The sequence below is a fragment of the Lepeophtheirus salmonis genome, chromosome 5 (assembly GCF_016086655.4).
Source record: "Lepeophtheirus salmonis chromosome 5, UVic_Lsal_1.4, whole genome shotgun sequence".
NCBI classification, from domain to species: Eukaryota; Metazoa; Arthropoda; class Copepoda; order Siphonostomatoida; family Caligidae; genus Lepeophtheirus; species Lepeophtheirus salmonis.
Genome location: NC_052135.2, coordinates 67,257,662 through 67,388,379, shown reverse-complemented (window position 1 = coordinate 67,388,379; position 130,718 = coordinate 67,257,662). Strand labels below are relative to the sequence as shown.

General features: G+C 29.8%; 1 protein-coding gene across 1 annotated transcript; it reads right to left on the bottom strand.

Moving 5' to 3' along the window:
- Positions 1-77,602: 77,602 nt before the first annotated feature.
- LOC121118914 (G-protein coupled receptor dmsr-1) lies at positions 77,603-107,017 on the bottom strand. The gene is made up of 6 exons (XM_040713506.2): positions 106,806-107,017; positions 82,859-83,000; positions 82,514-82,778; positions 79,514-79,789; positions 79,041-79,456; positions 77,603-78,978 (listed from the first exon to the last, which is right to left on the bottom strand). Exons 1-6 carry the CDS (start codon positions 106,841-106,843, stop codon positions 78,580-78,582), a joined length of 1,536 nt encoding a protein of 511 aa, XP_040569440.2. The 5' UTR covers positions 106,844-107,017; the 3' UTR covers positions 77,603-78,579.
- Positions 107,018-130,718: the final 23,701 nt, after the last annotated feature.

Sequence of the window (130,718 nt, the reverse complement as noted above, 5' to 3'; positions counted from 1 at the left end):
CTGAATATCTGGAATCATTTGAAGATGCTCGAGAATTTTCATCGAATTAGAAACGGCGAGAAAGGGTGCTAGACAATTCAATTCTTGTTCAAAAGAAATCCCTAAGTACGCCAATGCTAATAAGAGGACAAAATTAAATGATCGTAAACAGGGACAAAACAACAACAAAGAAAAAATCAAATTTCACTGAGAATAATGAACGCGTTACTTTTGCAATGGTACTAAGTACAAACGTTATGAATGTGTAGCCTCTAATCAAATATCCAAATCTTGTGGAATCAAAGACCATTTTACGTCAAAATATTTGAAAAAAAACAAACCCGGCTACTCTATTAATATTTCAACGACCGATATAGTAGAGAGGAATAAGGACAACCACACATATTCAAGTTGTGATTAAGCTCTACGGAAACAACTTTATAACTAAAGCTTGAGCAGTTCAAGATACTGGTGCTGATATTTTAGTGATGCAGATGGAAATGCCCAAATTCAATGAACTCGTCGCCCTAGTTTGTGAAACTTGAATCTTTAGCATTTTATTGGGCTATTAAGAAATGTTATGTATGCCTTGCAGGAATGCCACATTTCTCAGCTATAACAGATCATAAACCCGTTGAATCATTATTTAACAAGTTTACTTTGGATGCTATTGATACCCCAAGAGTTTTTAATTACAGAACTTAACTTCTCAATTGTTTGTTTACAGTTGTTTGGATAAAGGAATAGAAAACTGTATTCCTGATGAACTATCCCGATTTCCTATTAATGATCCAGATGATGAAGGCACAGACAACATATTTAAATGCAGAACAATTCTTTTAAACTGAATTGAATTAGTTAATGATAATTTGAATCGTAATGAACAACTTCCTAATAAAAAAACATGACAAAATTATGTTTTGAATCCATTTTTGCAAAACAGCATATATAGATATAAATTATTGTACACTTATCAAAGATATACTCTCTGGTATGTCAAAAAAAAATTAACAGTCTAGCATGAACACTCTGTGGATGACAATTTAGTCTTTGTGGATGTCAGATCGTTATATCTTCTAAATGGATCGACGATGTCATTAAGAGACTTAACTTAAGACACCAAGGAGTAGAAAATACAAATCGAAGAGCAAGCTGTTTTTTGGCAGCATATAATTCTGATACTAAGAAAATAGTCGAATCATGTACTCAATGTCAAAAATTCAAGCCATCTCTTTAACCTGAACCTGTAGTTTAGGAAGACATACCTTCACGCCACTTTGAAATAGCAACTAGTGACCTTCATAATCATCGAAGTAATGGCCAGGCTGATGCAACACAAAAAATTGTTAAATATCTACTGTCCAAATGCACTAATAGATTTAATAGCAACGAATTCAAATCAGCAATGTTATAATTAAGAAATTCCCCCGTAGAATAATGGTTTATCTCTTACTCAACTTTTATTTAGCCAACCTTTAAGATCTCAAGTGCCTGCCCACTTGGAAATATTTTGAGAAACGATGGCAACTTCAATCAAAGGATGCAGACGAAAGACGTCTTAAAATTAAATCACAGCGAAAATTTTACTATGATAGATATACACATACTCGAATTAAAATTCCAACTGGTTCTCACGCCATAGCCCAAGACCCATTAACGAAGGAATGGGATACATTCACTCAAGTCGTCAGAACTCCAAATGGCCGAAGATATCATTTACAATTTCCCTCGAGAAGATGCCTCTGGAGAAAAACAAAATTTCTGAGGACTATTTCGAAAGAAATGATACAATTGGACAGTTATAATAAAAAATATAGTAGTTTACAATTTAATAATTTGGTCTTTATTCATGTACACATACCATTATACTAGCAATTATGTCACAGCCAAAAATCTAGATAATATTTCAGCTTCAGTGAGACATACTCGAGTCTGACTACATAGTCAAGGTCTAAAAGGGATTTAGGCCTCGTATTGAGGCAAATATTGTAGCTAAGGGCTCACATATAGCATAAAAATTGTATCGATCACTATTTTCAGACGGTTTTGAAAAATAAGTGTGCGCATAAATTTTTTTGTTTGAAATTTAATAAAGGTAACTTTAGACTTTCAATCATTCTCTTTTGTATTAAATTAAAAATAACCACCCAAAAAAAAAAAAAGATTTATTACAATCAAATCTAAAAAGTATTTAATAGGTTAGTTCATAGTACAAAAACGGCATGTCTTTCCTCTCCTCTGGAATAGTTTAATAATTATTTTTTTTCAAAGTGATGGACAGTATATTTAGTGTATTATAAAGAAGTTGGAAATCATTTAAAAACTTCAAAAAAGTATATGTATACTGAAAAGCCAGATTTATTATCATAAAAACACAGTTTGGAGTTTCATGCAAAGACTCAAAATAAAATTTGGTTTTGAAAATATCTCGTATAACAATCATAAATATGATTTATATGCATACCCCAATCTTGTTTTACAAAGTGCACAGCATTTTGCTACCATAAATCATAAAAGAAATTGACGGGTTTAAATTTATGAGGTTTATATTATTATGAGGCAATTTAAGAAACAATTATTAATAATTGTTTTGGTTTATATTTAATTATATGAGATTATATTTACTTACCAAAGTTCTAAATACAATCACACATGTTCAAAAAATCATCTGTTTTTAACTTGTTACTTCAACTAGCGACCATATCCATTATTAAATTTAAAATGATTAAGAGATAGGAAGGACATTGTAGAAGTAAAGGATAGGTCTGATGAACCTAATCCCCAAATCATTGCATTGATCATAACATAGTATCGTGGAGAACACTAAACACCTTGTACAGTGTATGGGAGGAAAACGTGGATTGGTAAGTAATGTTTATTTTCTCCATACTATGTAAAGGTTTAGTGATTCTTTTTTGATATTCTGTTTCTCCTGTTATTTTTACAAAAACAAGCTTCACTAATCATTTAGTAGTTTCATCATTATGAGCGAGCAACAAGCAAAAACACAGCGCATCTCAGACTTCTTGATGCTGGAGTTGATGTGATGAACATTACGGAGATTGTTAAGCATTCTTGGAGCATAGTTTTTAAGTTGGCCAAGATTTAAAAAAAATGGAAAATACCGACTTAACACGTCAGGAAGTGGAGGGTAAAATTTGGAGAGGGATACGAATTTGTTGTTACGTTTGGAGAAGAATATAAAGGAGGATCTAACAAAGTCAATGAATCATCTTGTGAATGACTATTATGTGGTTCCTAGAACCATAAGGAAAGCTACAAACACCACCTTCTAACAAAGGATATGAAAGCCAGGATGCTCAAGAGGTGTAAGAAAAATACTCAGATAGATCAAGGCAAATGCCTAAATTGTGAAAACTTTCTCAAAGAAGAATAAATTCACTGTTGTTTAATTCCACATCCCCCTGAACTACCGCTGGTTTACGGAAACAAAAGAAGAGGTCCAAGGAGTTTAGCACACCAAATATCCGGCCCAAACAATGGTTCTCCGTTTCTTTTTCAAGGCTGGACAAAAAATCGGCCAGGAGGTTTTCTATAAGGTGCTTAGGACCACCATCTTACCATGGCTGAAGATCAACTACCCTGGGGGTAACTAAGTGTGGACTCAGCACGGTGCCCCCTCACAAACGGCTGCCTTGTGACAAAAGCTTTGTGCAGATAAGAAGAAGGTGTTAAAATAGAATTGCCACGCTCAACATTACAGCATCATCAATTAGCAAATTATAAATATTCAAAATACGTTATGTAAAACAGCGGACATATTGAATATATTTGGAGATTTTTGTCAATCCTTAGTTGAATACAGGGTCCTAAAATTCGAGTTAGAAAAAATTGCAATATATTCTCCAGTTTTCACATCTGCTAATATAAATGAATATATTTAAAGTAAAGTGGAGTGGGAGGTTTATTCTAAAAATCTTTAGATGGATAAATTAGTCCCTATTTTAAAAATGGCAAATCAATGGGAAAAATTAAGGAATTGGCGAAGTCAGTCTCTGAAGCCCGAGTCATATTTATACCAAAGAAATATAATGGTTGGGATTTCAATGATTCAGGACCAATAATAGTATTTTGCGTGTTTTTCCAAGCAAATACAGCTGATTCTCTGCAATAGAATTGGAATCCATCAAAATGGCTTCTTGAAAAACAGAAAAACTTCAGATATATCATGCAACATTCAATATTTGGTAGAATCATTATGTTCAAATAATATGTTCGGTACTATTAATGGAGTTTTATTTCAATTAATTTCAGTAAATAGTTTGATTATATTTATCATCTACAAATCCTTTATTCTGTCTAACTTTTTTAAAGTAAAACTACTTTAGTAACCCAGTGAGGGCGTTGTCAGTAAGTGGGACTTAAAAAGTCACCTTGGCTGGTCTTGGGCATACTCTTGTTCTTCTAAAAAGGATATGCAAACAGGGATGATCAAGACCTCCTCTTCTTTTTATTGCTGCGATAAAGGAATTTGCTCAAGATATTATGCCCAAGTACTCTTGATTACTCGATGATATAGCTATTCGTGCGGAAGGGAAATTGGAATAAAAGTTGAAGAATAGGATACAAAAATTTACTTTCGTTTCTTCACAAATACAAGAAAGTCTCAGGTTTTGAATTAAACAGAAAGAAACAGGAATCCTCCTAAAGTTTCTGAAATTCCAGCATGCTTGGTTCAGAATAGAATTAGGGTTCATGGAATTGATTGATAAAGACATGGAGATTATATTTCAAATTATAATTATATTGAAAGGTTTATAAACTGAAGGATAGCTGAAAGGAAGAGATTGAACTTTCAGATGCGTCTCGAAATCTAGAATCTGTCAATACATTATGATGGGAAAAGATTTATCTAATTATCTTCTGTTTGATATTTCTCCTTCCTGGACTGTCTCCCAAAAAATCTTGTGGAATCTTTTACAACGCATTGCTCGGCTTTTATTGTAGACGTTATTCATCAATTTTCAAAAAAGAAGGAACTCTGTGGACTTTTGATAGCCCAATTAGTTTCCAGGTTGAAGCTCTTTCTGAAGAAATGTTTTTGTTGTTTTAGCCTTCCTTGGAACATAAATAAAAAAATAAAAGAATTGTCAAACATATATTGGTCTTCTTGACCTGCTGCAAACATAGATAAGGTAAGCCCCTAACATTTGTCATGGATGAAAGGAAATTTAAGGTTCAGTTTCAAATTTCGACGGACTGTATGTACTTCAACTCACCCTGTAATGACCGTGGAAATATTTTTAATTCAATCAGCCATGTATTTGCAAGATGCCAAGAGTTATTTGCTCTTCGATACTTCTTCCAGTTGAATATTGATCTTTTTCATTTTTCATCCCCAGTACTCATTTGCCCACTTTCTTTTTATAATCCCAAAGGCTACCTCAGGAACTAAGGAATTACTTATTTGTTTTATGTAGCACACTTCTGGGTATCCTATAAGCTCCCACTCTGTGGAAAACTTGTATTGCTTTCAATGCAAGATATGCACTTTTTATTAAGGATTCCTCGTTACGAGTATAGAGAATGGAACTACGGTGTAAAAATTGTTAAGTTCTTCTCAAAATGTTTATGTAAGTTCTACTACACCCTTAAATGTTTAGTAATTTGATACCTGATGATAAAGAAAACAACAACAGATATAGTTGTTGTTTGTTGTCTGTTTTAAATTTTTTTCCCAATTATATTTTATGTACATATATTTTATAGTAGTAAACTTTAGTATATTTTTATTTAGTCTGTACAAAACATTAATTGTTAATATTCAAAGGTTTGACTTTGATCTATAGGATTAATTTTAAACTATAACGTTTATTTATGAATAATTTTATTACAATCCCTTTTAATGTATTTTATTAGTTATTTTGTTGTATTAATTATATTGCTAACTTTAAAAAAATTCAATTTAAATAAAATAGGAAACCCGATTTAAGAAGTAACCTGCATTAAACGGTCCTTTTTTTAGTTTTCTTTGTTAGCGAGTAAGGACAGGTTTGACTGCAAAAAACTAAGATATAAATATTTATAAGTACACTAAATCCATTCGCCCGTTAAATAAATAAAATATTTTGATTATGAAAATATTAGTTAACTACTTATATAAAATTAGAATATTAAATAATTACTTAAAAAAATGAAATATTAATGAATTTTGAAATATTTTCGTATGAAAACTTAAATAAACCAGAATAATTAATGATCTTAGTAAAAGTTCATAGTGTAACCGTGAAGTGACAGTTTTAATTAATATTACAAAAAAGAACACCCATATATATGTTTCCCCTCGGGCATCTCTAGGTTCATCTTTAGTAGAACTCTAATTTGTACTCTTGAAATTTATTTAAAAAAATTGTTTTTAACAAAAAAATATAACACATATTTCAATTACTGTTCATAAATACTGTATATATATTACTATTGTTTAGCTTTAAAAATGAGAATTCACTTTGTTGATAATAATTATACTGAACTTTAGAACTTATTTATATAAAATATAGCAAAATAAAAGGTCATACGATGAAATATAAACGATCTTGTTCCTAATTTCATAGAAATAGACGATTGATGTTTGCATCCCTTTGCGTTACGAACACTTAATATTGTCTGGAAATTCAGTTTTGTATAACTTTATCTCATTTTTTTATATAAGATTTTTAGAAAATAATTATCGGTCATTTAAACTCCATGGCGCCGAAGTCCGAGAATATTTATTAATACATATACAAATACAATAAAACTTTTTTATTGAGTAATTTTATAACGGCGAGACTTATTTGATAAATGAATGTTTAGATATTAATCATTAATTTTCTCGTTTTTCTTCATTTAGGGTTATTTTCAATATTTTTTTATTTGTAGAATATTTATGAAATAAAAGATAAAAATAAACTATAATATTAGTTTAACGAATGTCTTCAGGAATTATAAGAATTTAATTATTAATTTATTACTCAGGTAATGTTAAGTGCATATTTGAAGTGAACACAAAATTTTCCAATAAATGAATTAATATTCATGTAGGTTGAGCTAAATGTTATTAATACTATAAAAAATGTGTACTTTATAAATAAAAGTAATCAGAGGGTACTGGTAAATAACTAAAGTTTCTTCATGTTGATACAAAGATTGACTGTTCAAAAATGGACATTAAACAAATAAAAAGGGGAAACAAAAACTTTTATATAAAGACAAACTTACTTTTTGAACAAAAAAATTGTCAATATTAACACTTTTTTACTCAATTTCTTGGCATTCATAATAAGGTATTTTTATAGAATATATCAGAAAAAAATTTTTATTCAATTTTTAGCCAATATGGCTGAGGCACCAAAAAGACAAAATACAATTTGGTTTTCTGTAATTTTTCGAATATAATGTATCAATAAAACATTGAAATGTTATGTATAAGCTGAAAGTTGGAGAAATATTTTCAATTTCGTGGAGAATGATTACGTGTGATATTTTTTTATTTTATTTTCTTATTATTATATAATTTCAAAATCATTAAGAAGTATTGATAAAATTCTGTCTACGACATAGTTTTTAACAAGAATAAAAAAAAATTTAATGAAATATTTAGTTTCTTTTTCACAACGGGTGTAGCAAAGAATTCTCTTTGATGACGAAAACAAGTAGAATATAAATGAAATTGATAGTTTTTATTTAGATATATTTTAAGCTAGTGGTAGTAACCAGATTGTCCAGAGTATTTAGTAGTTGGCTATAAGACACATTTGGGTTTAATAATATAAAAGATGACTCCCCCAGCAATCTGCAGTGTTTCTCTACGTTTTCATGAGACTCTCATAAGTAAATACTCAATATTTCTATCAATTCATATGAAGAGTTCTGTTATCAATAATGAAATTATAATAATAATAAGAGTTTGAGAAGGGGGGAGTGGGAATTGATATTGTTTGGGATGACTTATAAGTACTTTAGTGTTTAGAGCAGCCACTAACAAAATTAATCATATTGGTATGTTAAATATCAAGTACATAAATAAGTTTGAGGGTACCTAAATAAACACACCTGATTATTTCATCTAGTACGACAATATCTTAGATCAAAGATGCTTATGATATATTCAGAGCCCCCTGTCACCATTTGTCATACATACAGACAAACTTAACTTTATTAATATATAACACATCGGTCAATAAGTCCAGGACCTAGATAGGAAAACAACATTTTTTGCCAAAAACCATTTGTATACATCAATATACTCTCCTTTTAGAACGATACAACCATTCCAACGTTTCTCTAGCTTTTCGATGCCACGAGTGTAGAAGGATTTATCAAGACCTTCAAAATATGCTTTAGATTCGACAATCACTTCCAATCTCTTTCCACGGAACATGTTTTTGAGTTCTACAAAGATCCAACAGTGGATGGGGCCAAATCTGGAGATACGGTGGGTGCAGTAGTAATTCGAAACCCAATTCGACCAATTTTGTGGCTGTTTTATTGACTTGTGACGCAGTGCATTGTCGTGGTGAAGGAACATATTTTTCTTCTTCAAATTAGGTCTTTGCTGAGTAATTTCGGCCTTCAAACAATCCAACAAACCAATATAATAGTAGCTGTTGATTTTTTTGTCCATCCAAATCCCAAAAAACAGAGACCTTCCCAGTCTATATTTCAGTCTATGAAAGCTTTGGTCGACTTTCTCCGTCTTCACACCACTCAGCAGACTGCCGTTTTGATTTGAAGTGAAGTGGTGAATGTTTATGTAACGACGCAAAAAGTCCTTCTTATTTCGCGTGAACATCTCCAAACAGCTCTTTGAATCATCTACTCATTGTTGCTTTTGCCCTCTGTTAGCAAACGCGGACCCCATATGGAAAACCGCTTTTTCATACCCAAATGTTCGTATATGAGGGTGTAAGCACTACCTTTTGATAGCTTCAGAGTTTCAGCTATATAGTGCACCCTCGCTTTGCGATTGCCCTTATTGATTTTCAAAAAATTTCAATGTTTCCGGAATAACTGTCTCAATTGGCCGACCAAAGCGTTCAGCATCATTGGTGTCCGTACGGCCACGTTTGGAACCGGAAAACCATCGTTTGATGGTTATTTTCAATGTGACAGAGTCCGGATAAAATTTTTCAAGCCAAGCTTAGGATTGAACTGTGTTTTTTCCCATCAAAAACCATTAATAAGTCAACGCACGAAATTACTTTAAATCCATAGTTTTAAGAATCACAAAAGTGGCAGCACTTAAACCACTGCAACTCGATAAATAATAAGCCAAACGTCATGAAATTTTGACAGTAACATTTTGAATGCTTGTACTTCTGAAAAGTATTTTTGAGTGGCGCCATCTGGTAGTTTTTCCCGGGACTTATTGACCGATGTATTATATAAGGCCAAAGAGAATATTTTCAGTAAATAAAGCAGCCATTGTCTGGCATCACCTTCTTATGAGTTATGAGTAATTATTATTTTTTTGATCTGTTTAGCAAATCAATACAAATAGGCATGCAAGAAGTGATATGATATTGGGTATGTTATGTTTTTACTTCATTAAGTATGCATTAAGATGTAAATAAGAGTGATTGTTGTAAATTTATTAATTATCAACAGCAATATTTTATAACACAAGTACAATTTTATATATATTATTAAGGATATTATTTATATTCCAAAATTGACTCTATCTTTTTTTTGTTGCATGTATTTAATATTTGTATTTCATTATATTAAACAAATCTTTTTTATTTATTTTAAAGAAAATTTATTTCTTATTTAGAATAAAAGTATGCCTCTCGGCTTTCAAAAATGAAACATTAACTATATTCGTAATGAAATAAAGGCATCATAATAATTAACATAATTCAATTAATTCATAAAATATAGTTTACTACATAATTGTTGTTGTTGCTCTTTTTTTAAGTGCACTAAAATTATTTCTGACATTTCTACGGGAAGATATTGTTTTGTTAAATTTTGATAAAATAGTTTCTTAAAATAGGGATTATATGAAGATACTTATAATAAAGTTCTGCATTTATTCCAGATGGTGTATGAAATTTTTTATCTTCCAATATTTTTTTTTTTGCATTCACATACTGCTTTATAGTAAATTCTTCTAGTTATTTTGTTTTCTTTAGGAGACAAGCTAGGCTCTAAATGAAATTCTAATTTTTTAATTGCTTTTTCAGATTTATTGGATATTTTGTTGTAATAATCTTTCAAAAAAATTTGCACTGCATCTTCATCACCTTTTAGTTGTCGTTCATTAGTATAAAGAGATAACATGTTGCAAATATCGTAAATCTTTATTATTTTGATATTTTTTTATTAATGTTTCAGTTTACGACCTCTGATCTCCTTAATGTAAAAGTTATTTACTTTTTTTTTAATGACCATTTTACTTTTGCCTTTCTCTCCTTTTTTCCATTACTAAATATTTTTTTTAGGTGTTTTTTTTAAAGTACATTGGATATTTCCTCACCTTCATCAATCTCATCATGTATTTCTCGCAGCCTTTTATCTATACTTACACAGACATCTGATGTGTCGTCGGTATTTTGTTTGTTTTTGGTTCTGCTAGTTTTGCAATGTTAAATTGGTGATGAGATATACCACCACTTTAATTACTTTTAAGTTTTTCTATCCTACAGGCTATTTTTCCGTCGCATAGGAGGTAATTAATTAGTGCAAATAATTGATTTTTCTTTAAATTTTTTGAGTGTGTATATTTATGGTCTTAATTTGTTCGAACTTTTCTAATATCAAAATTTTTCTTTTTCACTTTTTCCTCTTTAATAAATTGTGGGGTGCCATCTTCATTAGTTATTTTCTGTTTAAGTGCAAGCCAGCCTATATAACATTTTGGGGTCACTTTTTCCATTCTTACAATATTTTGTAATATAGAGTATTGTTTTGTTTGGTTGTTGTATTCAAATTTAAATATCCTATTATCTAATGGTGCATATGTTGGAAGGCTAGCAGGTATTCCTTCAGCTGTTATTTCGAGATCAAAACTTTTAGGACAAAGAATTCCTTTGTTCGTTATTCTTTGAAGTTCTTTATCTTCATTAATAATTTTTTTTTGTTATGTGATCTTGGAGTTCTTTTGATTTTTGGTGGTGTTGTATGTTGTTCTTTTATACTTCTTCATATCATTTACCATTTACAATTGATTTTCGTTGTGAGTTCAGAACTAAATAAATGATGTTCTCAAAATTAAATTAAATTGGATGTATAGAACTATATTAAAAATATATTAATGGGGAACCATTTTGCTTCTTTTGACTCTGTCACCATTATTAGTGTGTGTAACTGTTATTCTTTTCGAATTTTGTGTCATAATTTCTCCTATTTTCACGTTTATTTATACTTACTCTTATTTCGGCCCTCCTGTCAACGCCTTGGTATACTTATTATTGGTAACTGCATAGTTTGAGCTAATTTTCTGGTTTCTTCCCCGACATCTTCCTCCATATTGTTTTGGTGAGCTAATAAATGTTTTCTATTTTATGGTGTTCTTTGGCGTTCCTTTTGATTTATTTTTTTAATTTGGAGATGTTAATTTTACGAATGTGAAAAATAAACTGTAAATGTATCCAAATATATTACACAAACTTTCCCCCAAAAATAACAAAGGTCAACATAGAATTTTCATCATAAATAACTTTGTGTGTATCTTATCTCTGATTGTAAATCTGTCTTTATATTTCTTCCAGGACAGAAAGTTTTTAAGAGAAAGCTCATTTTTTTTATTTATAAGTTTTCTTATTTATTTGTGGTACATCAATACATTTTATACAGTCTCCTTTTTTTGAAATTACATTTTTTGTTATAAATCATTTATCTTCTTGTTTTTTGAATTGAAGAAAAAAACTTACAATTGTACATCTACACTAACTTTAACTTTCGTAGAATTTTACTTATAAAATAATACCAGACTTCACAAATAAATTTAATTTGATGATACATATAGGTAGTAGGGCTGGGTAAACTCACGTTTCGGTACAAACCAATGTACACCCTTCACAGTACGCATTACGGTACTTTTTGATAATAAAATGTGTTTTTTTTCAAATAGAATTAATCTAGTTTTTTTAGTTTGTTCGGTATTTTAAATAGAATAAATAAAGTTGAGTGACGCCATTAAGGACCGAATTTTAAAAGTTTTAGGACTGATATATAAAACTGAACTGTACCGAACTGAGACTGAGCTTGACACGAATATAGTTTTTTGTCCAACATAAGGATCGACACTAAACTACACATAAGTAGATATTTTGTTAACAAAACTAAATAAATAAAATAATAACGATGTTGTTGTACTAGATGGAATATTGCAGGTGTGTGCATATATCATCGTACTTGTTTATGTATCCTATTTAAATCTTATCAATATTTTTGATATAATAAAAAATAATGTAGTCGTATACATCAAATATTATAAGCGAGTTCATGTAAACAAAGAGATCTGTTTATGGTTTGTTTCTGTTATAAGACTCCTATGAAAGGAACAGTGCAAAATGTTGCAAAAAATATTTTTTTAACTGTCATAAGTTTCACAATATAAAAGGTCATTCAACACCCGGGAAAAATGGCATCTGTAGGTAACTCAAACAAATAATTCCAAAGTATGTTTTATGTTGTTCAATAATTAATAGCCGTTTATTGGTATTTTCGAAACTAACCAAAAGTAAGATACTTGATAACCCAGAAGGATATGTGATACAGGGTAAGAGGAGACATGGTAATGGGTAGGATTATACATGCTACAACAGGATGAAACATGTAAAACTACCATTTGTTATATTCAAGCATTTATTTTACTTTTTATTACAGTTTGTCAGCATAAATAAATACTTATATAACATATATACGATTAACAAATAAAACATTTACAGAAATGGAGCACAGTTAATAATAAAATTTCTAAAATATTTTTTTTTATTTACTGTGATTGATAATTAATGTATGACATAAAATTACACAAAAAACAAAACATAATCAAATATAATATATTTATATATATATATACATAAATAAATAACAAGTCTCCTCCATAGTTTTGTAATCCGAATAAATGATGTGAATTGAATATTTATAATAATAATATACATTACGAGCATGTTAATTAATTGAACAACATGCTAGACTATGATATTTAATGAAATAAAATTAAAATTTCGTGTTTTGTAATAGATATATCAACAAACACTTAACTAAAATGTTTACTTTTTGTGTCAAAAATTTCAATGTCGAAATTCTTTATAACTGTAAGCATTCGGTAACCCGGGTTTCATGTTGATTTGATAAGCAAAGAAATACATTCCATTGTATAAGAACAGGGCAGTGTAACATGTCTACTCCGTAACAAGTATCCTCACTCTCCCCTATAGATTATCTATATGTCAATATAAAAAGTAAAGGTTTAATATCAAGGGTACCTACTTGAAATAAATGAACCCAACATATAATCAAATATAATCAATAATAGATTATGCTAAAAATACTTTTTATTTATTTAATGTTTAACAATATTTAGTAAAGAAATTTACAAAATATTGATAATTGATTAATGAAATCTATTCAGGTAATGAATTAAATAAGTTAATACAAAAAATATTATAACTTTCAAGTTTTATTCGAGTAGTACTTGACCGCACGAATAAAAAAAATAAAAAAAAATTTAATATACAATAATCTATATTTGATATTTTTTTATGTTCCTATAATTGGTCAAACTGAAATGATTAAGTTTAAGAACAAGCAGCTGGCTTCTTTGATGATGTTAGAAAAGCAATAACTCGACTTAACTGATTTAACTTGATTTGAATACCACGTAATATATTTTGAGTAACAAAATTACACATTTTTTGTTATAAATACATACTTTAAAAAATGTTTGTTTTATCATATAAAAATATTTAGATGGTATTGGGAAATAACTAAAGTTTTTTTTTTTTATATTGACACAAAGATTAAACTTTCAAAAATTGACAGTTGAGAAATAAAAGAGAAAAAAAAATCTTATAAAAGGACTAACTTACTTTTACAACAAAAAAAGGCAAAATAGACTAGGGGGAACAGTTACCCTAACATTAAAAAGAATCAACAAAACATATTTTCGGGAACTCCAGCTGGTAAGTAGAACACAACTACAGAATCTTAACAAATTTAGTGAACGTTTACCTCTAGCATAATTGCAATTTCTAAGCCTGAAGCAAAACTTTTTTTAACTCTATTTAAAAAATATGTATTTTCATTAAATATTTAAATGAACAAACTAAGATTATTGTGTTTGACAATTTTTTTTTGTAATTATAATTTCCTCGATTATAAATGGCAATAAATGATCACCCCTAGACCTTTTATTAGACAAAAAACATGATTAAACTTCAGTTGAGAAAAGAAGAAAAATACTCAGTAGCTTATCATTTATAATTATTTTCTTTTTTAATAATTATCATCTTCATATAATGAATTTAATTTTTACCCATAATTAAATTAGTAACTACTTTACGCATATAAATAGATCATTTGTCAATTCGAACTAGTTTTGGTTTTCTGTTTCTAGCTTGGCCCAAAAAGTCTGAAACGACGTTGACTCATCTTTCGGCTTCATCGTTAACCACAGACATTTATAGATTTTCATATTGTTTTTGCAAAAGTTTGAGTACTTTCGTGTTTACAAAATAGACATTTTGTATGTTTCCAAGAATTTTTGAGTCATCTTTGAAGTGTGAGTAGAAGCACCGTTCCGAAAAACTTTTTCCCTGTTGTCATGGTTCTGAACATGGTCATCTTGAAAAAAACTGAAACTAACTTCATGGTTCAGTATACTTTCCATTAGGGCTCCTTTATAAAAATGGGATCAAATTTTAAATTGACCCCATGGTGATTCATAGATTTATCTGCATGAAAATTTTGCCCTGAACACCTTACCACCTCTGAAAGACTAACTCCCACGTGGATTTAATACTAATTCTTATGTCGCTCCCTTCAAACATCTTTGATTGGATAATTTTTTTGTTAAGAAAAATATCTATTTATGTGTAGTTTAGAGTCAGTCCTTATGTAGGATTGTTTTCCCTCCCAGTTGAGTCTGGGCTATGTCCAGTTTATTTCTACATATCTGTCACAAATCATATAAAAATCCGTCTTTTATGGCGTTACTTTACTTTATTTATTCTATATTAAACAGTTCCAGTACTGACAAAATGACGGACCGTCTGAAAGACTGGTCCTATAGAAAGGATTAGACTGGGCATAACAAAAAATTACTACAGCTGTTATTCATTCATAAGTCAAAAAATTTATAGAAATTAAAGTTAGGGAAAATGTACAGATGTAAGTTTGGTGATATTTTCATCATATTTCTGAGAAAAATGTATTAACCTTTTCCTCAATTCAAGGAAAAAACGACTTTTTAATATTTAAAAGAGGGAACTTTTTTTTCTTTCAATTCAACATCTAAAAAACACTCTTTTAACCAAATCAGACAACTGACACAGGGTTGAGGAAGTAAAAAATAATAGAAAGTACTCATATTTTATTCAATACCAATTCATGGAGTTATATAGTTTTGAAGAATATAAACCTTAATTTAAAATTTTAACATCTTATTTTTGAAAATAACAAGTGCTCATGTAATCCATTATTTTTCCAATATTTGCCTTAAGTAATGTATATCTCTCATTTTTTTAGTACAATTGGGTCACGCTAACTCAAAAAAAGTATTTTTTGATAATTTGAGAACACGGTAAAGATGGAGTACAGCCAAGAAGAAAATATGCCTTGTGTACAGTTTTTCTTCCATGAAGGTAATATGAAGATCAAGCGGTAGAAAATGTGAAAAGGAATTATGGTTCTAATATTGAACCAGCCAAACCTTCATAACTTTGGTTTTGTCGATTCTGTTCCGATAATTTTAATGTCAAAACCGCATGGGTAAAATGTCGAAAATGTGTCTATAATAATGGAAGTCCTCGAGTCCAACTATCATGTTAGCACTGTTTTGATTGTCAAAGAGATAAATATAAATGAAAAAAATTATGTTAAATGCATCTAATATAGGTAAATATGTCTTTAATGGGTTAAGAAATGTTTAATTTCAGATATTTTTTTCAAGTAATTAAAAAATGATAAAAAACTATCAGAATAAAGTTTATGATTTTATCAATTTTATTTTTTATTGAAACATTATGATTTTTAGGTTATAAAGTAGTACGTATAAAACATGATAAAGTTTCAATACTTAAGAATTTTTGTATGATATTTGGTTGGATAAAATTTATTATTTACTTTTATAAATATATTATTATGAAACACTTATAAACTAAAAAAAAGGAAAAAGTTAGTAATTTTCTTGCTTAACATGATTAAAAAAATGGATATGTTCAGCAAATGAATACTAAACCTAAAAAAAGAATAGGATTGAAAGAAGAGACACAATATAGACTATGGTATTTTTATTTAAATGTAAATAAGAGTGGTAACTTTATTCATTATTGACAGTACCTAATATGTAATAACTCAATTAGGCAAGTGAAATTTTGATAAAATTAAGAAATTTATTTTAATATTTATTTCAAATTCTTCATGTGTATATCTAAAAAAGTTCAATATAAAGTGAGAAAAATTAAAGATGAATACGGGGTGGATGTAACCATACAGGATTGGATGATCGCTACTTCAAGTCAACAGTGTCTTTTTAATTACACATTTTTTGAACAAAGTGTATGCTGTTATGGAATTAACACGCTTTAAGTTTATCTAGTCCATTATGAATAAAGTTCGCATATAATTTCAATGAGTGTACCAATGTTGTTATGAGAATTAATTCTTTCTTTTCATTCGACAAAGTAATATTATCAGTGATCCAGATTCCCAATAATTTTGCTTCTTTTACTAGTTCAAAACTAGGAAAAATTTCTTTTATGTAAGAATTTAACGATGAAACGACTTTTGTTTTACCTTAATTTATTTTGTTACAAAAGTTGTTTTTGAAGTTATCCATTACTTCTAGTAGCGTGTCAATCGAGTCCTTGATTTTAGTTGGGGTACCTTTGAGAAAGATAGTTAAGTCGTCTGTATATAATTGAGCCTTTATTTTTTATTTTTCCCTCATCAGAACTTATTCCTTTTTTTTTATTTCAGAAGAAGATATTTTTTCGTTAAGAGCATTAATTACAATAAGAAATAATGATGGATTCAAAAAACTTCCTTTGAGACATCGACGTTCATCCACGTGACTCGTAAGTCAAAAGAACAGTGTATTGCTGTAAAATTGTTGTGATCATGTTAATGAACTAGGGGTAAACTGTTACTTGGAAAATTGATCAATAATATATCTATGAGAGGTTTTGTCAAATTTCGAATGCTGCCAAAATATTTTGTCATTACAAAATACAATTTATCCAAAAGACTCAAGTCATGATGAATGTGGAAGATCCGAGCAACTTTTCGAAGAGTGATATTTGTTAAAAGAAGCAAAATGTTAGAAAATATAACATTACAATGCAAAACGACACTCTAAAAAATGTTAAAAAAATTTACTATAAAATAGAATCAATAATTTTAGCAATGAGAAAACAAAACCTCGAAGGAAAACAGAATAAAATATTGGAATACAACTGTAGTTCCAAATATAACCCGTATCATGAGATGTTTACCCTATAATGAAGAATGTGCCATAAAATATAATAAAGAATAGGCAATGATTACGTAAATGTACAAAAATACATAGGACACGTCTCAAAATTTTTAATATTTTACAACACTGTTTTTTTAGCCAAATTGGACGTTATTTTTAATACATTATATGGTTTCCATCATATCGAAAACGTCGATCAAATGTCAATCAAAATATTCCTAAACAGTTTGGTTCACTGACAAATGATTTTAGTAAAAAGCCTGCGGATAGAATCGTTGGAATATATCGTTGTGTACATTATCATTATCAGGATAAATTGTTGTGGCCAATATCATCATGAAGCAATTTCATTGTAAGCAATACAATTGTTAGTAATTTATTTGCAGGACAATATTGTAAATTTCGTTGCAGTTTATATGATATTTGGACAATAAAACTATTGAATGATGAATAATTATGCCAGGATAGAACCCTTCAAATATGCTTTATACACTTTGGCCATCAGGTTGTGTAAGTGAACCAAGGCAAGTTAAATTCACCCACTCCATTTCCATGAGAGTCAAGGAACCCTTATGATATCCCCAAGTTTACCCCAGCCCTCAGGTTGTACAGGTGAAGTGCTGGGCCCAAAAACAACCTTTTTACCATAATCATTTTACTGGACACGGGACAGTTTAGTTGATATAAGTTCTATAGCTAAAAATTGAAAGATTCTTTACGGGTCAACAAGTTAGGCTGATAGAAGTAATAATGAGATTGAAAAGGAAGGTGACAATAACTTGGATAAACAGTTATTGGTATCATATAGGAAATTAATATGCTGATTTGCTTCCCAAAAATGCTGGAACTATACTTCAAGAATCTGAAGTAGAAGTTTACAAAAGTGAAGTATTATTTAAGATTGAAATGTAAATAAGGACGACATGGAAATAGGAATGGATAGAAAACAACAACGTGTCGACAAGGATTATTTATTATTTTTTTTGAGAGAGAGGCAATGTTCGGAACGAAATCTTTTTAAAAACAGGATAGCATCTATAAGAATTATAATTGTATTCATTATTGCATATTATAATTACATTTTTTTACTGTTGTAGGTTCTTGCTTCGGTTTTATAAATTAATATTGTAACAAAAGTGATTTTATTATTGTTATATTTATATGTATCTGTGTAATCTGTTATTGTTATTGTGATACTTCTTACTGAGTTTAAATTATAAATAGATGGGTAATACGTGCGCACCTTGGAAGAAGTCTCCCGTATTTATTCCGTGATTATTCTAAGAATATATCCAAGATTGGATCGGATAACACATGGTGCAGTCGATAGTCCCAATCAAACCCCAAAGATTTTAATAAAAAGAAGAAAAGTCCGAGGCAGCGTGAGACCAGAGGTACGGGAGAACTCCTAGGTGGAGATACACTCGTCTTCTTATTCCAAAGATGAACAAAATCTATCAAACATCCCCATTGATCGATCTTTGAAGATCTAGAGGCTCACAAATAGTAATATTTGATACACAAATAAAGAAAATCGAAAAGCTCATGGAGGATGATGTCCCGAATACTTTAAAAATAAAAGGACGTTGGAAATAATAAGGAAAGCTTCAGTTAAGGAGAAAACAGAGGAATAGTGTTTGCTTCTTGAGGAATCTTCTCCGGAATACGAACTTGAAATCGAAAAGTCCATTGACGTAGATGAGAGATTTATTAATATTGAAGCTCAAATAGATGAATATTTAGAGAGCAACTTACCTAGAAAAACGAATGATTCCACCAGACACGATTCTCCTAAAATGTACTATACAACTACCAAATTAAAAATGGAGATGGAATCAGATATTCTCACTTCCTTAAGTGTTTGGAGACTTGGAATAATTACGTTCGTTTGACCCACGTATGTAAAAAAAAACAAGGGAAGAACAAATTTCTATATATTGGACTTGTTGTTCCCCAGAATTCATTACATTAATTCGACAAATTGTGGATATTCCAGCAAATACAATTAAATCTCTCGAATAAGTCTTTGAAGACCTATGCACATGCCTAAAATAAATTAGGTAAATTGCAGCAACACGTTATAAATTATTGAGAAGGTAACAAGGCATCTTGGAAACATTTAACGAATTTTATTGTGGGTTAAAAGTTCTAGCAGAAAAAGCTGAAATTTACCAAATGAAACCAGAGGATTGGCTTGCATCGTAAGTAGTATCTGAACAAACAATGATGAAAAACGACAGAGGCTTTTAGAGAAAACTCCTCAATTAGATTTGAAAGATACCCTTACCCTGTGTAGAACTGTTGAGACAGCGAAGAAAGGTCATAACAGTTTGAACGACTTAGTCTTGAGTGGAGTAAATGCAAACAGGAAATCCGTTGACAGGAAGTGGTTCCAAAGAAGGTTTATCAGTCGAAGAAAATCATTGAAGAGATGTAGAGGTAAACTTTGTGGGAAATGTGCATTTGTTTATCCTCATAAAAATTAGATACCTTGTCCAGCGAGGAATAGTGAATGCCGGAGCTGTAAAAGGGACATTTTGCAAGAATGTGTAAATCAGCGAGCAGGAACTCCGTCAGGGGAATACTTTCTATTCAGAAATTAAAAACTAACAAAATACGAATTGAGATAATGGATGCTTATAATCATGAAGAGGAAGTTGTAATCACGTGACATAGTGGAGCGATAGTTTCTATTGCTGGATCGAAAGTATTTAAAAAATCAAACTTCATTGCATAGAGTCTACTTTTGATCCAAAGATTGTTGAAGTGAATGCATCATCATTGCAAATTCTTCGTGCGGTATAACTTGCAAGTTGCAGCTATAGGGAGACTATGTATGTTTAGGGAATATCCCAGAGAACAAATTTTTCATCTCTCAGAATTAGGTGTAAATAAAAATTCAATTGATTTACTGATGATTTTAATATCAAATGTATTAACCAAAAAAACTTACTTATATTTTTAAAATTTACGCATTAGTGTTAGGGTGACTTAACACCCCAAAAGAACTATTTGCGTAAGATTTTGAAGGAAAATAACAGTGGAATTTCGATTAAGTATTTTATTTTTACTCCCAATCTTATTAGAACACACTCTACAAGAAAATATTTCCAAAAGTCAACAGCTGTTCAAACATTGTAAATCTGTTATGGTATTTTATTCTGTTTCCTCTAATCAATTTAAAAAAGTAGCTTTTTAGTTCCTACTATGCAAAATTTGATCTCATAAATTTTCTGACTATAGACGGCTCAAAATGAGCTTTTGAAAGAAATGAAACGATCAATCTCTACATATGGTAAAAACTTGATATAAATAATGTAAGGAAATCTAAACAAAATTCTTCGAAATATTAACACTTAAATGAAAAGAACTAAGTTTCATTTTCTTTCAATCAAAATTTTATCATCTTTGTAAATTTTTAATTTACTATATAACTTCGTTTGTCATTTTTTTTGGAGATAATACTTTATTAGTTTCTGATTTATTACAAGTTCTGAAGGATTCAAATAATATCTTATATACATCCTTACAATTTATTTACTCAACGACACATATGAAAAAAGGAGATAAAAATCAAATTTTATAAATCAAATGATAATAATTTATTATTTTATTATTAATTTTTCCTCTACAATCTACCAAACTAAATTATTATTTTCCAACTACTAATTATATTATGAATTTACATTTTTATTATCTAATATAAAGAAAATATTTAATTTTTTATTAATATTTATACTATTCTTTGTAACAACTATATGTGGCAAAAAAAATTATATTGGGTAAAATATCAATATTAACGTTAGAGTAGCAAAACACCCCTAGGAAGTACTCAAATTGAAATTTTAAGGGAAATAACGGAGTAGCTTTCTTGATCGAGAAAATTCAGCCACTATTCCTAATTTAGGTATTATTATACCATTAATTTTTATTATAAAAATTGATGAAGATTAATTGATAATAACGTGACTGAATAATCACAAAAACTGTTTTATAAGGAAACTTTTGTGTGTGATTCAAAAATGTTTAAATTCAATATGGAACTTGATTGAAGTCAGCATTTCAGGAGCTATAAATCCTTTAAAAACTAATTTATGATCATTGTCTTTATCCCTATGAGTCTTGTTCTAGTTTTGTTTTCGAATCAGGTGATCTTCACTTCAATACCGGGGCATACCTAATATGGACTCAAAGTATAATAGATACGTAAATAAAAATGAGAGTTGGATATTTCATTGTCAAGTGTTAGTTTGCCAAAACTAACTACAAATAATGATCAAATTTTACAGGAAATTTAATTTCAAAAACAAGTATGTTATTTAAAACTAAATTCAAATTTTCTTCTTTAATAAAACAAAGTCACGATATAGTGAGATCAATCTATGGTTATATAGGCATATTTCTTTATCAAGTCGAAATTGGATCATCAGAGGTGTTCTTATGCAGATTTTTACACGTACTGTCACAATTCCTTAGTTTATTCTCTTCCTCTTCGCAATAGCCACAACTAACATTATATAGAACTTATCAGTGTATTTATTGGCTAATCCCCCAAACTTTACCTCTTTCTCTGATTATAACTATTTTCTAATAAAGCATTGACATTATTCTTAAGTGAAATGATGTGTGTTTTACGGGTCGACAGTCTCGTGTAAAGTGTCCAATATTATGTTTTATTACTTTACCATATACAAAGTGTTTAAAGATATTTTCTTTTTGAGTGTATAGGTTTGCAACGTTCAGTGAAACTATAGCAATTTGATATCCTGAAGGCTTGGGTCGAAGTAAGTTCCTTATCAACGATTCCATAACGTAAATGAATCCTTTTGCCTGTTTCAATTCCAGTTTTTTAAACAAATTAGAAATGTACAAAATTCGTTTCACTTCTTATACCCTCTAAAACGCTTCTACTGACAAATAAATGATTTAATATTCGTCATAACAGTTTTAGTATTTATTTTAAGCTCATACTTTTTTAATGTTCTGTACACTTTATTTTAAGCTCATACTTTTTTAATGTTCTGTACACTTATGAATTACGAAAAGAAGCCCGTCGGCCAAGTCTAATCCATGAAGAAAAAAAATAACAATATTAAAATAAACAAATAAAGACATTTGACAAAACTTATATTATTTGCTTGCTGTTATAGATTTGTTTTTTTGTAAAATTACCCAAAATTGTATTTCCATGGCATGAATGACCTGTGAAACCAAATAATAATGTAACGAAAAAAATGTGTGATTATAGTTTCGCGGATAAGTTTACAAATGCCTAAATATCCCATCAATTAAAAAAGATTCCCTTGTCGACCGATACATATACACAGCGAACTAAAAAAAAACTTGATGAGATATACAGTATGTACCAAAAGTCCGTAATTTTAAAATTGCTCAATTCTGAAGGAGAAAAGTAAGTTGTAAGAACGTAAGAGCTTTTATTTACAATCCTCCAACCTTTATAAACAAACAAACTTTGAAATCATGCAGGAGCTGAGAAAGATAATTACATTTAACAAAAAGGCTGGGATAGGATTAGCAAATAACTTATTGGAATCTTCGAGTATGCCATCCGTTAGGGAGCTTCCTAAACTTAGGAAAAGATTTTGAACCAAACAGTGTGGGAGAAGGGGTGATTATGTTGCTACTAGACTTAGGGTTTATGAGTGATCGTTTAACCACTAAAAAAACATAACTTTAACCTATTAGGAAAAAACTGCTCATTTTGCATTTTTTTAAAGAAAATTGCTTATTTTTCTAAACTGGTATGGAACTGGGTTCTAGTTCGATTACTACAAGCTTTATATTACTTTTTGATAAATTTTTGAGGGGAAACTCACATGCAAAAAGCCTCCTTCACTAGGCTCTCTTTTTGGAGGTAAAAGATGAGGTATATGATTCAATCAGGGTTATGATTACATGATCGGATTTATGTGATGCCCAGATTCTGACAACAACCAATTAAAGGAAGTATAAATTTGGCATAAAATTCACTATTGAATATTCTCCTTCAATCTTGTATCAAAGAAGAAATACTTTATTGTCAATTTGTGAAATCAAGATATTCCATTTATGAGTATGGTTGGACGCATAATCAGTGGTGGTGATCATGAAATGCCAGAATCTAACAAGCCTCCTGAAGATCACGCCAACTAATAATGTGTACGTTGAACGGTTAGTTGAAAACTACATGTACTAATAGAAAGCAAGCATCGGAGCTGCTGAGGATTAAGACATAAACAATTTTTTTTCTTCTTATGAATATGCTTTATTCTTTTTTTATACTTTTGAGATATATTATTAAATATCCCCTGTAAAAATTTCTCTCTCTAAAAACAGTCTAATAAAAGTTAAAATTTATTTAAAATAGCCCTTTCTCTGAAAAATCCCCCCTTGATCTACCAGGTGGTACCCAAAAATTTGCACTAAAATGACTTTATTAATTAAGAAATCAGGAATAGACGACTCAAAACCAATTTGGTATTTGTTTAAATACTATATTTAGTTACATTCTTTAATCAATCAATATGTCCTACTTCACAAAAATAGCATTATCTACATCCTGAGAACAGATTGAAAGCTCTTGAGTGGACTTTTTCTTTTGCTGTTTTGTTGTTTTGGCTGTTTTGTGAAGTACATTGGGCAACAGTATTTGATTATGGATATTATTTGATTATGTAAAACGTCTTATTTTTGTTTAATTATGTCTTTTTACGCACACACAAATTTCCTTTTTATGTGTTTATATATATTTAAATATTTATAAATAAAGACTTTACGGTTGAGCAAAAAAAAACTCTTGACGACGACAGACGTGTCAATGGGGGTGATGACGCTATCTCTGAGCAAATCCAAATTTTTATGAGAGGTTTGATGGGCGTCCTAGACGCCTCAAAATGATATGTATAGAGAGAGTTGAGATCAGGGTTGGAGGAAGGCAAGCTCAAAGTCAACCATATTAGATGTTTAGATTTTTCTTGGCTGTATAGAACTGTAATAGAATTATCGATGTTGCAAGCAGTGTAAATGGAGATACTAACGGTCTCAGCAGACTTTACGGTATTGACATCAGCACAGAGGATTTCCCACAGGCTTTTCTCCTTTTTTTTTTTTTTTTTTTGCTTGTTCCTCCAACAACTGTACACTAAGAAACATGGAGTTAAACAAAAAAATTATTCAAAATAGGGTTTAGACCTTTGTTGAAGTGGAAAAAGATGTGAGCTCTAAATATTTTAATATATCCTAAAAAATTTTAGAAATATTTTTATTCAAATTTATAAGCAACTTTTGAACTGATGCGATTTTGGAGTGATCGAAGCTTGCCATGAAGAGCTTTTTTTTCATATCACTTCGAATACATATGTATATTTATTTTTTTCCAATATAGATTTCCTGCTTAAATTTTTTTAAATAAGTTATTTTGTTTCCGAAACTATTTAAAAGGGTGCTGTTTGCTGTATATTAGTACAACTCTCTGAATGATAATACTGTTTGTAAATTAAAAATTATATTTGGGGCACTAGAATAACAAATTAAAAATGAACACCATTTTTCAATTCTTTATGTTGTGCCCCAAAGTATAAATTCCCGAGAACTTTTCAGATAATTTATATTTTTCGTTTGCTCATACCCCATTGCCAAGTTCAATTAATTATTGAAATACACGTATCACCATAGCCAGATATTATTTTTCATTCATGAAAAAAATAATTAATCTAGACAATTTCAGTCAAATTCAAGTCTTTAGCCCCTGTTTATTATTTTTAAAAGTTGTTTTAATAGTTAACCAAATAAAAAAATAGTTATTTTTATAATTTTGGCCTTTCTTAAGGTAAAACATCTCACAATATTGAGGTTATTCATCCTTTTGATAATGTTAATTCAATAAAAACATACATTCAAATACATGAAAAGTAATACTCCTTTGTATTCCCTCTTTAGAAACTTAAGAATAGTTTGTATCAAAAAATCGAATCTTAGTACATTTTCTTCTTTATTAAAATATTAAGTTACATACTTCATCCTTAAATGATTTTAATTATTTTATATGTATTTGGAAAAAAGTCTATAAAAAGTTATAAAATTATAAAACAGAATATAATTAAATATTTTATTAAAAAAAATAACAATGGTAAGGCATGAATCATGAAAGAACAACTATGACTCGCTGCAAAATATATTAAATGAGAAATAAATTTATTTCCTTATCATATAGGCTGTTGTTGATAAATTTTGGTCTTTCCCTCGAGTCCTTTAGTAATCCCTGTCTGAATATAATATCAATTAATCCTAATCTTAAACAGATTGTTTTTTCTATCTTTTATAAATTACATTGCTTCCGAGATGCCTTACAAAAATAGAGACAAAAATGACAAATGTTGAGAAATTTGTGAAGAAAATCATTAGAAAAGTATTTATAATTTCACTTTTTGTCATTTGACTGATAATGAATCTGTAATTAGCTTATTCTTATCTGACATGATTTTTGAGATTTTTTTATTTTGAGTTTTTTTAATTTTTTTATAGGCTTAAGCAAACTCTTGTGTAAGACAAAAATTAGTAATCTATTTGAAAACTACTTAGCTCCTTGCAAAACATTATTTTGATGTAAAAAGTGTGTATATATTTCATATTTAATAATCCAATCTTGCATTCAACAATTGTATTCTAAGTTTTTGGTGTGAAAGGAAAAACATCTTGGGTTTACAATTGCTCTTAGACAGAATGTGTTCATTTAGAACATAAATTATTAAAGTTTCGATTACAAAAGAGTAACTGGAATCTCAAAGGTTTAATTCAGATATAATATTGGTTGTGTTTGTTTTTGTTCAGTTTTATTTAGGAAAAAATCAATAATATATATAAACTCCATTATTGACCTTTTGTAATTATATAACATACATTCATTTTTTATAACATGTTTTTTTAACAATATCGATTAATAGCAAAGTAATAAGGAAGATGTGGCTGATTAGAGTAAATACGTTGAAGGATATTAAGACTGATGAAAAGAAAGAGAAAAGTTTGAACTGCGTATTAATACCCAGACTGTTTGTTCACTCTGACTTATTAATTAGTTATCATCATTTGTGATTTGGAAGGATTTCTTCCGACGAAGCATTCGTATCTATGTATTTTCATCGATGCATCAGTTCTATGGGTTCATATATTTTCATTTCGATATCTTAAACACACCCCTCAACCATCTTTATGTTACAGGATCGTCCCTTAAGACGAAGGTCTTATATTTCACTCTGTAGATATCATCTCCGTTAATAGAGGGATCGCTCATTATATATACGTCCCTTAACATCAAAGTTTGTGACATTTACTAAGTGAATAATTGTGCAAATGTTCAAAATACATCAGTTGCCCTTGAACTTATCTGGAATCATACTATACCCCAAATATTCCTTTTTGAAGAAATAACTGAAAAGTATCGTAACTATTCAATTAAAAGACCCCGTTAGGAACAGTGAAAGTTGGCATCCTCCATTCATAGCTCTTTCATTGAAACTTTCGAGTCTGTTTTACTAAAGTCAACTCATTTTCATGTCTTAGTCCAAGATAAATTGATTTTAGTCTATGTGTGCCCCTGATGTATAAAAAGAATAAATTACTTATTTCTATCATACTGATATTAATTCAATTTATAGAACTTTGTTCGTGCTGAATTATCTGACAACTTAATGCCTCACTCCTGTTTTTTATAGTATATGCACACTGGATTTTCTTTTTACCTTTACACTTCTTATAAATTTATTATTATTTGAAATGTGTAGTATATAAATGTAAAGTACTGTGTCTTATATTAATAGTATAAATAAGATTTCATCGTTTATGTATTTAGAGTAGTATATCATCATTATCAATCTGAATATAATATATATGTGTTCCTTGTAAATCTACCTTTGTCTTATTCCTAAACATTACCACTTGTTTTCTCTCGATTGTCCTAGATTCCTGTTATTATTGAAGATTGTGTCTAACACACCTTGTCAAGACACAACAAATTTTTTATTAATTTTGAATATATTCTAGTTCTTGGGAATGTTATGTGATTATGTGAGATACAAAATATAAGTGAATTGTTAACTTCGATATATTTCGCACGTTATTAATGAAATATATAAACATATGTAATTCAATTTTAAAGATTGTAGAGAAATTGTATGAAACTGATAATCAAGGAGTACTTAAGAAATCATTAGCAATTGGTGTCAGAACTTCCCAAGAATAACATATTGAAGTGAAGAATTCACATATATTTTTTCTCACACATCATCATGTATCATTCCCAAGAATAGTATATTAATGTTACGTGGTTAAGTTAGCGAAAAAATATAAGCGAATTCTTAACTACTATATTTAGCACGTATCATGCAACCTTTCCTCCAAAAAGAAACAAAAAAAAAGGCCCGAAATCATCTAGAAATTAGCCAAATAAGTCCTCATACCAACTGCTAATGACTTTTTCAGTACTCCTAGACTATCATTTTTATATAATTTCTCTACAATTTTTATACTGAATTATATATCATATTATTAAAATCCTACATAGAATTTGATTCAATACTGTATTAAAAATTGTTTTTCAATATTTTATTAAAACCTTTAGATATTTAGATATAGATATAGCCTAAATGTATTCTTAGAAAAAATAAGATTACCAATATACTGGTAGTTGTATAAATACGCAGAATAATTTTTAAACGCTTATATCTCGAGGTTCCGTGACTGGAAATAAAAAATTCTAGCACAAGTACCTCGGTAAATCTTTTGGCTTTGTTTGGTTTTCTTACTCGCATCAAACAAAGTGTTTACGATGAATGACGAGGCCAAACGTCATACGATTGCCACTCTCCTCCGCTCCCGGTAGGTCTGTCAAGGACACTGGACTATCCAGAACTTCTGTGTTCAAGGGCCAGAAGCTTGTCAAGGAGGGAAAAGATCTAAAAAGACTTACCCATACCTCTGGAATGACTCAGGATTGGCTTGGTTCCAACATGCCATTTTGGAACCAAAACATTTGGCCACCTCAATCACCTGATTTGAAACCCCTTGACTACAGTGTGTGGTGGCAAATTGAGAAGAAGGTCTGTGCTACCCACTACCCGAATTTGGACTCTTTGAAGGCCAGCATCAATGAACAATGGGCATCCATGGAAGACCATTACATCATCAATGTGTGCAAGGCCTTCTGCGGGCGTTTGGAGGGTAGCATATGAGCTGACGGCGGTTATATTCAGTAATTATATTAAATTTTATACCAGAATCAATTTTCTATTATATAATTCTTAAAAAAAATACGTCATACGAATTTTATTCCACATTTAATTATTTGCCACAATAAGTCCGCGTATTTATGCAACTACAGGTATATATAAATGTGACGAAGGATCAACAAGAAATTGTATTCATGTCCTTTTGGAAGCGGAGCATAAGTATAGATTAACTTTTCACTTCGTTTCGTGAGGTAACACCGAGTTCGATTAAAAAATCTGAATGTCATTGAAATTTGAAAACTTAATTTGTTGGGAATCATCTATATAATAGCTAAACTGCTTGTCACTGATTTGGAAAATTACTCTCATAAGAGTATTTTTTTCTGGATATAAATTTTTTATAATTAAAAAACTAAATTTTGTGTCAATTGTATATATGTTTTCTTAAATACAAGTTAGTTTAAATTTATAGTATGGGTAAAAATATTCAAAAAAGTCAAATAAAAAAACTAGATTCGAGACTAATTTCAAATTTATGATTAATGCACCAAGTACTAATCAACATTTAATATGGAAATTAAAAGTTTTGATTATCTTTTGTAATTTATTCAGTAGATATAAATTGTATTTAAAGGGCAAAATAGGGTTAAAATGTTTTTATAAAATATGATGTAGACTTAAATCTAAAATTAACATGTAAATATGTTTTAATAACATTATATTTAAATACGTTTCTTCATGGTTTTTGAAGAGAAATAATTTTTTTAAATAAATATAATTTATATGAATTGGTAATAATAATAAAAAAACTTATTCATAGTGTAACATTTTTATATGATTGCGTAGTTTTAATAGATATCTTTTTGCGTCTATCTAAATCATTCACTTGGATCTTGTTATTTTCGGTGGAGTTTGCAGTTGTTTCAAGTTTTGAACTAATATAAATGTATCTTAAACTTTAAAGAAGACGGACTTGACTCAACCAAAACAATAAAACAAACATTTTTAGAAGATTACTATCATTTAATTGATTGTTTCTCCTTAGAGACCTATTCAGAAAGAATAATATCGCAAAAATTTTAAATTCTCAGGCTTTTATATAAAATAAAAACATTGATAGTTTAAAAAATATAGAAGTACACTATTTTTCTCATACAACATTTTAATATTACTTTTAAAAAAGTGTTCCTTTTATTATTATGAAGTTATTTTTAAGAGGAGGCTGGTAAATGATAAATATATGAGGTACAAAGTGAATAAGCCTGGTAATGATAAAGAAACGCAACAAGAAGATACAAATTTGAAAATAAAATCTGTACTAACAGATGAAGAAACCTCTATTTATGTGAATAATATAGAATAAATCGAAGATGTGTCACTGCTTGAAGAAGGTACTGACGATAATATTAAAGCCAACAATACTAATTGGTTTAGAGTCTTAGAGGAAGCGTTTTTAAGTTGTTATTCAAATCATTCTTGGTTGAAAGAGGCATTTGTGGAAAATATAGAACTTCTAAACCATATGGTAGAAGAGTTGGTAGGAATAAAAAAAGGAAGCCAAGAGTTACATGTTTCAAATAACTGAGCATAAACCTGAAAATTGAATTTGTGAAAAATTTCGTTTTTAGAATCCTTAGAAGCAGCAATTATGACGAATGAAAAGATAAAGATAGCATTTCAGGCATTAAATATGTCTTATCACGAAGAAGTAAGAGTAAGCTCGACAATAAAGAGACATTTGAAAAAGTTGAATTTATAATAACTGACAAAAAAATGTACTGGCAAAATTAAAAGCAGAGTTTCATCAAAATAAGCTGAATTGAAGATCGAAAAAGTCTGCAATTAACTATCCAACGTTTTTGAGATCGGATGAGAAGAATTGGTGAAGTAGAATATGTTGATAAAGATCGTTTGATAGAAGATAAATGACCTTAGAGATTACCCAAATTATTTATAATAATAAAGAAGAATTAAGATGTAGGCAAACAAGTCTTATTTTTAATGGAAAATACGTATCCATGTATGAAGAAAAACAATGTGAGAACACAACATCACTCACTATCGTCTATGTTCAATGAAAAAGCAGTCAAAACAGAGTATAATTGCAGCTGGGACAATAACTGTTATGACTTAACGAAATATATAAGAAATTTGTTATATTATATGGAAAAGAACGTTTAAGTATCATAGCGAAAAGAAGAAGTTGTTTTCATTGTCTAAAAGTAGGACATAAAAGGTTTATGTGTACCAATTTTGTGAATTGCAATCTTTATTATACATAGATACAACCATCACACTATCCTTCATATACCAATCAACATACATAATGAGATGGAAAATACGAATGTTAGCACCCTGTAGGTAGATAAAGTAAGATTATCAGTTGCTGTAATTGAAATTCAAGATTGGGATGGATTATGGAGACAAACTCAAGCAATGTTAAATATTCTGGGAGTGATAAAAGCCTAATAGGAAAAGATTTGGTATCTTAATTGGGTTGGAATGTATTACCTCGGAAGATTTGTTGGAAAACTTGCTAATGGAAAGTTACATGAAGAAAAGACAAAGAAATATAATGTGACTAATCGTTGTATAAATGAAAATTAAATAAAAAAAACTAAAATCTATACTTGTTTTTTTATAGGAAATGCATGTGGGGAATCTCCAGAATTAGAATATAAATATTTCCTCAAGTAAGCATATCTTAAATGTTTGGGAGAACGAATAAATAAAAAAGATGGAGTAATTGATGTCCTTATCGCTTAAGATTTCAAATATCTTTACTTTGCTGAATTCTGAGACAATACCTTCTGTCCCCCTTCCAGTCCTGATCTCAATTCCCTCGACTTCAGTGTGTGGAGTACCTTGGAGAGCAAGGTTTGGAAGGCATCACAAAGAAATGTGCAAGAGCTCAAGGCCAGAATAAAGAAGCAATGGGATAACATGTCTGCCAATTATATTGTGGGAACAAGACCCAATTACGGCCTCGTGTGGAGGCTGTGATAGAGGATGGAGACGGCGATATTGAATAATTCTTGCCAAGATTAATCACTAAAAGTTATTTCGATATCATTTTTCATAATATTTTTTATGAACAATTAAGGTTTTGTTTTTGCTTCTTGATCGCTAAAAATTTATACGCCCACTCTGTATATGTGGATATGTTTGGACAGTCTCTAGAAATAAATGTGTTAAATGACAGGTCATTTTCTCTTGCCTAACTTCTAGGGCTTTTCATTTAGAATTGTTTTATGATTTATTTTCGGGAACAAGAAAACATGTATCTCAATCATGTTCACTTATTAACAAACCCTGACCCCATCACCCAATTAAGAAAATGACACAGAATATACTTTTGTAGTGCCTGAGGAGAATACAACTTTATTACTTATCTACAAAAATATCATTCTTAACAATAAAGAGATGGGAAAGATACACACAGTGTCTGTGACCCTTTTATATGTATCAGTATTCAAGATGATAAATTATTTTTTTTCTATATATATTTGTCACCTATTTCCTTAGAGTTTTTTTAGTAAAATTTATAAATATAAATATAACTTTATTTAGAAGTATCATTTCGCTGATCTTGCATTTCTTGAGCTTCCACTCAAAAAGCACTTTTATGAGATTAATTTTGTTTGATTATGTAATAACCTTCCACACCTAGGAGAAAATCTTCATTTTAAAAGGTATTAAATCATAATGTTGACGATGTATGTAAATAGATTTTAAACAATGAAAATGTTAGGAAGAAATGCGTTACCAAAAATCTAAATAAACTGTATAGTTTAAAATTAAATAACCAGACCAACACCTAACAGCATTAAATTATAAAAAAAAATAACAAATTATAATACAAAATTTACAAAATAAAATGCAACACTAGAGTAAAACTATTCAATTTATGATGTGAATTAATCTTCAAAAGAATTTTGTCTTGCCTAATAATCCTCTTCAACGTCTAATAGTGGGGAAGGAAGTCTGATATACCATACGTTATCAAATCAAGAGCATAGTCCCATGAGCTTTCAACCAAATTGGAAAATTTAGTGAAAAAGCAGTATATCTAGTAGAGGCTGTTATAATTTGTGCCCCCAGATCTTGACTGCAAATTGTTATTCTATTAGCTAGGTTTGAAACAATGAGAGTTGTGGCACTTAATAAAACAAAATGTAGAGGTTTACTTTAGTGAGATTATTTTCTTGATGAAACACCAAATAAAATGGTGGCTTTTATTTTCATAACGTTGTACTCTATCATATCCATGTTTAATGAAAAAAGATCTTGAAGTATTGCAACAAAAAAGCATTTAAGGAATAAATGCCGAAAACTATTAAATAGCTTTCCATAGTCTTAGCAAGGTCTAGTAAAAAAAATAAAACCTGTGGAAATGTGGAACTGTGAAGCTAATTTATTTCCTTCAAGAACTCAAGTCAAGGAGTCCCTTATCCTTATTAGCCAAGTCTATGAAGGTGACACTTTCCTTTTCAAGTCCCGAGGCCTGGGATGTTAGATGATGTTTTTTTTTCAAATATTATGAGGGAAGAAGTTGTTTCCCCTATATTTAATAATAATTCAGAGTTTTGTTACGTTTCATTGCTCCAATTACTAATATGGAAAAATGGATAAAAAAAATTTACAAATTTAAATAATGTTATAATGATCCTTTGACAACCATGTGTAATGTAAAAAATTAATTTATTTTATGAGTAACATCTTACTTTGGATAACTAATTACATTCAAAAAGACTAAAACTAATGGAGGATTAAGAATTCAATTCATTCACAGTTGTAAATATTTTTTTAAATTATTTTATGATTGGTGGGGGTGGAGTTATAAGATAAGTTATATTTTGTTAGAAATGAAATATTATTTTATTTCAGTTATTCTAACCTACCGAGGAATTGTCTTTGAACACAATATACGTCATGTATATTTCTTTCACTTGGAGTTACCGTGAATCCAACATAGGGAAATTGAGTTTACAATTACAGTTTTCAATCTAAACAAACTTTTTTTAAAACCATTTAAGATAAATCTAGAAATACTAATTATAAATAACAGATATTGAATACTATAAAATGCTGTAAACACTTTTTCAAATTTGCAATTTGGAAAATAAAAGGCAACATAAATAAATGCATTTTAATATTTAAAAACCAATATTGAACAAATATTTTATTCATTTTAAATACATGCAATAATACACAGTCGTCATAATAAATAGACTTATATTTTGAATAGTATAGGTAGAAAATAAATTTTCAATATAAGTACTGTAATATATCTAATGTAGCAAGAACAAGGGAAATTATTAAACATAAACAACTATTTAACGTTATATATTTTTAAACGAAGAACAGATAATAAAGTTCTTTTTTTTGGGGAAATTATTATTCTTAGTGTTTCATTTAGGGTTTAAATATTGTGGATCACTAAATGAGTATTTGATGCGGTATTAGTGATTAAAGTCGAAGAGTTCAGAGGAAAAGGTAATCTCCCTCGGGACACTCCCGTTGTTGAAGTCACCTTAGTAGTCTCTATTTAGAATTTGAACTCTGTATATTCATTCTTTGTTTATAAGGCACATAACTAAATATATCTTCACAACAAAATCAAAAAAATACGGCATTAATTTTATTTATTGATTTTTGGGTCCAAAACTGAATATTTTGGGTCTAAACCGTGTTTCATAACCGGAGTTTTTCTTTTTTGCGGTTATTCTTAATTATATTGAACCGGAACCGAGTTTTGAAGTTTCTTTATACTTGAGACCCATCACTAGATGATGTACAATATGAGTAATACCCTTTAACTGATGGAGCCCCATAGCTTGGTGTGCAACGAGCTTAGGAGAAATTATTGCTTGAACTCAATGTGCATATTTCCAATTTACTGTCCCTTAACATCTAAATCAACATACCATAATTTTGAAACTACAGTTAAGTAAATAGAACACAAATACAAAATTGTAGCAAATTTAATTAACATTTACCTCTTAGACAGTTTCAATTCCTTAACAGGTACGAAACAAAACTTTTTTGTTTTTAATTATTTTAAAAACATGTATTTAAATAAAATATACATGATGAAACTTTAGTACAGAAAATGAAAAAAATAGTTTGAGTAGTTTGAGTATGAATATACAGTATATATAGGCACTTTTCTTTCATACGATGATGAGGCTTTATTCTGGGTCAGACGCTAAACTCGTCTAAAGCCGCTTCCTCATGCTTATTTATATTGGCTTATTCTCAAATTGGTTTTATGAGTATACTAATATAGGCCTCTTCTTCCACGCGATGAAGAAGTAGTTGCTACTTCTGACGCAGACCCTGAACTCGCAGTACTGTACCTGCTTTTACAAGCATCAATAAAACTTCCTAATATACCAAATTACCCTCAAGTTGAACAGGTGAAATACTGTGACACCTGCCTACGGGTTTGTGTAGGCAAACTGCTGTACCCGTGGTGAGTTAAATTTATCCACTGCCCCTTTCCTGAGCATTACAAAACCCCATAATATCCCGAAATACACCATGGCCCTAAGGTTGTGTACGCGAAGTAACAGGCTTCAAGGCAGTTTAAACTGCACCACAACTCCATGTCTAAGCACCAAAAACACCTTATAATATGTTATAATACACCTTCGCACTCAGGTTGTGAATGCGAACTTCTCGGCCCGAGTCAATTTAAATTTCTTTGCTGCCGCTTCCTTGAGTATCAATAAACCCTCCTCATTTCGAAAATACGCTTTGCCCCTCAGGTTGTACAGTTAAAGAGCTGAACCGAAATACAGTTTAAACTCTACTATCCCCGTGATTCTGAGAACCAAGAATACCACAAAATATGTCCTTATACCCTCGCTTAAGAGTTGTTAAGCAGATTAAATTCTTCCATGGCCGTATCCATAAGTATCAAAGTACCCTTATAATATGCAAAATACACTCCGACCCTCAGGTTGTACAGGCAAAGTGCAAAAAATGCTATTTCATGACTGCCATAGGCCTGAGGACCCAAAAAAATGTTTCCAGAACCGATTCTGGAACCATATCAACCTACATGAAAAATTAGAAACAAAATCCATCCATTGTTTCGGCCGTTATTGAAGAATATACACACACACATACATTCACATTTAATATACCAAGTCGTGCATAATTGATGTACCAATGCTATAGATTAATTTTTCGAGGTATAGTGATTGTAATTAGTAAATTTTCGATGTTCAATGCAACAGCTCACTTTTTATGCTTTCGAATGAGCTTATTGAAATTGCCTCTATAATTTCTGGAAACAAAAATATAAGCAAAAAAAAACAGATTTCTGCTTTGATTTGCACCTGCTACAGCACACCTGAAATTGTCAAGATTAATGGGATCGAGATGCACACCGTCTATAGGGTTAGAAACCTCATGAAAGAGGGTAATGTCTTAAAATTGAGCCCAGTAGTAGAAGGCTGGCCAAACTGACCATAGAACTGACTAAGAAGGTGTGTGAGGCCAACCTTACCATGTACATTGCCAAATTTGCTAAAAAGAAGTGAGTGGCTCCGCCTACTGTGTCCAGGGCGATCAATGCCACCGGGGGAAAGTCCAAAAAGTACGTGAAAAGAGCATTGATTACTTGACATCAACAAGATTACCGTTTGGAGTGGCCCAAACTTCTCCTAAACGACTTGAAGCATCATGGCAACCGTATGAGCTTTTTCTCAAATGAAAAAACATTCACTGTAGATCCCGTCTTCAATAAGCAGAACAATCGGATTGCTTGCTTTGACAACACTTCTGAAGACCTCTGCTATGTGTCCAAGATGAGTGGGGGGTCCATCCTGCTTGAAGACATAGTCGCCATTCCCGATAACTTCGAGATCTGGAAGACCAATGTACTCCCGTAGGTCCTCAAGATAACCAAGAAGTCAGCAAGGCGTCCTGCGTCTTCCAGCAAGATAGGGTACCTGCCCACACACCCAATGTTATGCAAGCCTGAATGGAAGAGAACATAGAGTTTTTGGCCAAAACTTATGGCTTCCCCAGAACACTGATCTGAATCCTTTGGATTACTCTATCTGGTGGCAAGTTAAGTACAAGGCCTACATATCACGCCACAGCAATGTCACTTACCTGAAATCCTCTGGGGAGAAGGAGTAGAAGTTCATTGGAAGGGCCTACTTGGACAGAGTGTGATCCACCTTCCGTGGCCGCTTAAAGGCCGTCATTGAGAGCAATGGAGGTCAAATTTATAAATAATATCTGTCACTGTTTGCTTATAAATGTCTTTAAGTAATCTATCAAGTCGGACTAAATTGAAACTCAGGAGGAGCAATTGTTTGCTCACGTGGATTAGTTGGTACATCCATTTCGCACGCCCTGGTATAGATGAACATTTATTTTTATTGTATTATGTTCCAACAGACACAGAAAATAACCATACATACATACCTTTTTGCCCGATTGTGACATTTTTGTGCGTCACTTGTCTAGTTAGACTCAGTATGCTGTCGATCTCTGTCCTATTCATTCACACAACCTCTACATCCTTTTATCGACCTATCCTTCCTGTTTCCTATGAAGTCACATTTTTCCATTTGAATATCCAATCCACACTTTTTCAGATCTTCTCTTCAACTTCATGTTCAAAGGATCTTGCTTCTTTAGAACTCACTCGGTAAATCTCATCTCTTCTAATGGAAGGATCGTTCTCTGTGCAGATGCTCCTTGACTTGAAGGAGAAGGCAGTGCTAAGGGAGTCATATCCCTTCTTTTGACTGACTCCGGAAGAAATAGAGTGAGATATCAAGACAATGGATGTTTCCAATATCTGATCCTTAATTAATTATTTGTTACTCTTTCTAGATTTTTAATCTTAGCCAATGCATGCAATCAATGAAGTAGCAAAGCTCCTATCAGAAAGGGTATCTGAATTCGACAAATTTCCGAGTATTGATGAATCCCTACACATTGCCCAGAGCTATTTTTAAACACAGGTAAGCCAGGAACTTGTGGTTCAAGTAGTAGATGGCACTCATATTCGGATAAAAAAACCACAGACAAAGTCGTATATTCCTGAGCAGTTCTTCAACTGCAAACATTATTATGCAATGAATTGTGTCATCGTTTTTGATGAAAGAAAAAAAATCCAATATTTCTCATGTAGGCATGCAGGTAGTACTTATGATTCGAAGATATTTAATGAAAGTAAACAATAGAGATTATCGAAAGAATATCCCCTTGTCTTGATTGGTGATGAAGGCTTTGCATGCTGTGACCCTCTTCTAATAGTTGTTCGGCAAACCCAAATTGATGAAATTGAATAGTCTTCAAAAAAGCAAAGGCAATTGCTTTCAAGAAAGCTTGAATTTTAATAGAGCATACATGTGGCGTTCTCAAAAAACGATTTCCTACACTTCTATTCAAAATTAAATGTGCCAAACTGAAAAATGTTAGAGTAATTGTGGGAAGTGCAATTACTCTACACAATCTTTTTATTAATTTTAGAGAATAAATTAACCCTACCCTCTCTGCTGGAGTAACTGAGGAGGCTTTAAACTCATATTTGGAAGGAATGAAGTTAATTCAGCCTTCATTTTAGAAAGGGGATCCAAAAATCAATTTGCAGTTCGTGATTTTATTAAAAATAAGTTTTTTCATCTTTGCACTGAAGTAGTTTAATTCAATTTACTGCCTTTTTATTATTTTGGCAAGTATTTACTTGTGTTCCCATTGCATCCTCATTCAAATGATTTGTAACAAAATAAAAACAACTTTTTCTAAAGACTGAGTTTATTCAATTTCCCACCTAAATTAAAAAGAAATAGTATATTAAAATTAGCAAAATATTTTATAAAAGATTATTGTATCGGGGCTCGGCCAGTTTTTTTGCAAATGCATTTTTTTCCATTGCGTATTTTGTAGTTTCTTTCTTGAATTTTTAAAATTTCCACTTCTAAAAGAGCAGTTGTTTTTGATTAGCTGTTTTTAGCTCTTCCTCCCAGAGTTTCTTCTTAAAGGATTTTTCAACTTCTGCAATAATGAGCAATAACTTATTCATTTAATTTTCATTATTTGCAGCTCTCATTTTCCCATTATGGATGGACTTTATTAACTTTGCTTCGTAGGCCCACCTGTCTTGAAAAAAAAAACCATGTTATATCTCTATTGGCACCTATATTTTGAAAAATATATATATAAATATGTAAAAATTAAAGAAATACATAAGAATTGTTTTTTTACCTCTTAGAAACACGTTTAATTTGTTTTTGCGTACTTCCTTCGTTGTTGATGCACTGCTCAATATTCTCATCGTCTCTAATGGTAGATTCTGCAGCCTGGTTCCCTTCCAGTCAATTTACAATTCCAAGTTCATTTGTTAGAGGTCCATCAAAGTTAGTAATTATTGATCCCTCTTAATCAGGAGTTTCAAAATTTAAATCAGGAAGTTCATATGCGTTTTCTTTAGTTACCTGAGCACTAAACCAAAACTCTGATGACTCCTGTGATTGTTGAGAATCTGTAATGGATTAATGAAAATTTATACTAATTAGTTACCAGGGAAATAATTCTAAAAACCTCAAAATACGCTAAATAAATTTATCTACGGCTACCATTTATTAGAAGCGGAATTCTATTACACAAATGAAGCACAGTGCCATTCTCTACAATTTTTATTTTTTTGTGAATCAGTAGTTTTTAAAACCTGCAGCATCAGATATAACATATGCCTCCTGAGCTTTACCTAGATGTTGCAAGCTAGTTTTGGAATCAATTCCAGCCACCACATCCACATTTACTTGTCCAGCTTTGACCATTTTTTTATATGTAACTTTTTTTTACAGTCATTCCCGTTCGGGCAAAATATTCTATGCTAATCTAAAAGAAACATTTTAAAATTATAATTATGATATAGTTCTGTTGTTTATACATAAAACTAAATTAATTAGTTACAAAACTAAAACTCTAGTAAAACCTTACCTTATTCTAAAACTTTTTTCTTTCCCTCATGTTGAAATCCCGACATACTCGTGATTCCTCCACAAAAGATGAAAGAATCTTTAAATTAATTCCAAAGCCTCTTGGAGACATGTCAGTTACGAAGATGCACTTGCAAATCTAAGAGGTTGAACTAATAAATCTTCCTTTTTCTTCTTTTTCTTTCAGTTTATTTTCCATAATTCAAAATTTGTTATCAATTCAAATGATAGTGCAGAGTGAAAATTAGACCTTACTCTGTGTAAGGCACCAGGTCTGATGAAAGATCTGAAACCGTTATCCTTTCCTTCACTAAAGTAAATAATTACCAGCGTTACTAGTTCCTAAAAATCCTCTTCAACAAAAGTATCCGTGGAAAAAGTTTTAAAAAGCTGAAGGATATATTTTTTTTCTAATCTGGTCTATGGTGCATAGATGGATAATTAAAGTCCTTGATATCACTAAGTGTGAGTAGTTCAAACACAGTTTTGAATAAAAATAGTAATAATAAACTTCAATTTTGAACTTACAAATTTAATATTAATTTATTTACCGAATATATTATGGAATGCATTAAAATTGAAAGATATAATTATTTAAATAATTTCTAATTCATTTTACAATGCTGGTAAATTCAGCAACATAAAAATCATAAAAGCAACAGACCTACATAATATACCCTGTAGCGAAGTACACATTTGGAGTTTAAAACATTGTGAATCTGTACACGAGAGTTTTAAAATATTTATAATAACTAGTATTTTATCTTATAGTTGTCATTATTACATGCATCTGTTTATTATTTCATTCGCATGTTCCATTGTGTTTGTGTATTTGTCTATTTCATTTTTTTTTTGCATCTTTGTCTCTCTCGGAATATATATAAATGCCGAGTAAAGGCCAAGAAAAAAAAAATCCATTCTTAAATGTGTGAAGAATCCTTTTACCTTGAATAAAAACTCCGTTTTAAAGAGGTTTAATATATTACAAGTTAATCCGTTTAATTAATTTTTTCTACTATTTAAAATCAAATTGCGTTCATTGATTTTCTTGATAAATATAAATTATGAGTCTTGGAACTAATAAGAAAGCAGCTCCTAAAACTTTGATTTTGATGAACCTTTCATTTGAGGTTAATTTTATTAATTCTTTTGATATATGTTATGTATCAGTAAAAAGCAGGCTGCATTTTTTTTCGTTCAAATCAGTCAGTAAGCTAAACTAATCAATTAAGTTTTTATCTTTATGTTATATGTTTTGTTTCGTAGGATGGAAGTCGTTCTTTTTAACCGCTTTATTGCGTCTGCCACAGTTCAATAAACTATGTTATAAATATAGTTATATAGGCTTCGATTAGAAAAAACTCAGCTAATTAACCCTTAAATTTTAAATCAGGAAAAGTATGAAAAAGAGCTTTATTTATAATAAAATTAAACCACTAAATAGTATTTATTTAATGTAGGTTGCATAATGGCCTGTAAAAATCATATCATCATCCTTCCTTATAAAGTAGATTAGCTGAAAAAAGAAAAGTATTTTTTCTTAATTTCTTATTTTTTATTGCAGCTTACTTTTATGTTAGCATGTCACTTATATACATATTTTTTGTCAATTTTTAAATTTTAAATTGAAAACTTATTTTGTATAATTTCTAGAAGCTCTGTTGGTACCACCAAATTTTATAGTATTATTATAATTTTATATTTTTATATCATTTTTTAGATAATAAACCATGTATTATATTTCAAGTAATGATATAGATGCAAATACAACGGGTTGTTGATTTGGTTGTAGCAAAAAGGATATTACTGACATCAATAAAGTAAATATCTGTACCAGAAATCTATTTTTGATTTCCATTTTCATTAAACATAGTCCAAGGATACTTATAAAAGAACGAAAAGAAATATAGAACTTATTTGGTCATTCAAATATTTACAATCCAAGTCTACTACCCATTGTCTTTTTATTTTTGCATCGATATCTTTATTCTAACGAGAAGATGTGTTACGTCATTTGAAAGCTGATAAACTCAGAATTTCAATTGTGTCAATTATTATTATAAATTTTCACAAGTAAGCATTATATTAAAACGTTAAATGTGTGTCACTTTCTACTCGTATACATACATGAAACGTTGGGACAGAAAATACAAATCAATTGATTTGATCTTGATTACAAATAATAAAATATGTATATAAACACCAAAAAAATTGAGTAAAATGAAGGACTTTACTTAGAAGATACTATCTTTTTTTATTTCTGCTTCAAGTACTTTATATCATAGATGAAGTTATTGAATAGACCTTATATTTGATTTTTTTTTAAATGCCTTTAAAAGAGGTGGATTTTGATTGATTTTTGGTATATTTCAAAAAATGAATTCTGTGACAGGAATAAAAAGTGTCATACTTCATCAGAGCAAATGACAGAAAATGATAATGAAAAAGAATACTAAGATAACTAGAAATCTTTCTCAAGCAAACAAGCACATTTTCCCCCTTTTTTTATATCTTTATGTTTTTGAATATTTTTTGTGACTCTTTACTTTGTCACATTCTGAATCTTTATTAAAGAGAAAAGTCTTTTCTTAGAAATCATTTTTGTATATTTTTTTTCTCTTCCTCGACATGAAAAAACTTAAATTAAATTCTGAACTCGTCAAAAAAGACAAAAAAACATTCTTGGTTCTCGGGGTAAAGGTTGAGACAAGGATAATAAAAATCACATCGTTATCAATAATTTAACGCAAAAGAAACTATCAACAATTTTACATAACTAAAGAGGTACTCTGTAAAAGGTTCAATTTAAGCACAAACTTCGATTTCTACAAATATACACTATTTTAGTAATGTGTTGGTCCTTATTTATTTGGTCGAATCCAGTCTTAGGACCGGTCCTCTTGGTTTTTGGAACAAGCCCTTTAGACTGTTAATTCATAGGACTATAAGTACTTGAAAAGTTAAAAAAAGGATAAATTAAGTTGAATGAAGTCATCCAGGACCAAATTTTATTAGTTTTTACTACTGATATGCAGGACTGAACTGTACAGGACTGTAGTCTTCACTCTTAAATACGGACCAATACAACACTTAGAAAAGGTGTAAGAAATATGTCATAGAAAGTAGGAACAGCTTTATTTAGTTGCTAATCACAGGAAAATTTTATATTTTCATACACTGTTATCATTATTTTTCGTTTATTTCATTAAGACATCACATTTAAGTATAAAGGATGAAGCATCTGCTCATGAAAGTATTAGAGTAATGTTTACTCGGGAGTTATAAGTGTAAGTCAATCCTAGACCCAAAGTAAAATAGAGGATCGTTGTTGGAGTAATTCCAGCCCATATCTTAAGTACTTTTGCTTATTAATGGTTGTCCAAAGAAAAAGGATGATTTTTTTCAAATGTTTCATGTTCTCTTGCTTTAGCGATCAGTTTCACCTGGGTTGCGTTAATGTGAAAGAGAAAAATAATATAAAAATTACATTGAACACTAGAATGACGGATGGTAACGACTCCACTAATTTTGAATATTTGCAACTGTTAGGGGTTGATAAAATTGAAAATAATGTGCTAGCCGTCACTTCTCTGTACAAGATAACAGCATGTATACCAGTTAAATCCAAAACATAATAAAAAGCTAGGAAAGTCATCGGTGATAAAACATTGTGGTTGAATTAAATATGGCCATTTAATCTAGAATATCAACTCCATAATACTGAATTGATGCTGGTAACGTTTTTTGTCCATTCAAAACTCTCATACATATTTTTGTGAATAGAGCTCAAAATGAAAACATTTTATTTCTATTTTTTATAAATAGTCAATCTTTTACTAATTACAAAAAAAATCTTTACTTTAATGCTACATTGGTAGCCTTTTGTTCAGAAGTTATTTCTTGCGAGAACGACTCATAGTTTCTGCTAACCAAAATTCAATATCAAATTTATCGGATTTCTTAGCCAGATATTGAGTAAATAGATATTTAGCATTGGTTGTGAATAGTAGCTCACCCATGTTAATATATTTACCTGGCTTGTACGTAGACTTACAATTTTCTAACAATCGATCCCATAGCGTTAAAATCAATATCGAACTTCTGGTTTTGGCCTATTTGTGATCATGAGGAACAAATATCAAAGCGGATAAATCTCAATAAATTCTTATTCCGCTGCAAGGCATAGTATAGTATTACGAAAGAGATTGATCCCCAATTTACCCCTTTCGCTAAGATTCCTCTCTCATACATTATAGCAATTAATTGAAGTATTTCTTGTTTGCTAGTTGTTCATACATCAATCTTAAGTCTGGAACAAGCCTAATTTTACAATCTGATCAATAATATAGTTATTGATCAAAAGTTCAAAGGCTGATAATGATGATAGACTTTGGACTTACTTCAAAATGTTTTCTTGTCTAAAAAAAGGCTGGAGTGTTTCAATTTTCTATATTTTTTATCCCAGATTGAATCATTCTTACCGAAAAACAATCCTTATTTTAATAAGAATTGTAGACCCTATATTTATTTGGTATATTTAACATTTCAAATATGCTAAGATATACCAAATAAATATAGGGTCTACCAAGAGTAAAAAAGGTTTTCAACAAGATTACATAACAAAAGGCTGGTCAACAACTTCATCATAATCATGAGAATCAGATGTAATTAATTTAGTTGGTTGGACATATTCTTCATCTGCTTCCAATTCAAAATGATCACCTTCTGAATTGGAGTACGATGTGAAACAAGATAATGCCTTATTCCTTCAAGGAATATTTTTTATTAGACAATAAAAAGTGGAAACAAAATGGTTTTTTCAGGAAAATATATGTTATATTTATACAAGCAAGGTACAACATTCCTTTCTAAAGTTGTTCATTCATGTTTGAACTTGCTTGAACTTATTTATACATAATTGTAAAACAAAAAGATTATTTGAAAAGATTGGATATTAAATATGATACCCACGTCTGTCTAGGTAGTGTTCACTATATCGACCGAACGATACCTAATATTAATTTTTAATTTAGTATTTTTGTGGTTAATATAACAATTTATGAAAATTCAAGAACTTCAAAACATATACAATAAAGAAATTTCTCATACTATTTCATTGAATCCCTAATGGGTATCAAAAATGATACCTCGTTGTTCTAAGTCAAGTACACCCGTTTCATCTCATGCAAAGGGTCAAATGGATGTATCAGACTGTTACGTATGCATTTAAGAATTTACTGAAAAGTTTTATAAATTTTTAAACTGAAAAATTATGAGCTGATAAAGAAAATCTACCCATTTGACCAGAGCTTACCCTATATACAGAGTTGATCTCATCTTGTGGTACACATTTTATATTTTTCAAAGGTAAAATTTAAACGAGAGGTTTTGTGAAGATATTAAGTTAACAAAATCACATAGTGTTTGGCACAATTTTTATTCAGATTTAGTCAGACTCCAGCTTGGTCCACTTCTTGATGGAATCTTCTAGAGACTGGACACTCCTTGGACGAGGAGAACATACCATCTCGTCAAGACGGCCTTAGATAATGTATTCGAAAGGGTTCCCGTCTGGAGAGGAGGGGCCACATGTTGAGGCCCCAAAAGTCAGGAAAGTTGTCCCTCAGAACGGCCTGGGTCTTAACGGTGTGATAACACGGAGCTCTGTCTTGAGTGAAAACAATGGTGTCCCCGAACTTTCCTCTGGCCCAAGATATAACTTTCGGGTTCAGAAGTTTGATGTACGAATCTGCATTTAGCCAATCCTTCCTCGCCACAAGAATTGGGAGCGGACTTCTCAAGGTCCAAAGACCGTAACTCCGGCTGGATTTTTAGTTCTGAAGACGTGTCTCACTGAAACTGAGACATTTTCTGGATGTTTGGTAGTGATGTAGCGGCTGTTTTGCTTATTCACAGTGGGGTCAATGGTGAAAATTTCTTTTTTTGAAAAGAAAAAAAATTGGCCAAATTTTTGGGGCCTTTAGAAAATTTAAAATATTTCCAATAGTCTCAGCTTGCTTTGTTTAGATATAAGATGTTTTGTGGTCCTCCTCCATGATTTTGCACCAATTCAATTCGGAAATGAAAATAATGAAATAAGATCAACGCCTTACAAAGTGGGATTTGTATTTATTTATTTCCTCTCACGCCTGATTGCAGCTGATTTAATAAAACGTTATGACAGCCGGGCTGTTTTACTCGCAATCGTTATTTAAATTGTCAGGAATAACACGTTAACTTTCGGCTTCTTTTATTTTTACATTGCGGTAGGGCATGTTCTATGCATAACTGTCTATTACATCAGTTTCCAAACAAGTTTAAAAAAAGTACTCATTGAAGGATGAAATCAAATTTTATGTGTCTGTTTTACAATGATATACATATGTGAGATGAAAAAAGGGAAAGTGTAAAATATTGGTTTTGTAAAAAGAAAAAAAACTTCAGTTTAATATTTTTTGCTTATTACTCTACCATTTCTAATTGCAAGATATTTTAATTATTCCTCTATAAGAACCTATAACGAAAATCTATTAATATGAAAATATCTTTAATAAATATAACTTTTAAGATGTATTATTGAGGACTTCAAGTCAGTAATTGTATGTATAAAAGGTACATGGCTTGATGATAATAGAAGCAGTGAAATTGTCTTGACTAATTCCAATCTTATCTCTCGCATAGGGACTTAGTGGGGTCAAAGAAAATAGGAGGCGGTGTGGCGGTCTTTGGCTGTGAAGATCTCAGCTGTTCTTCACTTAGAGATATCTCTGAAGTCATCTTCAAAATATGCGAAATCCAATCTTATAATCATATTATCCTTTCCATATATATCGCTCTGTTAGTACAAAGCATCATGAAGACCAATTAATTTCTACCTATATATGATTAATTTGTTCTTACACAATCATCTGGGGGGACTTCAATCTTCTTTAATATTGATTGGGCATCTTGGTTCTTCTTCTACTGGTAGGTTGTATATCTTAAGTTCTACCACTGAACCTACTTTTTATACAAAAATAAATGATCCAGAGGATACTTCAATTTTACCAAGCGTGACTATCTCTCAATCAATACAATAATTCCTACGATTGACGGGGTTGCCATTCTACCTCTTCCCATCACTCACATAGTGTTAAGAATGCCTGTACTATAATAAATATGTGTACATAGCTTATTTGTAGCTATATGCCGTGGCAAGTGCATAATATTAAGCATTATAAAAAGAATTAGGAAATTGAACGACTTGTTTCTTTGAATCGACGCTCTAAGATTCATTTCCGAAGGTTTCTATGTGGAGATAACCTTTAACTTAGCTATAAAAAATAGGAAAATAAAAATGTGCAACTTATTCAAAAAATAAAATTAAAAATGAGATTGGGCTATATTCAAAGCTTTCTTGATCTAATATGAAACCTCTTTACTCATACATCTGGAAGAAGAGAATAGGTTCTGATAACCGTGGAATTGGTTCAATACTAAATAATAAAGGTCTACTCATCTTAAAGGATATTGGCATACACTTTTGGTTTATCTCGTATTTTGCATCGGTCTATCAACTCGAATTGAATCGAGTACATGGAGATTCTAATGGAACGATTTTTTAGCACCCTGTCTCTCTCTCTCTAAATATTTATTTTCTATAGAAGTAGTTTGTATTGTAATTGTAGCTCTTTGTCCACTGGAAGAGTTTTAATTTACACCTTCCTCATGAAGAGAGTTGCTTATAGTGTTATTTTCACCTTATCTATGCTCTTTAATATTTTTTTAAGTGGTGATACCATGGCAAATAAAAAAGGAAAGTGCATTGCGAATACATCCTTTAAAAACAGATATGATAATATCACTCTGCTGGGGATGGAGAAATTATGCGGTGATTGTATTCTAGGGCACAACTTCCTTGTACTAAATTTTCAGCTTCATTCCCCTATTGGTGGGTACAGACCTCTTTTGACCTTCTGCATTGGTTTCTCGGCTGTGAATATAACCATCCCTTCGATATTCTCTAATTTAACAGTTGACTGCAAGCCCATAGTAGTAAAAACAATTTGCTACTCAAATGAGGATGAAAAGTTTATTGATAAAGAATTGAATCCACTGATCCTAGAGTGTCTTATAGAATTCTGCAAGTCTCTGTAACGTGCCCAAGTATTGGTAAACATAAATAAAATGAAGAAGAGACGACTCGTGGTTGAATACTCTCAAACAGTCATCAGATGTATACCCTTTACCTAATATCGAAGATCTTATCTCTGAGGTTACTCAAAACAAGGTATCCAGTGCGATCGACCTAAAGAGCACATATACTGGATAACCAAAGGAATATACGGCGCTTCAAGCCGGAAGATAAGTTCTTTAATACCGGAAAGAATTGAAGTGAAAATGCGTGCTCTCGCAATCCTCCATTAACGAGTATCACTAGAGTAACCAATATTTTCAATTTTTTTAATTACTAATTTGTTGCTCGCTTTTTTTTCTTCTTTTAATTATTGATCTATTTTATGCAGGGAGAGAAATAAAATGGAGAAGGGTAGGAAAGAAAATGAAAAGAATAAAAAAATCTTATCAATTGTATCTTTATTGATTAAACAAATTTGTAAGGAGAACATAGAAAAATAGGACAAGTCATTTTTTTTTAGATCTAACTGTGTTCGAATGAAATTACCGTTTCCCAGTGTAAATAAAGGAATTTGTAAAAAAACCTTCAATTTTATTTTTTTTTAACTTTCATGTTTTTTTTTATTATTTTTATACATATTTCATTTGTTTGTATATTGAAAATAAATATGTTCGCCGGGTTTTTTTTGGTTTTTTTTTTCGAATAAATAATGATAATTTAAAAAAAAAATGAAAGCTAATCTCTGTGGAGTCTGTGTTATAATTATGGACTTGAAACGAACTCAAAAGAAATCTGAGAGCTCAATAAAAATATTCAAGGACTTGGACTAGTGAGAAAAGACTTGAGATTTGACTTTTTCCTACTTATATTGAATACTATTCAGTAATGGACAAGGACTCAAGGAGTGGCTACAGTAACATTATTTTACAAGTTACAGAGTTGTTACTGGACAATTATCGTATCTTTCAAGATCCTATGACTTTGACTTGGAACAATAATCCATGCAGCAAATGTCTAATATGATTCGGATTTATCCTTTCTTTCAAGATTATAATCTACTATTTTTTCTCCCATAAAGTTCGTAGTAATAACGGATTTCCTATACATCAAAGAGTTTATCTAAGATTTATTGAATTTACGAAAAGTATAGTTCAAAATGTGTATCTTTTCCAAGCATGTTATTGCATTTATGTATAGCCATTGTTGACTCGTGAGATATAATTTTAGATTGATGAGTTTCATTTATTAATACTATTAGTATTTCATTCACTAATAACTTGTAAATTTATAGTTGAAATAAATTTTTTGAAACGTTTAATGAATTGCTTAACGCTATTTACCTCAATGTATTAATTTGGGCAAGGCAAATTTGAAGATTTAAAATAGAATTTTTTACCTACATTTCTTGAAAATGAATTGTGCATCTTTTAAATGTTATATTGTCTTTTTTTCTTTTCAAAAATATCATATTCTTTAATAATTGAAATTTTAAGTGTATTTCAAAAATCCTTATTTTGTTATGATAAATCTATTAGCAAATATTTCAGCATTAAATACTTTTCACGTTAAATTTTTATTTATAAAAATATATCTCTTAGACTATAAAAATAAATGTGTGTAATAAAGATTGTTTGTTTAAACTTTCACAATTATTTAATAATAAAACTTAATTAACATACAGTAAATTACCCAATAAAATTTTGTATTTATTTAACAATATGGTTAGTATATTCTTTGATTAAAAATAAATTATTCATATATTTAAAATATACAAAAATCAATATTTAGTTCAATATTATGAACAACTAAATACAATATTTCATACAACCAGTATGCTTAAATGTATTAAAATTAAAACAGATTATAGAACAAAGAAGAAGTGACGTTAGACGTTTGTATTCTTGTTTTTTTTTAAATAAATCTTAGTGGTTTTGTGATCTTTAATTGACCTTCCGTCTTCATCGAAAGGAAAGAGATAGTTTTTTCTCAAAGGATGGTATCCGATGAGGCCGTCAAAGAGCAGCAGGGCCGTGGATTGGGAATAATTCAGCCTCTGGAAGTGATGCTGAAGGTGAGAAGTTAGATAAAAATGGGAAAAAGAAAGTATCAACGTGTAGGGATCAAGAAAAGAACGAAGGAAACTCAAAAAGAAAAATAGATCAACAACAGGTTGACTATATAGCTAGTCTTTTAAAAAAGAAAAATCTAGAGATGCATCATAATAATCCGCTTTGGAACGGATAATGGAGTTCCACGAAAGGGATTTTTCCCTGACATTACCATAATGAAAAGTTATTTAATAGTTTGGAAATTCAAAAATTCCAAAGAAGTTTAAACACTTAAAATAATTGCAGAATATTGATCAAGGGATATCATTTAGTGTGAGGGGACTCAAAAGAATTAGGATGTTACAGGAACCTGTCAAAGTAACAATTAAAAATGGATCCGAGGTTGATGTTGTGAAGCTCAAGGAAATTATGAAAAAATATGAATCGTTTAGTGGGAAAATAGAAAATATACCACACTCCTTTCAGCATAGAGATGGGATGAAAAAATCATTTTTAGAAAAGTAAATAAGATAAGCTCAGGGCATTTGAAATTTAAATTTATATTATCCAAGCCAATTCCCGCAATTGCCCCTATTGTAAGAAAAAAGGTGGAATATGCAAAGATCAGCAATTGCAATGTTTTAAATGTTTTGAATTTGGACATAAATGAAGTAATTGCCTGGAGAAGAAAAGGACTTCGTTCGATGAGTTTGAGGAAAAGTTCAGAAAAAATTGGACCTCCCAATGCGAATAGAGAGTAATTTGACCAGAACTGTGGATGGGTATCACACTGTCTCTGATGAATATGAACCAGAGTGCTCGGTGGAGAATGTTGAGGAGATCTCAACAAATCCGGAAGGTCTTAATGTAGGGGTTAAGGGTGCAAAAACACATTCAGATCTACAAGATAAGCTGTCTGGCAAACAAGAAATTAGTCAGAATTATAACGAACGTATTGAACAGTTATAAGAAGAAGTGAATGGTTCACATCTAGATTTGCAAACACTATTTGCCTTAGAGATGACTGGATAAATGTATTCAGAAAAAAAAGAGGGGATGTAGAAGTCTACGCCAGGTCCTAAGTTCCTTTATAACAAGATTTCAAAAAAGACATCAAGTCTAGTGAAAGAGTCGGAAGAGAAGGGATCCAAGGAAAATAGAGATTTGGAAGATGTAACAGACATTGGAGAGATGAATGAAAGAATGGAACCTGATACGGATGTATAAAAAAATTATGAATATTGCATCCCTTAATGTGAACTCTATTGCCCGTTCTGAGAGGAGAAGAAAAATATTGAAATATGTGGCATCTTATGTCGATGCTAGCATGGTGGCTCTAGTTGACACAAGAGTTAAGAAAAACATTAACTTGTTTCCCATTACTAAGGATTACAATATAGTGTACTCCTATACTACCCAGAGAGAAAACATACATCAAGAGGTGTCATACTACTGATAAGAAAAGGTATTGAATACAAGACCTTGGAACAGGACAGCGGTGGAAATTTTACGATGTAAAAAAAGTAAGGTACCTGATAAGAACAGTGGCACTTTATGGCCCAAATGTTGATGACCCCTTTTTTTTCAACGATACTGCCAATAAATATCTATATGATCTGCCTGAACGAATGTCTATAATTATAATGTGTGATTTTAATGCTGTGAATGACTTCTTTAAGGACACAATGAATGATATCACTGTAAATAATCGCGGTGCAGTAATCAAAATAAAATAATTGATTACTACTTTAGGAATGTGGGACGTTGCATATCACTTGGAAACCGTATCCCAGCACACATTTGAAATTAAATCTAAAGGTCAGTTTATAAAATCAGCAAAACTTGACAGATTATTGGTCTCCGATTATTTGAGAGGAATTGTTAAACAATACTCGCTACTGCCAAGATTTTACTCTGGCCATTATCCGATTTCTTTGACCTTGAGTGTCAAGAGGCTCAATATTAAAAAGGTTTGGACGCGGAATGTGAGCCATTTGTTACAAAATAGTGCGAAGAGCGAGTTGGAAATTATAATAAAACGCTCAGAAAACTTAATGAATCAGAATTGAGTGTGGCTCCTGGCAATGAGTTGGAAAAATGCTCAAAAGATGCTCAGGTTTTCTTAGAAAACATGGCTCGAAGATCCAAGAAAAGAAAAAAAAAACACGTCGTGCGTACCTCGAAAGCCTCATATGTAACCAAAAGGCCAGTGTGGAAATATATAAGGATGTTGAGGGCTTGGTGGGAGAAGACACTAGAGTGAAGATAATCTGTTGTAGGTTAAAGATTTAACTGAATACTTTAAGGGGCAGAGACCTCTTCAGCGAATAGACAATGTAAAACAAGAGAAAAAAAGTTTGGAGACTCTGTTCAATAAACAAGGTAGGTTCACTGAAGACAAAAAACAAAATTGCTGCAACTCTGAAAGATTACTTCGAAAACCTTTATAAGTGTACAGATTGTAATGAAAATAATATGTGCCTGAAATATAAGTACAATACAACAGATTTTGTTGAAAATATAACTTGTACAAAGAGTAGTGATCGAATTCTGAATGAGGAAGACAAAAAATTTATCGATACCAAAATTGGTACTGAGGAGATTTTGATTTATTTGAAAAATTATAAAAGAAGAATAAGTCACCTGAATTTCAGGATTCCCGATGGAGTTTTAGATAACTTTTAGGGAATTCTTGGCTCAAATACTAAGTAGGGTATATGGAGAATGTTTTGAGAAAGAAAACCCTTCCAATATTTATGGCAGATGGTCTAATTTCTTTAATACCCAAAGGGGAAAAAAATCTCCGGTATGAACAAAATCTTAGACCAACTACTCTTTCCAATAGTAGTTATAAAATAATGACGGGAATTCTAACTGATAGATTAAAAATGGTTTTAAGCAAAATTATACATTGAGATCAGAAAGGGTTTTCCCTGGTAGATCTAAAAAGGACACAGTGAGGAGTGTGCAAGACTTGTTGGAGGAAAAAGAAACTACTGCAATAGCAATTGACTTTGTAAAAATATTTGACTCTGTTTCACACATTCACATTATCAAATCATTGAAATGCAAGAATTTTAGAGACGTGCTTATTCCGTATGTTGGGACATTGATTTTGAGAGCAGAACCTTGCATAAGTGGAAGTGATCAACTAAGACATTTCAAGATCCAACGTTCTTGTAGGCAAAGAGAACATTTATCTGCTTATCTTTTTATAATTGCACTAGAAGAGCTGATTGATACCATCTATAATAATGACCGAATATGTGGGATATTGGTCGTAGACATGAAGGTGAAGACAGAAATTTATGCAGACGATATGACTGTCTCAGTACCTTCTTAAGAAAGACAATCATCAGTTTTAGAATTAATGGAAGTGCTAGAAGGCTTTGGAAGTAAAAGTGGATTAAAAATAAATGAAAAGAAGACTGAAGTGATCACTATGGGGAAGGAAACCAAAGAAAAAAATGTCAGCTATGAAAAACTACACATATTAAGCTATTAGGTATAGAGGTCGGGAGAACAAGTGACCTAAACTTTACAGAAATAGAAAAAAGAGTAAAACAAATGTGCTTTCACTTTCAAAATTACCGTTTGGATCTGCCTGGAAGAGTAATTATATGGAATCAAATGATCGTGTCCAAGATTAGTCATCTAATGTGTTTATTTCCATACGCTGAAGAAAAAGAAAAATAATTGACCAAATGAAAAGAAGATTCATCTTCGATGGAAAAAATTCATGGAACAATATCATGGACTAGACTTAATGAAAAAAGTTCTTGTGGAGTTCTTGGACTTGTAAACATTAAAAATGCTGGATTATGAGCAATTTCAGATGGTTTAGAAGATTGAATGTGAGTAAAAATACATGGACAATCATCATTAAAGTGGATATGAAAATAATACATGGTTATGATCTTCATGACCATCCTGAATATGGTCATGCCAACCTTATTAAATTATTTAAAATTAAGGGAAGCTTTTGGTGTGGTATAGGTGCTGCATGTTCAAAGTTGCTTGAGAATGTTTTATTGGGTATGATATGAAAGGAGCTAAACCTCTAGTTCGAACCCCAAGAGTATTGCGGATCTTTGGAGAACATGGTCAGAGGAAACTGACCCAAAGAGGATGGAACGTGGTGGGGGATATAAAATTGTAGGAGTTACAAAATGATGGGCTCATTTGATAAATGTGTGTGCATTTAAAAGAAATGCGTTGTCGGTTTGTCCGGAAAGACCTGTGAATGCATTTATCCAATCGATAAGGAGTGTTTTCAAGGTGAGGATTAAAAATTTCATAGCTCCACCTCCCTCATCTGGTTTAAGGCTTATTGAAAAATTTAGGAAGAGATGGGGGATCAACAAATGTGCCAAGGTAATTTTAAAAACTATTGAAAGCCCTCTGATATCCCATTACACATCGTGGGTAAATTATAGGCTGATTACAAATTCACTGCCTAAAAATAAATGAGTGAAAAAGAATGGTTCAAATATTTGTAGATTGTGTGAAAAAGAAGAGGAGGATGATATTCATTTATTCATGAAGTATCCTTATTCACAGAATGAAAGAATAAGATTTAAACAATATCTAGGAATTGTTGATGAGGGGGATATTTACTAATTGTCAGACTTAATGAAAGCTAATGTTATTACATTGAAATTTGTATCTACCTAAAGTTTAAAGACTATTATCGATTGAAAAGAAACCAAAAGCTCTGGATGGAAGTTTTATTGATTATGAATGGTCTATTTTTAAGGATAAACTAGTTTTTTATATGTAAATATTTTATGTTAGCATTTTATAATTTATGTTATTTTAAACAACTGTATGTTGGTTATTTTGAGTGTTTGTTTGTTTTAGAGAGTTGTCGTGTTGCTATTATTTTTATGTGTTTACTTTGAAAAAAATAAACTGAATACAATATTTCATAAAATAAGTATGCTTAAATTATGCTAAAAATTTCTTGTCGTTAGCATTATAACAAAAAACAAGATGACAAAAATGACTTGTACATTTTTTTTTCTGATAAATTATAACTCAATCTTCAGAAATATAACAAAGTAAGATAATCACAATAAAATGTAATTAATATATTAACCTTCAAATGGATTCAAGAAAATTTACAAGTCAATATACTAAATATCTTAATTTAGTATTATTAAGATTGTCTTTTGTATTTTTGAAAATATATTATTGGGTTAAATGGCAAAAAAAATTTTAAGATTTGATAGTCAAATTCAACGTTAATTTTTGGTATAACTGAAATTGTATTATATTTCAACTCTAATAACAGTTTTTTTTCATTATTCCTGAAGAAAAATTATAGTTACGAGTAAAGTATTATACATTCTTCTTGTACATAAGATTATAACCCCGGGAAAAATTCAATACCCACAAAACTGTCATTTTAAATTATTCTGAAAACCCCCGACGGATTAAGGAAAATTATCCATATTATTATGGTAATTAAGTAAAAACCTTTTATAATAATTGTACTTACATTAATAGTATACTTTTATTTTGCACCAAATAGCTTATAAATAATTGAATAGTATAACATGTTAGATAAGCCTATTTATTATATAATAGCTAAAGCTAATTAAGCATTAGTTTATAATGGCATTAAGTAAAGTAAGTTAAAATAAAATAATACACTTTAAGTATTGTTTTTTTCCCTATTTAAAAAAAAAAATATATTTTTTTAATCTTAATCTTGGATTTTGGTCGAATAAGTTGACTTCATAAAATTAATTGTTTTGAAATTCTACGGTCAGGTTTTCTTTTAGCTTCCTATATGAGATAAAAAGTTGATCACCTTAATTTATAGCCATTACTAGGGTTGTAAAAAAATATGACTTGCAAATATGTGAGAAGCACAGCTCAGTTGTTCTGATGATTTATTATAATCGATGTGCGCATTTTGTATTATCTAGAACCGATAACCACAGTCTAGTCAAACTTGTTGACTTAAAAAAAAGTAAAATTGATCCCTGGTCACATAATTTAGGTTTTTTTCTCCTTCTTTATCTATTCTGTTATGTAATATAACAAATTGTATAACAGAAGTAAAATATGAATATGAATATTTGTTTAAAATTTTTGAAAAGATTATATTGTAAGCTTTTGATTGATGTACATGTTGTACTCAAAATTTATGTATATGTCGCTATGGAGGCAAGAAGAGCCATCATAGGTAATATAATCCGCGCCGAGAGGGCCACCTCAGATATCATGAAGTCATGAAGGCTTTAACGTCAGCATGGCCACATTTTGTAGAGATAAAAATCGGTTGGCTTATGGGGACAAACTTAAGGACAATCCCAAGAAGGGAAGACCCAGTAAAGTGAAGTCTGAGGACATCATGAGGGCCTTTAAGGTCAACTCAACGATAAAGATGCTACAAGCCACAATTTAACATTGATATAAGGTTGTATTCACGTAAGCCTTAAGTTGTCTTAATGTAGTGTTAACGTTAATTTTGGGTGCTCTATGGTTAATACATGGTTGTGCAGAAATTTGTCTTAGCGTTGTATTAACGTTATCTAATGGTTAAAACCAACTTTCAAATAACGTTGATCGAACGTTATCTCATAGTTGTTGGGTGGTTAATAACAACTTTCAAATAACGTTGATCTAACGTTATCACTTAATTGTTTAATGTTTGAACTAAGCTCCTTAACAACCATATTGTAATGAAAACACTTTCTAATGCATAGAGTATTACGTACCACAAAATTATACAATATTAAATTAAAAATGGTTACATCATATACAATTACATATAACACCAAGACTGGAATAACAATAACTTATGTATTCATAAAAGAATAATACATACATATATTAATGTAATATAAATCAGAAAGAACGAGTGTTTAATATGATGTTTCAAAGCCCAGTGTTATAAAAAGTTCTTGAATGAGTTTTGCACTTCAATATCCTCAACGGTAGAGTCATTAGAGAACTCAATAGGGTTTATATCTTAATCTTATCTTAATTTATAATCTTAGGGTAAACACTTTTACTTAATGGTATTCCAATTGTCATCCTATTCTCAGGCTGCCAATAACAATAAGGAATCCTCATGGTTACAGTCCCAAATTCTGATAGATTCTTGTTGTTTTGGTTCAAGCTGTTCAACGTTGGGTGCATTGTTCTCTTGTCGAATTTATCTTCCCATTCCATTTTGCACATATTTCATCTGTCGACAAACCCTTTTCCATATCCTCATGTAGGCTTGTCTGGCTAACCACTCCTGACTCATTACAGGAACATTCGTTAAAAATTAACTTAAAATAATAATTTAACTTATTAATATAGTTGTATGAAAAAAATATTTTTAGAATAACAGCGACACTAACCACTCAAACAACAAAGAGCAAAATACTGAAGGTCGAAAGAAATAAGGGGCTTATAAAAGCAAGCAGAACAACCGTAGGTAATCTTTTGTTGTAAAAAAAGTATGCTCCTTTTTACATCCATTTCCACGTATCTCTAGTCTATTATAAATTTTGAATTATGCATGATACAGCTACAGAATAGCTTCAAAGCGAGGCCAAAATTAAATAGTAAGGCCGTTAGGTGGAACAAGCACCCGTATAATTTTTGTGTACCAAACACATTCGTTCGTCTATTTGTCTGTGTGTTTTAATCAAAGAAAATAATATATTTAGGCAACAGTATGCTTGCCTGGAAAGAGATCTAACCCGTTTAAGCTATCCTGCACACACACCAACATATATATCTTTATAAACTTACAACTCCGAGTGGGCTCTAGAGGCCCCTGAAGAAGAGAGGGAGAAAATTCTAGCAGAAGCCATGGACATGTGTCCTACCGAAGAATAGGCAATAATCACTTTAATGTCTATTTGAGTAACACAAAGTATTATTCCTAAAGCTGCTACAACTGTTGAGAAAACATCTATCATTTTAGTGAAGAGCTTAAAAAAAAGAGCTTATAGAAACAAATCGAATAAACCCATACCCCCCCAACTTAAGGAATTATAGACCCCACAAGAGGAGCAGATTGGCAACTTTACAAAAAAGGCTACAAATGTCATGAAGGGAAAGGCAGATAATCAAGGGGTGACAAAAGATAATAGATGGGGTCTGGTAATAATAATGAGAAATAGTGGCAAGGAGCATTTTAAGGTATATATCATCATCATTGTATTTGCGAAGATTCGTTCGGGCTGGTATCCCCAACCTAGAATAATTAAAAAAACCAGGATAATGTTTAATTCAAAGGTAATATAGAAAGAAAGAATATTAGAGACGGAAAAAGTTAAAAAAGAGAATAAAAAAAGTAAGTTTGAGAAGAAAGAGGTCGAAGCTGTTATTTCAATGGAAACCATTAAAAGAATAGTCATAGTCATAATTGGGCCCCTAATTTCGTCCATGAGAAAGGAGAAAGATAAGTTAAAGGGGATGTCATAGAGAGGGATTAAAGTAATAAAGACTGAGATCAGGGGTAGCGAGATGAGTAGATTGGGAAGAGAGTTATAAAAAGTTCTAAAAATGAACTTTAAACAAAAAAGATGATAGAAGAAAAAAAATAAGTAAAAAACTAGAGGTTAATTCATAATAAGTTAATTTTGACAAGGGGTCTAATGGCAAGTGTATTTATTGGGCTTATAAGAAGTAGGTTTTTGCATTTTTTGGGAGATGATTGAATTAAACACTATCCTATTCATGGCGATGTTATGGTTAGAAGGAAGAAAGGGATCTGAGTTAAGGGGAGTAAAGTATTTTCTAATCCAGGGGTTTAGGTCCTTACTACTACTTTGAGGTATTTTCTATTATTTAAGCCCTTTAATATCGGTGGGGAGGCAATTAAAGTTAGGGCTGTTCCCCTTTCATTTATGGAGCTTAGATTTAGTTTATTTGTTATATTTATAAGCATGAGTCAATGAAAATATAACGTTAGTTTTTGGTAAAGTTCAAACCAACGTTTATTGGACCATATTATTTCGTTAAAATAACGTTTTGTATTGGCTGGAAAGTACGCCAAGTTAGAAACAAGGTGCATTTGTCCACTGTGGGCAAGGCATTCGAAAAGCCTGTATGAAGGTTGCTTAGAAGAATTGAGAGGCCACTCCTTTCCCAACGTCAAAAAGAAGTCCGTCTTCAGCGACATCAACAACTCTTGAATTATCTGAAGCACAACAGAAAGCGGGTATTTTTTTTCTCAGATGAAAATACCTTTACAATTGAACCCGTCTACAACAAACAAAATTATCGGATGGTATGCTTCGGCAATGTTGACACCAACATCAGAACAGTCACCAAGACCAGACATCCGACCTCCATAATGATATTGGGTGCTGGGGCATCAACTGGACAAAAAACGTCTCCAAATTGGTTTCCTGATGGATACCAGTTTTGCAAAGGAAACGTGGACAAATGTGCTGTACACTAAATTTTCTTCTTCTGAAAGGTATATCTGAAAAGTAAAGTTGTTCAAAAAAGTTTCATTCCGAATTTTTTTTTACATTAACTCGTTTTCCGACCATGACATTCTATTATTACCTTTGACCTTGAATTTCACTCCCATGATAAAGTTTTATAGTAATAAAGTTGGATATATATTTTTAGCTTTAAATATCATCTACATTATATATAAAAACAATGACATTTTTTTATTTTGGAATTTATTTCCATATAAATTAGAAAGAAATTAGAGTTATTGAAATAAATTTTAAATGGACTGTTTATTAACGGGATTAAATTATTGTTTATAACACGTTCCCTATGAAATTGTTTTATGAAAATGTGTATTGAAGATAAATACCTAAATATATGCTAGGTTGCACTAAATTAGGAGGTGTTTGTAGTTGGGTATTCAACCTGTTTCTACCCTCCTTTTTTACGTTCTTAGCACTTTATAAGTTTTACCATGTTATTCTACTTTATTCTTTTAGTGATGATCTTAACACCTATTAGAGAGAATGAAATAAATAATTTAAACTATGGCGGTTGAGTCATTTGGGGGATCATCGACAAGAATGGGATTCTAACATCATATTACTTATCTCCACTAGGTATATATTTAACATTGGCTGAAGAGGATGGCTCGTCGACTTCCACGTCTGAATCTGAGGGAACTCCAGAAGGTAGTGTCGGAGATGGCGTTGGTCGATAGTGAGAAGGCTCTCCAAGGATTCAGGAAGACCAACCTGGTCGTTTTGGTCAGGGATCATTTACTTGCGTGCTGATCTGATCCCTCGAAGTATAACTTCGACGCCTCTGAAAGTACTCCAATAGAACGTTCGAATAAGTCCCCTGGGTGTGACTCAGCCTCCACCATTCGAGCTCTCTGGCCCTCAACGTGGCCATCGTTGGGCTGCGTGGTCGGACAAGTTTCAAACTTACGTCTTGCTCTTTGGTGACCTGTCTCCCGAAAGTAAAACGGCCCTCCTTCTTCTGTGTGGTATCCGGAAGTGCAAACATGGAACAAGCTACAATCAGTGAATATTATAAATTAATTTCCAAACTCGGAACATTTTTCAAATTTAATTGACCGTTTCTGACTCCGATTCATATCCAACTGTTTTTTATATGTAGATACTGCTGTAGAAATTGATATATTACTAATCGCACTACTAGTCCGTTCACTAGATTCAATCATTTGTTTGAGTTCTGAGATTCTTTTCTTATCCACATCCTGAAATTGTAATGATTTATCTGAATATTTCTGGATTGTGTATAGCCGTCAATATAAAGAAACGAAGAATTTCCTATGTATAATCTACACTTTTGCCTTGCTCCGGCCCACGCGTAATACTTTCTCTTTCAATCACCAAACTGGAGACAGCGACAGACGATACTTGAAATTCAACTTTCGCAACCTTTTAATTATAAGGAAATAAAATGTCATGAAAGTAGATGGAAGGTATCATTGTGTGGAAAAAGTTGTAAATTTGGCTCTTATTGAGTATTCGGAGGAATTATGACTTTTTTTTAAATTTACCATGATCATGACCCTAGAATTAACTTGAGGAATACTTTGCATGGAGTCAGAGTTTCAAATTCGTACTGGCCTGTTGCTTCATGGACATCGATAAACTCGGATAGGAGTGAATTCAAAGCAAACCCCATATTTTTTATTGAAAAACGTAATCTTTCGATTATCTACTTAAAAATAAAAATAATAATATCCAAAAAATGTTTCATTTGATATTACAATGTTTATTTTTATCAAATATTTTTTATCAGATATTAGGTATTTTATAAAAGTTTGAATCTATCGATATGAAACATATATATATCATTTTTTTTTTTTACAGAAAAATATATAATACGATTGATATCACTTACAAAATAATGTTTATGCGATAAATGTACATTTGTTTAAATACAAAAATGAGGAAAGGATTATAGCTTACAATATCATTTGAAGAAATACACATGTGTTTTATAAGCCTTATAGAGGAACAATACTAACTTAACATCATGATTTGCAACACAATTTTCCCTCTTTCAATTAAAAGTTTTTTTAAACTACTTAATTAATTTACTCTTACCCCTAATTCTAATATTAGTATTAATAATATATCTTCTATAATATCAACAAAATAAAAGGGGTATTTTTCTAGTCTCTCTTCCTAATAATAACTGCACACCAATTATATTTGGTTTTAATCGAATTGTGAAAGTTAAAGAACGAGTTAAACATGTTATATACTCAATAATAACTAGTAATGGAATAAAAGCTTTAAAGCAGGGATCAAGCAACTTTTTTTAGCGCAACATTAAAATAATCTGTTGTATAATTAATTTACCAGAAATTTGTCGCATTATGTGTACTTGTTTATTTCATTTAACACTAGGAAATAAAAGTCTTCCTTTATGGCATAGGAACAACACACAAGAAAAATCTTTGTAAACTACACAATTACATACAGAAATAAAAAAGTTATTTTTTTATCCTTACATGATAAGCAAGCAAAATTAGTTGCTTCATATATTTCAAAATCCTACAATAACAAAATAAGAAAATGTTATTGAATCTACTATCACGGGTAATATTTTTTATCTCTTAGGGCATTAGAATGACACACACAGAAATTTAATTTTTTTTAATTCAAGGTTAATGGAAATTCAAGGTTAGACCATCATATAATCGGACTTGCTAGAATTTTCAATCTGATGTATTGTACCGACTTCTGGTCAGGATAGGCAAATTTTGACAAGACAAAAAACCACTCATATTCTATGACGGCACTATTGCAAGAATTTTCAATTTAATGTAGTGTACCGACTACTAGGCAAGAAAAACAGATTTTGACAAAATACGCAACCACTCATCTACTATCAGGTCAATATTAAAAGTGTGGTGGAAGTCAATTATCAAATGTACAAGCGCTATGGTATAACTAAAGCTGGGCTGTTCGGCCAAAGAAATTACTGTTTTGAGATTAGAAAAGGAAAATAGTTTGTAAAATTTCCCTTTTTTCTTATTTATTCATTCTTTCTCGAATTATTATTGTGGTAACATCTCCTCAAAGAATTTGTTGTTCGCCGAGTTCCTTGGAGGTCGTACAATAAAATTAGTGAAATGCCGAAAAAAATTTATCCCTACGTCTGGATTGAAATTAACGGAGGCCACGAAATTTGGAGCTACCTACCGAACGAAAACACACTATTTTGTAGAATATACCAATATAAGTACTCTTACAGCCCCCCCATTCAGAGTCAAACGACAATTAAAGTCCTCATCCCTAATCAAGAATATGAATGCATACCAATAACATTTGACTCATGATGAGTCTGACAATTTTAACACTGACCTCTTAAAGATGCTAGTTTCCTGTAATATACCTTTATTTACCGTTGAGACCCCCATTTTCTCAAAGTTTATGAAAAAATATGCCGATAGAACCGTCCCTAGTTGAAGGCATCTAAATAGATTAATAGAGGTTGTCAACAAGGATGTAATCCCTAAAATTAAAGGGAAAATGATAATAAAGGGAGATAATGATATTTTCATAGCTGTTGATGAGACTAAAGAGAACTAGGAACGATCAATGACAACTTTATTGATGGATCCTTTGGATGGTCATTTCTTGGTCGTCCTTATCTAATCAACTTGATAGACATAATAGTTGCTAATGTAATTACTGTTGTAAAAAGTTGTCGTTTAGAGTATTCAACTAACTCTTGGTTTGAACTTTGATGATAATAATTTAAAAAATTTCATCACGGATGGAGCGTCCTGCTGTAAAAAAGCGGTTGAAGACCTCAAAAGAAGCTACCCCCAATTGAAACATATTATTTGTGTAGCTCATGGACTCCATAACATGGCTGAACTTGCACGTAAAGAATTCCCAAAGACAAACTAGCCCATTTCAGAAATAAAAAAAAGTTTTTGAATACAGGGCTAAGAAAATGGAACTTCCCTGCTTCATACCAAATTTTCTTACCTCCAGCACCTACAGTCACACGCTAGGGAACTTGGTTGAAAGCAGTTGATGACTATTTCAATAACGAATTAATGAAAAAAACACCAACGGTCGTTAAAGCTAAGGAGATTAAATATGATGAGTTTATTTATGAAGAATTGTCAATAATTAATCATAATCTCTGCCCAATTACTATGGATATTACCGCGTTAGAAGGAAGACTCCCTTTACTTGTTAACTTGACTATTGTCGAAAATTTAAGCGCCGATTTCAAGCTAGAGCAATTCAAAACAAAATTAAATACATTTTTAGATGAAAATCCAGCGTACAACTATTTGCCAAACCTAGCAAATTCTGAGGAGAGAATCACGAAAATATGACTTAGAGAAGATTTTCAGGATATTGAGAGGCATTCATAAAAAATAAGATCCTGTTTATTAGTAAAAAGTGTCAATAACAGGCTAATTATAAAATTGAATTTTAAATATTAGATTTATTAGAGTAAGTATTTATAAAATAACTTTTTTAAGAATAAATTACATTTATTCCTAAATACAGTAAGACGGTCAAGAACAATAGCATGAACTGTGTCAAAGGGGTCTTAGCTTCAAATGGCGTCCAAATAGATTAGATAACATAATTTTCTATTTGTAAGACTTGGGTAAGTTATTATTGATGTATTTAAATATTCAAAAATTAATTAAACAAATACTGCTTCAAATTCAGGATTAGCATATAACTAAATGTTCATTATCTCCAAGATAAGTTGTTAGAGAACTTTATTAATATGGTCAAGAACAACAACATGTCAAAGGGTGTCTTAACTTCAAATGGCGTGCAAACAGTTTGTCTAAGATCAATTTCTTCGGGTTCAGAATGGGTATGTTCCATGGATTCCAACATGTTGAAGTACAATTTATTTAAGATAACTATAAGTCTTTTTAAATACTGAACATATTAATTTACTTTTTCTTTTCTTAACTTTACAAATTACTTAGATGACCAAAAATGAGGATTCTACATAGAATTTGAAGTATGATAGGAAAAAACTTTATTTCTATACATAATTAGTTTAATTTTTATGTATAAAAATGTCTCATTATTTTTGTATATTTACATTTGCCCTAATAATTTGTTGAATCAATTCGTATATTTAATTATAATAACTTCAATTTCGTATCATTTGTCCCTAATGATTTGTTGAATCCATTTGTAATATTTAGTGACGTATGTTATTATTAATTTGTTTAGCTTTCTGTGTATAGCTACTATTAAAATTTTGTAACTAACATTTTTCGCTATAATTCATCTTTTTTTATTTTACCCATAATTCTTTAATTTCATACCACAAATATATTTTATGATGCTTTAATTTATAAATTTACTAGTAATTAATTTTTTTTAAACACAATTCTTGCTACATTTAATACAAAACATACAATCAGTATGGGCACATAAAAAAATAACTTTAACTTGTTGTACCCTCGTAATAGTTTGCCAGATTAAGTATATTACTGCAGTTCGTCCTGAAGGTGTTCTAGGGATGGTTTATTGTTTAGCCAGACCCTGATGTCATAATTCATTAAAAAACTGGAGAGGCTGGAGACGGACTCCTACGGGTTAAGTGGTAATCATAAGTTTTGACTAATTATTGTATGCCATATCATATTAGGGACTTTTATTAATATTTGTTAATAAATCTATAATATAGAAATTTGGAAGTTTTTTTTATGATTTTCACGAAGTAGATCAGTTATTCCTGACTTCGAAAATTTCAATTACTTCTTATATTCACTTTTGTAGTGTAAATGAAAAAAGGAGATTTTCATTTTTATACCAGCATCAACTGTAACTTTTAATCAATAGTACCATATGTATCCCTCCCGCTTTATACACACACTCGCTCAATGACCAGCTCTAGGTATAACTTTGTATTTTTCTATTAACTTTGTTTAAACTGAAATATTATATTCATATAAGTTCTTTAGTCTTGGTAAAATGATTCTGTTGATGATGATGAATATTTAAGATCGTCTATTGTGACTTGAATTGGAGGTAAACTTGAAACAGCAATTGTAGGTGGTTGAATAGTTTTTGTGTAGCACATTACGGTATCACATACATTTAGTTTAAAATGTTCGAATCCGTAAAGGGCTACATATATCTATATATATTTTTTAATATAATCATTTTAAAATTCATACCGTTTGTTTCCTCTTGGCATTTTTTAAATTTATTTTTTATGATATAAACTCAATTTATAGAGTCTACATAAACTGGGACCGCTAAATTATTGTTATTAAACAGCTTGGCCTCTCATTACATAGTACACTTTTTGATCGTTGTTGTAATAATTCATGGAGTTTGATTGAATGATATTGTAACTTTTTATATTCCTCTATGAATAAGCCTACTGTCAGAATTATATCTTGTAATGTCATGGTTCATATAAACTGATGTCGATGTACATTTTTTAGATATTCAACTAGATTCCAATTTAATTCCTTTATTTTTGAAATCCCGATTTGTCATATATTGTGGCTTGATCTATTGTTGCACCCTTCATGGCTTTTTTATATTAATAATATTAATCTATAAGTGCAATCCTTGGTTAAAATACTTCTTTCATTTTCCATTATATGAATTACATCAGGTCAATTTAATCCGTCATAAAAGGCTATCTGAAGTGTATGGACTGCGCAGCGTATGTGATTTATTTATTTAACAATCTTGGTGTTTTTTATGAAATATGTAAAATTCATTAGAGCTTACAATTGCTTCTTAAATTTCTTCTTTGTTCCAGTGAAATTCAGAGTGTTATTGTTGTATTGAATATAGCATCGAATTACTAAATGGCTTCAACATTTTTATTCATTATTTCATTCCTTCACCATTTCAATAAATATAATATATTCCTGGAACAAAAGAAACCGACGCAAATAGCAATAAATAACATATTAAATACTATAAAACAACAATTAATTAGTAAAAAAATAGTTGTCACAGAAATGTTTTACATTGGTATGAAGGAAATTATTTTTTGAGCCTAAGCCATGTGATATAGGTAGTGCTTTTATTCTTGTTCTTATTGGCAACTTTTAACTATTTTGGGTGGATTTATTATATGGATATTATCATAGATAAATAAAAATTACTCTATCTATGGATAAAATGAAAACTAAATGGAAGAAAATGTTTCTGAGAGGAGATATAGTATTTCCCGTTGTTATTACATTATTGATAAATGATAAACAGATAACTGTAAAAATGAATGAATAGATTGTAGTCAATTTATGAATGTATTCAATGATATTAATAATATTCTACAGTAAAAATAGACGAATGAAATTTTTTATTAATGATTTAAGAACATTTTCAGTATTCTTCACGAAATAAATCATCATTTTAATGCCCCCCCCCCACCTTCAATATTTGAATTCTTTTTGAATCTTTCTTTTTCATTTTAATAGAAGATACTTTCATATTTTTTTATTATAATTATTTCCTTCAGAAACTACATTTTTGCCATCAAGTTGAAATATAAAATGATCAAACGATGCTTTTCATAGCATTCAACATCATAAATTTGAGGAAGTATAAGAATTCTCCTATTAGCTTGAAATATTAAAGTTAGTTAAATTCTTTTTTGGGTTTTGTATTGTTACTGATATAACTTTCTTGAATAAATATTTTCTGTTTTTAATTTATGAGAATATTGAGAAAGAAAACGTACACGCTAAATAAATGGACCATTTAAATGACTTTTTTTTTACTTTGATGCTTATAAAACTACCGTTTTATGGAACAGAACAATTATTCACTATATTGATGGATTCAATCCAAGGGAACAATAGATAAACCTTAGACCAATGAGATAAGTAAATAAAAATCTTGTATTTTACTACATAGCTAGATATCTAATTCTAAATAATTGTAAATCGTAGTAAATTTATCAGTTATCAAATATATTATAAGGCTAAACCATTAATACAAAATGAAAGTAGAAATTTAATTGATAAAGCACATAAATAAGTAGGTGCAGTATACTACTATTTACAATTGATAAATAAGAAAATAAGTTTTATGATAAATAGCATACTAATGGGCTTTACAATTGTCTGGGGACTTCTTATAAAGCATCAAAATAAAGCGAAAAATACAAAATTACTTTTTCCCCAAAACCTTTTATAACATCATCTAAAATCAATTCATGTATCAAATTAATGATACAATATAATTATTATCTTTTTTAAATGGTATTTGCATTGTAAACGAGTCAAACCCTTGATATATTGTTGTGACAAGAAAATATTCAATATTGTAGATATTTATCAATAAATAGATCATAGTAAAAAAAACACATATAACAAACAAATAAAAACGTCTTAATGTCTGCTGCAAATTTCCAAATACATAACTGCATATCTTAGAATTCGTTTATTTTTATTTTTTTACAGAATTCATAAAATTTACAGTTTTAGGAATTAATATATTTTAAAAATTACAAAAGAGTTTTGAACATAATTGGATATAAATTGTTTGACTAATTGATGTTGAAATAAGAGTTTATTCAAATTTCAAGCAAGAAAAAATTTATATTTTGTCTAACTTTAGATGTTTGAAACAAATAAAAAATGATTTTTAATTTTTTTATTTTCATACCTAAGTAGTATTTACTTAGGAGAAATCAGCGAATACTGAAGCAAGTGTTGTAACCCGATAATATTTTAATTAATTCCCTTCTTGGTCGTATATTAGTTTAGTTTATAATAATTCACATCCCTATTAAGTTTAACAAAAATGTAATAATTAAGGATATTACTTTCTTACTTTTGTAATAAAATTTATTTTCATCTCTACAGAGAATAGACAGTTGATTTATAGAATTTTGTTACTGTTTTTGAATGAAAAATAACAATAGGTGAACATTTTGTAGAGTGTTTGAAAAGTGTAATTCATTGAGCAATAATTATCACAACTTATTAGCTTGTATTTTTACAAAGGTTCTTACTTTTGAAAGGAAAAAATGTTCAATCTTATGTTGATAAAGGTATAAGGATCCCTTACAATTATATAGTTAGGAAAGCTTTGATAATTACTGTTCAATTGTTCATTTTTGTTGAAATGAAACGACGACCGTATGATCAATTTTTACCAAATTTAAAAAAGTTACGGAAAAACTTTTTTCTGTTCATGATCTCCATTTTTAGGGACTATAAATGCCATAAAAAATAAGCATGGTTAAATCATTGATGTGTTCAACTGCACAAAAATGAGTGGTTAGTATGAGCAGAGCTCATTTTTCAGTCAATATCCAAGCCTGAAAATATGTCATTTCACAAGAAAACAATCGGCGTATATGTTATATGAATAATAAGTTATGACTAATATCAAATTGATTAGCATGGGGTCGCAAATGATAAACTTTTACCTAAAACTCATATAAATTACAATGTTTTGAATAAACCTAGTACATTTAAGACAGTTTCACATTTCAGATTAAACCACAACTAACCACGGAAACTCTCTTAATTAAAATATTTCAGGTTTATATAAAAATGATCAAAAAGAATCGTGAAAATGTATCTTTATAGATCAGTTCTATGGGGCGATTTTTCAAATATACTGTTTACTTCATAAACTCAACAAATTTAACGTTATATTTTTACTACAATACGAAATTTAAAAACATATATGTTATAGAAAGAAGGAAATAAATTCACTTGACCATTTCAGATTTCTACAGGTTTTTTTTTTTAAATAGTCCTTGCAAAGACTGTAGAAAGCTCTTTAATAGTGTATGGAATTCCTTTGTTGATGCCCTTTTGTGGCAATTCTTTAAGAGTTCTTGTCATTGAACAAGGATATTTTATCCTTGTCGTGTTTTAATTAGTTATTTACTTTTAATATTTTTACAGTCGTTAGGTCTTGTTGGGTGGTTTAACTTTAAACTATAGTGTTTATTTATGTTCTTAGTAACACAATTCTTCCTGACATGTTATGTTGTTTTAAATTTATGGATATATATCATCAACAATATGATTCAATATATTTAAAAAAATGATAGATCAAACAAAACTAATCGAAAAAAAGTGTTTTTGATTAAAAGTTCGAAAAAAGCAGCATCAACCAAATGACACTTCTGAAAAAGTTATATAGTAATAATCCTAATCCTAATGTAAATTGTATTAACGAGACTCTAAGGAAAATGGAGACAAACATATCTAGAGAAAAAAATACTTCGTCTTGAATACAAAATTGTCAATATGCACTAGGTTAGAGAAAAACTTTATGATATACGACCCTAATTATAGTTTATAGTGACCTTTTTTAGCTAATATGTCGTCTCTCAAAGTTACCTTATCTTTTATCACATTTTCTCAGGATAGTTATTTCCACTACCCCCAATTTAGTCTACATTTGCATTCCTAACTATGGTGTGCCTTGCCTTCTTATACATTTGAATTGTCAAAATAAGGAAGAATAGTTAATAAAAGTACAAACATCTTGCAAGTTATCAATTTTTGTAAGCTGTGTACCTACATATGTACTCATTAGTTCCTTTTTCCTTCATATAAACCAAACAAAAACTCTTAGGAAAGGCTACCTCATGCTGTCTAATTCAATATATAGAAAAAAAGTTAATCTAATCAACACATTAATGTAACACATATAATTGCTGTAGTAACTGATAAAAGATATCATATATGTACCATTTAAGGACACAAAGTTTTCTCAAATTAAATTAGTAAGCGTGATTGTATTTAGAGAAAACTATTATTAAATATATACAGGAAAAAGAGTAAGGTAGAGAGGGACTAGTTGGCTCATTTTTCAATCTTTGGTATATTGTTCACTACTATCCTGTATAAGTTATATTGAGATGAGAATTGGTTGTTGTAATGCTTAAAAGAATATTCAACTTTAGGCACGAATTTCTGTAAATAGTTCATGTTATTTTAGCTATAAAATCAGTTCTAATGTTGTCAATTATTAAAACAACTTGATCTATTGATGGAGCAATAATGGTACCAAAAAAAGTATTTATTGAAACAATTGAAAAAAAAATAAATCATTTAACCAAAAATGAATATTTCAAATAATATATTACACGATTAAACAAACACAATTATATATATATTTACATAAACATATTATAAATAATTCCTAAATTAAGCATAAACTTAATATAATTTAAGTGATATCTTAAATTGCTATTTAAGTTTGTAGTAATTAAAAAAAATTCATTGGAGTCTTTTTGCCTCAGTTTTTTTTTTAATTTTTAATTTTAATATAAGTTATTTTTATGTTTTTGTAAATATTATCATTCACTTTAGAAATTTTGCACATAGTTAAATATTGATTGTCTTGAAGTGGTATAAACCGATGCTTTTCCTCGCTTTCGCCATCAAAAATTGCAGGAAGTATAGGTATGCAATTCTTCTTAACATTTTATATTGTTTTAAATTTCTGTGCATATACCATCAATAGTATGCATAAATATCTTTAAAAAAAGAAGAGTCTACTAGGTGTGGAAGGTTTTTTCATGATAAAACAAAATTATCCTTATAAAAGTGTTAACAAAACTGAATAGGATTTTAAACGACAATAATAATTGAAAAATTTATGAAATGTGAAAAGTTCAAGTTGAAAACAAAGTTTATATCATCAAAAAATTATGCACGTGAGTAAGTTAAACTTTTTGGCAGAAATTCAACTTCCTTTTAGTGTTTAAAATTTGAGTTACAGCCTGGTTTTGATTGTATATAAAAAGCTATACAAAAGCGAATTTTAATTTAACCAATCAATGTTTAGAACATTCATTAGGAGAAAAGAAACAGAAACACCGACAGCTGATAGCAAAATACAATGTATATTTTTGTGTTATTTGGGCTAATGTTGTAAATAAGATAAATTATATGATAATTATACTTTCTATGAGCTGTAACTTGTAATCAAGATCAAATATATTTTTTAGAATTATTTAGAATTAGTAATTGGAAGAATTAATATTATTTTTGTCAGCTGTTGACATTATTATTTAACTCTTGAGTAATGAAATTTATTTTCTACTACATTCAATTATAAGCAAGGCCTGATTGAACATTCGTATAACCTCATAAAAGACCTTGATAATTCTTTGCAGAGTTATAATTGTAAGCCCTTATTGTACTTGTAGTGGAATTGAGGATCGATATTGAAGTAATTCTTTCTAATGTACTTTTTATTTCTTTACAAATGATTTTCAGCACATGTTGTAACTATTCTCGGTCTCCCCTATATCAAAATATTTGTTCTTAATAAATAATTCAATTGTAATGTAGATAAATTAAATTTGTGTGGAATTGTTGATGCACATAATATTATGTATGCATATTACATATTTAATCAAACTTATTTGTACAAATAGGAGTGATGAGCTGCAAATACAAACACTGTATCACAACAAACTCTAAAAAATTACTAACCTAATATGTTTACTTATTCCTCTTGTCCATCTTGAAGCAACCTTGAAAAGTACTTGAGTATTTATTTAAGTTTTTTTTCAATTTGACAGTGGGTATAATTGTATGAAACCCTCATCCATACATATTATATTATAATGCCTTCAAAACTATTAATGACTCAAACGTAAATTGACTATGAGATCAACTTCGGTATGTAAAAAATGCATCAGTTATTGCATAGCAATCCCTTTATTACATCCATTGACAACAAAGAAAATGACTTTTTACAATTTATAAAACACACACACTGTAATGCTATAGAAATGTAGAATTTTTTTTGAACAGGGCCCTAAAATCATGACAAGATATATTCTTCAATAAAGAAGTTTATACACTCATATTTACCTATATGTCCCTATCCTACTTTATTCTATTTAAGAAATACATTAAATTTGCCTGAATAGATGTATATAGATCTAAATGTATCAGTATCATGGTTAATTGTATTTCTATTAACCTAGATCCCTATATTTTTTAAACAATTTTACATATTAATGTATTGAGGTTGGGTTGTATTTAAAAAAGTTCCGAAAATTAAAGCCATGATATACAAACTAAAGTTCGATATAGTTAAAGTATTTAGTGAATTATTAATATTTAATATGTCCTAAAATCATGGGGAAAAAAAATTATAATAAGCAGTCTGAAAAGTTTTTTTTTTCCCAAGGCTATTATAATTATTATTATTGAACAGTACACATCAAAATATAAAGTAATTACTAGTGAATGTGCTTATGAATGAGGATTTATCAAACAATTATTTTCTCATAATTTTTTATGTTTACAATCAAAATGGTGTTGAATTGAATATACTTTTGTCTTTTCATACATATGATTGATTTTACACTTTTCAATTGTAATAGCAAACTCAAAAGTAAATTAATTTAAATAATATATCAATCCTCATTTTTCAAAAACATTTTTAGCGGTAATCTAAATTTATAAATTACTAGCAGGAGTTATCAGGCGTCGACAAACAGTACGAAATACAGACAATACTTGTCTCTAATAATATAGATATATACTCACCTTTAATTTTATTTTTAGTAAGACTTGCAGAGTTTTAACTACACACGTCCTTTGCTATATAGTTATTTCATAGATCCAGTAGTCTCACAGTTCAAAGATATTAAGTACACACTCAAAAATGACGCGGTGACATACAAACAGACAAACTTTTCTCTTTTAAATATAGATTAAGTAAATGTATGAATCGGCTTGAATGTTGCAAACAATCTAGCTATACTGGAGTTTTATATTTTCATAAAGGTGTATATTTATTAATTTAAGTATTAACACATTGCTGCTTTTGACTATAAATATCTAATTTAGACATTTAAAAATTGTGCAGGAGGGACAAATCAAATTTATTAGCTTTATAAAATTATAATTTAAGATGTGTTGATACTTCTTTATTGATATATCTTTCTATTTTTCAAAATGTTTTAAACATGTAACTAATTTATGACATCTCTTGAGCCAATTGACCTTGGTTTCTGTTAAAAACAGTTACCAAGGTCATCGTACATAAGAGACCTTCCCTAAATCCTTTATTTCCTCACAGTACAATCACTGACATTGAAAGGAGTGTCATGCTATCTCATCAACTTGGAGGGAATTTTGGTTTCTCCGGGAGCAACCTACGACTTTCATGATCTCCTCAACACTCACTTGAGCATGGAGTAAATCGGTCACTATTTGCCTTTTCGCCTCCATTGATTTTTGAAAAAACTGTATATTTTATTTTTAAGCCAGAACAATCACTACTTTTAATAATAGAAATTAGTATATTGAAATATTCAACCTAAAGCAGTGGTTTTTAACTTTATTGAAAGTATTGAGCCCAGTAAGCTCCATCAGTGTATTTACCGATCCCCTTCGTAATTGGAAAAATAAAATATGATTTCTTCAGAGTATAGGTATTCTATAATATTTTATTAGTACATGTTACGTTTTAATTAATATCAATAAATACACTTCAAACACTTAAACAGACTGACTGTTCATTTCATGTATTAATACATTTTTACAAATACTTCCTATTTACACGCTGATACTTATATCATATCATCTCCCTCCCGTGTTCGATCTTACTCGAATTCTTTTTGATCTTCAGGACTCCGAATTCATGTGTATCATCATTGCCTTCCACACATTCTATTTTGCCCCCCTTTCTTCATCCTCAAGAAACGTCTATTTCTCCTTAAAATTCTTCCTGTATTTAATCAAACTTGGTATTTTCTATTTTTTTCCTTTCCAACAATCCGTCTGTCATCCACCATCGATTATTCTCGTAATTTTGCACTATCCCTTCCATTCCTATTTTCAACTACACTAAATCCCTCTTATTATTATTATAAAGGATTTTCTACTTCTGCCTTTGCTCCTCCATTCTCCTCAAAGAGTCTTTTTGTTCTTTTTCGGATCTTGGACCATAGCTCTTCCAATGAATAGGTAAACACGATCTTACTTGATGACCAAATAAGATCTCATTTGGTGATATTCCATCTGCCTTTGGAGTGTTTCGAAACTCCAGAGTTCCATATAAGAATTCACCAGAACTACATTTTCCTCCTGTTTTCACTAATAGATTCTTCATACATTTTACAAAACTCTCAGCATGTCCATTACTTTGCAGAAAATGGGGTGAAGAAGGTCCCCATGTTACTCCCCACATTTTCAAGAATGTCTGAAATTCTCTCGACCTAAACTGAGGGCCTTGATCTGTTCTTATTTTCACTGCAGTCCCTGTTTCCGAATTTTTTTTTTCTTAATGTCACTATTACTTCTCCCGAAGATGGACCTCTTTTGAATTCCTCTACATTTGGATATCCTGAAAGAAGATCTACATATACCAAGTAATGGTTTCCTCCATACTCAAACAAATCTGCAAATGTGTTCTCAAATGGCCTCATTGGTATCGGGTTCCTCATCATCGTTTCTTCTGGTAAACTGGGTAATCTTTCTATACATTTTCTACATGCTCTAATCATTTCTTCAATGACTGTGTTCATTCCTGGCCAATAAATCGTCTGGATAGCTCTTCTTTTTGTCTTCTCGATACTTTGATGTGAACTGTACAATCCCTGAAGAACTTGAACTTACCTCTCTTTTGGAATTACTAGCCTATTACCATATAAACAAGACCATTTTCAGTACGGAAATCATTTAATATCTTCGAAAATGGTTGTACTGAATCGTTTATATAATTGTATTCAAATGCATTGACTAAATCTTTTATGTTTGATCTTTCATTGCCTCTTTTCTAATATCTTCTATTATTGGATCAACGAATCTTTCTTCATTTTCTAAATGAGTAGCTCTAATAACAGCAACTCAAATAACTTGTCCTCTGTGATACTCAACCGTTCACCGTGATGTTGTTCTGAAGAGTTGATTTTAAATCTGGCTCTTCTGAAGTTCAATGATTTCATTGAGATATTCTATTTTTCCAACACTTAACGTGAAAAGCTGTCTCACCCATTCTGGCTATGACAGTATGGTGGGAAAGTATCCCTCGAGACACTTTGCATACTCTTTTAAGTGCTTGGTAATTGCTTTCATACTTCAACTCTCCAGCTACAGAAATGTTTCCAATTCCAGCAATGTCTTCGATCTTACAAACACGGTCGTCCAGCAGAGAAAAGTTTCCGAAGTTATCTCTTCGTACTCTTGCAAAAATTTAGGCTAATTCCACATGCTTGGTAAAAACATGATTCAACACTTAATATTTAATGTGAAATTTAAATAAATTATAAAAAATTGCACAAACGGATACTAAAGTTCTTCATTTAAAGAATAGTTTTATTACTTTTTTATTGCATTAGGATGTATTAAAGGTACTAAGTTTGATAGAAATATATCCAGAATTTGGAGAATAGAAGGCAAAAAAAAAAATGACTTTTCTAAGTTTGATATTGTCAATTTTTCTCTAATAGTTTATTGACGGTATTGTAAATTCATTTCAAAGACTTCCACGAGTGGATAACCATCGGACGTTATAATGGTAGAGACGTAACTCGAATTCTGACCCAATTTCCTTACATAGCTCTTTGAGGATTCGGTACTTCATGGCATGTAGTTCACACATTCAACAACAATTCTTAATAATTTTGCCAATTTTGGCGGTAAGATTTTTGTTGCCAACGAATTTCTGTGGCCTGATCACTTGCAGCCAATAATGAACAAGCGGAGCACAACGTCAAAAATAACAGGAACTGCTGTATTTATTTTTGTGAAATTCCTTTTTATTAAGCAACTAAATATTTGTAATCTAACATCAAGAAGAAACATTTTTGAATATCACAGTGGGTCCACTTCGGTTTTTTTCCATGATGGTATCCCCCGCTCTGAGCAATACAACGTCGTTGATGCAAATTCATACTGATAGACGGTCGGCCGGTCGACAGTCGTATCTGTGGATGCAGGTAGGGGGGGCTTGCTGAAACCCTAGGGTTCGATCGAACACAGCTTTAGAACCACTGTTTTAAAGGAATTTAGGTTCATAGGTGGACTTGAAGTCAAGTCCACGATTTTACCTCACACACTGTAAATTAAAACACATTAAGTTCGTTCTCTTAAGACTTTATTTTTTCATTTTCTTTGCAAACTGAATATTTTATATACATATATACGACAACAAGGTACAATCCAATCAGTAATAATTAATATTTGTACAAAACAAAGTCACGTGAGTTCATAATATTCTATAAAAACATTAGTAAATATTTCATGTAATAAATAGGGCATTACTACATTTATAAAAGTCACTATAATATTAATAACAGTAATGAAATAATTATTTTGACATACCTAGATATTGTTCAGGATAAGTAGTGATAACCACATTTTTGAAATTTAAGCATATTCCCAGAACATTTTTATGAAATTAAAAGTATATAATTTAAGGTTACAAAAATGTTCATTGTGCTCTTTTAACCACAAGACAAGTTCATTGCAAGGAAAATTCATCAGAACACAATTTCATTCCATAGAAGAAAAAATCTTATTATAATATAATTATTAGATAATTTTAAAATTATAAAATAAAAGTTTAGATAATTTTAAAAATTATAAAATAAAAATAAAAGTTTAGATAATTTTAAAATTATAAAATAAAAGTTTAGATAATTATAAAATAAAAATTTAAAAGTTTAAAAAAATTATAAAATAAAAATAAAAGTTTAAATTTTAAAATTATAGATAATTTTAAAATATATAAAAGTTTAAAATTTTAAAATTATAAAATAAAAGTTTATATAATTTGAAACAATATCCACCACGAGTAGTAAATAAATTACTAATTTATATCGATACTTAATTGAGGTGAATAAATATATCTTAAAGCTATCTAGCAAATTTATTGCAATCGGTTGTTAAGAGTTAATGAAAGTGTTTTTATTCAGCATAAGTTCTCATTTAAATTAAAACTTATTTATTGGATAATGAGTATATTATTGAATTATTAAATATATTTATTAAAAGTAAAAGTACAATACTACGCCATACTTATAGTAAATTGTTTTTTATTGAGATATATTCAAAAAATATTTATATTGTTTGGGATAAATTTTTGTCGGAATGAACTTGTCTTTGTGTAAAAGGAATTAAATGAATGGATTATCTCGAAACACTTTTTATGTAACATATATGTACATCTCAAATTAAAAACGATCACAAAGTTAGTTGAGAAATAAAATTAACGATTGATTTGTGTTTGATTAATTGATATTTAAAACTAATGAAATGTATAAACTCTATATGAATTACATTTAACGCTTCAAAAAGCTTTTGACAGATCATAAAAAGTATTTTCCGGATTAATATCAAACAAATATAATAATAAAAAAACATACAATTATAAGATATAATTTTGCCTTGTATTTATAAGTTTGGCCATATGATATCAACAATAGAATAGGACTGAAACTAATTAAGATATTTATAAATTTTAAGTGATATAAATTATATTTATTAACCGTGAAATATTATTTTTATCTTATAAATTTGTGCAAGATAATTATTGAATATTTTTTGTAGAAAAGTTTTGTAATAAATTACTATACTTTCGACTAGTACAAAAAAAAAAAAAATACATTCAAAATAACCCCATTTTCTCCAACTCTAGGGGACATTTATTAATTAAAAAGGAGGAAAACAGAGTAGAGACAAAATTTGAATAAAAATACATAAGAGCTCTTGATGATTTGGAAGTAAAAAATCTTTTCTTTCTTATAAATATGATATTTTCGCTTATATACTTCTTTAATATTTTCATGAAATTTACCAATATAATGTGTTTTTATCATTGATTCCCTTAAAAAATGACAGTTTTTTCAATATGAAACCTTCGTAAAAATATATACTCTGAAAAATAATTTTTAATTTTCAAAAATTTAGGTTCTATCTACGTTATACTTCTAGAAGCTTCTTTCCAAATCATGAAAATCCTTATTAAACTGATTCCTTCAGTAATTTCATCTATTAACTTTCCAAAATTACTTCTAAATGGCGGATGAAAGTAAATTCCATGTTACAGTTACAGATATGAATTATTGTATTATTAGTAAAAAAAAACTCAATTTTTTATAACGGTATATGGCTCAGTAAGCAGAAATATATCGATGTAACAACTTTTTTCTCTCTCATTATACACATTCAAACAGCTAAATAAATATATCAAGTATGTAATTATAAAATATTTTCGTCCATTTCAGGAATAGAATGGATTTGTAAATGTGTTTTATTAAGGGAATAGATTTCTATTTGTGTTTCGTATCTATTTATTTTGTTATGAGTGCTTTTACGAGATGGACCAAGAGTAATTTTCTTATTTACTGAGTAGTTATTTATGTGTGCGAAACTTTTATGATTTGTCAGTCGTATATTTGGGCTGTTAATAACTTTAGAGGAGAAGCAATTAAAGGTTTGAATAAATGTCTTTCTGAATTGTTGGGACATTGCACAGTAGAGGATGAAATTGATGGAAGAATTTATGAGAGCCATTGCGTCCATCACATCTCCTAGTGGAAGGTAACAGTCCCTGAAAAATTGATCACCATAAACTGCTGAAAGCATTCCAAGAATTCCCTAAAAATATATAATGGAAGTCTTAACTGAATTAAGTGTAAATTTTATAATTTAAGGATAACCTGTGGAAACTCAGTCAGAAGAAATAAGATCAAAATGACAACCAAGAGTCGTGTAGTTCGATCAGTGTCTCTCTTTCGTGAAGTAAGTGATCCTTTTGCTTTACCGCTTTCATTTAGAATAGTAACAATTATATTATTTCTACTACCACCAGTATGAACTTTCTCCTTGAGTCGAGCTGAACGTTCTTCTGCTATGTAGAGTGCCTTAATGAGCCAACCTGTAATGATTGTGAGTATAACACAGGGTATGAGTTTGAGAAGAAATGTATAGAGCCAAATATTGATGCGATAGAGGAGTTTGTTGTGCGCAGTGGCAATCTCGCTCCAATCTAGCACATAAATGACTTTGCCGTCATTATTTTTCTTATTGATGGTCGTTGCCATGTAGTTGGGAACGCAGATAAATATAGGGATAACTGAAAATGGATTTATATATATTCTACTTTTCTATATAAAATAGATTTGTATCGTACTATATGCTAAGGTCAACAAGATTTTGCACCTTTTGATTGTACAATAAATGGGACTGAGTGTATAGAATTGTATCATGATGAGTCTCCACACAGCAAGTGAAAGTGTAAGCCATATTGAGACAGCATGAATTACGAGACTAAAGTTACTATGGGACCACACAAAAAGACTGAATTCCCACGAATACTCTACTTCTTTAGACCTTCCTGTCAAAAGATTCCGATGGAGTGTAAATGGAATGTACTCAATCATCACGAGCATATCTGCAATTGCGATACCTAAAATATATTGATGATTTTATTATTTATTAATGTTAAACAGATATTAGATTAGATATCAACTTTTTTCAAACAGAAACTAATCTACTCGCTTATATCATCGATCCACATTAAGATGTTAATCCATGTATCATGGTTTTTTAGCCTTACATCCCCCCTCCCAATTTGTTGCCTAAATCAATGCATGACACTCTAGATACTTAGGGGGAAAACGGCATTTTTCCTTTACCCGTATGAGTCAATTTTTCTTTTAGTTTACAATAATCAATAGTAATGAAATAAAGGATTAATATATTGTGGTTAACATTTTTAAAATGTCAATAAACAAATTTTTGCATGTCTTGGTCTACCACTCATTTTTGATAACAAACATTAATCTTAACAATATTTTTTTTCCCTAAATTTAATTTTCAACAAAAAAAATCATTTTTAAGAATTAAATGCAAAAATTGTATCTCAATACAAATTATGTATTCAGCACTTTAAGTGCTTGAATTTCATAAAAGAAGAAATATTTATGACTAAAGTTGAGGAAAAAAAGGGGGGGGGAGGGGTGATGTAGCTAGATTTCCATTTATCTCAAATGCCATAACCAATGTAACAATTCAAGACAATACAAAAACTTCATATAAAGAAGCTAGGGAGCCTAAAGCGCCCATATATTTTTGTATCTTCTTACCTACCTATACTAAATTGGAAGTGGCTTTGGATGGCAAAAGAGTAATTATAAATATTTACTCGGGGCCATCTCATAAAAATCCTTAACTTTCTTATTTTTTTCGTAGGTTCTAATCCTCTTAAATACATAATAAATTGAAGTGAATAACATGAAGATAAACATATTTTACAAGAACACCAAACATTAAAAGGTTCAAGGAAACAATCTGAAAGTTAGATTTTTTTAGGTTACGATTTTTTTGATTTTTTGCAAACATGTTTATATCATCAACTGTCACACTGGAGTAACATAAAATAAGTTGCCCAACATCTTTGAAGTTAAGAAAATAACGAATAAACAAAAAAAAAAAACAATTGTTATATCGTTATCGTTGAATTGCAAATTATTGGATAGTTTTAGAGAACTTGTTGATTATAAAGCAACAGAAAAAGTCATCAATAAAATATTAAATTCTTAATTCACATACGCTTTTTCAAAGTAATGGTAATTCTTTTTTAAATTAAAAACAAAAGTGTTCCATATTCTGCACACAGTACCTTCCCTTTTTTATAATATCCTTTCATTTTAACTCTACCTAAAATTAAGTTTTACAGAAAACTTGTAAAAACTTTTTAAAGTTGATTTGTTCATCTAAAAAAGTTTAAATATAATATTATTTGTATGATAAGGAACAATGAATATTAAGTTTTCAAAAATTGTGAATTTACTTAACTTCAAAGATGACCTCTAAATATTAAAGCTTATGACTTTTGTGATTAATACATTAATCCAAACAACGAAATTAACAAACTCAGAGGGTAAAATCAACAAAAATACTAAATTATAATGTTATCTGAACTATTGTTGAATATAACTCAAATTGGATAACATAAATACAATAGTAAACTAGAATGGGCACCCGGTAGAGCACAAACCCTCCGCAAAAAATAATGCTTTGTATGACATTGACTTTTAACTTTCAAAATTTAATTGCATCTTACTGTTAACGTGTATAGTCCTTCCACAATGTTTTACCAAATTATGTATTAAATATTTTCTATTATCCTCTTTACAAGTTATGAGGGTTCGATTAATGTTTGACTGTATAATTTTTTTACTACGCTATCTCCATAATAGATTCGGTAAGAAACATAATTGTCTTTATCTTTTGAATCAATGAACCAATTTAATTAAATTTTAAATATACTTATAGGCATATTTTTAATTGTTACATTCAAAATTTTATTGAATATAGCTGAATCCATTGTTTTTTAGTGGTAATGTCAAATCATGCAAAACAAGAGAACCGGCGCAGTGATTTACAGGAAACAAAATTGCCAGTCTCACCCAAAACTGAAATAAATATTAAATATATGTGTATCATTTATATATTACAGACATACTGAATGGAAAAAATCTCATTAGAACTCTTTTGACATGAAGATTATAACTCATTTTAACAAAATAAGTTTAAAATTTTCACTTCAGCATCAAAAACACAGTCAATTTGGAAAAATGTATCTTGTACTCAACTCCCCTAACTCTCCCTATAAAATACTGACGTTGCAAAATTGTGTAAAAAATTACAGCAAGCTACTTTTTATAGTTTTATATCTGCATAAAATTTACATTTTTTGACATCAAATATGTTTTAAATAAAATGTTAAAAAGTGATTGATGCGTAATTAAATTTAGGTTTTTTTTTTTTTTTTGAAGAAAATATGTATATTTATTTTTTCTAACTTTAAACACCCATATCTATAGAATCAATCAAAGAACCAAAAATAACCAAAATCGTATGCTTTACATAGAAAAAACATTTTAAAAAATCCGTATAGGTCTTATAGGGCTAGTGTAATATAAACTCTATAAATGAGAACAATAATGAAATACTCATAACTTCTGAAGAACATGCAATTTCACGTTCAAACTTTGTAGTTAATCATATCTTCTATGAGGAACATTTTATAATTTTTTTTTCAAAATCGAAGGTAAAACAGGTGACAAAATTGTAATTTTTTGTCCCTATTTTATATGAAGTGCCCAATATGCAATGATTCAATAACCTGTAAGTATTAAATTAATTGGGGAACTATTCATCTCCTTTCGCGTGAGAATAGCAATATTCAAGAGATTGGCTATGGTTCCAAATATGCAGACAGAGATACTCAGCCATCCATGTATTTTGCGGTAACTCTTATAAAATCCCGTCAAATTGCACATATATTCTTTTTCATCAATGTAATAGGAAGAAAAATTATCTCCAAGGTTTGTTTTATCCGGGAAATTAGAGAAAAGATGTATCAAATCCAGCGTTGTTACATTTAGTTCCTACGACAAAATAAAAATGTATTAATAATAAGTGGATCTCAATCAATTCATTTAGACTAAATAAATAAAGTAAATAATACCTTCCAGTTTTGAGATATTTCAATGAATCCTGCTGTTCCATTTTGTCTTTGAATAACTTCATTAATATATTCGATTGTTGGATGAACCACATTCATATTTTTCCACCTTTTCAATGTGATTGAATTAAATTGTTTGTTGATTCTAAAATTACTTAAAAAAGTGCTTATTAGATTTTATTATATTTATCATGGTATAATTGAAAATTGTCGACAATTGGTCGAGTCGATAAAACACTATTATATTTATCATTGATCATATTATAAATTTAATTATGTTGGAATATATTTTACTCTTATTTGTTTCCACTAAAAAACTGTCTTTCTATATAAAATTATATTGCAAATGAGTCCTTAAAGTACTTTCTTGACAGTACTCTTGAAAAATTACATATTTGAGTTCTACATAGTTATTTCTTAGATCAAGTTGTCACACAGTTATAAGATGTTAAGTACACACTTAATAAGGAGGCGTGAACAAAAACCCAGATAGACAGACATACTTTGCTTCCTGAATATAGATAAAACGACTGAAAAAAAGTTAAAACGCTGATAGTGAAGTAATTATGGTTCAAGTAGTACACTTGATCGCTCAATATCTGAAAGGGCAATACAAGTAATCAATAAAAGTTAGAAATAGGCTTGTAATGTCACCCCCTACACACAGCTTGCACTTTAAAATATAATATATTATCACAAAAGTCCTACTTATTTTTTACAAAGCAAATAAAAACGGCTCTTGCATACATATTAGTCTGGACAGACTCTTCTAAAGATCCAAGGGAGCCTTAGAGGGATTCAATGGGTATAAAACACTTATTGCTTAAGAATCTAGCTGAAAGGTTGGACTAAACATATCTTAGCATAAACCTTTTTAAATGTACATTTGATCTAAAAATATGTGGCTAATGATTTATTTATTATAATTTATCCCTCGACAAATCCTTTTTATATGTTATATCAACTAAGAAATACAGCATACAGATTGACCCCAACAAATCTATAAAGAAATACTATTATGGATAGCTTGACCACAGGAGTGGCCTTTTATGTAGAAAAACAAGATCCCTTATTCGACAATATATTTACAAAATACAAGTTATTTAATCATTTTAAAAAAATAAGATTTATTTGGTAATATTAAATGTATAAATTTAATAACAAGAGAAGAGTCTTTGTAATCTCAAATTATAAAATATGTATTTATTTATTCTTAGCTATTAAAATACCAGATGGGAAAAAGTTAAAATCAATTGAAAAAAATATTGTGGTATATGAAAATAAATGATCTATTTTGTTATCTTAATTACAATTCCTAATAAATGTTTCTAACATTAAAAAAATAAAGGATCTTAATTTGGCAGCTAATATTTTGGTTAATTCAAAACAGATGACTGATTGCATATAAAATAGAATATATAATCACAAAAGAGATTTATTTGCAAAGAATAACTACTCTTGTATACATATTAGTCTGAACGGACTCCTCTAAAGATCCCACGAAGTGCTCGAGGGTTTTGTATCCCCATTTTCAGGGTCTGAGTGAAATGTCTTATTAAAACGAAATATATCATCTGAAATCTTTTTTATCTGTGTACATTTGATTTAAAAATAAAAAATTTATAAATAAATATTATATAATAATTATAGCTATAACTAAAAAATCAATATTTTTTGACAGAAAATCTACTAAAGAATTTTAAAAGATTTTGATTAATATTGAAATTGATTTGATAATTTCTTATGAAGCATTTAATAAATATCCAATGTAAGGCTCCTAAATTAAATATTAATAAGGTGATTTTTAATAAATAACTATTAAATACATTGGATATGAAGTATATTTCAATTGGAGTTTAATCTCCTTGCCTCTAAAATATTAATGAATCATTACATATAACTTTAAAACCTTTTTTATGCAACATTAAATTACTTATTTATTAAATATTTCATAAGAAACTATATAAATCATCTAAATATCAACCTATTTTAACTTATATTTTTATCTACATAATATATTGTTCTTTCACTTCGAAAGATGGCTCTGAATCGAAATTATACACACAAAAACCTGATGTAAAAAAATGTATTTAAAGGCCAAAAACCCAAGTTGGTTGAAGGTTTTAGTTGACTTTTTTTGTGTTTTACGCCTTAAATAAATAAAAAAGTTAGTTCAACCGACTGGAAAAAGGTTGTTTTATAGTGTTAATATATTTTCATCATGTGGTGTATAGGTCTTTTATTTTTCTATTGTTTTACGTAATTTGAATATGACGTAATGAGCCAGGAAGTACTTTAGTCTAGAGACTAAAGTTGTTTTATTCTAGTTTATTATTTCTTATATCAATATCTACGCAGTCCTAGGATACACTCAAAAATGACTCTACGTCGTACACACATATATACAGAAGTACGACGTATTCTTTATACGCTAGATGGCTTTAAAATTTAATCAATGCTACTTGATAAATACTTTTTTACGACAAATAGTAAGACTTTTTTGCAAAAGAACAGATATTTCACTCAATTCAGTCAAATTGTATAAACTCACTGAAGACTCAATTTGTATTTCATGGTCACTTATTTCCTTAATCGAACATAATTTTAGATTGCAACAGCAAGAGTGGATGTTATTATAGGTAAATACCCAAGAGTGTACGAACATAAGTGCAATGGGATAAGCTTCGCCTTAATGAAAAATATTATGTTTGTGCATTCATATTTTTGTTATCTTATTAATAATTTAAAATGCATAATATTTTGATGTGCCTGTAATGTTCATTCTGTATTGAATTAAACAGCTTTCGATAGAAATGAGAAAAAAGAATAGAAAAATTAACGAAAATATAAAAGCTGAAATCTTTTTACCAATTTTAAAATGACTTTTTTTAACGACATTATCTATTTTTTTTCCTACCTGCGTTATCAATTGATGACATGATGTGATCATTTGATAAATAAAATTGAAACAAAAAGGTAATTGCAAAGTAATCTTTGTAGATCTACTCTATGATGTGATTTATTTGTAATTTTAAAAGTTTTTAGCTGTCAACATTTTTCAAGTATAACAGATTAGTTCATCCTATCATATTTTTTGAGATACCTGAAAATATTAATCAAGGTGAAATCGCTCAAATTGTACATATTTGTAAATCTTTTTCCAGATATAACATAATAGTTTTTTCCTCACCAGCAAGGTTTTTATTTCAAGAAAATTTGCGTTCATATAAAAAACATAATTAAAAAGTATACTCTAAAATTAACATCTTTTAATGTAACCTCTTTATTCATAACCAAAATTAAGTAAAATGTTCATTGAAAAAATAAAAATAAAAGCAATCAAAACTTCAATAATACAACAAAAATAATACAAAATAGCATAAAATACCCTCTAAAGGAAAACATCATCCACTAATGTGCTTTTTATATTCACTATAATTAACTGAAGAGCCTTTTTATGTCGTATGGAAATTTGGGGGAAGTATTGATTTAAATCAGATTCATAATTCTACGTAGCCCCCATCGGAGGTGGGTATCTTCAAAGAAAATGTAACGTACCTTGCAGAAGTGGCTATAAGTATAGATCTTGTACCATTAAGACTAACAATCCGCTATACAATAATGTTTTGTGCTATTAATTACATATAATGACTAAAAGACGAGTTTATTGCCTTTTGTTCTTGAAAAAATTCAGTCCTTCGGGAGGAAACACAAAACAGAATATATATTTTAATTGCCTCTGGTTTATAGTTCTCAATAAATATATGATTAAGTACAATAAACTGCCTAATTATTGAAAGAACTAGACAGTCAACAAAAGTGTGGATACTATTATTAAAAATTCGTCCACATTCTTTACAAAGACTTGAAAACTTTAACAGATTTGCCATTATCAAGAATTTAGCCGTAACTATCCTTCAATCATTTATCTTCAAAGAGGGTACAATTTTATTTTCCCAGTAATAATAATAGTTTAATTTAATGAGCAAATTACAACGTATTAGTAATAAAATAAAATTTAGAACATTGTATTTTGTCTAAAAAAATATTTGCTTAGTATTATTTTTCGAAAATCCTATTATTATGCAGTGGCTAAGTTAAAAAAACAATTATTTGAGAAATAACTTACTTTTCAATAAGAAAAAGTATTTATGAACAATTTGAGCAATTTTCAACCATATATTTCGTTTATTTTACGATGACAATATTTTTTTAAGATTGCAAAAATATCTAGCAAATATGAACATACATGTGTCACAAATTTAATGTTTTTTTTTAATATTTTTGTTGAATTTAAACATATATTTTAACATCATTTTAAATTTGATGAACCCAAAAATAATTTGTATATTTAAAAATATAGTGTTAATAAATAACAATGTTTTGTGGTTCTCATATTATTTGTATTATTTATATTATATTATTTAAATAAAGCAGTTTCATGTGACATGGGCCATTTTTGATAACCCTTTTTTTATTAATATTAAAATATTGCATTTCAAAATTGGACCAACAAATAAAAATGACTTTAACTTTCTGTACATATATCAAAAAAAATATCCGTCCAATCCTTAGAATTATTTTCCCATGAAAAAAAGAAACTCTTTAGATTGTAAATGTCCGTCTAAAACTGTTTGCAATGTAAATAAGTCCATAAATCCTTTAGGCCAAATTGGACTTGGTACAAAACAAACAACAGAAACATAGATACCAATATTTATCCCAGTTTGAAAGCTAAAATAAAGTATTACCTAACCATTTCAATGTCCTCCTTAGCTAAAGAAATTAAGTGCTAGCTAAGAGACAATGAGGAAGGCTGCAAATGAAGATCTTGACCACCACAATATGGAAAAAGAATGAAAGACGTCAGAAAAGGTTCCCAAAGAATGTATCTAGAAGGTTTTTAGTAGTGTTTGCCGTGGTATCGACGTAGCAATTACTCTGAGGAGAGGTTATATAATATAAAAAAGTTGTAAAATTCAAATTACTATACTCTAATGAAACTTTTTTTTTTCAATTTATTTAGTAAAAAAATTCAGACAACTAATTTATTTTCATACTCATACATTTTGTAACGAGTGCGCACTCTGTATAATTTTCTAATTTAAGCTTATGATGATTTAAATCTAGTTTTGAATAAAAGAAAGAAACATCCAACTTTAATTTTGAATTTATTTATAGATAATAGAGTTACGCAATATGATCAATTACACAATTATTGGGCGCAGAATTAAAATAGTTCTCAGTTTTTATCTGGATCATCGGGTTTCAGAAAAATCAATTATAGTTTGTTGGTTTTTTTGACCAGCGGCGATAATCAAAGCCTAAAAAGGTTGACATATATTTAGTGTTTATAAAATATAAAAACACTGTCAAAATGATGTATTTAAGATACGAATATTATTATTTTTTAAGTGACAATTGACGTAATAGTGTAAAGGAAAAATAAATAAAACAAAATAAACCCCAAATTTAAATACTATAGATATATTTACGTGTCACACAAAAAAAGAATTAACAAAAAATCGCTTGAGGCCAGCCTCACTTCCCTATCAAAAGCATAAAGGTAAAAGACTAGTCGATCTATAATGAAAACTATGGTTAAAAATGTATATATTTGGTGTTTGGAGGTAGATGGTGTTGTAAGCAGAGAGTCTCGTATCTTGTATCTATTATTTAGTATCCAGGGTGGGGGAGATAGTTTTATTTTTTTGTTTAAAATTCGGTGGAGCGTTATAAAATCCTAAATAGCACGTCTATGGTACAGAGTAATGTGGCCAAATCTTTTGACTTTTATGGATTCTTGTCGTTATCTGCCAATGAAGGAAAATACGACACAAACCTAGCTTGCACCTTTTCTAAGGAATTAATCATGTAGTTTCTGGAAGGATTCTAGATCTCTAATCTGTACATTAAAATTGGGAGGACATATAGTTTATAAAGTTTAACTATGAACAAAGGCTTTTAAAACTTCTTTTAATAATTCCCAAGTTTCGATTGGCCTTCTTTATAATGTAGTATACGTACTTCTAAAATCTCAGATCACGAAAGATGTAAATTCCTAAGTCCAAGTAATCATGTACTACCTTAAGACATGGATGGATGGGTTATTTTTTTGGAAAAAGGAAGGAAACAGGGCATGTACATTGCAATCTACAACAATCAATGCGGTGATCCTTTTTTTTCGGACGTCTGATAGTTATTTTTTTCTTAGAGGAATAGAATATAAAATTAAAAATATCCTTTCATATCAAATTCCCTTATTTTGCTCTACCAAAAACGTTGTTTTAAACATTTATTTATAAACGTCTATACTATGGATGCTCCTATGAAATGAGACTTTCGGCTATGGGTCCCTGGGCGTAGCCTGTTAGACATTATAAATCGGTCAAAAAATCTAAATGCTTATTTCGACATGCGTCAACAATATTAAATTCATTATTCGTATAAGAACAGCTCACAGAATAATTGGTTATTGACCGTCGGACCGTTGGAAAACGTTTGAAAGTAATGGGAAACATTTTAAAGATCGGGAGATGGCTGCCAAATGAATGGAATGAAAGAAAGCAAGAAAACCTAGAAACCACTTGTAAATGCTGCTCGCCGTTACAAAAGGAAGTCGTTTTTGTATTGAATCGTAACTGGCAATGAAATGTGGGTCTTTTCAATAATCCTAAACGAAAAGATCATATGTTGACCATGGCGACAAGACCAACCTGACCACAAGGCCACATCGCTTCGAACAGAAGACAATGTTGTGTGAGCTCTGTGGCTAGTATGTTGTCATATGGTATGGCCTTCTACGACCCGGTCAAACCGTTAATGGTGATCCCTACCAACAACAATTGGCCGATTTGAACCATGCTATACACCAAAAACGCCCAGAATATTAAGCCAGGCAACACAAGGTAATTTTCCTTGATGACAACACACCACCGCATCGCTCTATAGCCACCCTCCAGATTTTTGAATCGTACAACTGGGAATCTCTTCCTCATGTGGCTTACTCACAAGACAAACAATTTAAATTGACTGAAAGATGGGAAAAATATGTGGCTAGCAAAGGCGGATACTTTGAAAATTAAATTTGTAATCATTTTTCACAATAAACTCTCAATTTAAAAAAAAAAGTCTCATTTTATATTGGCAGACCTGGTATACACGCACTATAGATCGGATAACCCGCCTTTACTTCCTGTTATTTATGTGCACTCACATGTGGTTACAACATTATTTATGTTGACACGTATACCACATAAATTTTACCTAGTCTTTTTAAAGGGTTACTAAAAGGACTAAGCCGTTTGTTCATTGATAAAATGATATTTAATTATATCTTCATTAAAAATATAAATAGAAAAGATTACTTTTTGGAAATACATCGCTCCAAATTAATTTTAACCAAGATATACACTTTATTATAGTGTTGTGTAGACAAAATTCGATTTGATCGATTCTTTAAAGATCTTTCAAGTTGATGCATTATGGAAGAAAAATAAATATTATTAATTTGTACTCAATAAAATACTTTTAGTCTTTTCTTGGTTTTTACTTATTTAACTGAGTAAAAAAGACCATTGCTTTTTACGAAAATAAACAGGAAAAAAACAAGAAAAGGACTACAAGGTACTATGATGAATAATTAATATCATCTAAACAAGTCGAACTCCTACACTTCCCCCATAGAGGTATTACCATAATAAAGTGATTATTGGTGCTGTTGTGGCATTATATTGCCTCAGTGAGGGCAAACTTTTATATTTAACAATAATAGCATGTAGTAAATTAGTAATTTATAAAGGAGATTCGCCAATTAAGAATCCATTGAATATCAAGTGAGAAGTAGGGAAAGTTGTTGTAGCTCAATTAGTATTGATAGATTAATTAAGGGCAAACTATAAGAGCTGAATTAGAACCTAACATAGGAGTTGCTGAGCAAGAGGCAAAGATCAAAATGTTTTGAACGGAGTAATTTATGCACAAAATACAATTAAACCGTCAATTGAAAATCTTATTGCTTTGATTAATTTATCCTATACATTTGTTTGTGAATGTTTCAATTGAAAGCAATTCTTTTTAACATTGGACCAATTTCTTAATAATTATTTTATAATTTCAGCCTGTAATTTTGAAGGGAATAAGACACATATTTTGATAATCAACTTAAGAATATAGTTATATTTAGAAAATATTACTTAATAAATTTAAATCAATAATTTTACTACATCTTAACATTATAAAATACCTCAATAATAGTCCAGTGCTGCTTATTGAGATTATTCTTAAACGGTTAATATTGTTCCCAGAACGTTTGGAAATGCTTCCAAACTCTTTCATGAAGCTCTTTAGGAGTATATAATTAAATATTTTTTAATGACAAGCTGAGTAAGACTCCAATAATAATTATCTGTTCCTATTGCAGTTTCTGATACATGCAACCTTATAAGATTTGGAAAAGGGAAAAGTGTTTCAGCCAACAAAATATTTGGAAAAATTTGTCAAGAGCATTTTGGATGAAAGCAAGATGTTGATAGGGTCAAAATATTTTTCCCGAGTGATGCAGTAATTGTTGCATACTTCCTGAAGGATAACGGAGTCCTTTGTCACTCATCTTGGAAAAGACGACATAGTTCTTGAAAAGAATTAATAATTCTTCCTTGCAGGGATCGCTTCCCAGTGAATAAGTGCTAATTTACAAGTAGGACATTTAATTGACTGACTTATTCTGCGTGGCAAAAATACTCCAATGTAGCATAAAAACATACTTTGTATCTGAAAGAAAAGTCACATACTCTCAAGTATTTCAGTTAAGAGTTGTTGTTCTCATATGTTTGTTCTTCCTCCAGATAACATTCTTCAACAGTTGGCATCACATAATTCAAAGTCGAGAGAATATACGATACATTTAATACAGCAGTTTCACCAAGAGCCGTACAGATAGCAGAAGAACTTCCGACAATATTTTTGCTTCCATGAATTAAAAGAGATCGATATGCACTTCTGAATTGCTAGTAGGTAGGATTATAACTCCATCCATTGCATAATCTCACAGCATTAAACCAAATTTCCAAATGATCCTGGCAATGTTTATATGGTGCGAGGTACTAAAGCTCCATTAAATCCAAATTTAAAATCAGAAAACGAACAGATTTGATATGACCAAGAAAGCCAAAAGGGCCTGTGTTTTCTAATTGAGAGTGTTACTTTCATCCCACTTGGATCAAAGAGATTTTCGTATAAATTTTCAAAATCATAAAAAATACTTTCTGCAAAATGAAAGTGTTTCTTATTCAGTGCCTTTTTATACCCGGGTGCGTTCATTGAGCGACTGTTGAGAATGTCAAACACTTTATCATGAAGAAGAATAAACTCAGCTGTTGCGAGGGTATCATCTGTCTGAAATCCAGGAATTCCTTGACTGTTACACACTTTTAGGGCGCGACCAATACTTTGGCTTGCTATAGCTTGCAATGCTAAAGCAACTTACACTTTATTCTGATGAAATTTGATGTGCTTCTCAGTTAATTTATTTCCCAAACGAAGACCGTGTTCAATTTGAAGTTTGTGCAGTTTGGCTATCAAGTTCTACCGAACAATTATTCTCCCAAACCAATACAGTTCTTTGAAGTCTGCTAAAGCACCACGGATATTTTTAAAGCAATGAGGCACATCGACTATAGCAACTACATTACTATTGCAATTCTCATGCGGATGAGAAAAGTCATCGATTGCTCTTGAATAGACTTCGTAAAAATATTAACTCCAAGCGAAGACAAAGCAGAAATATTAGCTCTTGCTCAATCCATTGTAACAGATCAGACCGTGATACCAGCATCAAATGAACGTAAAATGCACTCACTTATTATTCCAGCAAGCACACCAATTGTATGTCCTTGCAAAGAAAATAAGCAATTGGCAGGTTCCAATAAGCTCGATAACCAACAAGCATACAAACCAAGACTTGGTTTTCTTTCTCTTTTCCATACCCCAAATCACATTGTCCCCTGAAATCAACAAATTCAAAAGCACGGCCCAAATTCTTGTCATACTCGACAGTTTCTTTTAAATGTATCCCATCAACAATAAGAGCTGCATCTTTATCCGCATCCTTTCCCTTATGTGAAAATAGTTCACGAAAGACGCTTCCTGAAAACCCAGCAGACACTTGATGGCACACATATATCGGTGTAGACTGGATGGTGATGGCAAAAAGATAGTTCGACGACAAAATTCATACGCACTAGGTGAATAGAAATGAAGAGTTAATGCAAAATCCTTGCGCATCGTGGAATAATGGTGAGATTTTGCGTGATTTTCAACCATCTCCTGGTCAACAATTTATCATCATTCTTTTATAGGCCAGTAAAAGAGGATATAGATCTATACTATCTATGACTACTCTATAACGACAAGGTGAGTAAGAGGATAGTCTAATTAGTAATACACAATAAACTGCACCATAAAAATATTGATAAATATACAGATAGATCATTTTCAGTAGTATATGTTGTGCATCTTATAGGTGGAGACGCTGGAATGATACTTGGAACTGCAAATGCAGGTCGAAGTCTATCCATCGAGACATTTTTCACAAATAAACTGTAACTGAGAATATTATTTTGCCATGCCCAAAAATCTAGGCAGTTTATCTTTTGATTTTGGAGTTGGTACTTTTGGATTTCCTTTACCTTACATTCTAGAGGTCTAAAACCTTTCAATGAAATAGAATGTTTAAGGAAGTCTATCGATTTCATGAAAAACTCAGATTTTTCAGGGGAGGTACCAGCTGTTTTAAGTCTTGATAAACCCCCGTTCAACGATTTCAAATGCTCATCCATCGACTCCGAAGCGATAAGGATATCATCAAAGTACACAAACACATTTGGAATTCCTGGTAGAATTGAATCAATGTGTCTCTGAAAATGTATGACCAGCAATTTTAAGACCAAAAGGCATCCTCAAATATTCATGTAACCCAAATGGCGTAATGATTGCAGTTTTCTTGAAACAGTCTAAAAACAGTCACCAAATCTCTTAAATTTGGGAGGGTATGCCGATCAAGGACTGTCATCCTATTTAATTGACAATAGTGGTCGTACATTTGCCAGCTTCCATTTGGTTTTGGAACGACGTGAATAGCGGAAGAAAAATTAGAAGAAGACGATCGTAGGATTCTTTTCTTCAACAATTCGTTAATTTCGTTTCGTTTAAAATTTAAATTCTCACCAATTAACTTGTGTGATTTTGCAAAAGCAATGAGGACCTTTTGTCTGGATATGGTGTTCAACTCCATGAGCTAGATAGATTTCAATGAAACTTTTATCATCAAAGACATCATTATATTAGGATTTGATTTTTTGAGTCTTCGATAGTTCTGTATTGAAGCACGGTTCATCTCAGAATAACTTTTTATTGAAAATATCAATTCTAAGTTTGAAATTATATAAGAAATTTGTACCAAAAATTGGACGACCACTTTTTACCCCAATAAATTTCCATCGGAAATCTCCTAGATTTTCTAGGGATAGTTTTTCTCAAACAAGACTTTTCGATCTTTTAAATGGAATAACAGACACTTGCGCTCCTGTATCGATCATAAAGTTAATCAAGTTTGAATTGTCTTTGATGAAAAATAAGTTTGATAGTTTATTTACAACCTCTGTCCCGTGCAACCAATTTTAGTTTTTTTGAACAAGAACATAAAAATAGCAACTAGCTCCTGAACAGGTAGTTGTTCTCATTACAAATTTAGAATGACAATAGCAAATGTATTTTTCTCCTTAGATTAAGTAAATTTGGACGTGTTATGAAGATGTTTTTTGAAAACATGATTGATAAGAGGCAAGGCAGACGAGTTTTCAACAGGGGAAATATGTGTATTGCAATTTTTCTTTGGCTGCAACATAAATTTGCTTCAACTCTTCAATTACTCTCAAGCTGGTCTTTAGGCACATTTCTGATGAGGGTTTCCCTTAGTAAATGATGACGTAAATCATGTATGTATTCCTCGTCAAGGAACACTCAACTTCATTTATAACTTTCCCAGGGGAAAATCCCAATGAATTGCCCAGCGTATCAGAATTTTTTTAACTTCTATTTGAAAGTGACAGACCATATTTCTGTAAAATTGCCATTTTTGCACCATCATAAGTGAGACCTTTCTTTTTTATAGGGATATACCTAAAAACTTTACAAGTCAATGCTGAAGCCATTAAACAATATTTGGTCTGATCTTCCTGATCAAAAAAATTCAGCTCAATTCTTCAAAACAAATTTTCCGGATCCATCACCGAGAATTTTGGAAGACATAGTTCTGCTACGGCAAGAGTTAAGCTGCTATTATCTTCCACCCCGTACTTTTGTTCGATCTGTTGGACATTGTCTGCACGGTCTTACCCATCAGAATAATATTTCTTTAGTAGGTATGATAACACGTTGGGGCCATCAATGTTAAGATTGAAATATCTTTATTTTAATTGCGTAAAAATGATCATTCCTTTTTACAAAAAAAAAAAGGGGAAAAAAAAATGAATACAAGGTACTATGATGAATGATTAAAATCATCTAAACAAGTCGAACTCCTACATTTACTATGTACTATGGTATGTCCTTTTTTGGGAAATTGCGTTTAAGTGGGATGCCGGAAAACGCATTTTTAAATAACGACATCCCAGGAAATATCAGCATTCAATTATTAATGAAAAATTACTGTGAAATTTAAATATTTTTTAATAGTGTAACACTGAGTTATTTGTTTTTTGTTGTATACAGATTAGAATTGAGTATTAAGATGGGAGAAATTCCTGTCTATGCATTTACAGCATAAGGAATATATTTCGTTCACTAGGAACGACTGGGGGGAGCCTACACACATTACGTTCAAAATAAAGTTTGTCCCAAGCGCATTGTTCATTGAGATTTCTCGTTCCATTTGATTTCCATTTTTTATAGCTAAAAAACTGAAGAATTACTACACAGATAAAGAAGAATCCTCATATTTTTTCATTATAGGCTTCATTTTTTCAATAGTTTTACAGTAATACAAATGTATTAAATAACAATTATTCGAGAGGATGACTGTTATATATATTTAATCAATTTTCTATAGGAAAACAATGCAATTCTTGCAACTGTGGTCTGGATTCATTATAATCTAGGCTATCTTTCCAGCTGCTTTCATAACCAACACACTTCCATATTGTTTCTTACATACCTCATCCCAATATTCGTCCAGAATTAATAGGAAGGAGGTTTTGCATCTGGGCTGTAGAGTGGCCTTTTATTTCCTCCTAGAAATAGATTTTTTTTCATTAATAACTTAGTATTTTTGGCCGTCTCTGCAAGAGCTCCATCCTAAGAGACAATTTTCTTGAAGGACTTCAATATAGTCCTAAGCATTCAGCTTGTAGCCCCAGAGAACCAAATAAAGGATGCTAAAATCCCATTTAATACTACAAAGTCCAAGACCATAGTTGATACATGCTTTTTTTGTGGTACTGGTGATCCTTTCACCCTCATCCCTCTCCCCAAAGCTCATAAGGCAGTCATTACGACGCTTATACATTGAGTTTACGTCGAATGTTTTTCCATTTCCAAAATGATCACACTTTTAACTGGTACTGATTTAATGTTATTTTTAACTCTTTTGCAATATTGGAGATGGTTATGTTTCATGCACTTCCTAAGAATAGGCTCCTTCAACATGATCAAAGGCTTACCACCAATTTTTCAACTCCTTTATTAACTGTAGTATTTTCGATTTTTTCTTCGATAAAAGGGTAAATTGCTAGCCAGGCGGGCGAAAATAAGACTAGTGTTTAAGACTCTTAGAAGCTTCGTTTTAATAATTTTTGTCTTAAAAATAGGTTTTCCTATGAAGGCCATCCTTCCGTTTAAATTTTCCTTGGGACTTCAATAAGTGTTGAAATTTCATTTAAAGTTTCATCAGTACGAATTAATGTTGATACCTTAAGCGTTGTTTCTTTTTGATTATATTATTTTCAGAAACGATAAAAGAATATATTTAATACAACTAATATTGCATAGAAACAATAAATTTTTGGAGATATTATAAGCCTGTCGCTTAAAACACCGAAAATTTTGAATAATTTAAGTGAGTAAATTGCAAGTTTGTGCAGTATTATTAATAATTTCTTTGTATTTCATGCGTTGTAATTTTGTTTCTAAATTATATAAATTGTTTTTTGTTATCTATAAAGTAATGCAGAGAGATATTTAGAGATTTTTGTTTGTTTTTGTTGAATTAAGAAAATGATGCCTAAAATTTTTTTTTCATGTTTCACATCCATTACCAGTATATTACTAAAATTAATGATTTAATAAGATTTGAAAATTGAAGATACAATGTTTCATTAGTTCTATGTAGAGATAGAAATGTCTAAATATATAAGATATTGTTTAATTTTTTATTATTTAAGGACTTGGAAGAATTTTAGTTTGGAAACGACAGGCAGTAGCTGACTCTGAATTTACATTAATGAAATACGAAAAATATAAAAACTAACGGGTAAATCAGAAAATTCCATTTTAATCCAAATTATCAACATTAAATATCTTTTTTAAAGGGGAAAACTGTATTTATGGGATTGCGACAGATCACAAAAAGTACTTGAATATTTCAACATTTCAATTAAATGATGAAAGATAATTACTTTATTGTCTTTTAGTAACATCAAAATACTAAGGAAATTTTTGTATTGTGAGTAAGGTTGCAGCGGACCTTAATATAGAACATAACATCAGTTCCTTTTATTGACCTGTTCTTTATATATATGTATGTCACTAGTATGTGCCAATTTGTTACTACTTCACTTTAAATATTAATATATAAGCAAAAACTTACAGATTTTTTTTTAATTTAACCCTTAAACTAACTACAAATAATTATATATTTTTATAAAATTAAAATGTTTAAAAATTTAAGCAAATACTGAAATTTCAGAAAAAAAATAATTAACATTAAGAAATTAAATCGATCAAATAAATTCAGAAAATGCTTCATCGTTCTCAAAGATTGAATTACATAGCTCATTGTAAAACACACATCCGGAGAAATTATTTTCTTGAACTCAATGTGCGTAGATTCTATTCACTGTTATATCAAGAGTTTTAAAAAAAAACATTTGTTTTGGTTGTATAACATTTCTAATAATTGAAAATTTGAAATTGAACCCATATCTTGCAAGCCCATAGTCCTACCACTCAGTCCTTTCTTTTTTTTTCAAAGTTAGATATTGATTATACCTTTTTATCATAACAGTTTTGCTCAAAAGTAGAGGATATTATGTTTACATATTTAAAGTAAAAAAATATTTGTAAGGTCAACCAAACTTTTTCATTTAAGAATAAAAAAATCGTTGAAAGTACTGCACAACATAACTCAATAGCTATCAATTGATGTATTAAATGTATCAATTGGATGAGTTGGTAATGAACTACAATTCAACACGCAGGGGTCTTTCACTCCCTTTTTTGATCTAATTCGTCTTTAAAAAGAGCTCCAAGCGGAGAGCTGGATTGTGTTACACATCTGAATTTCCATTTTTTAGTTTCCAAATAATAGTTTATTACACTAATAAATTTTATTCAAATCGAATTATAAAAATATACGAAAGGGTACATTTTCTATAAATTTGCCCATATATAAACTGGCAAAATTATATTTTTTTCGGAAAAAAAAAACATTTTTATATTGAAATTCTTTTTATTTAGACTACGAGAAAAATAATTAAATTCATATATGAAAAATAAAGCCTTGCAAGTTGCATTGATTTATTTTTAATATAAGCTCGTATATTGTTATTTTTGTTTTAACTCATGAGCGTACTATTGAAAATAAAAATGCAGAAGGACAATTTATAACATTTTTTGGAAAAGGATATTTAGTTAATTGATACATGCAACCGCATATTTTAATTCAATTTAATATGATTTTATACTAAATAAGTTGTGTATTGTTCATATGCAATAAATGTTGTACAGATAAATTCATAAGTGTTATTTTCTAGAACAATTTTTTTTACGAATTATAATCATTAATGATCATTATAAAAACATAACATAGGAGCATGTAGTTTATCTTCTATTACTACTTTAAACAATTATTGTTTGGGTGGTTCAAAGAAAAAAAAAATTTGCCAGGAGTTATCACTCTTCATAATCTATAATGATGCCCTTTAATCTTGATCAGAATATAGTTGCATGAGACAAATTATATACTGGTGACGTCGTACTCATACAACCTTTCAATTGTACTATATAACTATTACACTTAGTCTAAATAAGTGACCCGGTCATTAAATCCTTGGCCCTAATATTCTGGTACCAGTGATATACAATATCAGGGTCCAGTTTTTAAAAACGTAGCAGCTAGTAATTGAAAAGTAACTCAGGTCAAGATGGAAATAAAGTCACATGCTATTTGCATCCTTACCCTTCAAAGTTAATAGAAATACAAGGCTTTACCATAACGCGTGTACGACTTATGTGTGATTTCCACCCCTCTTTTAATATTGACGTCATAGTATATGAGTGGTTGTGTGTTTTGTTAAAATCTGTTTTTCATGCTCAGCAGTCGGTACGATACATTAATTTGAAAATTATAGTAATTATGACGTCATAGGAAATGAGTGGTTACATGTTTTGACAAGCTCTGTCTGTTTAGCTCAGCAGTCTCTAAAATACATCAGATTGAAAATTTTAGCAAGCCCGATTACATGATGGTCTAACCTTGTGTTGATATTAACCTTGGTTACCTCTATTGTCTTACGCAACCTTACATTCGAAAAGAAATAGAAAAAGTCCCAAAATCAGCGGCAACTTATTCCCAATTATAATATTATTACTTAGTAGCAGCTGAGAATATTGTTTATAGATTAAAAAAAGTTCATTAGAATTCAATGAACTGACGTTCAAAACACTGGTTATAAGAAAAAAAGCAGAAACATTGACAATACATTACACTTTATATTTTGTGTTGTGAGGTAACGTCGTAACAACTATATTTAAACAAGAAATAATAAAAAGTACCATGATACTTTTTACATTCAAATAACATCATTGGTTGATGGAGGAATCAATAAAATTTTGTACTTTTTCGAGAAAATAGTTCGTATCGATTACTTTTAAGAAGATAAGAATGGAAAGGAGTAATCTTAGTCGCAGAGAATCTGAATATGTCAATCTGTGTCTACTTATAACTCAGTTAAATTAATATATATTTCAAAATTTGGATATCCTTGATGTTTAGGTATATCACCTCTTCAAAAAAGGTTATCGTGCCTCACTCGTTGTATCTCATCTCCTTTTAATGAAGTATCATTCATCGTGCAGATGGCATTTAATATCAAAGTATGTTACTTCATCATTCATTTGCTCAAATACACATCAGTCCCTCTATATCTTGAATGGACTATTTTATACTTCTAAAAAAACTACGGAGTTAGGATCTTCAAATCAATATTTGATAAACAAATTACCGGTTATTTTAAGCACTTAGGATATTACAAAAATGTGTATGAAAACGATTGTTTAAGTACTCATTAGACACTAAATGATAGATCAGGTTCCATCACAATTGTAAAGCATATGAGTATGGTATAAAACCTTAAAATTATTTTCTTATTTATCAATTATGACTGATACACCATCTTATGTGCCTCATAGAAATAAACTACCATTATTTCAATTAAAAGTTGTTTAGTCTAATATTAAATTTGATACTTAGTTATAAATTTTACACTTGTTTACAACTCGTAGTAGTGCCTGGCATTGCCTGGAGTTATTAGAAGCGTCAAACAAAGAAACTTTGCCTAAAAATATAGAAGATAACTACCCAAGAAAATCTTTTGTGATACTAAAAGTTTTTCTTGAACATACTCACACCTATTTACTCAATACATAAATGATTGATGTTATCTTCTGAAGAATAAAAGAAAAATAATAAAAGCTAGAAGAAAAAAAAATAATATGACGTTATGACTGATAAGAAAGGGAGTACTTTAGTGTCTATAGCGTTATCTGAGCTACACACCCTCGATGTTACATGCAAGATTACATGTATATTTCTTGGATAAAAAATATGTAGGCATATGACATACATCAGGGAGAAATATATTTAGTGCCCCTGTATACGTGCTTAATGACACATTCGAAACGCTTGCAAGATTTTACTAATATGACTACATTGTGATTTCGAGGACAGATAAAATAATAGAAAAATATATGTATATATCCTGTTTGATGAGGAACCTCCTCAAGGAATCCATTACATGATAAGTCAGATGCCATTCACCAAGACGGTTAGATGGTCAATAGTATTAACTACATTAAGATCATGGAGAGCGCGAACAAGTTCCTTGCCTTATTCATTCCACACTTGCCACTGTTTTATTACCTCATCTGGAGCAGTCGGAGTATGAACTGGAAACCTCTGTTCTCGAAAACAACCACTGTTGTTATACTATGGCTATTTACTTTGTTTAGTTCACATGACAGCATGACCAAGTCTACATAGGAGAAGCTATCAATAAAGATATCAGACAGAAAGAAACCTGAGAGCTACAGGAGAGGCAAGCCATTATTTACTTTTATCAATGTAGCTACAGTGATCACAGGCCTAGAAGGAATAGAGTCTCACTTTCTTTTGTATGATCTTTGAGTGAAAAGTGAGTGACTCACTACTTCAAGACTCATATTACAACAGATAGAGTAGATAAGTTGTTTACTACAAGCTCTGAAGTACCACAGAAACATATTTAAAAGTTTTAAGAAAGTGAAATAGAAAAAGTGATAGTGACATTAAATTACTTTTAATCACCGCCTCCCAGTTGTTTGTGCATTAAAAATTGTTAAATTTTTCTCGGGTATTTATGTGCTTACCACCATAATCAAGATAACTTTAAGATTTTATTTAGTAGCACTTTTAATGCTCTATAGCATCAATCTCTGAGAAACTGTCATTAAAACAAGAATATAGTATCCCAAATTTTGCAGCGTTTTCGAAAAAATCAATAATAAATCAACGTAGCTCTTTAAGGAGGCATAGCCAAAGTCTTAAATAAAAGTAAGTGGTATGCTTAGTTAATTTAGACATTGGAAATGAGAATAATATCAGTTCGTATAAATTTGAAGACAAATGTCAAATTTTACATTTTTTTTTAATAAACTGTCAATATTAATTCTTAATTTTTCAATTCATCAAATATATATAATTTGACAATACAAATGAGTTTCAAAATGTCGTAATCATATATTTAATAGTGAAAAAATAAATAAAAATGTGCAATTCATGGAGAATGACATAACGACATGCTCGAATGGAACATAAATAAAAGCTACTTTGTCATGAATAAGTAAAATATAAATAACTTCTTTATTTAAGACTCAGCTACTCCCCTGACATTATATTTCGTTGGGATATTCTTATTTGGGGGAAATGTTTATTTTGTTGTGCCCCACAGAATAATTATTATATTTTCGATATAACTTACGTCATTGTTGGACTCATTAAGACCTCTCCATAAACCTACAAGCTATTTTAAATCAGTTTTTTTTTCTGATATGTAGATTTGTTTGAATAGTAAAAAAACTGTTCACAGTACTTTTATTGGTAAATGGAAAATAATATCTTTTTTTATTATATATTGAGCCCATTTATTATTATTTATATAGAATACATCTTAAAAATAATCCAAATGCATTAAATAAATTAGAGCTTTCTTAAATTATATCATTGGGAGAATATGAAAAGCAAAACGTGAATGAATCTCATAAAAAATGAATATAAAGTTTATTTTGAAATTTGTATAAACTGCGAAGAAAAACCTTAACATGGGAAATATTAGGACTTGATTTAGAAAAGAAAAAAATATTAGATCAAATTGGTGGATATCAAAAATTATTTCCATTAAAAACTGTTAACAAAGATATTGATTAATATTTAATTGTAATGTTTCGCAGCTTCTTTCAAATTAAATAATTAATAATTCAGATATAATTTTTTTTTCAAAAATTGACTTAAGTGAGGAATTAAATAAAAGTGTTGTTGACTTAAAAGTAGTATGTATTTTATTTATAACCAAGAATGGTGAACCCATCTTATAGCTAAAAATTGAAACAAAATACGTAACCTAAGTTGTGTTCTTTTTTATTTATTTATTTCTTTTTATCGTTCTTTTATATGTATCACGCAATTTGGTAAATAAATATCCATAAATAAACATTATAGGTAAAAGTTATTGTTAGAGCTAAAAACTTTTTAAAATTTCCTTTAAAAAGGTCAAATGAAAAATATAAAAACACAAATAACCTTAATTTGTCGTCATTTTGTACAAGTTGTCTTTGCTTATTTGTGCCTTGTTTACTTATTTGTTTTTTACAATAGCTAAGTACAATGTCACCACCTTGCGAATTTTAAAATGTTCATATTCCATTATATCAAAATACTTAGTATTTTATGTACATCAAAAGAAAAGTCATTGAGGAATAAAAGACTTCTATTACATTCAATAACAAGTTGCAGATGCAAAGTATCAGAGTACACTAAAGTTCATTAACGTTGTAAAGCCTACATATAAAAGTAAGTTATTGATCATGAATAATATACTGCATATTACATATATAAGACCAACTCTTCAATTTCGGTACACTAAATGTATCGCTACCCTAAAGTAACGGCAGAATACAAACTCCGCAGTTTAAAAAAAGAGGAAAGTTTCAAACGAAAGATAACTTAATTTGACTGCGTCATAGCAGCCAGTCTCAATTACCTAAATACCTTTAAGTAAGACGCTATTATTAGCAAAATGGAAGAAATTATTTATTCGACAGATTCTACCATGTTCCGATTTTAATACATATGAAAAAAACATGGGAAGAGAGCTTTCTTTTTATGAAAAATTACAAAACTTTTAACCTAGATTTGTGTTTTTGTTTATTTTAATAATTTAAAAAAAGTTTTGATTGTCTTTTTACGTGTCTTGATTGATTTTCTAGAAGGGTTTTCTTTTTATATATTTATTATTTAATTTAGTTCTTTATTATTTCTATTGTGTCATTTGTAAAAAAAAATTGTGTGGGCATAATTTTATTCATTTTCATTTCTATTATAGTACGATTATTCTTATTGAATACTGTAAATGTGCTAACTTGAAATACTACATTTAAATTTTAAAAAAAAAGTCTACAATTTCAATCAATTTAGATATAAATAAGTATTTATGTGAATCCTTGTCTTTTTTGGTAACAACAAGTGTCCCTTAAAACCACATTATTTATCAAATGATGAAGATATGGAGATCCAATTTATGAAGGATGTAGCTGCAAGATCCAAATTTTAAAATATTGAAAGTATTATTTATTTCATCTAACTGATAATTATAAATAAGAGAAAGCAGTGGCTCTATACCTTTTAAATTGCATACCACATGAAAATATTAAGATATGCAAGAACCACCACTATTCAAATCTTTTGAAATTTGATAACGAAATTATAATAGGAGGTTTACTCCCTTCCTCTATGTACACATAGACCTACTCAGGCATATATTTACCACCTCTTAGAGAACCACTCCGGTAAAGGATTCAAGGTATAGCAACTGATATTTGCTGCATTGAAATTATTCATAAAATACGATATTTTTGAAAAAAAAAAACCTAGTCTTCGATTAAATGATTGTTAAATATTATGAGCTTAGTGCAATGAAGCAGTTTATCTTGTATAGGTTTTTTTGAACTCTGTTTAATCATAACGGTTGTAGCTACAATTTTGATCAATAACGATCTAAGATTTCACCATGTAAAGATAGTGCCGTGTTTCCCTTTGGAACGCAAGCAACACACCGTTTTCTTCGAAAACTTTTTTACTATATAAGATTTATTCGTACACCCCTTGGATTTTAATGCACAAGACTATCATGTCAAAACATGGTTAGTAAATTTACTTTGAAATGCAAAAAAGTGTTGTAGCTCAGCGTATCATATGCAATGTCCACGATGGAACGATACAATGGGATTTTATTAATAAATGTTTTTCTTCAGTAGAGCTTCAAGAAAAATATTTTTTTCATTTTTTTCTCAAAGCTACAATGAAATTAATTGTCACAAGAAAGTATAATTTTAACATCAAGGAATGAATGTTATTAATAAAGATATTTTTAATTAAGATATAAAGATGCTTAAAAACATATCTATCAGTTGACGAGGTTATGACTACTAATGGCACAAAACACAAGTCAAACAATTATACTCATTCTTAGAAGCTACCTTGAATGCGTCAACATAAGTTGGCATTAGAAAATGATTTTTTTAAATAAATATCATAGCTCCCAGACTTTTTATTGGTAAAAGATTGATTGTTAAGATGTTCTAGAAGCAATTATATTTTCTGGCAGTCATAGCAACCTAAAAATACATCAATAAATTTGAAAGGCTTAAATTTCCTTTAATGTTTGGTTTTGTTATAAGTATCATGGTTTATTAAAGGTTGAATACTCAAGAGTTGATAGTACAATGGGTTTTTATATCTAAACACAGGACAGAAATAATAAAAATATTGTTAAAATGAAGTCCTTTATTATCTTTGTTCAAAATTTTTAGGATTTTATAAGTTATATCTTTTGAAAAGTTCAAAACAATATGCAAATTTTAATTTTGAGTTAATAGAACTATATTTCTTGTCTTTAAGCTGTAATTTTTTACTAAATATCGATTAACTCAATTTAACTCTAAAATTAAAACAAAAGATGATATTTTCATTAAGTATAATTTACTGAAGAATTAAAGGTTATACTTGAGTTTTGGATCAAAGTTTTGAAACATAAACAAATTACTCCGAAATAGTAAGTTCAGAAAATTAGTCATAGCTCAGAATTGGGGTTGTTTACCACTCTCATATTAGCTTTGAGGCGAATGCAATGCTAATGTATGTTTGGTCTACGAAAGTGCTGGAGCTATAAATTTAGAACATGGTGTACTGATGCCGTACCCAAATTATTCCTGCTCTCCCCTACTACGAATGGTTATTCTATCTTTCATGTGAAATGAGTGACATAATTATTACTTACATAGATACCTTGATTGTAATGGCTAACTATCTAATACAAATAAATCAAAAGAGTCGATATCCCCCTCCTACTCCAGAGGTTTCATATTTATTTATGATTGGAACTGGTTTAGCTTTATTCCCTTATCTTTGCTCCTATCTTTCATATTAATAATGTTACAATCTTTTAATTTCAATTTTCCGGTGGGAGGAGGGGGGAGGCATGTCACCTTTGACGAATGGGGGGAATGTCAACTATGAAGAATGGCCAAAATTTCAAAATATATTCACAAAATGAATGAAAATAGAACAGTGTAAAGTAAAATAAAATAAGAACACATAAAATGATTCAATGTGAAATGATATAACCAAGGCGGGTTTTGGGGGCATAGAAGGCATTTACCTAGTGTTGTGATGATTCTTATTTTGTACCGAGGACCATGGCCCAGTTCCACTTTTCAGTCGTTTAAAAAAATTAGTCTAATCACTCGATACGTCATTCAAGGTCTTTTTTTAAATTATTCACTTATATAAAGAAATTAATTAAATAACCAAGTAAAAATATAATAAGTTTGTATCAAAATAAAAAAATGAATATTCTCTGACATATCTTATTTGGCTCAATAAAACATATACATTTTTAGGAAAAATTACAAGAACTGAAAGTTAAAGATCATTTCCAAGGACTGAAAGCCATAAAACTTGATTGGACCGAATAAATAAGGAGCTACACAACACTAAATTTCCTCATGGCCTTGCAGAGTAGATGTTATTACATACATAAATAAATATTTTTATTAGAAATGTATACTAAAAATAAATACATAATAAAAGGTTATTTGAAAAATTTATTTTCTAAAGAAAAGGAGATTTAAAAAAATTATATACCGTATATCCCTGTACAAGAATCTTTGCCAAGTTGTCATTCACATTAAAACCGACCCTGGTTATATTACCACCCATAATATAAGGTAATAAAAAGTTCCATACCAATTTCTATTCGTTTCTTTCATGCTTCCATCGCAAAGTAATTACATATAATCAATCAAAACAACAACGTAGATCAAATGTCTTCATTGGTTTAATACTTTCCATCTACTATTAACATATGTACAAGAACGGGATTAGAAGAGAATGGAGAGGAAATATATCTAATTTCTTGCACGTTCTTGCCTTCTCCTCTTCCTTCATTTATTTATTCCTTTCAAGATTATATAGAGGTCTTGTAAGAACAAAGTTATAGAGAAAAAGAGCATTTAAGAAATTTTTATTTGTATTTTTGGTATTAAAAATATTAGGATTTTGTTAATCAAAACAAAATTAGTGAGTTCATATAGTTGCAAAGTGGTACTTCACAAGAAGTCATTCCACGCCCAAATGTTCAAAAATTGCAAAAAATGTCACTACATATATATTTTATTTAAATATATAATTATATTTGAATACGTAAAGAAACAGAGTGGAGTGTATTTTATAAAACTATTGTAATATAAAGTATGCACATTTATTTTAGGGTATTATAAAAAGATTAGTTTAAAATTGATGTAATGATCTGTATGTCATTTTAATTCAAATGGAAACTTCTCTAATTTTTTTAAGCTAAATTTCGAGTAATTTGATTAAAAGCCTACGTTTGATATGATGTGGAATAATTGATATACATATATAAGAAATTAAAATTTTTCAAAAGTATTCTCAAATGAAATTATAGTACAATTTAGATGATTTTTTAATTATTATTTCTAATTTGCTTCATTTGTTTAAATAAATAACTATATAGAAAGTATGGTAAGCTTTTAAACTTATTGAAGATTATCAAGCATTTATGACTGCAACATCCGTTGTTGAGTTGCCTCAACTGTAATAATGTTTTCTCATATATCTATTTTGATATTAAAAGAACAGCAAAAGTTGAATAAAAATTAATAATGAAATGAAATATAACATCCATATCTATTTGTTATAATATCTACTTATTTTATTTATTTATTTTAGTTTTTGCCATAAGAATATTTCCTACCATGCTATTGTTATTAAAATACATTTGAAAAGATTCAAATCATATCATAAAATACTTTGATTTTTTTAGGGCAACTTAATTAATTAAAACATGTCAAATTATAATTAAATAACCACATATTTATTGAAATAGCTTGTCCCCCCTTTTCAGGATGTTGATACTACTTAGGTATAATAATTGTAAAATTTTTGATCAATCGCCTCATTAATATGGGTATCTAAATTTAGCAAAATCCATTATATTTTCAATCAAGAAAAAGATTTCAGTAATTTACAACAGTAGTTTTAATGGGCAATTTAAGGAATTTGGCGGACCTAAAAAATGAGGAAGATACTTTTGCAAGTCAATGATGAATCCTAGGCCAAAATAATTTCACACTCAGATCTTGGTTGATGATTTTGTGTAAGGAATCTTGAGCTATATTCATATATTTAGAATTTTTTTTTAATAGAACTCAATAAATATGAGTTACTCTATATTGAATAAGTCATGTCCTCTTACTATTTCAGCTATATTTTTATGTTGATCCTTGAAGTAAATAAATAGTAAGAATGCATATAAAACAATCCAATATTTGTAAATAAAAATGTAAAAAAATTAATAGATAATAAAGATAGAAAGTGGGAAAAAACCAATATATTTCAAGAATATTTCAGTTCTGGATTGGAGAAAAACTCATGGAAATAAATGGAAGGTTGGAAATATTTAAATTATAGTCGCAAATATATGAATATAAAAAAAAGTATACTCGACAATTCATACTGACTTAATTAAATTCACTTATTTTTTAACAGTAATTTATGTTAATCTAATGAAATACTTATGCAACTACGAAAATGAATTATTAAAAATGAATGCCAAAAAATAAATGGATAAAATTTTGATAAATAGGTAAGCTTACAACTAAAATTTATGACTAATAAGTTTATGATAGGTATCTCACTTTAAATGTATGTATATTAAAATATCGATTATTTGAGTTTGAATATTACATAATAGATTCAATATTATATTGTAAGTATCTCTGAACCTCTTTTCCAAAAATACTTAAGCCAGACACAATCTCAAAACTAAATGGTAACGAGCAAATTACAGAATTATCATGAGTTTTTAGAAGATCCTTTGTATATGAGAAAGTTTAATTCTTCATAAGAAATTATTCAAATTCAAAAATCATATTAAAGACATAAAAAAGAAACAAACAATAAACAATTCGATAGATAAAAACAAATATGATTTTTTTGAATTTTAATATATAAAAAAATTGAAATATTATTTAAAATTGTATAATTTTATAATAATTTGTAAAAAAGGATTTGTTTGCAATTTTAATGAAGCAATACATCACTCAAGGTTTATATTTAATATAAAAAAACCAATTGTTACCTATTCATATTCAAATTATTTATTTATTTTTACAATACCTATAACTCATTATGCGGAGTTTTATGAATTTATTTACTTAAACTCAATAAAATTATGCTCCAAAAAAAAAAAAAATATTGCTATTGAAATAGATCCATTTGAAAGTAATTACTTGTTTGTTTCTTAAAAAACAAAAACAATTATTGATGTTTAAATATACTCCTTATGCTTTAAAACTAACAAAAACAGAGAAGATACTTCTTTTTAGACAAAAACTACCAAAAAGGTAGTTTTTTTTTAATTTTAAAATTGTATTCTTTCATTATTGAGTTATAAGCATAGATTTGAACTAAATATAAAATATTGCAATGAATATTCTCATGTAGAATTCCTAATTCTTTCTTATTCAAAAGTTATCTAATACCTATACTAAGGGTTAAAATACTCAAAAAGTTCAAATTAAAAATTATTGACAATACAAATTCGTTATCAGAATGTCAAGTACAAGTTAGAATTAAACATTCAACTTACAAATTTTGATTTTTTTTTCTCAAAGATATAGGTTAAGATGAAGCTGATAATTCATAAATGATAATTATATACACCCTGATATGCTACCTACCTTTTTCCCTCACAATTATCTTGAGCCCCCACCCCCCACTTATCTTCCTTTACCGTCCCCTTTATAACCCAGACTGCTCCCTCTTCCTTAATAGTACTTTTTATAACATCACTATATTTTCTCGTAAAGCTGTCAAATTTTTTCATTACACTTATGACTACCACTAGCCTACGTGGAAGTTCCACTAATAGGTTCAATAATTTTAAAAGGAGTGTTACTCAAACTTGGGGGATATGGCCTTATTCTGAAGATATGGTGGGGTCTAATCTTAATCTTTGGAGATTTAGTGAACATAAAGGAAGCCATGTTAGGGTTAATCCTACTATTCTTTGTAGCCGGAATCTAGCTTACATGTAAATTTATAATAAAATTTTGTCAAAAAGTGTAAAATCTTTTTTTTGGTGGAGTGTATGTGATCCATTTGTACAATTTCATTTAATTATATCAATACTTAACTTGAAAACAAAGCCAATAATTTTTTTGAAAAAATTAGCAAAAATTTTCAAAACAGATGTGTGAGTTTTTCAATGTGACTAATATTTTTTTAAATTTATATCTTTTAAGATACATTTTTTATAATTGGGCTGTTAAATATTGAATTAAAAACGAAGTACAGTTTCTGTAGGTATAGATGAATTTTCTTAAACTCTTATAAATTTTAGACAATAGAATACTAATTTTTCGAAAAAATGATAGTAATATTTTCGAATCGATATCTTATTCTTAATGTAATATATTTATTATATTTTTGAAGAAAAAAAAATGATAAACACATTCAAAACCCCATTAATGAGAATTTGATAGTTTTTGTCACTTTTCCAAAACTTCATCGCCTCTGTGATCAAAGTAAATGTGAATATTTTTCATTGAAATTGCTAAAATATGTTCATTCGATAGATACATACACATTAGTAAAAAAAACTTTGGCATTATCCTTCAAAACTTAAGAATTTGTTGTGCACCTTCTTCACCTAATGTACCCATGAACCCATGAACAAAAGTTCAATTTAATATATTGAGTATTTATTTTTATTTTTTAAACTGAACTCCGCCATCTTTGACTAAGTTAATATATATTTTTTGATAGCCAGTAAGTTAATGGTTTAACACTAAAACTACCAGAATTTTTTCTCATTAAAGCTACCACAGCTATAATTTTACAACTTATAGTTTGATACTTATTGCGTTGTACTTGAAGTTATTGTTTAATTTCACGATATATGATTAAAGTTTTTATATTTTATACTAAAATTAAATTTTGGCATGTTTTGATATAATTTTCCATTAAAAAAATCAAATTATGTCAAATGACAATTTCTTGTATGAATGAACTTTGGAAAAGAAGTCTAGGGATCTTTTTTGTGTTTTTAGAAATACTAATTATATATTTTTATATGATATACAGTTTCATTTTCAACTTCTTTTTTTTGTGGATATTCAAATGATATTGAAAATGAATTCTGACGATGACGAATTATTTTCTATAACTATATCAAAGTTGGAGTACCCACCAATTCCAGGGAGTTATTGGGTGTTTAAAATTACACCAACCCATTTCGTTTAAAGTTGGAAATGTGAATATAGACTAAATTGAGGTGAGTGCTAATTTTTTAGAAAAGTATATGTTACTAGGAGGAAAACGTGAATGTTTTTTTTTTAAATTTATTATTCTATATTTAAAAATATAATGTTTTAGCATGAAAGGAACACTAAAGTTTAGTTTCATTGACTATAAAAAAACACAATATTTTTTATAACATTCTCTCAAGTAAAATTTTTACGCTCACTTAAATTTTGCCAATATTCATATCCTTAAATATGGAATGTACTTCCCTTTTTCTTTTCTTTTTTAATATAATAAACAAAGTTTTAGCTACAATTTGTTTACTACATCTTTATTTCTTCTATCAAGTAGTCACACTGTTCTAAAATATTAAGTGCACACTCAAAAATACTTTTTTGCCTTTCACATGGAACATAATTTACCTTTATTTTTGTCAAAAAATGAAAGAAAATTTGATGTCCCTATGAATATGTAAATTAAAAAATAAATTCATGAATTATTAAGAGGTTTTGTAGTAATTACGTATTTTGTTTCCTCATTTGAAGGTACTTTTTATTTTGGTGTGCATTTCCATTCTTTCCTTCAGATCATTTCAGCTTTCTTCTTTTATACTAAAATAATTTCGTAATAATTAATATATTTTTGTATTTTAAATTATAGTAATTCCAGTCCATCTAAACATCATAACATAGATATATTTCCTCTTAGAATTGTATTCCATGCAGACCAAATATACTTATACTACTATTATTTTAATTAAAAAACATTTAAAACTATCAATAATTAATATAATTTGACAAATTAACAAAAACATAAATGTAAGTGTATGGTAAAGGATCATATCATTACTAATAGACATGAGTATTATTTACCTATATTCGTTTTAAAGAAAAGCAAACGAGAGTGACACCCTCTTGCAGCCAAATAATACGACACCTTGAATGATAATAATATTTAATATAAAATATACGTGTTTGTAGTTATAAGTAATGCTGTGTCCGTCCTTATATAAGGCTGAACCCTACAGTCCCATCAGTCTCGGTCAGATCCAGTTTTGTCATGCATATCAGACCTAAAAGCTTATAAATTTCAGTCTTCAACTTAATTTTGTATTTGTTGAATTAGTTCTAGTACTGACGATACTGAGAATTGATAGTCTTAAGGACTAATAAGACCAGTCCTAAGACTATACTGAAATGGACCGAATAAATTAGGACCAAAACAACATTATAGGTAAGTAGATATTGCTTGAAGGTGCATGTGTCGCGTAATATGTATCACGTCAAATGTTGAATGCCCCGATGTATATATGACTCTTTATATTCTCTATGAATGGATGTTACTCACATAGATGGCGCTGTGAACATTCTTGTTTGCTTACGATATTTTTATTAAACAAGCTACAGACTGGCACACCACCTCCCGGACAATATATTTTTAAATAAGCAATAATAACAATTATTGTAAATATGGAGTCTCAATTAAAGAATTTTCCATTTACTCCCTTCCTTTATGTATGTCTGCTTTGAGTCTTAAAATAAGCTCTCGTACTATTTCGGAAGAGTCTGACTTCTCAAGAAACGCCATGTAACCATTCCAACGAAGATTTTAATAAATTAGAAGGGATCATACTGACATTAGTCTATAATTGGAACAAAATATTAAATAATTTGAAAATATTTTGAAAATTATGTATTATAAAATGAATAATACTTTAGTTTAGGTTATTAATGTATTCATTTATGTATGGAAAACAACAGAAAAAAGGAAATATTTGAACACGCTGAAAGGAATCATGATTAGTTTGTCCTCTATTTGCTATTTCTTTTTTAATCGCAAAATTCAAAGTTATTTATGTTGAAATATTTTCTATATCCTTTCCACAAAACTTCGATCATAAACAGCCAAAAAAATAAGCCCCACCACTTTACAAATATAATTTTTGATTTATATGTTATTATTGGGTTCATCCATTTTTTCATTGTTTTTCCTATAAACATTGACGTTCAATAATAAATATTTATTTCATCGGAATAATACAAAAACATTAAAATTTAAGGCTCTTGTATATGTAATATTAATATTTGCTTGGTGATACTATCGCCATTTGTTCTGTTGAAAAATAAATAAGACATAAAGTTTAAAAGGCTCAGATTGTTCATCCACTGACCTTGTTCATTGATCTGGAGTATCTTCTACGTATAATTCTTTTTAGAAAATCATGTTTCTATAAATAAATGTAAAATACTATTTTCACAAGTATTTACGATAAGAGAAGTTAGGCTACTTTTTAAATTATCTTTATTTTATAATATTTTTACAAAGTTTTAATTATAATTATTTTAGAATAAGTAATTTTATCTTTCTACTTGCAGTTTAAATCATGTAAGTAAACGTGTAATGATTGATTAATAAAATATTCATAATTCTTTTGTTAATTAAATATAGTCTAGAACGGTATGCATTTTTGTTGATAATTAATTTATAAGCTTTGATACGTAATTGAAAAATTATGTATTTAATGAATAATGCTTCTTTAACTACTCATTTAATCATAGCTTTAATTTTAATTTTGTTGGTCGTTATTAAGAATTACTATTGTCTATATTTAGCTGTGTACGTGACATATACTTTGTAAAATACATACATATTTACATTTTTTCATTCATAAAAAAACCGATATACTGTCAAAATCAGTTTATTTATTTTTTCTTCATCATTATTATTTGATATGTATAGGGTGGTCCTGAATTAAAGTCCCATTTAAAAATTACTTACAGATTAAAGGCTGTATAGGAATATATAATAATATTTCTTAAAGATATAATATTGTCTAACAGTAGGACTAATATATCAATCGACGAGCTCGTCTTTATTCTGAACAACTTGGCGGAGATGTTTCATTACTGACTTGCTGTTTGTAGCATAAAGTCTTGATAAATATTTTGCCACTAGGAAGACATTGCTGAGCGTAGAAACTGCATTGGCTCTCTAACATATCCCTCAGTTTGCCTCCACGTCATAATTTCTCTTTCCATCTCGAAATGAGAGACAACGACAGCTGATAGTTGGAATTCAATCATTTCAACCTTTTAATAATAAGGAAATTACTTTTCAAAGCGAAGAATATATTATTGGATGAGGAACACAGGGGTGTCGACTTTTTCGAGATATTCGGACAATTGGCTGTTGCAAGTGGTTCTTTATATATTAGGGGTATTGGCTACAAATAAAGTGCACCTTAGCACCCTGAGACAATAAAATATTTAATCAATTTCCAACCATCCAGTTATAAATGTGATGTGTTATGGAGTAAACTACAAAATATATACATTTAATTATATTTTTATAATTCTTCGTTCCAAACTAGTACTTTCGAGGATCATGAAAATAAATAGAAGGTCTCATTATGAAGAAGTTATTTTGTCTGTGTTTTATGAAGTATTCATGGAGGGGAGGGGGGCTCAGAGTCCATCCGTGGACTGAGGGATGAGATTAAAGGAGATAACTTCTCATTAAGTAAACCACTACAACTTTTTTTTTGTATCTACTATGAATTGTTATGGTATAATTACAGGATGGATCTAATAGATATTATGAAAAGGAACTTCTATGTCATCAAATCTTTTAACTCCTGAAACAGAAAATTACTATAATCATACAAAAGAAATGGTTAAAAATTTGACCCTTGGTTCACAGCCGAAAGTGTGAATAAATTATATTTAGGGTAGAAAATAACCATTGAGAATTGTTTAATAAATCTTTCCTATGGTAAAAATGTCTGCAGATTATGATTTTTTAAGTTTCAATCGTGTATTTTGGGGTTTTTTTAGCCAAAAAAATTGAATTTATGATCAATTTTCCCCAAAAATGACAGTTTTTGCGTGACAAGAATGTTGAAATTCCAATTTTGGAAATCTATAGAATCTACAATGTACATTTAATGGATAGATAGTGGACTTTAAAATAAAACTGTTTGTTCAGTTGTTTCCTCCATAACCTGTGTCCAATGGTTGTTTAAAAAATATGTCTCGAGTGACAAACGGAATCGAAAATTAACACTTTTAAAAAATTCCTAGCTTTAGGAAGCCATAACGTATTTACTGATAGGAAAGGCCTACATCCATGATTTACATATTATTTTATAGGAAATTTAATAAGCTTTATATTGATACCTAATTTATACTATTTCTCGTGCAGGAACATTTAAAAAAAATAAAAATATTATGCCTACTCCCTAATTTTATTGACGTGTGAAAACATACGTCGGTCATTAAATTGGATGGGTACATAAAAACGTTTGGAGCAAGATACGTGAAAATTTGATCGTTTATATCCGAAATAATATATTTTAGGCGGATGTGTTTATTTTTCTGCTGTCAGATGTTATATTTTCGATTTTTTTTTACGATTTGCGCATTTAAAATTTTATGTAAAATTTCGTATTTCAAGATTATGTTGATTAGGGAAGTCTTTGTGTTATTGGCACATCTATTGGTACTTGATTCCAACACTCCCCAGAAAAAATAATCCATTAGACTTAAATATTTAAATCAGAAGATCTATGTGGCCATGTATCCTTAGAGATAAAGTTTCCTTGTTCTCTCTTACAGCAACTGGCCATTCTGCAGCATGTTAGGACATGCAGCGTAAATGTTCCTGGATACATCTTGGCATTTTGTTCCACTTACCCCCAAATTCCATGCTGGGATAATCCAAAATGATAGCCTCTACATCCATGATGAAGCTGTCGTCCTAGACTTCCTCCTGTCCCCCTTTGCCTTCAACTTCTTCTTGATGCTTGAGTACGGATACTCCTTATCTTCCCCAACCCACTTCCTGATCCTTTGGATGAATCGTATTTGTAATCCAAGAGTGTTAGCAATAATACACCCAATAAATAAATTCCAAAGAATAACATTCAATTTTGTAAGTTTGGTCACCTATGATTGAAAACGATTCTAAATTTTTCAATGAAATGGCAAATATATATTTTCTAAATCATAATTAATATAATGTTTTTACAATATTATATGAATTTTGTCTGTTTTCAACCCAATAAAGAATAGGACGATTATAAAGGGAAGATTTTTCTATATTTTAAAGTCATTAAAACTAGAATTTAAAATATTTTTTCTGTTGCCTTGTATAATTTATTAAAGCTAATACAAATATAACTTTATTCAATTATAATTATGAGAAGGTTCACCAACAAACTAGTTAACGGTATAACGACCAACATATCATGATACTATGAAAGAATAATGATTACTGCACATTTCACAAAAAATTGCTTGTTAATATGTGTTTTTTAAATCAAAATAAAGAATTTTATAAAAAAAAAATAGTTGTTTATATTTATAAATAATCGCATCAAAAACCATTACCAAAAAAATATAAATCTTATGGTAAACATAAACTTCAAAAAGAATTGTTATTTTTAACCAGAAATAATATTTTTAAGAGAAAAATATAAAAACACTTTTGAAAGATTTTTTATTTATATAATATAGTTATAATTAACAAAATGCTATAGTTCGATTTATAATGATTATTTTGTAGGTAAGAATTCCTTTTGCTCTTATGAAATTTATAACTTCAAAGACAATCCGCAAGTTGCTTTCACATTTTGAAAAAATAACACATATTGAGAAACAGCCAGTTTCAATATCTATGTCTAAAAATAAGACATGAGCTCCAAGATACTCATGATTATGTATAAAAAAACTTTTATACAAATTTTATTTTTATTACCATTAAAGTTCCACATTCTACATCTTTTTATGAAGCTTTATTTTCCCCCACTTGCCTTATCTATTTATGTATCAAGCATTCTTATGAATACATAATGATAACCAAATGGGGTTTCTCTAGAGACTTTAAATATAAGTTAACAGTGTGCCGACTGCATATGGTTGAAGTTCTTCTTTCAGAAAGGGGAGAGGGGTCTCATGTGTGTTTAAAATGTGTTATAAAAGATGTGTGGAATTAGTAACACATTATCTTAATGGATTGTTATTCTAAATAAGTTTTTAAAATTATTCATAGTTTGATTCGTAACGTCATAAATCATTTGTGAATTATAAAAAAGTTATAGCTTCTAATATTTAACAAATTTATATACAGAATAATTAACTTTTCTGAAATTTCAATAAATATACGTTAGTAAGTTTGAATTTTAAAATGTATTGATACTTTCTAATCCAAATAAAATGTTTACACTTTATGACAATAATGAAAATTCCTGGATTTATTTTATTTTTAAGACAATTAAATGTTATTATCAACTCTCGGGGACTAAAGACATCTTCAGAGATCAAGACAATTATGAATGAGCGATATGAAGATTGGAACTCATCAGGAGAATCGTAAAGAAGGTTCATAAAGGAAAAGACCAAACTGATCAAAGAGGTAGATCCTTTAAGAAACCTCAAAATTCCAAATTCATAAATTATGTAGAGACCAAGGTGATCAAACATCTGACAAACATAAATGCACCTCATACAACTATTTTAAATTCCCTTCATAAAGATTTTGGTCTCTGAAACGATGTATAAGATATTAATCAATAATTAGTTAATCTCAATACTCAAATGAAGAATGATCCTTCCAAATAAAGATTTCCAAACGATATCCCAACTTTTTATGGTTCAGGCTTAGGTTCCAGCTGACTTTTTTCCTCTGAAGTAAAAAACAATTGGCTGGCCACTGATTTGGATCTCTGTAGGAGTTCGATAATTATTGTGAGAGGATCCTGAATAATCTAAAACAAACATCCATTAATGAAAACTCTAGCTTATGGGAAAATCTTTGGCATAGGGTATCAAAAGAAAGAATGATTACATTGAAAAATAATATTTATATGTTATGTCTGCTTATAAATTAAAAGATTAGCTATTCACTCCCATGCACATTGAACTTTGTTACCCACGTATAAACATATATCACGTAATAACCTTTATTAGTCCATTCATTCAAACCATAGAAATAATATTTATTAATTATTCACAGTTGAACAAGAACTAATTCAATCAACATTCAGAACCCGTGCTTTACAAATATTTAAAATAGAAATGGGTAAACATACCTTCCTTTATTAATAAAAAAATTATATTTTAAGTTATATGAATTATGAAGACGGTCAAAATTTATTTATTGTTAATCGAATTTTAAAAAATATATATTTTGAAAGGCTTATTTCCCATTTTTGCTTACTTTTTAAATATATTATTACTCTTTATAGTTTAATTTTGGGTATTCCATTAATAATGAAATTTGATATACTGTTGCAAATAGAGTTCATGAATGTCTGTTTTTGAATGATCATATTCCATTAACCCTTTCATACCCATAAGATATAAGAAAAAATAATATTTGGTGTTTTTTTATTAACTACTACTATTTAATTACCATTGACAATACATTCGTACTTAAATTTACAATTTACATATTATTTAATTAATTATAACTTGTAAATATATATTTGAATAAGAAATTTTGTTATTTTTGGAGTTTTTCAAATAACTTTTTTAAAGATTTATACGTCATAATTTTGTATTTATCAGTTGATTAACAACGAATTAAAAGAAAGGATATTTCATCGGAAAAATTATAACTAATTAAAGAAAAAAAATCCAAAAGATCGTACAAATTATTTTACGACGTAATGGGGTTGTCAGATTCTCCTAGTCTAGATAAAAGCCGTTATAATAAAATCGTTTTAGTTGAAACGTAACACTGGCCTCGTGTAGATACAATCCCGTAAAAGATAAATATTTTGCGTTTCCCGTAGAAAAAGCTTATGTGTGAACGTGGCCTAAGACATGGATTTGTCAACTACTAGATAATCAGATTCAATGAATAATCACGCAACATTTATTTTAGACACCACTTGATTTTCCTCATTTCATATTTCTTCCTTTCCATTTCATACTTATTCATACCTTCAAAGTTGCTTTAATTATTACATAGATGATAGATATTTTTTCAGTATATAATAAAACTAATTACCTGAGAATCTATGAATTTTTTGTTTTTTAAACTTTGATCAAAATAACTATACCGACATATATAATATTTGAAGGATAATCATCGATGCTCTTTTCAACTATAAATTTCGCACTTTATCATTTTTAAAAGATACAAAATTCTTCATGACATAAAAAAATTTATCACAATTTTCGGAATAAAGGAAGAAAAACAATAGCCAGATTAACAATTATTATAAAATATTTCACATGACAGTTGACAAGACATTACAATTTCTTCTAAACATATATTAAAAACTTTTTGATAGGAAAGAGTCGATTAAAAAAGATTAAGATACGATTTTCTGTCAAAAATCTTATTTTGAAGCTTTAAGCTGCTCAATCAGACAAGATGTACTAAATCAGAAGGGTAGATGAGGCCTCCTGTAGTTAGAAAACAATAAATTTAGAGTTATCGCCAAAAATATTATAAGATAGCTAGTTAAAAATTGGCTCCGGTTCAATTTTGATGGAATAAGAGCTAACTATTAATAGTCATGAACAATCATGACATCGTAATTTTTTTGATAAGTATCGTTAAATATATCCGGCAATATAGAAAATGTCTCCTTGCTGGCATTAAAGATCATCAAGGAATATTAAGCAAATATAAAGTTGATATGAGTTATAAAAATACAACATGAAATATATATATTAATATAATCTATTAAATAAATATATATTATAAATTAATATCATGATTTTACTTGCAAAAAATTTACCCCAATATTTTTCTATGCAAATATATGTCTTATAACTTTTTTCAAATATGAATATATTACCGGATATCTATTCCTTTGGAACAGAAGCCTTCCATAATTCTTAAAATTTAGGATTTTTTAAACTGATGTAGAGAAAAATTAATGAAACATTTAATGAAAATAAAACCACGCAGTCAAGTAATGCAGGAAAAGTTTCTTAAATAACCATTTCCGAAGTAATATTTCAATTTCAATTGAAGTTGTAAAGTCCTTCTTATCCATATCACTTAATCACAAATGTAACATTTTATTAAGCTTGAATAGCAGCTTACCATGTATTATATTACTACTCAATACTTGTCATTATTATAAAATATAAATCACTATAGACTTGCTTTTCAAGTCGAATGGGAGGGCCATATTGTCTTACTAAGCCGATTAAATTTTGGAAAGTAAGGTTGAGGAAGATATTTTAAAAATTAAATAAAAAGATTCTTCAGGGCTGATAATTTTATAAAAGGATTTTTGCATTAAGTGTAAGGACTAATATTGTAGTAAAGTCCATCTTTTCCTAGTCCTCGTGCATTTGATTCCAACTGCTTTTGAGTCAGACAGGAGTCTATGAAATTGAAAAAATTCTAATCAAGATTCGAGTATGTCAGCTATGCTGTAGATTAAGAGCCTTAGACGCAAAAATAGGGACAACAGCCTTCCTATTCCCATATAACCGATGCAGACGAGAGGAATTTCTTAAATTCCTATTATCTGAATATTGAATGATCCTATAACATATAAGTTCAATTTAGATATCGCCAGCAATGACACATAATTTATTGAGTTGATCTATCTGCTTCGTAACAACGGAAATGCTCCTAAAGTTGAATATTTGAGGGTTCCATTTGGTATTAGTGTTTCATCTACGTTTTTAGAGTAGCTAAAAGTAATCCTTCGTCATAGAAGGAATAATCACCGGAATTAAATACTATTTATGCTTTAGCTTATTCATCACCCTGATGCTTACCATCAGTTTATTCAAGGAACTGAACGTAAACAAAGTTTGTTTACGGTATCTCAAAGAAAGTTAAGGTGAGCATCTAGGTGTTAAGAAATCTATACCTAAGATAAACTCTTACAATATTCGAAAAGAAAAAAACCTGTTAATACTATTGTTCTTTATTTCAACTTGTCAATGTTTCCTCAGTTGTCAGGGGTGAATCTATTTTAATAAAGCAAATTTCATATGTATATATGACAAGTCACTGAGTGCACTGTTTATAGTAATTCATTATGTATGTCATAACCATATTTTGATCTAAGAAATAACAATGTGTTCGTATTAATGAAATATTGAAGACATGTGCATATAAGATCAAACTTGGTTACAGGGTGCACTCTATATATTACCCCCTGATATATAATATACTAATGTAGATGTATTATGAAATATTGCAGGTGTGTGCATGTATCTATAACAACAACAGCACTATTTCTGCTTGTTTTTGTTACTTGTCTCTTATGCATATCATAATTTATGTGCATTTGGAGTATATATTAAGATTTGAACTAAATATAAATGTTGGTATGTTAAAATATATACATTTTTCTTTTACCATTTGTCAGCCGAGGCTCAAAATTAATAAAAAAGATAGACGTGGTGGCTCTAAATTCTTGTCAGGACTATTATTCAATGCCCATCAGTTTTTGACATGGATTACGGTCGTGGCTGTTTCTAATTAAGGTTTAAAAGAATATGAAAGGAAAGTGATTCTCCCTACATACTGATACTGCGTACCACTACTGAATAATTAAGTGGTACGTGATACAAGACAGTTACCAGGCTCGGTTTTAGCGTGAGCAGGGCTTAAGGTAAAAGTAAATGTGAGGGCATTTTTCTTTCTTTCCTTTTTAAAAATTTGATTTTTTTATGATAATAATTTTACTTTTTTTGAAAATTACGGACTTTTCATTCAATTGTATTTTCACAGAACAATTCAACAAAATATTTTTACAAAGTAAAAGTACGGGAGATGTTCGTACATGAATACAAAAGTATGTATACTGCACTTATTTGTTGACTGATTATTTGAATATAAAATCGAGTGAAAATTGAATCCAAACTATAAAATTGTTATTTCCTAGAATATTTTATTCACATATATAGGTGTATAAAATTAACATAATAAAGTATTCTTTCCTCAAAAAAAGGCACTGAAATTTAAAATCTTCTGTATCAAAAACAAGGTTTCATTCACCTATGTTCTAAGTTTTTATGTAGATTAATTAAGAGATATTAATTTTTCAAAAGTATGATGTAAAAATTGCCTAAATCTTCGCAAGTGTAAATAAAGAAGAAATGTTTATGTTGGCAATTTTAATAAACGACATATATGCCTCAAGGAATTCGACACGGGTATCATGTTTGGGTATCTGATATGTCAAGTAACAACATGAGAACTAAATAGAGTAGCATGTTTGTCGTCTCATATTTGCTAACAAAAAAAGCATTTCCGTTCTTATCTAGTCTCTCTCTCTAGCTTACATTCATCAAGTACTTATCGTGTTTTCCTTATAAAGAAATGGCATTTACTAAGTCATTAAATTAGATTGATAAACTAAACTACCAATAATATACATAAGTCATAACCTAAATTGCCTATTTTAAAGTATTTGATCAACATGTATAATTATTTTTGAATTAGAGGGGCATGAGACAGTTATTGTGGTGCTTTCGTATACTGTCCAATGTGTACCAATGACTAATGTTATATATTTTATGTACAAGTTGCAATTTTATACAAAATATATAAGCAAATTGTACAAGTTACAACCAAAAAATGATATGAATAATTTTAAATAAAGGATTTACAATACTCTGGATGAGGATAATGCAGTAATTGAATAATATATGGATGATCAATATGTCAATGGTTTAAATTTGAATATCTTAATAAAAATTACTAAAATATAAGTATTCTGTGGCACATTATAAAGTTCATATCCCTACAGTTACATTACACATAAATACAAGATCATGTAATTTTAATAGATCAAAAAAGAAACAATAATATCATTTAATAGTTGGTAATTAGAATGAATGAGCTATTTGTTCAATTAAATTTATAGATACGGACGTCTAAAGTTGGCAAATTTGAATAAAACTTACAAGCCCAAGCATAATAAAAAATCTAACAATAAGTGATATTCATATTAAATTTAAAAATAAAGTGCCAAATGTTACTAATAAAATACTAAAATGTTCTATCCATTCTTATTAACAAAGACACTTTTTTATAAGTACTTAACCGGGTGGATTTCCAATAGAAATGAATAAATTTATACATATTATCTTCTCATTTTTAGCCAATTCCAGTTTCATCATCAATTTTTCCAATTGTTTCTTCTCAGTTTGTTTTGTTTACATTTCGTAGTATACACGTCTGTGGAAAATGTTTAGTCATATTAAGTATTGACCATACCACACTCCTATAGACAAATTTTTAATTGTCTAAAAGAAAATACAGAAATGTTTGAAGTATTTTTAAAATTGTAGTTGTCTTTTGTAATTCCGTTCTTCCTTAGCCTTTATAGAAACAAACCCCAAAAACTTTACACTAGTTATCTAATCGTCTTAACTATTCCAACCCCAATATCACGTGTTCCTTCCGTATCTTTCTCTTCTTTTATGTTTTTACCTTGAAGAGTGAAGAACGTTTTTTACAAGATAAAATAAAATTAAAGACAAAATGAGTGATAATACTAGTATTAGAAATGAAGAGATGTAGCAAGAAAGGACAGGGGTTTTTTACTTGCTACTTATAATTCTCGTTGTTATCTTCGGTCGAAGAGTTTTCTCATTTGGTGACCCACGCGAAAAAAGATCATGCCACTCTTCCCGCCAAAACAGCTACGGCACCATAAGAAGAAGTTTATTTTGCGGAAAAAAGTACTTCGGGGGAAGGAGAGTCTAAAGATAAAGAAAATGTGACATCCAATCAGGTTACGGGAAAGTTCGCCATGATTAGAGAGAAAGAATCCAATTTTCTGGTCTCTCCTATTACTCTATCCTATTTCTCGGAAAAAATATCTTTTGAAGCTGGGAAGCTGTGAGATGCTTCCCTATTTGAAGCAGTAGAAATGGAATCGGGAGTTCCTATGGCAAACTCTGAGATTAAGTGCCTGGAGTCGGGCCGCAATTAGCTACCTTAACTGTGTTACACAAAGGATTCATGTTGACTTCAAGGCCTCTTATTGGAGCCTACGAGATAACGGGAAATTTGACCCGGACAATGTGAGCGATCCCGGAGGCTTCAGAAGTCTTGGAGGAAGCTAAGGAGAAACTGAGAATGGAGGGAGATGGTGGGGATATGACAAAAGCTTTGGTTTTAAAAATGAAAGAGTGGGAATCTTTAAAATCCTTCTTGATTGGACACTTGCCGGCTCTGAAGGGCATGTTTGTTATGCCACTCAGGCCCAGAGACCGTTTTAAAGGACTCTAGGAGAGGATGAATTATATCATCATTAAAAAACCCACTTAAGTCTCAAGTTTTAAGGGAGGAGGCTAAGGGCACGATCCATAACAATTTAATGTTAAATAAATGTTCAATTAAAGTTATTATGGATAAATTTTTTTATACTACAGAAGAAAAACATTTTTTCAATAAACTGACCATACAAAAGTCCTATTGACATTTTTTTTACTGTTTATAAAAAAATGTAGAAATTACCACCCCTGTGACAATGGCATGGCAGAAAGATTTTACTATCAGCTCAAATCCGCCCTCTGCACCCACTTCGATGCGACTACAAGTTGGACAATGTTTTACCTCTCATACTGCTTGGAATACGCGTATCTGTAAAGTAAGACATTGGGTCTTCCTTAGCAGAACTTGTATTAGGCTCTACAGTTTGCCTGCCTCGTGAACTTTTAACAAATGCAGAACAACCCAATCTAGTTTCTCCTTGCAATTTCACTCGCACCCTTTAAGAAACTATGGCCAGGCTCCACCCTGTACTACTGCGAACTCCAAAATCACTCAATATCTTTGTCAGTAAATACCTTTTAGAATGCTCTCACGTCTCCGTACGAGTCGATTCCATACGAAAGTCCTTGCAGCTACAATACATAGGTCCCTTTCCGGCTCTACGCCGAACTAGAAAAACTGTCACTATAAACTGACATGGTAAACAAGATGCAGTCTCCATTGATCAGGTCAAAGCAGCATAAATACTAGAAACACTAAAAGAAACTCCTCGCCCGGCACCATCGACAAAGAAAAGTGTCCAGAATGTTTCGTTCCTCACTCCAATCGTCACTGGGGGGGAAGTGATGTAGTGACAAGAATATCATGACTCTCTTCTTCTTCTTCCTCATATGAAGGAGTGAAGAAGGAGGGGGAAAAAATGAAAGGGGTTTATTCTTTTCTCTCGTTGTAAGGTGCAACATACACACATTTTACACCTATTTCAATTAATTACATTTAATTATGAAACAATTAGTATATTTGAATTTTTAACCTCTTAACAAATTTTAGAACCTATTTGAAATAATATTATCGGTGAAATGATATTTGAAGAATATAATTAAATGTGTGAGGCTTACATGTTTTATGATAAATTGGATGAAAATACTAATGTCTCTTTATATAAAGAAAATGCCTTTTGATCAATAAATAATTCATTCATTCCATAATTGGAATAACAGTTAGATCTTAGTGCATTTATTTACCTTAAGATCTACATATACTGATACATACTAATTAATAACAATTTATATGACTTTTTTCACCAGTTAATGTTCCATTTATTATGCCCTTTACTATAATCCTTAACATTGATTGATTAAACTCAAATTAGTTGTCGTAAAGAATTCCCTACTATTAATTTTTTTTAAATAATTACATAACTAGAGGAAAAGTTGATGCTGTGATGTTTAGATAATTTACTTTTTTAATGACAGAGATTGTAGACTCATAGCCAGAAATAACTATAGCACCAAATAATTAAGGAAAGAAGTATTTTAGGAAAAGAATGCAGGGAAAAAGGAAAAGCGACCAAGTAGAAAAAATGAAAAAATTAATTTAAGCTAATATAATCACTATCACTAGTAAAATATTTATGAATAAAATAAAGTTGCATTCCTGGCTATTTATAATGAGGCTTGTGAACGGAACGCAAGGTTGAACGGTGCTCCATGTACGGAACTCTGAACAGAACATAAGCCTAAAAGATTCTCCCCTGTAGACGCCACTGATATTGATATTCATGTGAATTAACCACTCTGAAAAGTACGTAATTATTATTTATGTATCTTTTATGCAGTAGTAATTTAATTTCTCTTGTACTCAATGAGAAACATTAATTATTTCAAACGTACTTTACAGCCAAAAATAAAATTCAAAGACGTACACAACATTTTTCGTATGGATTTAAAGTACTTCACATTGAGTAGATTTTATGTTTAACGTTACTCTGGCTGCAATCAAGGTCAATAGCATTTCTATTAAGTATTTTTTAAATGTCTTCTACATGTCGGGGGTGGGGGGCTAATTAAAGAAACTATTTATTTTTATAAAAAATACACGAATCATGTATATATATATTCAAAAGTTCAATCAGTTATATAATGACAGGCAATATTTCAAAGAGATATTATTGTCAATTATAGGCATTGAATTCAAATTTCTGGGATGAATTGAGATACCCGAAATTGTTGATTGTAGTTTAGAACCTTTTTTTCTATTTGACTTAATTTTGCCACAATATTATTTTAGAAATATAATTTATTCATTTCCTAATTCTAAGAATCTAACGGTAAATTTTGGCTACTTTAACTATAATTTGCAGTGCTTTACAGTCAGGATCATTTTTTCATTGAAATGAGTTATAATTTGTTGAAAAATGTATTCCATATTCAGTTTTGAGAAAATTATCTAGCTTCCTTTTCGGTTGACGTGCTACAAATGTATAATTTTGTTACAAAGACTCAGTACTATTAAGAATGGTCATAACTCATAAGTTATATATAATTGAAAAAAAAGATTAATTATTACTTAATTTAGCTATATTTACATATGGGATTAAGAAGAGATCGATATGAATCACAACGGACTATTCGACTTCTGTAAAAATTAAATATTGTCATTTTTAGTCGGCTATTAATATTTTGAAATCTTGTTTGTTTAATTTTTTATGATTCACATAGATATTTCAAACAAAAAAAGCTTTGGCGCCTCAGACATACATCAAACCGTCCTCATTTTTCTATGTTCAATCTAATTTAGCAATATTATTTAGTCATACCATAATTGTTTATGGCTTATAGACTGTACAGCTTCATTTAACGAGTGTGTTAGTGGATATATGTATACTGTGCAAGCCTGGCACTACCTTATGATTGGAATCCGGAACAGAACGAAAATAATGGCTGAACAATGAACCCTGAACGAAAAAAAAGTGAAGGGAACGCCAAAATAGCGAACCACATACAAATCTGTTGATAATAACATCCATCAACTCTTGCTTCCTTCAATCTAGAATGAAATTAAGGCATTTCACTATATGAGCAGTTATTACTTTTCTGGGTGCACTGTATATATTACACCCTGCTGTATATTGGATTCTACTACAGTATAAAGAAAAAGTATAATGAACAGGGAGCACTGTATAAAATAAATGAACTCTCACAGTCGTTTAGTTTAACTCATATTAAAAAATAAAATAATTGAAGTATTCAAATTAAAATTTAAATAATGACTATAACTTTTGCTTTTGAGGAAGTTAAGCAACGGGCCAGATGACTCTATGGTTCATCAAATCTTATTAATGTAATTCTTAATTTTGTATTATAATTATTTATTCTTGAGGAGAGAATGTCAAATTATTGAGTGATTATCTATGTTTGAGTGTGCTCATCAAAAACAAAAAGTAACACCAAAGATTTATTGAGGAGTGATCTTCTATTTGTCTCTACTCAATTATTCAATAATGCTTATCCCAAGATACTTTGAGACAAGGTAGGTGAGTCATTCTTTTTTTTAATCTCACCAGGCATAAATGACGCCAAGGCGATAAATAAAAGCGCTCCCTAGCTTAAGCAAACCATAATATAGTCAGATGTTTCTGTTTACAAGTTCTTTAAAATGATATAAATTTATAATATCAATTGTCAATAGATGTAGAGAAATATCCTAATATCAAGTATGTGCAATAGTTTGCATCTTGGAACGTTTACCCTTGTTTGAGGACCCAAAGAGTGTTCCTAAGAAGACCAGGAAGCTTCCGTAACCAACATCCTTCCTTTTTCGGTAAATTAACTACTTAAGGGATAGATTTATCCCAACTACTCCTGTAACCAGGACAAGACACTGCGCTCAATATGGGTCTTTGTTTATTTAAAATTTGTTTATTCTAAATGGAATGTCTCACTTCAAGTGTTTTGCTACAAAATAAAGAGTTTTTAAAAGTATTTTGCTAGGAAAAATCATCCAAATAATAAAAATGAGGCTATATATTCCTAATAGAAGTGGTATTTAATAAGTACTTTAATCAAAATAAACATTAAAAACATATAGAAAAAGAAAAGGTACAATAAAAAAGAGCAAAGTTGATCCAAGTCAGAAGATTTTGTTTGAAATTTAGCTTTTTTTCTATTACCTTCTGAATTCTTAGTTGGAATTCTCTTTTTGCTAAAAATTGGATGTCATCATTCAGTTGAACACTTAAATTTTTACCCATGACATTAAACAAAAGCAAATTAAATTATTTGAAGAAAAGCTGGCCAGGAGTGTCCTTCCTTGTACGTTACTCCCACAAGGGCGATAATGTCAGAGTTTAAACTGTCCTGCATCTTAGCTATGAATGTGGCAACAAATGAAGCTCTAGGATTTTGTGTGCGAAGTAAACTGTCTTTCTCTTCAGGAGTAGCTGTGATTAAGATTGGAGTGAGCATAAATACAGGAGAGGTAGAGAAGGTCGGATGGAGTCGACAACCCCCCTCTGCTCATTATGTCGATGAACTCTTTCAGGTTTACATTCTGATTGGTTGGGCTATCGAAGGTTATTGATTCCGGAGGTGTGTCTCTGATGACCATTAACTCTTGGCATGATGTACAGCTGATCTTCTTCTTCAAAGAAAAACCAATATACCAGGCAACTAAGTAGAAAGCATCCATGAGCACAGCTTTTACCATGTCTTCATCCGGCAGACCTTTAATTTCTGAAGTAGTCAGACCTGAAAATTTAAAAAATTCAAATATTGTTTTGATATTATTATATTGTAAAAATAAGTAATACCTAAATAAAGAAGCTTACTATTTCCAAATATCTTATTTACCTGAGAATTTGACAAGACTCAGAATACGAATATTTTTCTGTGCTTCCAGGATTTGTTTTACGCTGATGTAGTAGATACCTTCACTTAGTTGTCTGTACCATCCAAGCCTTCTTTCGGTGGGATCAGACTGGAACATGCCGAGGAGTACATAGAAGAAATCTTCATCTAAGAGAAGATACTCTACCAGATCTGCTGCGGCAAAGAACGTCTGCTTTGTTGCTAGGAAGGTTTCTGAGGCCAGATGCTTTACTGTTTTGCCACTCAATGAGAAAGTCTATAAAATCTCTCAAGAAAGAGGGTCAAAGTTTTTTCTTCTCAGAGATTGGTTCATGAAGCTCATCTCTCTTTTTGTAGCCAACTCCAGGTGTCTTGACGTTAAGAATATTCCACATAGTTCTGAGCTCACATTCTCCCACATGAGTGCGGTTGAAAGAAGGCAAGGTGAATATTATCCAGCTGTTGGTTTGGTGAAGAGGAGAGACATTTTCTCACGAATGAAAGAGAACTTAGAAGTTTGCTTAGGTTCAATCTCTGAGGAGTTGAGAAACTTCACTAACTTGTTGAAAATGTCTTCCCATGTCTCTGTTTGATTCAATTCTTCTTTTGCTCCGAGAAAGGAAGCCAAATTGATAGCTTTGATCACAGTGTTGACCTTGCCTTCTGAGGTGATGTGTGACACTGTCTTTTTGTCAATCAACACACCAGAGTGGTACATTTTGAATGACATATCTGTCTCAAACTTGATGCTGGCTACTACTTGGGGCCCAATTTCTCATCATGGGATAGCTTTAAAACGGCATCACTTGGTTGTAAGATGAGGATGAAGTATGATGGGAGTGTCTCCTTGGTCAATTTGTCAAAGAGTTCTTCGACAGAACTCATTTTATTGCACTGTTGAGCCCTACATTACGTGGTCGCAGCTTGAGTTGGCCTTGATGAAGCTTTGGGAGTTGAGAGGTAGTTGGGACAGTTTGGTCATAGGGATGGTAATACATCTGGTTTGAGGTACCTGTAAAAGAAGGGACAGTTATAAGCATACACATCAAAAGTGAGCAGCTGTCTTACCTCTTCTATAGAGCCTTGCCAAGGGTCTGACTTCTTTTAGACTCACAGATGAAATCAGATTCGTTGAAATGCAGGGAACACAACTTTGTACTTTTTGATGGTGCCT

Coding starts and splice junctions, on each gene's coding strand:
- LOC121118914 (XM_040713506.2), bottom strand. CDS start 106,843: ATGACAACTTGGCAAAGATTCTTGTACAGGGATATACG. Junction 82,779..82,858: donor AAATATCTCAAAACTGGAAG/GTATTATTTACT, acceptor ATTTTGTCGTAG/GAACTAAATGTAACAACGCT. Junction 78,979..79,040: donor TTCTGACTGAGTTTCCACAG/GTTATCCTTAAA, acceptor ATATATTTTTAG/GGAATTCTTGGAATGCTTTC.